The 144,179-nt window shown below is 41.8% G+C and overlaps 1 protein-coding gene across 1 annotated transcript; it reads right to left on the minus strand.

The window, feature by feature from the left end:
* Nucleotides 1–30,283: 30,283 nt before the first annotated feature.
* Nucleotides 30,284–31,565, minus strand: LOC309798882 (large ribosomal subunit protein uL30-like). Its single transcript, XM_082611613.1, is given in 2 exon segments — nucleotides 30,284–31,350; nucleotides 31,354–31,565. Coding segments are annotated over 2 exon segments (741 nt in total). The 5' UTR covers nucleotides 31,558–31,565; the 3' UTR covers nucleotides 30,284–30,813.
* Between the last annotated feature and the right edge of the window lie 112,614 nt (nucleotides 31,566–144,179).

Consider the following 144,179-nt stretch of genomic DNA (forward strand, 5'->3'; position numbering starts at 1 on the left):
CTCAGAATGAATGCCTTTCTTCATCCGAGAAAGGAAAAAGTACTGAAATGCGTGTAATGCTGGGAAAAGGTTGATTGGAGAACAGAGAGTGTCTGGGGCTAGAAGTTTACGATGGCTGCAGAAAGTATGCTCCCCCCGAGCCTTAGAATTGGGGAAAAAGCAGGTGGTATTGTCTTCATGTGACATTAGCGAGTGTTGGTCTCTTAGTGGGTCTGGCGAAAGGCCACAGTAAGGCAGCCTGTAAGGAGGGGCAGTTGGGTTTCTGTAACAGAGACCCCTGGGGGCTGAAAAATAATGCTTCCATGAGTACTTCATGACGGCTCCGGAGAGCCGAGGAGTGCTTTGCAAAGCTCTTGATAGCATCTCATGAATTCATGGCTGATCCTTTCGCACGGTCACCAAGTAATAGGGCCCAGTTTTTTCACCCTTTGGGAAACCCTATAATAGAGAACATTTTTCTGGCCACTTAGGTGGATTTACACTGGATTTCAATAAAGTCGAGGCTGGTGTTTTGTAGTTCAGATACATCTTCTTGTGGATGGCTGGTATGGCCTTCACTGGGATTGAATTTATGTTAAAATCAGGGTTGAGACCAGGGCCTAATAAACGTGCTTGTAATTCCTGCCTGTGTAGTCCGGGAAGTATGGAGGCTTCCCTTTCCGTGAGATCCTTGCACGGGGAAATTTAAAGCAGGTTGAGAGATGACATTTGTTGAGGATCTCCTATATGCAGTGCTAGGCTAGGCATTTTTAAATGTAGTATTTAAATTCAACCTCAAAAGAATCTTGGAAGGTATTTCCTGATTTTCACACATGAGTGAACTAATAATGTGCCCAAGGTTGAAAGAAAGAGAGGTACACACACACACACACACACACACACACACACACACACACACACACACTCAGGCCGCCCTGCACAGTGGGTTCATTTAGCCTCTGGGAGCCCCGTGGGTGAACATGGCTAATAAGCATCTCAGTTCCCTGCAATAGCCTTGAAGTGGGAAAAGTCGGCCGGAGTCACCTGGCTAAATGCATGTCGCTGGACCGGACTTCCCAGCAGGCTGTGGGAAGCACGGTCCATCCATGTTGATGCTCGAGATGCTGGAGTTTACCTTCTCCTCTCCCCAAAGCCCTGGGGACTGAGACCAAATGGAATCACTTAGTGTTGTTATTTGTGTGCTAGCTGAAAAATGTATGACTCTGTAAAACTATAGACGAATCTGTTGTCTGCTGAGAACTGAAGATAAGACACCAAGTTATTGGCAACATTTCCCATGGGCTCCACTTGAGTGAGAATGAATCATTCATTGGATGTTCATGGCGACAACCACCACCAACCTTTTTGCTTTTAGAAACTGAAAAAAAAACAAAAAAAGTCAGTTGTTTGTTGTACTGCAGCAGCAGGAAGTAATAAAGCCAATTAATTTTGAATTCACACAGTGCCCACATCCTCCCTTAGTCTGGCTTAGGTTTGTGAGTCTGAGGCTGTTCTCACTTGTTTACTGTGATGTTTCAAACCTCTAGGAGGACACCCCGCTTAGGCAGGCTGGTTTCAGGTCTCGTGTTTTATCATGTTTTGCCCCCAAAGCCTGACTCGACTTGTAGGGCTTTATGCAGAGTAGTTTGCATACAGCTCCATTTAATAAAGCTGGCTACAGATTTGTCCCATTTTCACCTTGTCAACAACAGGCAATACAGAATCGTACAATACTCATAGTAGAAGGGTTTCATTGGAATTCAGTTTTGATCGTTAAAATGGGTAGAAGATAAACTGCTTAGCAGCTTTTCAAGACCACGTAAATTGGGTGTCCTACAGAGCAGAACTCCAAAGTGCATCCTTTCAGCCTGTGAAAAGAAGCATCAGAGGCAGAACTTAGAATTTGTTTCAATTGAGTTGGCGGTAATCCCAGACACAATGGAGTGTCCTAGGTACTATTCATTTCTTTGAAAATTGATATGTTACGGCTAAAACCAGCCAATAGCTCTGGAAAGAAAAGCTAACACATTCATGAATGATCCTTGAGTTTTGTGTTTTAATTTAAAATTGTTAAAGTCACGCTTGATTCCACCATGAGAGTTTTCACTGACTGATTTTGGCTAACCTGGTAAAAATCCAATGAAGTTAAATGCAAATTATAAACAGTTTTATATATTAGTGCTAATTAATGATAATGATGTATGTAGTTGAGAAAGAGAAAGAATTGGTTGCTTCCTTGATGTATAGATATATTTTATAAATTTGTTCTTGCTCCTCCTTTGCTAGACATAGAAATTTTCTTTGTGGTAAGAGAAAAATTTCCAAGCTGTTTCCTGCTCAAAAATCTGCAGCTAGCTATACTCACACTGTAGGAAAATATCCAAAGTCCTGAGCTGGCAATCAAGGACCTACCTTGCCAAACTCATCAGCAGGATTTCTTGGAGGCAATACTTCCTGTTACTTGTGTGGACCGAAATTCTTCCAGCCTAGAATATTGCCTTCCATCTCTAATTTTATACCCATCCTTCAAACTTCAAGCTCAATTTGATCTCTTCCATGATTTTATTTTTTCTCTCTGATCTAGATGAATTCCTATAACATATGTTTATACGACTTCTGTGTGATAAAGGATATACCTGGACAGGCTGAGATTAAAGTAATAAAGAACATAAGTATTAAGCAAGACTCCAAAACTCTCCCCCTATGACTAATTCCACATTAAACATCAGTATCAACTTAGGTCTTTTCATAGAGCAGTTGAGTAAAGTAATTCTGAAAGGTTCCTTGGGCACGTCATGGAATAAAGTGGGCTTCATTCTCCCACATTCCCATTTCCTGGCTGGTAAGTAGTATTGCTTTTGGGAAGAGAGGCAGGTGTTCCAGTTCTGAAAATCCTCCTGAACCCTCTCAGGGACTTGGCCTTAAAGGGAAAAAACTGTGAAGGAGATCTGAAGGTATTCTGGGTTCCTCCTGCTGCAGGGAGGAACTGGGCATTGTGTGAGTCCAAATTTAATTTGCTTTATTATATCCTGCTGCTGCAAGTATAACAAACAGCTGACTTATTTTTTCAGTTTCTACAAGCAGCAAGCTTGGTACTTCTGGGGTTCCTGAAGTACTGCTGGGGTTCCTCTACCACTCCGCTGTCCTAATGACCCAGTAGGACTTCTGACTTTTCTTTACCTTGGATGCAGGGGGCAGGGGGCAGTGGGGACTGACTCCCATGGTCTACAACCTTATTGAGCAGAGGGGATCTAGCAGGGTCTCTGTCCTTTGCTAGGCTCTCTCTTTCTCTCGGGGGGGGCCAGCAGGGATCTCTGTCATACCTTAGCTTCTCCTTTCCACTTTCATGGGGTTCACATTTCCCCTCTGTGGCATTAAGGAAGGTTCTGGCTAAAAGATTACAGAGATAGTAAAAGGATCAGTGGTTTGTAAGGGCTTGTGGGTAGGGGGAGGAGAAGGGTAGTATAAAGAGATGGAGCACAGTGTATTTTTAGGGAAGAGAGACTATTCTGTGATACTGTAATGGGGAATGTCTAACATTCTGCACTCATCAAAACCCACAGAACTGTAAGACACCGAGTAAACTCTAATGCAAACAGTGGGCTTTAGTTAATAATGTATCAATATTGGTTCCTCAACTGTAACAAATATACCACACTAAAGCAAGATAATAGGGGAATGATATTAATCAATTATTAGGCTTGTGAAAAGTCTGATATTAATAATAACAGGGGAAACTCATTATGTTGTACATGGGGAACTAACATATAATGTTATATGTCAATTATACCTCAGTTAAAAACAGCAATTAAAAAAGTAAGGGGGAAAAAGGAATATCTGGCTAGCCTTATGCATGCCCACACCTTTCAAAGTCCTTGCCTTCCCCACATCGTCACCCAGGTAGGGGGGTCATGAGCTCTCACAACAGTTGTGTTCCTACTGCTTTATTTGACATGCTTGCGTCTGACCGTGGGTCTTCTGAGAATGTCCTCCCAATTGCCCAAATGGTTGACAGAGGAGTTGGGAGGGGTGTTTGCTGTGTGTGGTACATGTGGGCCCATGAGCGTGCATGTTGTTGTGGTCTCCTCATCCAGATGCTTCGACTGGGTTTGTTCACGGCCCCAGCTACGCAGGTATATGACAAGAATCTCGGGGCACAGGTATGGTCTTTGGAAGCAAACCCACTTGGGATAGAACCCCGATTCAGTGACCTACTAACTCTGTCTTCTTGCACAAGTTCTTAAACTTCTCTTGTCTTTAATTCCTAATCTGTGAAGTGAAGGTTATGATAGTAGTCAACTCAGGAGTTTGTTATGGGGATTAGATGAGATGAGGCAAATTATAGCTCATTGTAGGTTCTAGTAAATGTTAGTTATTTTTTGGACCCAGGTGTGTGTGCAACAGGTTGGGGGCATGTCAGTTCCTGAGATGTCCATGAAGGCAGAGGGCCATCACCTACTGGCCTGATTTAGTCATTCCACAAATATTCGTCAAATGCATATTATGTTGTATACGCTCTGCTTTAGGCCCCAGAAGAAAATTGAGTAAAAGCAGACATGGTCTCTGTCCCCATGGAGCTCAAAGTCTAGTGGGAGAGATAGACATTAATCAAGTAATCATAAAAATGTGTGTAACTGTAAACTATGATACGTGTGCCAAGAAAAAAAAAAAGCATGTGATACTGTGAAGGTATTGCATAAAAGCACTTGACCTAGCTTGAAATATGGTTAAGAGTAATTAAGTGCAGAAGGAGAGACCTGTATGTGTGAAGGTCATGTAGCAGAGGTAACCATGGTTTCCTTGAGGAACCATAAGAGCACACGTGTGGCTGGAACCCACAGAAAAGTGGGGGGATAACTGTACAAAATGAGACTGGCAAAGTAGGTGGAGTAGGTAGAATAATGGCCCCCAGAGATATCCATGTCCTAATCTCTGGAACCTGTGAATATGTTACCCTACTTATGGCAAAGGGACTTTGCATAAGTAATTAAGGTTAAAGATGAGAGGGGAGATTATCTTGGATTATCTGGGTGGACCAGATGATGTATGAGAAATGAGAATGGAAATGGGAGAGGGGTAGGGGGAGAGAGAGAAAGAGAAGGGGAGGGGAGGGGAGTGGAGAGGAGGGGATGGGAGGGGAGGAGAGAGGAGAAGAGAGGGAGAGAGAGAAATATTGAAAGGTGCTATACTGCTAGATTTGAAGATAAAGGAAGGAGGCTACAAGTCAAGGAATGCATGTGACTTCTAGAAGGTGGAAAAGGCAAGGAAACATATTATCTTCTAGAGCTTCTAGAAGGAATGCAGCCCTGCTGACTCCTTGATTTTGGCCCTCTGAGACCCATTTTAGATTTCTGACCTCCAGAACTATAAGATAATACATTTTTGTTGTTTTAGGCCACTAAGTTTGTGACAATTGGTTCTGCAGAATAGGAAATGAATATGAAGGCTAATATCAAATCTCCTTCTTGTAGGTCCAAAGGGCTCCCACTTAGAGTGCCCTCTGGGGCAATGAGAGGTAAAGGAATAGCTGGGGTGGGTGTGGCCATGCTGAGAATAGGGTAGGGGCTGGTCAACAGTGGGAAGAGAAGAAGGGATGAACCCGAAAGGTCGTGAGACGTGGCAGGATCTGGTGACTGACTGGCTATGAGGGACAAAGAAGCAGCTCCATCATTTAAGGGTTTTGAGACTGAAAGAGTAAGAGGATAGTGGTTGAATTCAACAAGAGAGGAAGAGGGAAAGGGAAGCTAGAGTGGACAGCAGGCTGCAGGTCAGTGTGGTTGAGGCGGAATTAACAGTGAACCTGATTTTATTGCTGTCGAACTTGGAGCACTGATGGAAGAGCCCTTGAACTTGGAGCACTAGGATTTGGGGAAACATGGGATGATAGTAGATGAACAGGTAATAATTAGGTTAATAGAGTGAACAATAGAAGAGAAGTTTGGGTTGAAGATGTGCCTCTGGAAGATGAAGATTGAGATGGGAGCTGAAGCAATGAATAGAAAAAAAAATTTATTTGAGACAGTCTAATGGTAGCAGGGAAGAGGGAAGTTAAGCTAGCATTCATTGAGAACCTCCTTTGACCAGGCATTAGAGTACATTTTATTTTTTAAATACATGTTAACTAATTGAATCCTTATAACAGCCGTCCATTTTATCCACTATGACATAGTGTTGGAACTGTTTTGATGATAAGTACAGAATCAGAGAAGATAAGTAACTTGCCTATAATCAAACAGTCAGTAAATTGTCTTTTACACCATGCACACAGTTAGGAGAAGCCAAGAAGCAGGAGGGATCTACAGGGTCAAATATTACTAGTAAAAGATTGTCCGATCAGAATTCAGAATCCTGAACGATGCTTCACTAGAACCCAGCCTCTGGATTGCTGGGTATTAGGCAGCACTCTTTTGAGGTATGTTTCATTGTCTATGGTCTCTTCAGTTATATCAGGGCTTCTATTGAAGTGCCTGTACAATATGCTGTGATGATGAGGATGATGAGGATGATGATGATGTGTGTGTGACAGAGACAGAGAGACAGAAAGACAGAGAAATCATAGATCACCATTCTCTCAGGCACGATTTAGCTTCCTGACTATAACTAAGGTTATAGAAGATGTTTTTGGTTTTTAAGATGCCAGACCTTTCCAGAAGTACTGGTTATAATTTTATGACAAACACTGTGGGAAGTATTTGACTTTTGGCTCGGAAGTTTCGTGGTCCAGATAAATCAATAATATAGGACACATCTTTTAAATTCCCCCCAATCAGGTCTATGAAAGGCACACTTTCATGGCCCACCCACATTCAGGCAGAATCAGATGGTGTGTATTAATTCAGATTTGAATTAAAAACTCTCACCTCTTTTGTTTTAGCAGCTCAGGATGCAGTCTGCATCTAGTTATTAAAATGAACACTTACAGTAGCCCTGAATCTAATACTCCATATGGCACCAGAGTGAAGGCTCTCGACATGTGCACTTTTGTCTTTGGTCATTTCAGACTGAATATACAATTAGACTTGGCTGTCAGACAGATGAAATCTGTCATATTTCCCCTATAGGACCTGCACTTGGTCCAGATCAATAAATATAAAACCACTTGCCCATAAATTGCAAACTAAGCTTGCAGCTTCAATACATGTGGGCTTAAATTCACATGTATCTGGCATCCACTGCTTCCTGGCCAAACAGTCTGTTTCTGTGATTAGTGCAATATCATAGCTAGACCAGAAAAACAAGGCTGCAAACCATCACTATAAAGCAGCAGGTGGCTTTGCCACACCTCCCCTGTAAGGGCAGTTCCCCCAGAAAATGGGGTTGTAGCTGCTTGCTGTCTAGAATGGAACTTTAAAATTGGGATGAGTTCAAGTCATTTCCTGAGTATAGCTCCACAAATCTGTTGTTATTTTTTTCCTATTCCTTCTTGAGATTTCAAATGGAATTTGTAATAAGCTTTGCCTGGACACGACTTGTCACACGGAAGAGACGTGCTTTATATACAGAGACACAAGATTCTCTGTGTATGCTTGACAGAGACAGCTTTTACCTGATCATACGTAGATGTTGGAGTGGCTTCATGGAGAATATGAGATGTGCTTTCTCTTTCTCCAGAGACCATTAACCAAGATAACATTGATTTGGGGGAAAGGTAAACTCTTAAAATCTATTTTCTTTCCCCATTTAGTTTAATGTTGAGGCCCAGTTTCACACAAAGGGAATTTTTTTCTAATGGAATTAGGCTGTAGAATTTGCTGCGGTGGGATATTAAGTGAGGCAATTAACCTAGACTGTTTAGAAGCAAGAATTAGATATTTGCTGTATCTGAGTAAGAAGAACATCTCTATTTTCAGGAGCTACTGTGGAATCAAAATCTTCATATTTCCAAATATGGTGCTTGCTAAGCAAAGTGATTACAAAATCAGGTCAAGAAAAAAAATCCTTTGAAGCAGACAATATAAAAAGACATGTCAAGTGAGCTGGTGGTGTAACTTCCTCGGAGGCCACTGCTGTTGGGGCTAGAACATATTCTGAGATCATGGACATAGAGAACAGACTGGTGGTTGCCAAGGGGAAGGGGGTTGGGGGAGGGATGGAGTGGGAGGCTGGAGTTAGCAGATGTAAGCTATTATATAGAGAATGGATGCACAACAAAGTCCTACTGTACAGCACAGAGAACTATATTCAGTGTCCTATGAGAAAACATAACAGTAAAGACTATGAAAAAAAGAATGTATATATATATATATATACACACACACACACACACATATATACATACATATATATAAATACACACACACATGTATAACTGAATCACTTTGCTATACAGCAATAATTAACACAACATTGTAAATCAACTATACTTCGAAAAGAAAAATATTCTGAGGATGGCTAAATCCACCTGGCTGAGTGCTGCTTCCTTGCTTGGTTGGGCCATTCCTCTTTTGGAAATTCATGGGGATCCAGTAACATGGACGCTGGTTGTCTGATGCTGCCCACTTTGATGTGCTCATGTTATAACAGAATCTTCTCATGAGTGGTGAATGAGAATAGCCCTTTGAGGGCCATTTAAAATTAATAATTCAAAATAGGTGGAACAAACAATACATATTATTATTGTTTTTAAACATCTTTATTAGAGTATAATTGCTTTACAATGGCGTGTTAGTTTCTACTTTATAACAAAGTGAATCAGTTATACATATACATATGTTCCCATATCTCTTTCCTCTTGTATCTCCCTCCCTCCCACCCTTGTATCCCACCCCTCTAGGTGGTCACAAACCACCTAGCTGATCTCCCTGTGCTATGCGGCTACATCCCACTAGCTACTATTTTATGTTTGGTAGTGTATATATGTCCATGCCACTCTCTCACTTTGTCACAGCTTACCCTTCCCCCTCCCCATATCCTCAAGTCCATGCTCTAGTAGGTCTGTGTCTTTATTCCTGTCCTGCCCCTAGGTTCTTCATGACCTTTTTTTTTCTTAGATTCCATATATATGTGTTAGCATACGGTATTTGTTTTTCTCTTTCTGACTTACTTCACTCTGTATGACAGACTCTAGGTCCATCCACCTCACTACAAATAACTCAATTTCGTTTCTTTTTATGGCTGAGTAATATTCCATTGTATATATGTGCCACATCTTCTTTATCCATTCATCTGTTGATGGACACTTAGGTTGCTTCCATGTCCTGGCTATTGTAAATAGAGCTGCAATGAACATTTTGGTACATGACTCTTTTTTTTTTTTTTTTTTTTTTTGCAGTTCGTGGGCCTCTCACTGTTGTGGCCTCTCCCGTTGCGGAGCAGAGGCTCCGGACGCGCAGGCTCAGCGGCCATGGCTCACGGGCCCAGCCGCTCCGCGGCATAGGGATCCTCCCGGACCGGGGCACGAACCCGCGTCCCCTGCATCGGCAGGCAGACTCGCAACCACTGCGCCACCAGGGAAGCCCTCATGACTCTTTTTGAATTACGGTTTTCTCAGGGTATATGCCCAGTAGTGGGATTGCTGGGTCGTATGGTAGTTCTATCCGTAGTATTTTAAGGAACCTCCATACTGATCTTCATAGTGGCTGTAGCAATTTACATTCCCTCCAACAGTGCAAGAGTGTTTCCTTTTCTCCACACCCTCTCCAGCATTTATTGTTTCTAGATTTGATGATGGCCATTCTGACCAGTGTGAGATAATATCTCATTGTAGTTTTTTTATTTTTTTTATTTTATTTATTTTTTATTTTATTTTATTTTTTTATTAGTTTCTGCTTTATAACAAAGTGAATCAGTCATACATATACATCTGTTCCCACATCCCTTCCCTCATGCATCTCCCTCCCTCCCACCCTCCCCATCCCACCCCTCCAGGCGGTCACAAAGCACCGAGCTGATCTCCCTGTGCTCTGCGGCTGCTTCCCACTATCTATCTACCTTACGTTTGGTAGTGTATATATGTCCATGCCTCTCTTTCGCTTTGTCACAGCTTACCCTTCCCCCTCCCCATATCCTCAAGTCCATTCTCAAGTAGGGCTGTGTCTTTATTCCCGTTTTACCCCTAGGTTCTTCATGACATTTTTTTTTTCAATTCCATATATATGTGTTAGCATACGGTATTTGTCTTTCTCTTTCTGACTTACTTCACTCTGTATGACAGACTCTAGGTCTATCCACCTCATTACAAATAGCTCAGTTTCATTCCTTTTTATGGCTGAGTAATATTCCATTGTATATATGTGCCACATCTTCTTTATCCATTCATCCGATGATGGACACTTAGGTTGTTTCCAGCTCCAGGCTATTGTGAATAGAGCTGCAATGAACATTTTGGTACATGTCTCTTTTTGAATTATGGTTTTCTCAGGGTATATGCCTAGTAGTAGTTTTTTAAGGAACCTCCATACTGTTCTCCGTAGTGGCTGTACCAATTCACATTCCCACCAGCAGTGCAAGAGTGTTCCCTTTTCGCCACAACCTCTCCAGCATTTATTGTTTCTAGATTTCTTGATGATGGCCATTCTGACTGGTGTGAGATGATATCTCATTGTAGTTTTGATTTGCATTTCTCTAATTATTAATGATGTTGAGCATTCTTTCATGTGTTTGTTGGCAATCTGTATATCTTCTTTGGAGAAATGTCTATTTAGGTCTTCTGCCCATTTTTGGATTGGGTTGTTTGTTCTTTTGATATTGAGCTGCATGAGCTGCTTGTAAATTTTGGAGATTAATCCTTTGTCAGTTGCTAAATTTGCAAATATTTTCTCCCATTCTGAGGGTTGTCTTTTGGTCTTGTTTATGGTTTCCTTTGCTGTGCAAAAGCTTTTAAGTTTCATAGGTCCTATTTGTTTATTTTGTTTTTATTTCCATTTCTCTAGGAGGTGGGTCAAAAAGGATCTTGCTGCGATTTATGTCATAGAGTGTTCTGCCTATGTTTTCCTCTAAGAGTTTGATAGTGTCTGGCCTTACATTTAGGTCTTGAATCCATTTTGAGTTTATTTTTGTGTATGGTGTTAGGAAATGTTCTAATTTCATACTTTTGTATGTACCTGTCCAGTTTTCCCAGCACCACTTATTGAAGAGGCTGTCTTTTCTCCACTGTATATCCTTGCCTCCTTTATCAAAGATAAGGTGACCATATGTGCATGGGTTTATCTCTGGGCTTTCTATCCTGTTCCATTGATCTATATTTCTGTTTTTGTGCCAGTACCATACTGTCTTGATTACTGTAGCTTTGTAGTATAGTCTGAAGTCAGGGAGCCGGATTCCTCCAGCTCCATTTTTCGTTCTCAAGATTGCTTTGGCTATTCGGGGTCTTTTGTGTTTCCATACAAACTGTGAAATCTTCTGTTCTAGTTCTGTGAAAAATGCCAGTGGTAGTTTGATAGGGATTGCATTGAATCTGTAGATTGCTTTGGGTAGTAGAGTCATTTTCACAAGGTTGATTCTTCCAATCCAAGAACATGGTACATCTCTCCATCTATTTGTATCATCTTTAATTTCTTTCATCATGTCATAATTTTCTGCATACAGGCCTTTTGTCTCCTTAGGTAGATTTATTCCTAGATATTTTATTCTTTTTGTTCCAATGGTAAATGGGAGTGTTTTCTTAATTTCACTTTCAGATTTTTCATCATTAGTGTATAAGAATGCCAGAGATTTCTGTGCATTAATTTTGTATCCTGCTACTTTACCAAATTCATTGATTAGCTCTAATAGTTTTGGTGGCATCTTTAGGATTCTCTATGTATAGTATCATGTCATCTGCAAACAGTGACAGTGTCACTTCTTCTTTTCCGATTTGGATTCCTTTTATTTCTTTTTCTTCTCTGATTGCTGTGGCTACAACTTCAAAAACTATGTTGAATAAGAGTGGTGAGAGTGGACAACCTTATCTTGTTCCTGAACTTAGTGGAAATGGTTTCAGTTTTTCACCATTGAGGACGATGCTGGCTGTGGGTTTGTCATATATGGCCTTTATTATGTTGAGGAAAGTTCCCTCTATGCCTACTTTCTGCAGGGTTTTTATCATAAATGGGTGTTGAATTTTGTCGAAAGCTTTCTCTGCATCTATTGAGATGATCGTATGTTTTTTCTCCTTCAATTTGTTAATATGGTGTATCACGTTGATTGATTTGCATATATTGAAGAATCCTTGCATTCCTGGGATAAACCCCATTTGATCATGGTGTATGATCTTTTTAATGTGCTGTTGGATTCTGTTTACAAGTATTTTGTTGAGTATTTTTGCATCTATGTTCATCTGTGATATTGGCCTGTAGTTTTCTTTCTTTGTGACATCTTTGTCTGGTTTTGGTATCAGGGTGATGGTGGCCTCGTAGAATGAGTTTAGGAGTATTCCTCCCTCTGCTATATTTTGGAAGAGTTTGAGAAGGATAGGTGTTAGCTCTTCTCTAAATGTTTGATAGAATTCGCCTGTGAAGCCATCTGGTCCTGGGCTTTTGTTTGTTGGAAGATTTTTAATCACAGTTTCAATTTCAGTGCTTGTGATTGGTCTGTTCATATTTTCTATTTCTTCCTGGTTCAGTCTTGGCAGGTTGTGCATTTCTAAGAATTTGTCCTTTTCTTCCAGGTTGTCCATTTTATTGGCATGGAGTTGCTTGTAGTAATCTCTCATGATCCTTTGTATTTCTGTAGTGTCAGTTGTTACTTCTCCTTTTTCATTTCTAACTCTATTGATTTGAGTCTTCTCCCTTTCTTTCTTGATGAGTCTGGCTAATGGTTTATCAATTTTGTTTATCTTCTCAAAGAATCAGCTTTTAGTTTCATTGATCTTTGCTATCATTTCCTTCATTTCTTTTTCTTTTATTTCTTACCTGATCTTTATGATTTCTTTCCTTCTGCTAACTTTGGGGTGTTTTTTGTTCTTCTTTCTCTAATTGCTTTAGGTGCAAGGTTAGGTTGTTTATTTGAGATGTTTCGCGTTTCTTCAGGTAGGATTGTATTGCTATAAACTTCTTTCGTAGAACTGCTTTTGCTGCATCCCATAGTTTTGGGTCGTCGTGTCTCCATTGTCATTTGTTTCTAGGTATTTTTTGATTTCCTCTTTGATTTCTTCAGTGATCACTTCGTTATTTAGTAGTGTATTGTTTAGCCTCCATGTGTTGTATTTTTTACAGGTCTTTTCCTGTAATTGATATCTAGTCTCATAGCGTTGTGTTCGGAAAAGATACTTGATACAACTTCAATTTTCTTAAACTTACCAAGGCTAGATTTGTGACCCAAGATATGATCTATCCTGGAGAATGTTCCATGAGCAGTTGAGAAAAATGTGTATTCTGTTGTTTTTGGATGGAATGTCCTATAAATATCGATTAAGTCCATCTTGTTTAATGCATCATTTAAAGCTTGTGTTTCCTTATTTATTTTCATTTTGGATGATCTGTCCATTGGTGAATGTGGGGTGTTAAAGTCCCCTACTATGATTGTGTTACTGTCGATTTCCCCTTTTATGGCTGTTAGTATTTGCCTTATGTATTGAGGTGCTCCTCTGTTGGGTTCATAAATATTTACAGTTGTTATATCTTTTTCTTGGATCAATCCCTTGATCATTATTTAGTGTCCTTTTTCTCTTGTAATAGTCTTTGTTTTAAAGTCTATTTTGTCTGATATGAGAATTGCTACTCCAGCTTTCTTCTGATTTCCTTTTGCATGGAATATCTTTTTCCATCCCCTCACCTTCAATCTGTATATGTTCCTAGGTCTGAAGTGGGTCTCCTGTAGATAGCATATATACAGGTCTTGTTTTTGTATCCATTCAGCCAATCTGTGTCTTTTGGTGGGAGCATTTAGTCCATTTACATTTAAGGTAATTATCTATATGTATGTTCCTATTCCCATTTTCTTAATTGTTTTGGGTTTGTTATTGTAGGTCTTTTCCTTCTGATGTGTTTGTTGCCTAGAGAAGTTCCTTTAGCATTTGTTGTAAAGCTGGTTTGGTGGTGCTGAACTCTCTCAGCTTTTGGTTGTCTGTAAAGGTTTTAATTTCTCCATCAAATCTGAATGAGATCCTTGCTGGGTAGAGTAATCTTGCTTGTAGGTTTTCCCCTTTCATCACTTTAAATATGTCCTGCCAGTCCCTTCTGGCTTGCCGAATTTCTGCTGAAAGGTCAGCTGTTAACTTTATGGGGATTCCCTTGTGTGTTATTTGTTGTTTTTCCCTTGCTGCTTTTTTTTTTTTTTTTTTTTTTGCGGTACTCGGGCCTCTCACTGTTGTAGCCTCTCCCGTTGCGGAGCACAGGCTCCGGACGTGCAGGCTCAGCGACCATGGCTCACGGGCCTAGCTGCTCCATGGCATGTGGGATCTTCCTGGACCGGGGCACGAACCCGTGTCCCCTGCATCGGCAGGCGGACTCTCAACGACTGCGCCACCAGGGAAGCCCCCCCTTGCTGCTTTTAATATGTTTTCTTTGTATTTAATTTTTGATAGTTTGATTAATATGTTTCTTGGCATGTTTCTCCTTGGATTTATGCTGTATGGGACTCTCTGTGCTTCCTGGACTTGATTAACTATTTCCTTTACCATATTAGGGAAGTTTTCAACTATAATCTCTTCAAATATTTTCTCAGTCCCTTTCTTTTCCTCTTCTTCTTCTGGGACCCCTATAATTTGAATGTTGGTGCATTTAATGTTTTCCCAGAGGTCTCTGGGACTGTCCCCAGTTCTTTTCATTCTTTTGTCTTTATTCTGCTCTGCAGTAGTTATTTCCAATATTTTATCTTCCAGGTCACTTATCTGTTCTTCTGCCTCAGTTATTCTGCTATTGATCCCATCTAGAGTATTTTTAATTTCATTTATTATGTTTTTCATCATTGCTTGTTTCCCTTTTAGTTCTTCTAAGTCATGTTAAATGTTTCTTGTATTTTCTCTATTCTATTTCGAAGATTTTGGATCATCTTTACTATCATTATTCTGAATTCTTTTTCAGTTAGACTGCCTATTACCTCTTCATTTTTTAGGTCTGGTGGGTTTTTATCTTGCTCCTTCATCTGCTAGTGTTTTTCTGTCTTCTCATTTTGCTTATGTTACTGTGTTTGGGGTCTCCTTTTTGCAGGCTGCAGGTTCGTAGTTCCCGTTGTTTTTGGTGTCTGTCCCCAGTGGCTAAGTTTGGTTCAGTGGGTTGTGTAGGCTTCCTGGTGGAGGGGACTAGTGCCTGTGTGCTGGTGGACGAGGCTGGATCTTGTCTTTCTGGTGGGCAGGTCCATGTCTGGTGGTGTGTTTTGGGGTGTCTATGGCCTTATTATGATTTTAGGCAGCCTCTCTGCTAATGGGTGGGGTTGTGTTCCTGTCTTGCTAGTTGTTTGGCATAGGATGTCCAGCACTGTAGCTTGCTGTTCATTGAGTGAAGCTGGGTGTTGGTGTTGAGATGGAGATCTCTGGGAAATTTTTGCCGTTTGATATTACGTGGAGCTGGGAGGTCTCTTGTGGACCAGTGTCCTGAAGTTGGCTCTCCCACCTCTGAGGCACAGCACTGACTCCTGGCTGCAGCACCAAGAGCCTTTCATCCACATGGCTCAGAATAAAAGGGAGAAAATATAGAAAGAAAGAGGATAAAGTAAAATAAAATAAAATGAAGTTATTAAAATAAAAAATAATTATTAAGAAAAAATTTTAAAAAGTAAAGAAACAAACAAACAAAAAGGACTGACAGAACCCTAGGACAAATGGTGAAAGCAAAGCTATACAGACAAAATCTCACACAGAAGCATACACATACACACTCACAAAAAGAGGAAAAGGGGAAAAAATAATCTATCTTGCTCCCAAAGTCCACCTCCTCAATTTGGGATGATTTGTGGTCTATTCAGGTATTCCACAGATGCAGGTACATCAAGTTGATTGTGGAGGTTTTATCCGCTGCTCCTGAGGCTGCTGGGAGAGATTTCCCTTTCTCTTCTTTGTTCGCACAGCTCCTGGGGTTCAGCTTTGGATTTGGCCCCACCTCTGCGTGTAGGTCGCCGGAGGGCATCTGTTCTTCACTCAGACAGGACGGGGTTAAAGGAGTCACTGTTTCGGGGGCTCTGGCTCACTCAGGCCGAGGGGAGGGAGGGGCACGGAGGCGGGGCGAGCCTGCGGCGGCAGAGGCTGGCGTGACGTTGCACCAGCCCGAGGCACGCCGCGCGTTCTCCCGGGGAAGTAGTCCCTGGATCCCGGGACCCTGGCAGTGGCGGGCTGCACAGACTCCTGGGAGGGGAGGCGTGGATAGTGACCTGTGCTCGCACACAGGCTTCTTGGTGGCAGCAGCAGCAGCCTTAGCGTCCTTAGCCACGCCCGTCTCTGGGGTCTGTGCTGATAGCCGCGGCTCGCGCCCGTCTCTGGAGCTCCTTTCAGTGGCGCTCTGAATCCCCTCTCCTTGCGCACCAGGAAACAAAGAGGTAAGAAGAAGTCTCTTGCCTCTTCGGCAGCTCCAGACTTTTTCCCGGACTCCCTCCTGGCCAGCCGTGGCGCACTAGCCCCTTCAGGCTGTGTTCACGCCGACAACCCCAGTCCTCTCCCTGCGCTCCGACCGAAGCCCGAGCCTCATCTCCCAGCCCCGCCTGCCCCGGCGGCCGAGCAGACGAGTCTCTTGGGCTGGTGAGTGCAAGTCGGCACCGATCCTCTGTGCGGGAATCTCCCCGCTTTGCCCTCTGCACCCCTGTGGCTGCGCTCTCCTCCGCAGCTCCGAAGCTTCCCCCCACCCCCCCGCCACCCACAGTCTCCGGCCGCGAAGGGGCTTCTAGTGTGTGGAAGCCTTTCCTCCTTCACGGCTTCCTCCCACTGGTGCTGGTCCCGTCCTTATTCTTTTGTCTCTGTTTTTTCTTTTGCCCTACCCAGGTTCTTGGGGAGTTTCTTGACTTTGGGGAGGTCTGAGGTCTTCTGCCAGTGTTCCGTGGGTGCTCTGTAAGAGTTGTTCCACGTGTAGATGTGTTTCTGATGTATCTGTGGGGAGGAAGGTGATCTCCGCGTCCTACTCTTCTGCCATCTTCTCTTCTCACCTCCAACAATACATATTATATCTTCAGGCTGTGTATTTTGGGGGAATCATGATTTGGGTAAATTATTCCTGAAGTCATGTTAGACTTTAGGCGTGTTTTTAATTCTAGTAAGTAAAATCTGATCAAGGTTTGAATTGGTATAGACCAAGGATTACAATCTTTCAGACTTTGTAGGAGGGGGAAGGGTACCGAACTGGTCCATGAACAGGCCGGAGAATGAACTTCAACCTTAAAAAAATCAAAGCACAACTGTAGGCCTCATTTTACTAACTAGAGATTAGCTTATATCAACAAGCTGGTTTAAAAACATTCCCTCCCCTTTGCCCCTCAAACCCAGCAATACTTAACAGGAAACAAATGAAACACTCAAATTAGGATAACTCAAGGAAAATCTAAGGAGTTTTATTTATTGATACAAAGGAGTGAGTTCACAGAAACCAGAAGGGATAGTTTAGTAAACTGGAGCTGTAACAATTGAGCTGTTACCACCCCTGGGGCTGAGAGGGGAGTGAAGATGGAGAGGTTATTGAACCAGTTACCAAAGCCACAAGAGGAAAGAGTTTCGTAAAATGTGAAAAACATGGTTTGAAAGGACACACGCAGCCCAATGTTCACTGTAGCACTGTTTACAATAGCCAAGACATGGAAGCAACCTAAATGTCCATTGACAGATGAATGGATAAAGAAGATGTGGTACATATATAAAATGGAATATTACTCAGCCATTAAAAAGAATGAAATAATGTCATTTGCAGCAACATGGATGGACCTGGAGATTATCATACTAAGTGAAGTAAGTCAGAGGGAGAAAGACAAGTATTATATGATACCACGTATACGTGGAATCTAAAAAAAAATGATACAAAGGAACTTATTTACAAAATGGAAACAGACTCACAGACTAGAGAGTGAACTTATGGTTACCAGGCGTAAGGGGTTGGGGGGAGGGATAGTTAGGGAGTTTGGGATTGACATTTATACACTGCTATATTTAAAATAGATAACCAACCAGGACCTACTGTAAAAAAAATTTTATTGGTTTCTAAATTGGTAATAAAATATGCCAAGATTAAAAAAAAAAGTGTCCTCTTGAGAGATGAGTGGTGACTTTTAATTAAGGCATCTGTCATCTCCAGTGAAGCTTACAGGGAAGCAGCCAGAGAGATACATGCCCTTCTTCTCCTTTCTTCCTTCCTCTGATTTCCTGTTCAGACTTCCCACTGGCCAGAGGGCACAGGAGCTCTGCTGATGTGGTCCATGATGGTAAGAGTAAAGGTGGAGAGCGCATCTCCACCAAATGGAAGACGTACCGCACACCAACCTAGTTTACTGAGTGATAGCGGAGTCAATCAAATATTTTACTTTCTTGATAACATTCAGCAGAGACCAGATGTGCTGCAAGAATGGTAGTTTTGAGCAAGTGGGCATTTCTAGAAGGACAGGCTTCTGTGTGAGAATTAGATGCAGCCAGAGGACAGCGCGAGGGGTCGGGAGGACATGGTAGCCAGGGAAGAATCTTTGCCTGCGTGGGTAAAGGATAAGCTTTGAGGTGGGAGAGCAAAAAAGGATGCTGTACATGACATTTTGTAGTTGGCAGAAACACAGAATCCACTTCCCTAATTTTGCTATTAGAGGTTGGAAAGATTATGGGTTAGGTCGGAGTCCCATGAGAGTCATTGCAGAGTCAGTGTTCAAATCTTCGTCTATTAACTTGCTGTCCACTCAAGTTTTCTCTTTTCAACACTGTCTCCCGAACAGATATCATCAACTTAACATTTTGCCAAGACTCCTATTGACAGTGGCTACTCTAGGTTTGAGGTACATTTTTTCTTCTTTTTTTCAAATTGAAGTATAGTTGATTTACATTATATTAGTTTCAGGTGTACAGCATAGTGATCCAATATTTTTAGAGATTATACTCCATTTAAAGTTACTACAAAAGAATGGCTACATTTCTCTGTGCCCCACAATATATCTGTGTTGCTTATCCTTGTTGCTTATCTATATTTTATACGTAGTAGTTGGTATCTCTTAATCCCCTACCCCTCTCTTGCCCCTCCCCCCTTTCCCTCTCCCCACTGGTAACCACTAGTTTGTTTTCTATATCTGTGAGTCTGTTTCTCTTTTGTTATATAAATTCATTTGCTTTACTTTTTAGATTCCACATATAAGTGGTCACACACAGTATTTGTCTTTCTCTGTCTGACTTATTTCACTAAGCATAACACTCTCCAGGTCCATCCACATTGTTGCAAATGGCAGAATTTCATTCTATTTTATGGACAGGTAATATTCAATTATATAATGAATATATAATTCAATGTAATCTTCTTTATCCATTCATCTGTTGATGGATACTCAGGTTGCTTCCATATCTTGGCTATCATAAATAATGCTGCTATGAACATTGGGGTGCATGTGTCTTTTCAGATTAGTGTTTTTGTCTTTGTTTTGGGTGTATATCTAGAAGTAGAATTGCTGGATCATATGGTAGTTCTATTTTTATTTTTTTGAGGGCACTCCATACTGTTTTCCATAGTGGCAGGGCTACATTTTGAATGCCATTTCCTGTGTTTCAGGCAGAAAAATATACAAATGTATACTTGGAAACTACTTAATGCTCATTATATATAGTTTATCTACCTACCTATTGATCTATCGATCTATCATATATCTGGCACTGTGCTAGGTGTTAGGATAGTTATAAGCGAAATAATAGTCATGGTGTCTGCCCTCAAGTGGTTTACCACCTACACTGTCTCACGTATAGCCTTGAACATCACCCTCTGCTTTCTGTGGTGTTTCCTGAGTTCTGTTCCCAGACCTTTTCTCTGTGGGCTCACTGCCTGAGAAGAGGTGATTTTCCAGAACAGAATTGGGCATGAAACCTCCAGTTTGCTGAACTTAACATTGACTGATCTGGAAGAATCATGAATGCAGAAGAGTGAGACATTTATAAGTGATGTGTGTGCTTCTGAGATGAAAACAGAAAGTACAGTAACATCAGAAAGCAAGGACTCTGTTGGGAGTTCCTCTGATAATTACTGGTAGAATGCATTGAGATCTCCCTTTGGAGCTGAAATGCCATTAAAAAAATCATAATGGCTACAAAACCTTGGAACTCATGAAAATTTATAAACAGAAAATAGAGATATTGAAGAAATGACCTGAGGTGGAGAAAATAGAACCTTAGACAAAATTATAAATGATGCATAAAAGTAAGAAAAATATGAAGTTCCACCATATTCCACACTGAGCATATACCTATTAAGCTGAGTAATAAATGAAGATGTGTTTTTGGCACACAGCTTCTGCCCTAGAGGTACAAAAGTACACCGTGTAAGTTAGTTACTGAATGAATAAGTTAAGACAGGGATTAGGTCATAGTCAGTTCATTTGTTCTACCAATTTGCTTTTTATTTGCATTGGACATTTTTTTACCTGCTTTCTCCTTTCTGATGTTTCAGAGTACACACGGTGATTTGAATTCTGAGATATCCGATACAAGAAGGTTGGTGGTGAGATTTACCCAAAAAATCAAGCTTTGAGAAATTGAAATCTTACAATAAATCGATATCATCATATAACATAGGCAGATCTTCAATAAGCATTCCCGGGTGAAACATACAATTATACACACAGGGTGGGAACAGCAAAGCAGACAGTACCCCTGAGGCCAGCCCCTTATGCTTGTCTAGCTGGAACCTCACCTTCTGTCAGCATTTTTGAGACCACACAGTTTTCCTGGATTTTGCTTCCAAAGAAAGGTGGCTGCCTTTGCCAGGCTATGAGACTTTAAAGAAGATTACTAAGCTTAGCTGCCATTTTAGGATTCAGACATTCATTCCATGCTCTATTACCTAGAGAGAGGGGAAAAAAATGAGACAGACTTTTCATGCTCATAAAGAACAACGGGCATTAAAGCTAATGGACAGAAGGAGAGATTTGGGCTGTGGACTTGCCTCATGTGGGACAGATGTTACCCCTTTTTGCTGTGTCTTTGCTGATGGGAAGGCAGTGACTGGCTGAATACTCCCATGGGAGTGGGCATGAGTACCACCCCCTGGCCTCATCTGGGGGTCAAGATATACAAGTGGGTGCTTAGAAAGTCAGCAGGTCTGATTCATATCCTCAAGGCAGTACTTATGAGGCATTTTTGGCCCATCAGATGTCTCGTGATAAAGTACAGTGGTGCAATTTGCATTTTTACTGCAGGCCAATTAAGAAGGGGAAGAGAGAGTGGTAAGTAAAATGGTTATGTCCTTGCAAAGCAGAAACAACAGTCATAGCAGCAGGAGGAGAGGGGAAAAAAAAGACACACGGAAAGGAAATAGCCAGCCACTTAAAGCAGTTAAAAGGGTCAGGCAGCTCGGGCTATGTTGCCCACCCCCTGCCAGAAAATCCCTTTTCCTGCTGGTTTGTGGGGCAGTGGAGATTTTCAACAGGGAATAATTGTGTGGTAACATATGTTCATCCAGACATAGATTGGTGAGCTTAAAATCAAATAGTATTGTTTTTAAAAAAACGTCATTGGAAGAGGAAATGATGTTTCTCGACATTCTTATCAGAGTGCTCTAAGGCTTGCATTCTCCTGTTTTGTGATTTAGCCTTCCCTCCTATATCTGTTTCTATTCTGCCTTTAGAAAGCCAGGGAAAAAAGCTTTCGAAAAAATTTAATCATTTGATTACTATTTTTTTCCAGCTTCACTGAGGGAAAGTTTTTGAGTGTGGGTTTGTAAAAACGCACCCTTTCTCTAATGTTCAGGGTGTACTACCTACTCCATGAAATTCTCCTGGGGCCTCTCCTCACCAGGCTGCTTCTTAACCTGCCCTTATTTCCTTTAGGTGCCTGGGATTGCTGGAGAATAAGAATAAGAAGAGAGAGCAGGAGGAAGGGAGGGATGGATAAAAGGGGAAATAAATCAGGGATTACTTAACGAAGCAAGGAAGAGAGAGAGGAAGGAGGAAAGGTGGAATCAATGGAAAATGTTAGTAATTTGAACAACCAAGAATAACATCTTGCTAATTAAAACGAACGATGGGGGCTCCCCTGGTGGCGCAGTGGTTGAGAGTCCACCTGCCGATGCAGGGGACACGGGTTCGTGCCCTGGTCCGGGAAGATCCCACATGCCGTGGAGCGCTAGGCCCGTGAGCCATGGCTGCTGGGCCTGCGCGTCCGGAGCCTGTGCTCCGCAACGGGAGAGGCTACAACAGTGAGAGGCCCGCGTACCACAAAAAAACAAACAACAACAACAAAAAACGAACGATGGGAAACAAATTCATCAATCCTGCTAACTGCCTGTGGGAGGAGGGGCAGAGTAGGAGAGTTGGGGTAAATACGCCCAGTTTATGAATATCTGAATGTATTTGGTCACTTAAGACATAATGATTGCTCCTGAGACAGGGGAAGAAAGAAGAAATTTTCCAGGTAATTTAAGCCCTAAATGCTACTATTGAAAAAAACAGGGGTGTAACAGAGCTAGGAATAGGGATGACATATCCATTTCCAGCTGGCTGTTTAAGCTGATGGAATTCCCTGGCTGTTTTTGCACATTCTATTTTTTTAAAGAAGTTTTAATATTTTATTTTATTTTTTTAAATTTTTTGGCCGTGCAGACTATGGGATCTTAGTTCCCCGACCAAGTATCAAAGCCGCGCCCCCTGCATTGGAAACGCAGAGTCTTAACCCCTGGACTGCCAGGGAAGTCCTGCACATTTTATTTTGACTTCACTTTTTCAAACACAATTTCAATCTTTATCTTTTTACCTGATTATAAAAATGCAACCCAAGTATCAGCCCTGTGCTTTCCTGACTCAAGGATCCCAGTGCTGTAGTCTTGGGGGCAGATGGTGTATGTCTCACGTCCTTTTCTGAGTTGTGCCCCTGGCATCTGCCTGAGTCACACACAACCCTTGCTTGGGTTCTTCTGGGTGAAAAAGAGTGGCCATGTGAAAAGTGAGAGGGGTAAGCGTTAGCTGTGTCTCATGATCTGGATCTCGGGTTATCTATGAAAGTGTATCTCAGAGCTAATTCCAATGAATATGAAGATCTTCTGCAAGTAAACAATCATTAGCAAAAAGCAGGAGCAAAACCACACAATCCATCTAACCTATTCTATAAATTCACTGAAGTCCTGTAATTTCTCCTCTTAGGGACTCCAACCATCACTTCCGTGAAAGGTTCACTTGAAACCCCACTGAATCCTCGAGACAACCTTCTCTCGCCCTTCATGTCATCAATAGGCACCTGGGAGTCTTTAAACTTGTGGCTGGATGCAGGACTATTTAGGAATCTAGACTCATCCCTGAAAAGATAGGCCTCAGGCTGCTCTAGTTACCTGTTATCCTGTTGGTGCAAAATGAGGAGGTGTCTTTAAAACATTTTAGCCACTTCACAAATTTGAATTCTACAAATTTCACCAGTGATTGCCCATTTCTAATATCCATTATGCTCATTAACAACCCATTAATTTCTCCTCTGAAAACCCATTTCTGAAATTCAGTATGCTAATTAGCAGAACCATTTCTTGTTCATTAGAGATGTGGATTACAGAAGGGCTTTTAGTAACTGCTTCTGGAGTGTGGCCTTTCTGATAAAATGCTAGCTGACCGCCCCAGGGTGTGGATTCCTGATTAGAACAATTGTCTTCTTCTAGGGTGTAGCCTAAACTAGAAAGAAAAAAACTCATGCACATCTATATTATACTATATTTGCTAAAGTATTTAGTAAGTTATGGATACGACAGGTCATGTGAATACAAATCTTTTTATTGTAAGTTTAAATGGCTATATAATATTAATTGTGTGTGTGCCACAATAACGAATTCCCTTTTGTTTGGACATTTATCGGAGCATCCTTATATTTACTCACCTGTTTGGTTTCTTCCTTAAAATGAATTCCTAGAAATGGAATTGCTGGGTCAAAGATATGCATGTTTAGATACACACTACTATACATAGAATAAACAACAAGGTCCTACTGTATAGCACAGGGAACTATATTCAATACCTTGTAATAACCTGTAATGGAAAAGAATCTGAAAAAGAATATATATGTGTGGGTGTGTGTACCTGAATCACTTTGTTGTACACCAGAGACTGACACAACATTGTAAATCAACTATACTTCAGTAAAAAAGAGATGCGCATGTTTAAATTTTGATATATGGTGCTACTGCTTTCCAAAAGGGCTTATCTTGATTTAGATGGAGGGCATATGAGAATGTGCATTTTCTTAGGCACCTGTCGGTATTGGTATTGGCAGTATTCTTCATCTTTGCCAGTCTCTTGGTAATCTCACTCAGCCTCATGGCCTTGAATTCCACCTCTATGCTGGTGATTCCCAAATGTCCATCACCAGTTCAGGGAGGGAAGAGAGCATGGGAATGTACCTTGTAGATCCAGCTTACTCTTTGACATCTCCACTTAGATTCTTAGTATCTAAATCTGTTTCATCACAGCTTTCCCATTACAGTTAACGGCTACTCCATCCTTTCTGTTGCCAAAAACCTTGATGCCACCTTTGACTCATCACTCAGACATTCAATCCTTTGCTGTCACATGGCCCAAGTCAGTGATATCTCTCACCTGGATTAATGCAATAGTCCCCAAACAGGTTGTCTTACTTCCAGGACAGTCTAGTCTTCACGTGGAAGCCAGAGTGATTCTGAGAAGTTGTGAGATAACATCACCCCCTAGTCAAGACCCTCCAATGCCATCCCATCTCATTCATAGTAAAAAGCCTGAATCCTTGCAGTGGCCCACAGGGCCTGGGCGATATTGACCACTCCCACCTATGTCCACTCTTAACCCTTGTCTTCTCCCCCTCTGGCCACATTGGTCTCTTTGCTTGCAGATCAAAGCCTCAGGATTTCACAGTGGCTCTAAGCTCTGCCTAGATCACTAGCCTGGCTTGCTAGGGAGACCTTCCCTGATGATCCTATTTAAAATGCCGCCTGTCCCATCCTTTGTCCCCCTTTCCAGCCTTATTTTATTTCATAACACTTCTCTAGTATATTATGTAGCTTACGTATTCATCTTGTTTATTGCTTACCTGGACCCAGTGGAATGTAAATGTCACAAGGATAGAACTTTTTTTTTTTCTGTTTTCTTTATTCCTGGATCCCCAGCTCTTAGCATAATGCTTGTCACATAATGGACACTTGACAAACATTAAAAACATTTTTTAATTATTATTTTATTTATTTATTTTTGGCTGTGTTGGGTCTTTGTTGCTGTGTGCGGGCTTTCTCTAGTTGCAGCGAGCAGGGGCTACTCTTTGTTGTGGTGCATGGGCTTCTCATTGCAGTGGCTTCTCTTGTTGCAGAGCACGGGCTCTAGGCACCTGGGCTTCAGGAGTTGTGGCTTGTGGGCTCTGGAGAGCAGGCTCAGTAGTTGTGGTGTATGGGCTTAGTTGCTCCGCGGCATGTGGGATCTTCCCTGACCGGGGCTCAAACCCGTGTCCCCTGCATTGGCAGGTGGATTCTTAACCACTGCGGCACCAGGGAAGCCCGATACTTTTTGAGGAAATAAAGGAATGAATCTGATAGGTAAGAAATTAAACCTCATTTTTATTTGCATTTTTGATTACTAGTGGGTGAAATTTTAATAATTTTACTTGTACAGAAGGCCTTTCTGAGCTTAATAATCAGTTCACAAAGCATGAAGGAAAAAATTGGTAGTTTGATTACAAATTTAAAACATCTGTATGGAAAAAAATCCCTACCACAAATGGGACTAACAAACAGGAAAGCTATTTCAGAAAGAAAGGTCAATAGCCCTAATACACAAAGAGTGCTTACAAATCAGTAAAAAAGATGAACCCTATAATAGAAAAATGAAGGTGAACTGGCCATTCATAAACAAGAAATGTAAAGAAGGTATCTGGAAAATGTTTATAATCACTTCATTTTTTCTTAAATATGCCTGCTTTGAGTCAGAGAGAATTTTCATTTCCTCTTGCTTTGAATGTCATTTTCCCTGAATTTAATTTCCAAGAAACTTTCATACCTTCTCTGACAACCACAGTGGATTTCCAACTGTTTTTCCCAGAGCAAATAGAACCCTGTATCCTGTCTCCCTGTTCTATAATCGCCTTCCCCACTTTCCCCTCCTTACCTTCCAAAATACTCTATTATCATGGGCAAAACTCCCCAGAGCTCTACTGCTGGCCATAAAGAAAGAATTGGAATGTGAGGACTGACACCATGCTTATGTAGCAGTGCTATTACAAATATTTTTGAATCACACAAAATGTACAGATTTGCTATTTCAACAACGATAAAGACCTGCTCGACTTGCATAGCATTTAATGAACAAACGTGCCAGGAATGCTGACTGACACTATTTAGCTGTCGAGTTTACCAAGCTTATTTTGCGCGATTTGTAAACTTACGCTCTGAAATTATTTTTCTTTCATGCAGGCCAAGTGCAGCGCCCTTGTCTCACTTTGGAAAAAGCATTGTGTCTTATCTTCAACTATGTATCTCCAAAGACAAGGAGAGATGAAATAAGAGAGAATCACTAACCAGGAAACGCAGGAGTGGAAACAGGTAGCAAGCAGAATGACCATACACTACTAAACAAAGATGGTTTGGAGACTTTGATAAGAAGAGAATCCTCTGGCAGACACCGACTCTCCACTCTAATTGGACCACCCCGAAATTCCCAGAAGAGTGTGGCAAACAGAAGAGCACTGCCATCCCCTTCTCCCCGCCCCATGTCCACATCTAATCCCCAGAACCAGTGGATATGGTATTTTGCACGGCAAAGGGGACTTTGCAGATGTGATCAAATTAAGCATCTTCAGATGGGAGAGATTATCCTGGATAAGCCTGGTGGACCCAATGCAGTCACAAGGGTCTTTTTAAATGAAAGGCGAAGGCCAGAGAGTCAGAAGCAGAAAAGCAGAGATGGGAATGATGCAGTTGCTGGCCGGGGCCCGCAGATCAAGGAATGCAGGCGGCCTCTAGACACTGGAAACGCAAGGAAACATTCTCCTTTTGAGCCTCTGGAAGGAACACAGCTCTGCAACACCTGTGTGAGCCTTGTAAGACCTCTTTTGGACTTCTGACCTCTTGAACTGTAAGATACTAAATTTGTGATTTTTCCAGCTACTGAATTTGCTGTAATTTGTTATAGCAGGAAGAGGAAATTGATACAAAGAGGATAAATCTTTTGTCATTTCGCTGCTAATGCTCATCTTTAATGTCAACTTGGAATATCTGGAAGGTGTCATGGGAAGTAGGGCCCCTCTCGGGGGCGCCTTCCATTCGAGGTCACATCCTGAGGTCCATGGGTCTTGGGTCTGCCTGCATAGCAGAAGCACCTGTGGATCTTTGAAAAACCATGGATGCCCAGCTCTTCCCCATACCTACTGAATTGCATTTGCCAGCAATGGGGGTCTAGTCTTGAGTACTTTATTCTTTGGCTCCAGAGGTGACAGTGACACTAGGAAACAGGGTCTCCGGTAGTTAGTTGCAGCTGCTGCCCAAACTGTCTCAGCCCACAAGACAGACCTTCCCAAAGGGGCGCCCTCCAGTTGGACAGAAAATCCACTGTCCTCGCCCCATTGCCAGCTCAGAACAGCCCAGGCCAACCTGCCGAAGCACTTTCCACCTAAACTTCTCCCTACAGCCCACAGGGAGAAGTCATGGTGAGGGATGCTGGTCACTATTGCCTCAGGGAGATCCAAGGATGATGTTTTCTCCATCTTGGGTGCCTGGCTCTGCATTACATGGTTAGTTTTTTTTCTTATTTTCTCTTTCTTTTTTAAGAAAAGAAATTAGAAAGAACAGAAGAAAAGAGAGAGTGTAGGTACCTAAAAATGTTACTTTGTAGGAGAAATCTGATGGTACTCTTTTTTAAAAAATTTGAAAAAAATTTATTGAAATATAGTTGATTTACAATGTAGTGTTAGTTTCAGGTGTACAGCAAAGTGACTCAGTTATACATATATATCTATATAAATATATATATTCATATTTTACATTCTCTTCCACTATAGGTTATTGCAAGATATTGAGTGTAATTCCCTGTGCTATACAGTAGGTCCTTGTTGGTTATCTACTTTATATGTAGTAGTGTGTATATGTTAATCCCAAACTCCTAATTTATCCCCCCCTGCCCCGTTTGGTAACTAACCATAAATTTGTCTTCTATGTCTGTGAGTCTATTTCTGTTTTATAAATAAGTTCATTTGTATCATTGTTTTAGATTCCACATATAAGCGATGTCATTGATATTTGTCTCTCTCTGACTTGCTTCACTTAGTATGATAATCTCTAGGTCCATCCATGTTGCTGCAAATGGCATTATTTCATTCTTTTTTATGGCTGAGTAATATTCCATCATATATATGTACCACGTCTTTATCCATTCATCTGTCGATGGACATTTAGATTGCTTCACAGTTGTTACTCCTTAGGCTCAGTCCAGGACAGACACATGGAAAGAATGGTCAAAGAAGTTAGCTCTGCCCTGGTTGAACATATGGCAGATATGTACCTACACCTGATGGCCCCACGGCCCAACCCTGCCAGTGGGAGCCTGGGGTCTGGGGATGAGGATGGAAGGACAGTCTCCAGGGACAAGACGAGGCTGTTCAGGCCACCCCTCAGGACCCCGAATATGCTGGGCCCAACGAACCACTAGCCAGTTGGTAAGCAGCTGGGGTCTGCCCCCTGAACCCATTCCTGGTACCCCTGGAGCTTCTGGGCTGGGCGGCCACCCCTGCAAGGTGAGGGGCCCAGCAGGCAGAGGACAGACAGACATCAGTGAGCCCCCTAGCCCTCAATCCTGCTTAGGCTGGCACTAGGTTGTCATGAGGATGTTGCCACAGTGGAAGGTCCCTGACATGGTGAGTAGTACAGGGGGGCCTATAAGATGTTTGATACAGAAGGGATCTTAGAAATGGAAATGTCCAGCACAGCTGGACAGGGGTTCAGCCATAGAACTGGACTGGGGTTCCAGCCAGGCGGCTGGACTAAAACCATTGTCAAATACTCCCCCCACCGCCTCCTCATCCCTTCTGATGTTCTGTATCCCATGTCCTATAACTGTCCTATAACTGTGAATATTTTTTTGCCAGTCTCCCTGGCAAAAAAAGAAAAGAAAAAAAAAGAAGTTGGCTTCCCGTGCTTTTATATGACGTCACACTCATGTATGATGTCATTGTTCTAAAATTAGTTACAGAGAAGGAAGATAGAGAGTTGGGTAGATCATTAAGTCCTAAATAAATCGACCCCTCACTATTTCGAAGATTCTGAGGTTTGACCTGAAGAGGAGAGTGCTTTTTCTTCTCCGTGAATGCCCAGGGGTGGGGAAGTACAGGGCGATTTTGTGGCTTCTCTGTGGCTTCCAGGAGCTCTGATTTCCAGAGGGGAACCCAAGAAGGGAGAGTGGAGATGCCACTCTGGTACCTGCAGGGAGGGGGCAGGGAGGGGGTTTCTGGATGAGTTAAGGGTCATGGAGTTATTGATAGTGTCTGGCCAGGGGACAACGGGGCTTATTAGGTTTCCAGAATTGATCTAAGCAGTAGATGTGTCTAAGGATGTCTCAGAAACAAGATGCTGGAAATTTAGGGGGAGGAAAAATAATCTTCGGATTTTCTTTGATTCAGGAAAAAGGCCAACTGAAATCTTTCTCCTGGGTTTGTAACTCATGTTTTCATGACACCGAAAGCTTTTCTAGACTAGATGCAAAACTTTAATTCTTGGACAGGTCTTTAAAGAAGGAGAGACATGGAAAAGAATGTGAATTTTCTTGGAAGCTCCCAAGATAGGTTCCTCATCAAAGTGGCTAAATGTGCTATTCTCATTTTCTTCCTTGAGGAAAGCATTATTTATTTGCAGGAGAAAAGGACACATTTGTTGGTTGATGGCTCTGTTACCATGGAAACATATAAATTTTAAAAACAAGAAAAATGTTTTAATACATTAATTTTTAGATCTCAGACACCAGCCTCCTTTTCCCTTGAGGTGTGGCATGGCAGAATGAAGACACAGCCCTGACCAGAGGCGAACACAAACCCTCCCTTTCTCTCCTGCCTCACAGATTGGCCAGAAATGCATTTTAAACACACACACTTTCAACGTGAGTAGGTTGCCTTGGGTGCATATAGAAAAATCTTTAGACTCCACATGAGCTTTTCAAATCTTTGCACCTTGCCTGTGGGACTTGGTTGAATAGATATATAGAGAGAAGTCATTGGAATCGCTGACAGACCACTGTCAAGATTTCCAAGTGGATGCTTTATTCAGTCCTCTAGATGTAGTTCCTCTCTGCCTTCCTTGTGGGTGTGATATGGTGGAAATTGGGATGGTGTTAAGATATTAAAAAGCTTAATTAAAGTAACCCCAGTATTATTTTGTGCTCGTATTTATTTATTTATTTATTTATTTATTTTTTAGGACATTGTTTTTGTACACTTCTTTCTAATTGTATTTCAAGTTCTTTCCAAAACAAGGCCCTTGGATACCCCAGGTTCAATATGCCCCTGGGCCTGGTCCACTGCTGTCTTGTATTCATATGTGGGTATTCGTTCGTTCACCAACATTAAATCCCAGGATAGGTGTGATAAAACAGGACTCCCTCCGCCATGGCACAGGTCCTTTGCTGGTTTCAGAGGTGGACGGCGGTCTTTCCAGAAAACACACAGGAACTTTTTCTTGGAACTGAAGTGGGATGAAAAGTGCCTGCCCTGAACATCACCATCTTTTCACTGACCCTTCCCCTCCAGTTTCTGAAGATACAGCAGAAAATAATCTTGCTTGAAGATACTGGGTAACAATTCCATAAAACAAAAACACATGCTTCCAATGCACTGTGCTTTCAGATATGCTGGGTTTAGTTCAGCTGCCGGATGAGCTGATTGATGCGTTCACCTCGATAGCCAGGTGAGCCCATTTCCTTGAGGAAGCCCACTCTATTCTTGGTAGCGTGACGGGCCACTGAGAGTTGGAAAGGGCGCAAGAACCCTGAGATCACCTGAAAATTCTTCCCCGGAAAGGCAATTTCGTGAATGAGGTCTTCCAAGCAAATGACACCAAACTTCCCCAGGTGCTCCTCAATCACTGTGTTGTCTGTCAAAGGGATGATTTTATTCTTGACCTTGGCTTGTCCACGTTTCAAGATGAGTTCCCCAACTGACTTCAAATTTGGAAATCTCCAGGTCACATAAGGTTCCACTATACGAAGTGTTTTTATGGTTTGAGGAGTTACTTGCATAAAGACCCCACTGAAAATCTTATTCAGGCGAAGTCTTGCAATGGTCCTCTGCACCAGTAAACTCACCCCATTAATCCTTTCGATGCGTAAAACAAAGGCCAAGGAATGTTTATCTGGCACTTCCAAGCCATGAGGTTTCACTTCTAGTCGTCTGAGTCACACCCTGTCACGTAGTTGCCGCCAGGAATCATGTAGGAACCATTCTAGTCGCTTAAACTTGATCTCTTTTCCTTTCCTCTGCTCCTTCCTTTGCAGAAGCGCCTGCTTTGCCTGGGTGGCTTTCAGGGCCTGATAAGCCTTCCTCTTTTTCAGGAGATTTTCTGGAACCAAAGGGATCTTTTTTCTTGGCTCTTCCGCCGCCATCTTTCCAACTCTTGTGCTCATATTTAAACATCCCACTGCATTCACTTGTTTGGAGAGACTGTATCCTGTAGAAGGGAGAGCTTACCATGGCTCTGAAGATGAGCAGAGGCTTTGAAATCAGGCATGCCTGGTTCTCGATTCTTCCTCTCCCTCTAACTAGTTTGATCACCTGGGGCAGGTGACATCTATTTAAGCCTTGATTTCATCATCTGGAAAATGGAGATAATCTTGCATTGCAGTGATTTTCTATCCATGGAAAGAGATAATACTGTCTTATAAAGTGCCTAGCATCTTGCTGAGCTCTCAGTGAGTCCTTGGTATAGCGTGGCTATCATTATAACTATCACTGAAATATACCAGATGTGTCAGGTGCTTCATTATGCTTCACATGGAAGGGGGGTCCCTTCTGTGGGTTCACAGGGCTTCCCCATTCCTCAGAGAAGACCCCCCAAATCCCTGCTCTTTTGTTTACAGTTCTATTGGAAGCTAGTTAAACACCATCACATTTCACTTTAATGCCAGTGTAAATTTGAAAATATTTCACTGAATTCTCCTTAATAAATGCATTTCTCTCTTTTTTATTTATCAAGCAGTATTTCTCAAGGACCCATTATATGCCAGGCCCTGTGCTAGGTGCTGGGGATAAAATGATGAATAAGATAGAAATGGCTTCTGCTTTCATGGATATTGCAATGTAGTGGGGACGAAAAAATATCAGTGAACAGGCAATTACAAGGCAATGAATGAATCGAGGGCTCTGGCAGGAGAATGGCGCTGCTGGAGCATTTTGCTGGGGCACCTAACTCAGGGTTTGGAGGGTTATCTCTGGAGTGGGATCATTTTTAGAACCATCTCAGAACTGGAGGTCTGTTCTGGGGCCCTTCTCACCCTGCTGGTGCTGCCCTGAATTGCTAGAGTTCATTCATTTATGCCTTCAATCATTCATGCATGCATTCATTCATTCACTCAGTGTTCATCAGTGCCTGCTCGTTGCCAGGCTTTGTGCCAAGCACCGGGAAAACCATGGTGAGTAAAACAGACGCCGTCCCTTCCTTTACCAAGCTGATGGGGTTAGCGGAAATTGGGATGGTCTAGAAATAAACAGAAGAACTACCCAGGATGGAGAAGTGAAGGGAGCTGAGATCATCCAGCAGGTGGACTTCATCTCTTCAGGGGAGGGGTTTGGGCTCTGAGCTGACACCTGAGGGGGAATAGGATTCAGGTGGGGTGAGGGGAGAGGTGACGGCCGGGCGTCCCAGGCGGAGGGAGAGGCATGGCGTGTGGGAAGGTCTCGAGGTGAAGGAGAGCCTAGCCCTCGGAGGGATGGGCAGAAGGTGAGGTGTGCCAGAGGGCGGATTGGGGGAGCCCTAGACCTGGGAGGGGAGACTAGACCTGGGCAGCCCTAGACCTGGGAGGGGAGACTAGACCTGGGCAGCCCTGGCCCGAGGAAGGCATTCCTATCCTTCCGAGCCTTTGGGGCTGGGCGGACTTGATCCCTGGTTAGCCCTTCCCATCCCCACCGCCTCTTCAGTTCTTCTCCGGTTCTCAGTTTGGTAGGGAATGAGTCAGGCTTTCTCCAGGAATCTAGGGTTCTCCTTCATGGAGGATGCTGTGATGTGTTGCCCATCTGCCCCTCCAGGAGTCAAAGACTTATTTTCCCAACTGCCCAGATGCTGCTGACAGAGAGCTCAGCTTTCTGCTTCCTTTGGGGACTGCTTGGGCTCTAGAGATCCACCTTGCCCACTTCCAGGGTGGTCCACAGCCCGTGACTGAGGGCTACAGGAGTGTAAAGGCCTGACCTCCTCATCCCAACCTGGGACAACTCTGAAGGGTCATCCCAGCTTCCCAGCTCCAGGGCGCCCTGAGGGGGTGGCTGAGGTCCTCACTGGGCCGCACTGCTGCCCAGTGTCTTCCTCTGCCCCCTCATGCTTCTTCCCCCCACCTTGTACGGGTGGTGTTCCCAAGGGTGCCCCTTAACCAGCGTTCTCCCTCAAAGTTACCTTCCCCAGGAACCTAACTTAGGATACCCTTAAAATTCACCCCGTGAGAACAGAGTACAGATATATGAACATCACTTAATAAAAACAGACCGATTCCTAGGAAAGCAAGGAATCGGTTATAACTTGACAGAATTTCTTAAGGAGGAAGAGGGTTGTTCAGTCACGGGTAGAGAGAGCACAGATGCTCACAGAAATCTCCCCACCTCAAAGTCTCGTCCAAGCAAGAGGAAATCTCAGCCAGTCGAATTCAGGCCTGATTCACGAGGCCATCCCTATTGTGGAACTAGATCCTTGGTGAGCCATGATCATGAGATGCCATGAAAGCTGCATCTCAGGACGTATATTCTGATTCCATGTTCACCAACCCCCTACTGGTTACGGGCTGACTTCCCTATGGGTCAGCAGAAAAGGGAGACTGAGGTGGACAGTTTTCACAGGCAGGTCAATTTTTGCTGGAAATTAATGCTTTGGGATTCCGTTTTTCTACATGATTGCTATTCCTCGGCTACTTCTGAGATAGACCGGCGTCCACTCTTTGTGTAGTGAAGTGTCTTTTTGTAGACAGTCGGCTGACCGTTCCCTGGAGGCAACACACTAACTCGCTGTGCTCTGAATAAGCTGGATTTTTTTCTTTAAAAATCCACACCCATATTTCTGGAATCTGTTTGGACTGATCCATCCTTTGCATTATAGGCTTGAAATTCACCTGGCTGGCTTTTACTAAACTCATGAATGAAAGGTGTTTTAAGTATTGTTTATGTGCAGTGGATGTGGCTGTCATAATCTAATGGATCTTCTCTAATTTTGGGGGGTGGTGGTGGTGTAAGAAGACATTTAGAGCAAGCAGCATATCAGAGTGATGGGTGAGGGGTTAAGGGCCAGTGAAGCTGGGCTTGAATTCTAGATCTGCCATTGAGTAGCTGTGTGGCTTGCTAAGATTCCTTTCCTGCTCTGTGCTTCAACCTCCTCATAGGTTGTTGGGAAAAAGAAAGTGCTCAGTGATGCCTGGCACGTGAAAGCACTCAATACGTGAAAACTACTCTTATTATAGAAGAAAGGCACCACAATAACCATTCATATTGCAGCCGTTTCCACGGTGCTCCAGAAGCTTTGTTTCAGGTGGCTTGTATGCTTTTTAAGTGCTATAATAAAGAAAACTTTGATGCTCCCACCCCAAATAGATTTTCAAGGTCTCTTAGGATGCAAAGCAGTAAAATAGATCTCTTAACACGTCCCCAGGTTGGAGAGTCAGGTCTCTCTCCCCAATTGCGTTTCTTAAAGTAATGCACTTAATTTTCATGAGCGTTTTAAGCCCAAATTAGATCTTATGTTGTAAACACTGAAGAAGCTGAGAAAGATCTTGTTAACAAAAACAAATTACCAAACTCCCAGAAATCGGAATCAGACCCACAGAATTCAAACTTAGACCAAGTCTGTGCCCACCAAATTCATCCCGGTTCATTTCTGCAGGATTAAAGTAAATGCAGGCGCTCTGAGCTGCCAGCAGATCTGCGACCATGGTCTCTAATTGCAGCCGCCTTTAAACCTTGAGCAGGTCAATGGAGGCACAATGATGTCAGGGATCATTTGTCTTTTATGCATTTCTCTGGTGTGATATATAATCCCTTGCTGAAAAGGGTCCTTGTCAGTGTCAGCTTCTTCCCAAATGTAATGGAATCAAGAGCTGGTGATTCTTTACGTCTCTTTCTTTCGTGCTGCATAATGTGGGCCAAACGGATAAGCCCACCTCTGTTAAGGTGGCGATGGGGGCATTCAACCCATAAATGATTCTGGGCTTGCTTTGTGCTGTGATAGGGCTGAGCTGCATGTGCAGATGCTCCTGAAATCTCGCCACACTATAATAACGTGTGGAATAGCCAGAGAGCTGTTTTCCACTTTGCATTTTAAGTCCTACTTTCTCTGCTCACTCTTGAGAGAGCTAAGCCCCTCCACTGGGGCGGAGTAAAGGGATCTGAAGAAGTAATGGTGTTATCTTGAGATGCAGGAGCCAGGGAGCGTGAAGAACTAGTGGTTCTGTGTCTGTACCTATCAGAAGTCCTCTGCTAAAGTGCAGATGGTCAGGCGGTCGGCAGGGGTTGATAGGAAAACACAGACGCAGAGCAGTTATGGAGCACAGCCCTGCCCTCAACATTTCAGGTGTGCGCTAAGAAGGCACAGGGTTTCTGCCCTCTTGACTTTACAGTCTGTTGCCTTTGCCTCCCCTGCTTTTTCCCTCCCTCCCCACCCCAGGCTGTTCGTAGACTTGAAGTGCTGAGGGATTGGGATGATTCCAATAGAAAGAATGTGGGGAACCTCAGGTGGTGCCATGGTTTGGTGTAGCTTCAGGAAGTATCTCTCTTTAAGCCAGGAATTTCTCCCCTCTCCCTGCCCACTATTCAGGGTCGCCTCGCTGTACATCCATCCGTGGGAACTCCGTTTGGGGATACAGCAGAACCAGGCAGAATGAACCCATGTGTGAATGTGAGTCTGTATATCCCAGCTCCTTCCTCCCCCCTGGGAAGAAGGAGCTCTCTGGACTCAGCTGGCCTCTCTCCTCAGCATCCTTTATCTCTCTCAAGGCTGCATTGCACAAGTACCTCCTCCTGTTCTGAAATCCATTTACCTCCATTTTCTCTTCCTGACTCCCTCCCTCCCTCCAGTTTCCTTTCTTTTGTAATCATTATATAACTCAGGTAGACAAATAGCCCACATGTAAGCTATTATGTAAGTAAAGATGAGAGTCTACTGAAAAGGTCAGCGATTGTGGAGAAATTAATGGGCAAAGCTTCAGGGAGGAGGTGGACCTTGGGCTTTTTTATTTTTTTAAATTTATTTATTTTGAAGGTGACCTTACAGAATTCTTACGGGAGAATTACAGAAGGGCTGTGGGAGAAGAGCACATCTGGTAGCAAGGGGGACTGTTGTAGCAGTGGACTCTCCTGCTTTCCCATCATGCCCTTTTTTTTCTAGAAAGGTAGGTTCACGTATAGGCGGAGGAAGAGGAGGAATTTGTTGGTTCACCACGTGTCCTTGGCCGGAACACCTTCTCTACTCCATTAGCGTGCCATCCACCATTGTGATGAGGTGGACAGGGTGCCCTTCAAGCATCTCGACCTTGGAAAGAAGGCAACCAGTGTGGTGGCAATATTAATAACATGGTTACTGGGCTTTGGATTCACGGTGTGTTTTCTCTCAAGTGCTCAGAGGAGAGATGGTCACAGGGTTTGTCATTATTGTCTCCTGGGAGAGAAAGAGGAACACCAAGGCACTGAAGGCATTTGCTAGAAATTTCATGGCTGGAATCAGCCAGGCCTTGCACGTGGGTTCTTGTTGCCAGTGCAGGACATGAACCACTGGGCTCTTTGATTTAGGTGGCTACTTGGATGCCACCTCCTTCTCCTCTGGCTACCTCGTCCTCATCCTCTCCAGGCTCAGCCAGCCCACAGCCCGGAGGTCCTGTCTGGGCTTGTCAGCTCCCCACCAGGGTTAGACAGGGCTGCACTCTCTTCTTAGGATAGTCAGAGGACTGGGAAGCGAGATGGAGAGATTTTCTTGACATGGTTAAGAAAGCCGCAGCTTCTTAACCATGAAATTAATATGAAGAGGTCAGAGGTCGGAAACTTTAAGAGGCCAATCTCTGGTTTAGCCTAGGCTAAAACCAAAGACAACTTATGGTTCAAAAGGTAGGGAAAATGTATTTTTTGGAAGGTTTGGAGGAACCAGAGTGGGAAGGGTGAACATCCAGGATTTCCCACTGGATTTCCTTTTTTTAAAACCATGTTTAGAAATTGAAGTATAGTAAATTTACAATGTTGTGTCAGTTTCTGGTGTGCAGCAAGGTGATCCAGTCATGCACACACACACACACACACATACACACACACACACGTATTCTTTTTCAGATTCTTTTCCATTATAGGTTATTACAAGATATCGAATATAGTTCCCTGTGCTATTCAGTTGGTCCTTGTTGTTTATCTATTTTAGGTATGGTAGTGTGTATCTGTTAATCCCAGACTCCTAATTTCTCCCTCCCCCCTACTTTCCCCTTTGGTCACCATAAGTTTGTTGTCTATGTGAGTCTCTTTCTGTTTTTTCACTGGATTTCCTGAGAGACCTTGTACGAGGTGGATGAGTTCCTTGGTCAGAAGCAGATGTGGCAAATGTCAAAAGACCAATGCAGGGCACCTGGGGCCTTGGGAGCCTCAGGTGAAAGGTGGAAGGGCAGATCCAAGGCTCACTCAGAGGGTGATTATTATTTTTGCATTAGGTTAAAAATCAACAAACTAATTGCTGAGCCCATTGTTGGAAAACTGGCAACCCATTAGAGATGATTGTAAGCAATTTCTCTCTATTATTCCTAATGAGATGGACACGACCTCCTCTTCTGTACTTACTGCTTCGAGAGAAAGGAGGGTTTTCTCTCTCTCCCTCAGAACTGGAGAGCATCTGCTGCACCAGACCTACTCTGGGCTGAGGGCAGGATGCAGCTCTCTCCCTCCTTCCCCATCTGAGCCCCAAGACAGATGATTTATTTGTATGATTGCTCGAGTGGGTCCCTCACTGCTTCTTCATTTTCCACCTTCTCTCCCAAAAACACCCTTCTTACTCCTGGCCAGCTCTCAAGACACCATTAATCTAAAAACCAAGAAAACAAAATTGGATAGAAAAACAAAAGTCAAACTGTTTGGGAAGTGAAACTTTACTGAAAACGAAAGCTTTTAGGAGTTTAATATTTCAGTGGGGCTTGGGAAGGACCAAAATAGTCTTTAAAAGACACTGAAGAGTATTTCCCACTTTCAAATATCAGAGTAAGTATTTGTGCATCAGTGGAGTGTCCAGGATCTTGATTATAAAAGAGAAAGGTGGGACTTCCCTGGCAGTCCAGTGGTTAAGAGTTTGCCTTCCAATGCAGAGGGTGCGGGTTCGATCCCTGGTCGGGGAGCTAAGATCCCACATGCCACGTGGCCAAAAAACCAAAACATAAAACAGAGGCAATATTGTAATAAATTCAGTGCAGACTTTAAAAATGGTCCATCTGGTGGTGGTGTGATGAATTGGGACATCAGGATTGACATATATACACTAATATGTATAAAATGGATAACTAATAAGAACCTGCTGTATAAAAAAATTAAATTTAATTTAAAAATTTAAAAAAAGGTCCACATCAAAAAAAGAAATATTTAATTAAAAAAGAAAAAAAAAGAGAGGGGTATCCGATAGCCCTTCACTCTGGGTTATTACCTTCCAGCCTATTCTCCCTGAGCTAGCCTAGAAAGAGTCCTTTTTTTTTTTTTTTTGCGGAGCGCGGGCCTCTCACTCCTGTGGCCTCTCCCGTCGCGGAGCACAGGCTCTGGACGCACAGGCTCAGCGGCCATAGCTCACGGGCCCAGCCGCTCCGCGGCATGTGGGATCTTCCCGGACCGGGACACGAACCCATATCCCCTGCATCGGTAGGCGGACTCTCAACCACTGTGCCCCCAGGGAAGCATGAAAGAGTCCATATTTAAGAGTCCAGTTCAAAGACAGGGTTCCTCATGTCAAGTCAGACCCTGGTGTCCCTTCTTGGTGAGGGCGTGGCCGTCATCTTCCTTCTGTGGAAGGGAGGTACGTGCTCTGTGATGTTTCTCCCTCGTGCTCATCCCTTCCATGGTCTTCTATGACTGGGATGCATGTACCTCTTCCGTTTTTAGCAACAAAATGAATTCTTGTTCATCTGGTAGATATACAGGTCGGGAAGTCCATTTTAGTGGAGCTCTCTCCCTCATTTGAAAAAAAAAAAAACCTGTTTCTACAGATTCACAGGCAAAGAAAACAAACTTGTGGTTCCCAAAGGGGAAGGAAGGAGAGGGATAAATTAAGGGTTTGGGATTAACAGATACATGCTACTATATATAAAATAGATAATCAACAAGGAACTACTGTATGGCAAAAGCTGACACAGCAGTATAAATCAACTATACTCAAAAAAAAAAAAAAACCACAACAAAAAACAAGGACCTACTGTATAGAACAGGGAACTATATTCAACATCTTATAATAACTTGTAACAGAAAAGAATATAAAAAAGAGTGTGTGTGTGTGTGTGTGTGTAACTGAATCACTTTGCTATACACCTGAAACTAACACAACATTGTAAATCAACTATGCTTCAATAAAACAAACACACAAACAAAAAAGACCTATTTCTGGGTCAATTGCCCACTCTTTGTTAATCATGAAGATCAGAAGAAATGATAAAATCACCAGAACAACTGCCAAGTCAGTTTCCATGAACGGATTTCATCATTCCAGTGCTGTCTCTGATGAATCCTTAATAATTTTTACTTTAAAAAGTAAAATGTTCAGTGGTAGTTTGTTTTTTTGCTGGTAGTCGGCACCTATAGCTATAAAGTATGTGTCAGATTCTAATTATGCCCAGGAATATGACCGACTTTGAATGTTTGACCACTGCTGTATTATCAGTTTTTGCTACATAGAGAATGGTTGTCATCATTCCTTTCAGAAAGGGCTTGGAGACTCTATTCTTATTGCCGCTGAAAAAATGACCACAAACTTAACAGCTTAAAAAAATCACAAATTTAGTATTCTGTAGCTCTGGAGGTCTGAAGTCCAAAATGGGTCTCACGGGACAAAAATCAAGTGTCAGCAGGGCTGTGTTCCTGGAAGCACCCAGATTCCTTGGATGGGGGCCACCTTCCATCTTCAAAGCTGACAAGTACATCACTCTTCCCTCTGCTTCCACCATGGCAGCTCCTTTGAACAACTGCCCTGCCTCCCTCTTAGAGGGACCCTTGTAATTACATCGAATCCACTAGATAATCCAGGATAATCTTCCCAACTCAAGGTCCTGGACTTAATCATATCTGCAAAGTCCCTTTGCCATGTAAGGGCAATCTGCCTATATTCACAGATTCCAGGGTTTAGGATGTGGATAGTCTTGGCGGGCGGGGGAGGGGAGGCATTATTTTGCCTATCGAAGGAACAAAAAGCAAAAGCAGACCAGAAAATCTGTTTTTACAAATAAGCAATATTAATACAATTTTGGATTCCTTTTTTTTTAAATCTTTGCTTGAAACAGTTGTTTTCAGTCTCATACAGGCTTGAAAATGGCAAAAACGTTAATCGAATTTCTGTTTGACTGTGCTCTTCATGGTTTATTTCATGTGTATGAAAGTATAGTAGTTTTTCAGGATGAAAAATTTACTTTCTAATCTTTTTTTAAAGGTCAGGTGGCAAAGGGAACTAGTTTTAAATGCAAGTTACCCATGTGGAGCAATTAAGGAGAGATATAAAGTGGTATGGATTTTAAGATGTGACATAGGCCAGATACAAATGGAGAATTGACAAAGACATTAGCTGGTTTAGGAAAATTCAAATCCTACCTCTGGGAAAATACTTGGATTGATATATATTTATTGTAATTCATAAAAAAAAGCCTCTCTCTTCTAAAATGTTTTATCATTAAATTTGCAATTTGCTTCTCTTTGTAGCCAGACATAAACCCTAACAGCCAAGCTCTGAGGTAAATTCTTGTCCTAGGCCTCTCGTTGCTGTCACTGGGTAGCTGTGACTTAGAAACCACTTCAGCAGATGTATTGAAATTCTATATTAAGTTAAAGGGTGCTCTGTAGTATTTGATCTCTCTCCCAGAACAAACAGACCTGACATGGCCCCAGTATCTCTCCTCAGAATAAACCAAAAGTTTATTTTCTTTTTTTCATTTTTATCGAATGAAAGGTTCTTTAAATTTTATAGTGCTTTACAATTTTCAAAAGTTTCACACACGTGATTTCATATAGTCCCATAATAACCCTTTTTCCCCCATCCCTATATTGCCCCTCCCCACTGGTAACCACTAGTTTGTTCTCTATATCTGAGTCTGCTTCTGTTTTGTTTTATTCACTAGTTTGTTGTATTTTTTAGACTCCACATCTAAGTGATATCATACAGTATTTGTCTTTCTCTGTCTAACTTATTTCACTTAGGATAATGTCCTCCAAGTCCATCCATGTTGCTGCAAATGGCAAAATTTCATTCCTTTTTATAGCTGAGTAGTATTCCATCGTCTTTATCTATTCCTCTGTTGATGGACACTTAGGTTGCTTCCATACCTTGGCAATTGTAAATAGTACTGCTATGAACATTGGGGTTCATGTATCTTTTCGAATTAGAGTTTTCCTCTTTTCTGGATATATACCCAGGGGTGGAATTGCTGGATCATATGGTAACTCTATTTTTAGTTTTTTGTGAAATGTCCCTACCGTTTTCCACAGGGCTGCACCAATTTACATCCCTACCAACAGTGTACGATGGTTCCCTTTTCTCCACATCCTCCAAAAGGCTCTTTTTTAAAAAAAATTTATTTAATTTATTTGTTTTTGGCTGCATTGGGTCTTTGTTGCTGCACGTGGGCTTTCTCTAGTTGCGGCGAGTGGGGGGCTACTCTTCGTTGTGGTGCACGCGTTTCTGATTGTGGTGGCTTCTCTTGTTGTGGAGCACGGGCTCCAGGCCTGTGGGCTTCAGTAGTTGTGGCATGTGGGCTCAGTAGCTGTGGCTTGTGGACTCTAGAGTGCAGGCTCAGTAGTTGTGGCACACGGGCTTAGTTGCTCCGTGGCATGTGGGATCTTCCTGGACCAGGACTGGAACCTGTGTCCCCTGCATTGGCAGGCAGATTCTTAACCACTGCACCACCAGGGAAGCCCAAGGCTCTTAATGTCATTCATGCTTTTAGAACTTCCCCTGAAGCTGTTGCTCTTGGACATCAGCTTGACCACTGTGGATCTTTCTAGTTTTCCCCATCAGGCTGCTCTCCCTGTTGTGTGAGTGTGAGGGAGACTCCTTTTCATGGTTGGCTTCTTTGGCCACCCCAGCCTGGTGGAGCTGAGGCACTGCCCTCCCCACACATGGGCTGTGAAACTTGGGGGACTTGGCTGTTTCGGCTGGTGGCTGAGAGCCGGCTGAGGGGGATGGCCCACAGAGCTGGTAGACCCTCTTTAAGCCTCACACAGTTTCCCTGAGGCAAAGACACAGCTCTTTTCCACCTCTCGCTGCCCCCTTCTGTGGCTCATAGGCAGTCAAGGGGAACATGAAATACAACCCATTGGTACTGGCACCCGTCCAAGCACTACAGCCTGCAAGGAGATAGTCTGACTGGGCTGGCATCTCAGCCCGGGCTTGGCAGGACCAGAGTACACTCCATTTTCACCAAGCCCTGGAACCGGACCCAGTGACAAGTGGCCATGAAATATGGACAGAGAGAGGCTGAGAACTGTGGCTTAGGGGGAAGGGAGGGAAGCAGGAGGTAGCACCAGGGCCAGCCATGCAGTTCAGAAGGGGTGAAAAATAGGGAGTGCTAGCTGCTTGGATATATATATTTTTTGTTTCCTTTTCTTTTTTGTTTGGTTTTGTCAGGTCTTTCTCTATGAGGGCAGAGAGCTGTGTGGTACTCAAGGCTGTCTTATCTTCTGATTTAGTGAATGTTTCTGCCTAATGAATCATTTCATGTGACTTCCTGATGGGGCTTTTTGAAAGAATGGCTTTAGGGTAAGAAGTACAGTTAGAAATGATCACCAGCAACGACCAAATGGTATTTGTGATTTGGGTTGGCTGTTATCATTGTCTACTGGTTGGAGAGTGCCTTGCATGGCCAAGTGATACCCTTTAATTTTGTAGAAAATCAAGGAAATGTGTTAATTGATAGGTATCATTTTATTTTTTTTTGGTTATTCTGTAGCTTTATAATGTTTGAGAATTCCTGAATAGGAAAATTTCCTTAATGGAAATTTAAAAAATTTTATTAAATTTTACTCATTGGTTCTCAAAGTTTAGTATGCACATTTTACCAAGAAGCTTCTAGATCCTATACCCAGAGTTTCAGATTTAATAGAACTTGATTGGGCCCCCAAGTTTGCATTTTTATCAGACTCCCAGATTATTTTGATGCAGGTGGTTGGAGTCATGGTTTGAGGAAAACAGAGATCATATAATACTTGACCTTGGCTAATCATGGAGGGAGGAGTTCTCCACTGAACCCCTCACATGTTTTCATATGACATAATTTTCTCTAAGATAGCAGTTGTATCTTCATGCAACACAGGAAGGCGGTTTTTTATAGTGCAGTGTATCACCTGCATTGTTGTTTTCAGAGTTTTCGGTCTCAGGTTTACTCCCGCTGCAAAGATTGAAGGATGATCTGAAATCAGATACATTTGTCTGGGAGCTGAATGTCTATCAGACTCAGGCATTGATTTCCTTGAGCTTGAGTTCTCAGTAAATGTCTTACCAGTGAGAATTCCAATCAGGATTCTAAAGGTTATATGAAATAGGCCTGATTTCTGAGCTTTCTCTGGGGAGATCACTTAATTTATAAGCAAAAAGGGAGAGAAATCCTCTCCTCACCACTGCTGGTTTTGTAATCACCACACAGTTCATATTTTAGAATAAAGCGCTATGTTGATTACTGGTGTGAACCAGGTTGAGCCAGAAAATATCTCTGTGCAGAGGATCTTTAAGGATGAACTATTTGCACTTTGGAGGATGAAAAGATAGCAAAAATGAAATCTAGGCAGAACTGTAGGGAAGTTTGCCTCGGAGATTCTTGATTTCTACAGGTGCTCTTACGTTGTTCTATCACCAGGGGGCAGCATTGCACTTCGGTTGGAAAATGGTCTCTGTGGCCAGCAGCCCTTTAAAGGAAAATACATCCAAGTGAGCAAAGCTAAAAACCAGAACATTCGCGAGAACCAGAAAACCAACAACACAGAACCCAAACTCTCTTTGTTATAAAGTGCCATCTTTGCTTTTCTTGGTGTACAGAGTTTAATATTGTAGTATTAAGACTCTCCAGGGCATACCTTATCGGTTCATTAATACATACTTAGGGGTGGTGGAAAATGAAGTAAGATTATTTTTCCTTTTCTCACTTTTTGTTTGGCTCTCCCATCTTTTCTCACTGTCCTTGTCTTGTGGAAAGCAGCTACCTGCCTACCTACTTCCCGCCAGGAAGAGACAGACCTGGCAGCTGGCTGTGCCTTGGCATTGCTGGTCATTTTGTGGAGCTGGTAGATGTGTATAGAGCTGACTGGAAAGCTCTGTCCTTCTCTCCTTCTTGGTGTGAAGTCAGGCTCACAATTTGCATGATTCTGGGAAGTTCCTGGGGGTCACAGTTACTTTCATGCACCCACACAAACACACCTTCATAGGAGTCAAGCCATCACTTTATAGGGAGTGATACAAAATAAATAGATGCTCAAATGTTGCATCTTTTAAATTGACTCATATTATTACTGGATAAAGTGTGGGTGGATTCAAAACAAATTTAACCATCGGCTTTAGGAATGTAAGTTCCACCAGTATGGGGATTGTGTCCCAAGTTCTTAGAATATGCCTGGCGTGGAAGGCACTCAATGAATTCGTTGAGTGAATAAATGAATTTAAACACATGTGCCATGACGGCCCCTCCCCACCTTCTGGCTTTGCTCTTGAGCAATGATTCTCTCGGGTACTGAGGCTAACCTTGGCACCTGCCTTGTCTTCCTTCCTTGTTCCAGCCTTTGTTTTGTTTCTGAGCTCATGGAATTCCAAGAGCTGAGGGTTTCTTGAAGGAAAGTTCTGAAATTCATCCTCCAAGAATAACTATAGACCCCAAACATCTTTGTTTCTCTGAAATGTGCTTATAACATTACATACACTTACAGTGTGAATCCCACCATTTTTGGAGGGAGATTCATAAACACTAGGTTTGAAAGTAATTTTCTGTTTATGTCCTTCTATAAGGAAGTCTATTTCACTTCTTCCTCCCTTTTCTTCTTTGCAAGAAACAGGCAGGTTGGGAAACTTGACTTTGAACAAGAGCAGAAGTATGCACAGGGCAGGGAATAGCAGGCACTGTGGAGATTCGTTACCCTCGTTGGAATCTAGCTTGACTGGGAAGGGTGAGACCATTCAGTTATTTAATCACATCGGCGCTCTTGGCTTCCGAGGCCTTCAGTGCTGGGATAGCCCTCCCTTCCCACTTCATTTATATGAGGAATTAATCCTCACCTCTCTGCTCCCAGTTGGACCCTCGGGCAGAAGAGAAGGAACAATCCATTTTGCGAGGAAGTGTTCCCATCTCTGCATCCTCCCAGGGTGGGTGTGTCCCCACAAATTCTCAGTGCTTTCGTTGGAGCCTTTCAGACTGTGCTACGTGTAGTGGATGCTTTTTCCCTCTCGCACATAGATTTCTTTTGTCTTGAGAATGGTTACCAAATGAGCTACAGGTCAGAGCACACCATTGGATCAGAATACACGAGGGCAGCACCCTCCCATAGGACCTGCTGTGCTGATAAAGATATTCTGTATCTGCTCTGTCCAACATGGCAGGCATTGGCCCAGTGTGGCTATTTACATTTGAAATGTGGCTGGTGCAATGAAAGAACTACATTTTTAATTTAAATTAACTTAAAATTAAATATTGGGCTGGCCCAAAAGTTCATTCGGGTTTTTCCATACTGTCTTACAGTAAAACCCAAACAAAATTTGTGGCCAATCCAGTAGTTCCCTGGGGCCAGTGAAAGATGGCACCCACAATGTCCAGGGGAGATGTCTCCTTTCCATGAATGATTTTAGTTTTTATGATGGAGCTTGACTGTTTTGCGCTATGATATGGAAGGGATGGTGTGCACCCCAGTTCCTCTGTTATTGATGTAGTTTTTTCACCACATCTCACCGGGCCCTCTTGTTTCTCACCATACACCGTGCCCTCTTGTTTGCGTCTTGGCCCTGTCTCTCCTCATCGGCATCCAAGGAGGGACAGGAGAATGGAGTTTTACATATTCTGCCATAGTTCTTTGTTTCCCCATGGGGTGAAAGACCTTAATCACCATGGAAACTGTGCTCTCTCAAAACAGAATGAGTTAGGCTGGCGTGTCTTCTCTAGACACTGGAGTCTTGCATCGCCATGGATTTTTGCCATGGTGACGCCTCCTACATAGCGATCCAACCTGGAAGTCAAATGCTCTGTTTAGTGTAGGTTTTCAAAGTTGTTCAGAGATTTAATGCATATATAAGGCCAGTTGACAGCCTGTGTGTCAAGAAGAGCCCTTTAAAAAGAGTGCCTTAGGATCCAAATGTCCATGGTCCACTCTAGGCCCAATAAGAAAGGGATAGGACATAAAATATCACATAGGTAAGAATGGAAGAAAAATGGCTGAGTCATCCAGGTTGAGGTCTGAAGTCACAATCAATGACGTCTGTCTTCCCCATCCTCCAGCATCCTACCTGACCTGTCAACTCGTTCTTTTCCTGCTGCCTCCACCATGCTGACACTCAGACCTGTGCACCTCATGCCCTACTCGCTACAATAATACAAACAGAGAAGAGAAAAAAAAAGTCTGAAGAAAGTCTCTTGGTTCCTGGGGTTTACACTTGCTAGTTAATTGGAGCCCTAACGTGGGTCTTTCAGGTGACAGAAACAGCAACCAGTCTGCTGTCGTACAAGCAAGTGCATACAGCCTAGTTGCTAACACCCTTGAAAAATGTCCCCAGGAATGCAGCTCATGGAGAGTGTTCTTTAAGCTAGATTTGTAAAAAGCCCATTTACTGCCTGAGTTAGAGCTAAATCCTGTGGCAGAATGGAATTCGAGGCTAGCTGCCAGTGAACAGAAAACAGCTTGGGTACCAAACCGTGAGCCGGTGAGTGGCGGGGAAACGAGGGATGTTAGAACAGAAGGCATCCTGAAGTCAGAACGGAAAGAAAAAAATCAAAACAGAAGGAATTGTCTGGAGGCCAAGTGCGGAGAGGTTGTCCAAGAAAGTTGGGATGCAGAGACTGAAGCATGAGAGGGAGAAAGAATAAGAAAGGAGACTTCACAGGAGAGAAAAGGAGGTAGAGGAAGGAAAAGAGACATCATCTGCATTGTTTTCTTGCTTTATATCCTTAAAGAGATGAGGCTGAATATCAAGTCATTTCAACAGACAACCAGACAGTAGCCAGTCCTCAGGCAAAACTGCTTCCCTGCCTAGGTCATGAGTACAAATAAACAAGCAAGCAAACAAATCCTATCCTTATATCCTTGTAATCTGTTCTTTCTAGGCTACATTTGCTTTTTTTAAAAATTGAAGTATAGTTAATTTACAGTGTTGTGTTAGTTTTGGGTGTATAGCAAAGGGATTCAGTTATATATATATATATATATATATATATATATATATATATTCTTTTTCTGATTCTTATCCATTATAGGTTATTACAAGATATTGAGTACAGTTCCCTGTGCTATACAGTAGGTCCTCATTGTTTATCTATTTTATACATAGTAGTGTGTATATGTTAAGTCCAACCTCCTAGTTTATCTCTCCCACCCCCTCAAAATCCCCTTTGGTAACCACAAGTCTGTTCTCTATGTCTGTGAGTCTGTTTCTATTTTGTAAATAAGTTCACTTGTGTCATATTATAGATTCCACATATAAGTGACATCATATGGTATTTGTCTTTCTCTTTCTGACTTACTTCACTTAGAATGATAACCTCTAGGTCCATCCATGTTGCTGCAAATGGCATTATTTCATTCTTTTTCATGGCTGAGTAATATTTCATTGTATATACGTACCATTTCTTCTTTATTCATTCATCTGTTGATGGACTTTTAGGTTGCTTCCGTTTGCTTTTAATAGGAGAACTTTTTTCCAATATAGTTGATTTCAAATCTCTTGGTGAAGAATTTGGACCGTGATGAGAAGGAGGGTTTCCATTCAGCCAGCCCACTTCTCTTAGCCTCCTGTTAAACTGCAATCCTTCTTCATTTTCTCCATAAACGAAGACACCATGACTGACGGATATTCTATTGTTGTTTCTATTGTTGCTGATTGTTCCAAGAAGATGCGAGAAACCAGCAGGTGCTCTCCCTATAAGGCGAGGTCAGCCTGGTTATGTCAGCACCCTCCGTGTTGTGCGTGCCTGAGATTGGAAGGACCCCAAGAGTTCTTTGAGTAGCCTTGTTGTGAAGCACAATTATTTATTGGTGGGGAGGGATTTATCCCATGATTTCAAGGATTGATGTGTAAAATTTTCAACTGTGCCTTGTCCTTGATCCCTCCTGGGCAAGAAACAAGTTAGAGAGTCTGACACCCTCTTGGGAATTCAAGCACATCAGACTCACTGACAGGCAATCGTGACTCTAATGAGGGCAGAAGAATTTAACTCCATAAAAAAACCTATTAGAATTGACAGTACAAATGTAAACAGGTCCCCGATGAATTATTTTGCTGGGCCTTCTTTCTCTGCTGCCGTATTTGCTGACAAGAGACCATAACCAAATATGGAAGGCAGATGCTCAAGTTATTCCAGCAGGACGGAATGGATGCTCAACTTTTACTTTAACCGGAGATGCGGTGTGACACACCATATGTGTTGAAACCATGGACATGGTCCCTGGGAATGGTCCCATGAAAGTGACATTTTTGTCTCTCTTTTTGTTTTGGAGGAGAGGGTTCGATCCTGTGATGACTGGAAGTGGATACTGTTGGGGATTTGTGTGTGTGTCCTTTTCAAGAGATTCAGGCGGTAAAAGGAAGTCTTTAGTCAGATGTTTGGTTTTCCCTTGAGACTCTTAGCCAGTCATGCTGAATAATTGTATGAGTGTCTGAGGTTTTCCTTCTGTTTTAACAGCTGGATTTGAAGGACTTTCCACTGGGTTAGTTTATGAGTTGTTGCCTCTTAGGGCAAATTTAAATTTCACCCAACAATACAGAACTTCATTTTTAGCAGTTATAATTGATAAGAATTAATCAGCATTCTTTCCAAGACACTGAGATCAGCTATGTTATTGTGACAACAAGTCCTTTTGAAAACAGTGGTCTTTTCTTCATTGTTGTTTTCTTCTAGTGCTTCAGAAAACAGATACTACAATGTTTGATCTCTTCTTTAAAAAAAGAGAATAATCTTAAACATTGGTCTTACAAAAAACCTCTTTGGTTCATTAATGATATCAGGGATAAAAATACTCTCAGTATTTGAATGTTCTCATTTTCCTATTTAAAATTTTTTTAAATTCTATATTGGAGTATAGTTGATTTACAATGTTGTGTTAGTTTCAGGTGTACGGCAAAGTGATTCAGTTAGACATATACATATTTCCATTCTTTTTCAGATTATTTTCCCATATAGGTTATTACAGAATATTGAGTAGAGTTCCCTGTGCTATACAATAGGTCCTTGTTGATTATCTGTTTTATATACAGTAGTGTATATATGTTAATCCCAAACTCCTAATTTATCCCTCCTCTCCTTCCCCTTTGGTAACCGTGAGTTTGTTTTTGAAGTCTATGAGTCTGTTTTGTAAATAAGTTCATTTATATCATTTTTTTAGATTTCACATATAAGTGATATCATATGATATTTGTCTTTCTCTGTCTGACTTAATTCACTTAGTATGATCACCTCTAGGTCCATCCTCATTTTCCTATTTTTAAACCTTTGCTTCAAAACTGCCCAAATTCTTACTCATCCTCAGCTTTTTTTTTTGATGGAGATTCATATAAAAGAAGCCAGAGGCTCAGTGCCCCAGTGGGTGGCCCATCATCTGTGGGCTCTGCATCTCCAGTTGGAAGGAGTTTGTCTACAACATTACTGCAATGGGTCCAGAAAGCTGTATTCGCACTAAGTGTCTTCTGTTGGTGGGATAAATCATATTTTACACACAAATGTCAAGATTATTTTTCAACTTATGTGTATACCCTGGGGTTAAATAAAATGGAGATTCACAATTGTTTTTCAAGATTATAGATTTTCTTAATGGATAGCTAGTAAAAGGCCAGCTCCTATCATGTGGGGAGTTGGTATGGCAAGAGACATTTCATATTTTTCAATATTGGGAACCCCTGTCCTAAACTAAAGTTGGATGACCAAAAAAGTGCTTTGAGTCTACACCAAATAAGTGTTTTGAGTCTACCCCCTTACTTATATCATGAACGTGTTGGTTATTAGGATGTCTCTGCTTCCGTTTCTACACTTGAAAGGGAGATGGCTCATTGGTCAGCTGCTTCCAAGCAGCAGTGGATGCTGAGAAGGGGGTACCTCCTGTCACAATTCAGGGGGGCTTCAAGGGCCTCCTTAGTAAGCTCTCCATGCATCCGTGGGCATTTTGCTCCGTCCGCTGGGAGAGAACAGCACGAAATACTCATTCCATTTTTGTAGTGACCGAGAACAATTTTCCATTTCTGAGGATTGCTTGCCTCATTTTTACTCATTAGTTCACTTCTGTTTGCTGGCTCATGACTGCTCAGCCTCCACAAACTGAAGTTTAGGACCTTATGAAAAGAATCCAGCGTTGCTTACCAAAGCCACTCTGAATGAATAAATGAGGGGACTCATACTTCCTGAGTGCCTGCTACATGCTAGGTGTTAAACTTACCTTCTTTCTTCCTTTCTTTTTTTTTTTTTTTTTGCGGTATGCGGGCCTCTTACTGCTGTGGACTCTCCCATTGCAGAGCACAGGCTCCGGACGTGCAGGCTCAGCGGCCATGGCTCACAGGCCCAGCCGCTTCGCAGCATGTGGGATCTTCCTGGACTGGGGCACGAACCCGTGTCCCCTGCATCGGCAGGCGGACTCTCAACCACTGCTCCACCAGGGAAGCCCCAACCTTATCTTCTTAGATGTCATGATCACCATTATCACGGGGAAGGATGTGGGGCTTGGAGAGGGTCAGTGACATGTTGATGGTGGCTGCAAAGGAGATGGGGAGTTCAGGAATCAATCCCGGGTCTAGAGATTTCTAAAACCTATGCTTTCCTTCCCTCCCTCCCTCCTTCCCTCCCTCCTCTCTCCCTTTCTTCCCTCCTATCTCTATAATACTTCAGTACATATTAACCACTTTGGATTTTGGGATGAATTTATATTTGTCATGGATACATGAGTTTTATTTTCTACTCAAGACTTCACTTATATTCTCAAACAGGTGCCAGTCTCTCATCTTGGATTTTTTTTTTTTTTTGTAGCTAGGAAAATCCAAACATAGGATTTATACTTTCAGGTTTGTAACTTGGAAATCTACTGAGAAACAGTTCTAAATACATTAGAAAGTGAAGTTCTTTGTGTTCTCGGAAAAAGAGAGTGCTCACAGGAACAAATTCCAAATATGAATTCTTTTAACCAACAACTAACCTTTTGCTGATAACATTCACCTGTGTTTCAATGTTATTGTCCTGAGAGATTAAAGTATTGGGATGCGTTTACCCTAAGGGTCTCTCCTGTGTCCCAGTATCTGTCACTCTGCCCCCATCTGTGTTGAGAGGCAGTGAGTATAATATCTAAACATACTGTCAAACCTTACTTGTCTGTCATTTCGCCTGTGTTCTGTCTCCTGTTTCATCGCTAATTCTGTCATTTTCCTATTTCTTGTCAAGACTTTGAGCCATGAGCAGTAATGGGCAGCTCACAACTCTGACCTTTTCTGCTTCTCACATTCTTTGGCAGAAGTACTTACAACAGTAAAGAGCTGAGTGGAGAACTGCCCTTGGTGGGACAGCTCGGATGCCAGCCTCCTTTGCCAGGCCTGAGTTCCATTCCCAGGCAGCTCGGGTGTGTGGACGTGAGCAAACCCCTGGCCGAGCCCTGGCCCGGACTACTCAGCCGGGTCCCAGCCATCCTTCTGAGCACACAGGGCATCTGGGCCTCCTGTGTGGGCTGTCATTTCCTGCGCCTTGGCCTTCTCAGCCACTTCGGAGAGGGCAAAACTTTTGGGCTTCCCAGGACAAAATGCAATGACTTCCAAAGAGTTGCTCCCCAGCACTGAATTACTGACCCCAAGCTCTTGAAACCTCTGGCCTAGAAGCTCTGCAGCCCAGCTCTCCTTCCCCAGAGCCTCCCAAAACATACAGCATTTCCCTCTCCTCAGGGCTGCTTTCTGTTTCTTTGTCCCCATGGCTTGCAGAGATTAGACCTTCAGCCTCTCAGCATCATTCTAGTGGTCCAGGAAAGTGAGAACCAGGAACAAACTGGTTGCTGCCTCTGAAAGGATGACCCGCTTTGTCTGCTCCAGCTGCGGAGGTGAGTCTGGTTGGTGGCCCGGGTGAGAGCGAGAGCCTGTTGGGATCCAGACAAGCTCTTAGATGTCTTGTACTAATTAGGTGATCATTTCCCCCATTTTTACCAAGGTTATTACCCTGGACCTGTCACTGCGGGGTCCTGTGCTCTGTATTTTTGGCCTCTTCTCTAGCTCCTTGGGGCCTTTAAGAACAAAGTAACGAGAAGAAAGAGAAACATGGTGGGGCTGTCAGGAAGAGCAAATGCTTGAGATTGCATTGAAGCAAAGCTTCCATTCCTTTATCATCCATGCTTCCATCCATCCATCTATCCATCCTGTTGTCAAATAGTTTTTTAAGCATGTTCAAAGTGCCCAGAATCATGTGAAATGTTCAAAGTATGAATGTAACTCAACTGTATAAAAGATTTTCAGCCTTCCAGGGTCACTCTTCACTTTGTGAGCCAAAGTGACCCGAGCCTTTATTCTGTGAACTGCAGGAATCCAGTCACCCTTTCTAAGGACTGTGTGAGGATGCACCTACGCCTGCTGCTGGCACCTGGGTCACCTCTTTCTCTGGGCTCTGCTCTGTCTTGGGCTCCCCTCATCACCTCCTCTCCTTTCCCTTCTACCCCTGATGCTCCAGTTGTCTGTGGTCTGGTTTGTTCCAAAGCATAAACACATTGTCTTCCTTCACTGCCCCCCAAGACTGCTATTGGGGGGTAGGGCTGAATAGGTCACAGTGGTATCTTAGAAGTCCTCGTGAGAGAATTATAACATAGAAGAGGAACACCTTAGTGAGATGTTGGCTATCACTGCTCCAACAGTAACCGATGTTCCTAGTGGGTCAGTTCCCACCTATCCAGGCTTTCCCTTTCCTTAGCCTCAGGCTCCTCATGAGGAAAGAGCAGGGAAAACTATCTTAGCAGCCAGATAAATTCTCCAGGGGTGCCCCAGGCCCCCCAAGGGCTTGATTTTTAACACTGTTTGGTTTCTTATTGTCTTCATCTGTCTTTTCATATCTGACGCTGGGCATTTGGTTTGCAAATTAAAAAGCACACTACAGTGTTAGCCCCAATTTAAAAAAAAACAAGTTTTCCTGAAAGATAAATCAGTTGCACCACCTAGAATGCAGAGACAGCTATAGGAAGCTTTTACAGTTGCATTTTGCTTCATAATTAAGATGACAGGATCCCTGCTCACAACCTGAGCATAGTAGGAAAGACAAAGAATAAACCAACTTTGCAGCAAACTATGAGTGACGGGACAGGGGTGTGCACGGGCTGCTGTAGGACCACACAGGAAGGAGTGTTTAAGTCCCACCCACTGGTCCCTGGAAGGTTTTGTAGACTGACTTGAGTTAGGAATTTTCCAGGAAGATAATGGAGAAACAGCAGCTAGAACAGTGTGTGAAAATCACAGAGGCGTGCAAAAGCCTGGCAGCTTGGAGGAATGACAAGTGTTGGTATGATGGAAGCATGGCATGGAAGGATGGGCAAGGACCTCCCAGCATGCTCAGGAATTGATAATTCTCCCTGTATCAGCTGTGCCACCATGAGCTCTGTGCTTTCAAGGCTGTGCTGTGGCAGTGCCAAGGATGGACTGGGGAGATGTCAGGTGGGGACACAGATGTAGATGCTTCTAGTCATGAAGGCCTGACTCCAGCAGGACATGGAGAAGAGGGCATGGAGATCAGATACATGGCCAGCCAAGTGACTTCTCTCCAGCGTGCGAGAGCTGGGGCTGCCCCGCTAGTACTGTGCTCACCAGTACGCATAAAGCTGTGCCTGATTCATCACAGAGACATCAGCCAATAAATACGGGTTGAAACAATGCATGGGAGAGTTGGACATCATGTCCAAAGATGTCTGCAGTGACTCATTTCATGTCATACATCTAAATGTGGCTGACAAGTCTTCACTGTACTGACATGTACAATAAGAATTTCCTAATAAATGGAGCACTTATTTTCTACCATTTGTAAAGGGTAACTTGAGGATGGTTTGATAAAGAGATAAGCTACAAAGATGTGGGTAGGGTACAGGGAGTCTGCACATAATGGTAAAGTGCCCAGGGACAGTTCTCATCCCTATAAACCCCAAAGGTGAGGGGAGACGGTGCTCCTGCAGTCTGGAGGGGGAAAGTTCTGTAGGCTGGGCTGCCTTGACAGGCCCTGTAACCTCCAGTGGAGGTTTGCAGGCAGCTGGAAGAACCCAAGGGAATGGATACCTTGCCATGACTTTCCTCTCTCCCTCCATCTTCTAGCAGGCCTCCCTGTTGGCTAAATTCCACCAGAAGCTGAAGGTCAAGGGAGCCTGTGGCCCCTCCCAGGCAGAGGACAAGGGTATGCCTGCCACTTTCTGTGGCTCTGCCTTTTTTACTCAAGATCGGAAGGCATGTGGAGGCAAATGGAAGTCCCCCTCCCTGGACTATAGTCTGCCCTAATCTTCCGCTTCAGCTGCTGCCTCAAGGCTATCCAGGCTTCAAATTAGACTTGGACAATTCTGTGTCCTGCTCTCCAGAGCTGCAGCCCTACTCTCTGATCTCTGCAGAACCGACTGACAAGCCTGGCTCTGTAGCCAAGGGTGAATTCAGTTGGGTGCTTTATTCATACAGTAGCAGAGCAGAAGGACCTCCTTAGAACTTATTTACAAAACAGAAACAGCCCCACAGACTTAGAGAATGAATTTATGGTTACCAAGGGGGGGGAGGGGGAGGGATAGATTGGGAGTTTGGGATTGACATATACACACTGCTCTATTTAAAATAGATAACCAACAAGGACATACTGTATATAAAAATAAATGACGTGAAATTTGATCAGAAAACGTAAAGTCTCAGACAGAAGTAAGGGCTTTATTTAAAAATTTATGCCATGATTGAATAGAAGCCCATGCTCTGGTCACCTTGAATGGGAAGGGAAGTGATGCTGGTTGCATGCCTATCGTGTTCAGGTTCTAGGTCAGGTGTTTTACAAGACTGAAGTGCTCAGGTAATTGAACTTGGGGGTCCACGTTAGTCATCACCAGTCAGTCATAGCTCTGTTAAAAAACAACCTTGATAAAACTTTCCATCTCTGTGTAGTAGTATACTTCTGTAAGACTAAAGAATTTTGCAAAGCTTTGAAAACTTAAACTAATGTAAAACCTCTGTGGGAATTGTTGCCACAGCTGGCTAGAATGTGTCGATGGTTAAATAACTTTACGAGGCAGCCAGACATAGAGCATCGTGCCCCATTGATGCCACAGAGAAATCTAAATAGACGGAATGCAGAAGCTTAGTAGGAATTTGACTAGGCTAATAATATTTCATGGGTCTATAAACCTATAATTTAGCCTCAGGGTTTCTGCCCTTTGTTTCCCTTCTCAACTTGGTTTTCTCACGTACTTTGTGACGAGGAAAATAAGGTGGTCATAAGCCTTCCACCTTGGATGGTGGATTCATTGCAAGTAGCACCGGTTTTTACTACCAACTACAAATAAGAGACAGTGGGGCACAATGATACTATTGGATTTTATGCAGTTGGACTGGGTGGCCACTGGATTTGTTGGAGGTCTCTTGAGGCTCATGTGGCCCCTCTTCCGGGAGTTTTGTTTTTCCAAATGAAGCCAACCAAAGAGGTTTGCAACTACGATCACTTTTCTTCAATGAAATCTTAAAAACAGGGTTGGATGGCAAACGTATCTCTTTGCCAGACTTTCCTAACACCCAATTCCATGGCCCAAATGAAGAAGACAGCCTACAGTGTTCAAAGACATGGGAAGGATGCATCTCTGTAACAAGGTGTTACTGGAAGAAAGGTACTGACCAGATGCTAACATTAAATCACAACCTTTCTGACTTAGCTACAGCCAAATTGAAATTGCATTGCCATCAGTCAGGAGCTCCTCTTTTTACAATCTCAGTTTTCTAGAAATCCTTTCTTTAACTGTGACTTTGGTAGCCCTAGTTATCTAGCCAGGCACAAAAAACTCATTTTTTGGAGACAATCTGCATTTTGTTAACTCTTGCTGTTACCTGCTATGACATGTACAACTAGCTCCTTGCCAAATCACCCCACCTCCCCCCCAAATTTCTGGAAGTTTCTATGATGTGACTTATGTGTGCTCATGAACCAGGGTGGCGAGGTGTCTGGTAGGTACTGAACTACCTGCTCCCGTTTGGCTGGGTATTACTGCACCCAGCAGGTGCCGCTGCTGGCCTCACATCTAGCTGATATACTGGAGTGGCTTGTCATCAAAGCTTTACTGTGCTCTCTGAGGCATCAGTGTACCCAGCTATGCTAATTTAAGCACAGAAATAAGAATAATGTTATTCTCTATTAGCCAGGTAGCAAGGCAGCACTTCTTATGCTTCAAAAACTAAAAAATATTTAAAATATAAATATTAATTAAATACAAAACGTAAAATAAAAATATTTTAAAAATAAACATAGCTCCTCCAGTTTTAATTTGAAGTCTATTCTCACCCCCCCACCCCACCATATGAATTTTTTTTTTTTTTCTTTGCGGTACGCGGGCCTCTCACCGCTGTGGCCTCTCCCGTTGCGGAGCACAGGCTCCGGACGCGCAGGCTCAGCGGCCATGGCTCAAGGGCCCAGCCGCTCTGCGACATGTGGGATCTTCCCGGACCGGGGCACGAACCCCTGTCCCCTGCATCAACAGGTGGACTCTCAACCACTGTGCCACCAGGGAAGCCCCCACCATATGAATTTATGGGAGTTGAAAGAAGTATCCAGGTGACAGCCACCATGCTCTTTCCCACTGGCCACATGTCTTCCAGTCCTTTTTTGGGTCAGTTACTCCAGGAAATTACCCAGCCTGTCAGGTGTAAATAGGCTCTCGGCAATCCTGCCTCACCATACGATCAGACACACTCGTATCTGAGGCCAAGCTGTGGACACCATTTAAATTTAAGCTGGGATTTCCCCATCACAGGAGTGAGGATGAGTTGAAAATCAGTGCTTTTAAACTCTCTCAAGCTCAGGCCTAAGTAGACAGTGGGATGAAGCAAACCAGAGGGGCGGCATCTATTACAGGATGCTGTGTGCAACCCCTCATTCATATGCTGAGGTCCTCATCTCCAGTATCTTTTTTTTTTTTTTTTTTTAGTTTCTGCTTTATAACAAAGTGAATCAGTCATACATATACATCTGTTCCCACATCCCTTCCCTCTTGCGTCTCCCTCCCTCCCACCCTCTCCAGTATCTTAGAATGTCACTGTATTTGAGATGAGGTCTTTTTTTTTTTTCTATTGATTTATTTTTGGCTGCATTGGGTCTTCATTGTTGTGCGTGGGCTTTCTCTAGTAGCGGCGAGCGGGGTCTGCTCTTTGTTGCGGTGCGCAGGCTTCTCATTGTGGTGGCTCCTCTTGTTGCGGAGCATGGGCTCTAGGAGCCACAGGCTTCAGTAGTTGTGGCTCGCAGGCTCTAGAGGGCAGTCTCAGTAGTTGTGGCACATGGGCTCAGTAGTTGTGGCTCGCGGGCTCTAGAGCGCAGGCTCAGTAGTTGTGGCGCACGGACTTAGTTGCCCCATGGCATGTGGAATCTTCCTGCACCGGGGCTCAGACCTGTGTTCCCTGCATTGGCAGGCAGATTCTTAACCACTGTGCCACCAGGGAAGCCTGAGATGAGGTCTTTACAGAGGTAATTAAATTAAAATGTGGTCATTTAATGTGGGCTCTAATCCGGTATGGCTGGTACCCTTATAAGAAAAAGAAATTTGGGCACAGAGATACCACATAGAGGCAATATGATATGAAGACACAGGGAGAAGACAGCCATCTGCAAGCCAAGGTGAGAGACCTGGGACAGATCCTTCCCTCACAGCCCTCAGAAGGAACCAACCCTGTCAGCACCTTGATCTTGACATCTTGATTACTAGCCTCCAGAGCTGGGAGATGATACATTTCTGTTGTTTAAGCCACCTGGTCTGTGGTTCTTCATTATGGCAGCCCTCGTAGCCCTACAACATCCCAGGAACAGTTCACACGCTTGTGGTGGGCCCCAAGAGGTGGAGCAAGCCACACTGTGTGCCAGGCTGGAGAAATGCCAGTGTCAAAGCCGGCCAGCAAGAGGTGACCACTGGTGTCCTTGCAGGGAGGTGCAGCCCAAGGGCAAGAAGTCTAGAAGAAACAAGATGCTCAGACTCAGGAAGGCATCCACCATTGTCAAGGAGTCTGTCAGAGCCCAGACTGAATGACGAAAAAACGATAGGACTCTGGTTTGCAGGAAACTCAGGATGAGGTAGGGACCAAGGCTGAGACTCAGTGGTTGGAAACTGGGGAGGAATATCGGTACCTAGTTCTGGGAGGAGGGTCGGGTCCTGTTACCAGAATCTGACCCTAAAGTCAGATGAGACTATCAAGGTCATTTTCCATCCCAAACACTTACATTTCTGACCTGTATGTCTTTAAATCACCCCTGACTGGGGATATATAGGGTCCTCATGTCTAAAGCAAGCCTAGAAGAAATAATGTCAAATGGCTTCAGTGTAGAGTTAGTGATGGCCCAAGGAGACAACAAGGTCATTACACTAACGGTACCATTCTGCTGGATGAACGAGAGGGTACATCTTCCACAGGAGCCATTTGCTTGGTACACTTATTAATTTCCAATGTGCCATTCTGGAATCTTTCCCAGAAATGTCATCCATGACTCCTGTGAGGAAGTTTTCCAAGCAGGTGTCACTGCTTTGCCAATTATAGAGGGAGATTCTGAAAGCAACAGGAGTTGCCTTTCATGTCCCAGGTATCCCAGGCAGAAGCAAAAATGCCCACCCAGCATAGGAGAGATTATAGAAACCGTAACAAGGGTTTCAGTTGAGTTTTGCCTGTAAATGGAAAACAATTTAAGCAGTTGCTCCGCTGGTTCGTGAAAGTCATCGGACCTACTAGCAGAGAACATAGCCTCAGACTTGCCGGGCCTGATGCTCTAGAACAGCACTTTTCAGACGTTTTGCAGTAGAATCCTTTGTTCAAATGGATTCCTAAGGGGAACTCACCGTATAACAACAGAGGGGTGAGAAGCAGCTTTAGCTGAAGCGGGGGTGGGAGGCCCACATCCTGCTCAGGCTCATCCTCCACCCAGAGAGAGTTTTTGATGGAGGGCAGTTTAAATACCACACCCGGCTTATAATTCACTCAAAAAGAGTAGCTCATTCATGAATCGGCCAGGCTGATATATTATGAATATGTGATGAACATTGAAAAAATCTAGGAAACTTGTAGATTTTCAAAATACGAGACTACAGCCTTAAAAGATGAAAAGAAAGTTAGCGAAGTAGTTTTCCCAATCATTTGCTGTTCTTTTTTTTTTTTTTTTTTTTTTTTTTTTTGCGGTACGCGGGCCTCTCACTGTTGTGGCCTCTCCCGTTGCAGAGCACAGGCTCCGGACGCGCAGGCTCTGGACGCGCAGGCTCAGCGGCCATGGCTCACGGGCCCAGCCGCTCCGCGGCATGTGGGATCTTCCCAGACCGGAGCACGAACCCGCGTCCCCTGCATCGGCAGGCGGACTCTCAACGACTGCGCCACCAGGGAAGCCCTCATTTGCTGTTCTTTAACAAGCCATCCGAATACTTCAACCGCTTGAAATCACAACACTCATTGAATTTGCTCCTGAATTGCAGTTTGGGTGGGGACAGCTCTGCTCCAGTGGCCTCAGGCTGGGGCAGCTCAACAGGGGCTGGAACATTCACTTCCAAGATGGTTTACTCAGATGCCTGTCAAGTTGGTGCGCTGTCAGCTGGGGCCGCCGCTGGGGCCATTGGATTGGAGCCTTGATTCATTTTCACAGAGGCCTCTCCTTGGGCTGCGGGAGGTCCCACAGCATGGCAACCGGGTTCCAAGAATGAGTGTTCCAGACAGGCAGTGAAAGCTGCGAGAGTCTCGTAAGAGCTTGGCTTGGAAAGTTGCACAGTGTCAGTTTCACTTCATTTCATTGGTCAAAGCAGAGCCTGCCCACATTCAGAGGGCGGGGACATAGACCACACCTCTTCATGGGAGAAGCATCGAAGAATTTATGGTCATCTTTAAACCATCACGGTGGCCATTTCTCTCTTTTTCCCTTTCTCTTTATTCTATCACCATCCTCTTCCTCCCTTCAACAGTGACAAACATGTATGAAATTATTACTATGCACCAGGCACTCTGCTTAGTGTCCTAGCAGCTCATAACGGAGAAGAGACGATCACACATTCACAAGAGAAGATTTATTTCCTCCACAAACTATCGTTAAAGAGAAAGAGTCACTGTTTACTATTGCTTGCATTCAACAAATATTTAGATATTGCCGACTACATGTGCCGAATGCTAGAGGGAAAACCAGGATCATTAAGACCCAGGACTTACCCTCAGTGAGTTTATAGTCAACAGCTATTTTACCAGAGAGAATTTGACCGGTTTTATTGTAGACCTATAAGCAGCATCTTAGGAGAGCACAGAATGGGGGAGACTGATTTGGCTGAGGGGTGGGGAAGGATTCGTAGGGGAGGCGGCAGTTGAAGGACCCTCAGATGAATGCTGAAAATGAAGAACCTTCCAAGACAGGAGTCTGTTGAGCAGACGCTCAGCGGTTGGAAAGTGCTGGTTTGTTTAGTGAAGGACGCTTCAGGTGTTTTGGCGGGAGTTTGGTGCGTGTGCAGGGGAGCTAAAGAAGATAATGTTGGAAAGGTGGCTTGGGGCCTTGTTAGGAAGGTCCTGGAATTGTTTTTTTTTTTTTTTTTTTTTAAGATTTTCTTTCTTTCTTTCTTTCTTTCTTTCTTTATTTACTTTGGCTGCACCGGGTCTTAGTTGTGGCACACAGGATCTTTATTGCAGTATGTGGACTTCTTAGTTGTGGCATGTGGACTTCTTAGTTGTGGCATGCAAACTGTTGGTTGCGGCATGTATGCAGGATGTAGTTCCCCGACCAGGGATCAAACCCGGGCCCCCTGCATTGGGAGTGTGGAGTCTTACTCACTGGACCACCAGGGAAGTCCCCCAGAACTGTATTTTTAAGGCTTTGGAATACTTAAAAGTTCTCATGTTTTATTTGAGACTAAAGATCTGTTCTGAGCTCATAGTAATGGGAAGCTCTGAAATGCCATCCACAGCTGCCGTGAAAGGAGATATTGTCTTACAGTGGGGAGTAGCTAGAGACCTGGGGCGTTTCTTCTTGTTGTCCTTGTTTAGAGCCGGTGTGGCTGTCTGCTCTTAGAGAGATTCCATTTCCTGCTGAAAACTTTGAGTGAGGATTATCACCTTTTCCTAGGCTTTCCTTTTGGAGTCTCAAAAGCCTGCCTGCTGGTGTGGAAAAGCTTTCCAGAACAGCTATTGCTCACTTTGAGTAAGATGCCTATGGTCAGCTGGGGAAGGGCGAGCAGGATATGGGGCTGAGGACCTGGAAAAGTGGCTGCCGTTCCCAGCTCTGCTGCCAGTTGACCGCAGGATCTTGGAGAAGAACAAAGAAGCAGATATAATCTATGCTGGGGACAACAGAGAAAAGTATTTTTCAAATTAGAAGTCAGGATAGCTGGGGGCTCCTTTGTGGTTTTAGGGCTGAGGGTAGAGGGAGAGTGTCAGTGATTATTTCAAGTTAGAAGATAATACCATAACCAGAGGAACTGTGATAAAGAGTATAGAAAATCACTTCAAAGGGAAATAAGAGGGTCAAAATTAGATCGTTTGTGGGTGATAGCAAGGCCTGCAAATGTTTTGAAGGAAAAGATAAAATGCTTTGAGAGCTATGAAGACATAGAAAACTAAGCAAAAGGGAAATAACCCTTCAACATTTTATTTTGATATCTCTAAAGTCTGATAGAAAAATTGGGGAAGGTCTCTAGGAATGGGGATGGAATCGTGAAAGCAAGAGAAAGAATGCATTTTTTTTAGTCCTTATTACCTTCTTGGCCCATAAGCTTGTGGATGAACACAAATATGATGAAGAGACTATGCTGAACCCTACTTTTGGGCATTTTGCTTATAGAGAGAGAGGTCACTTCATTTACTAGCTTCCCACCCCCCTGCCGACCCCCAGTGGTTGATGGGATCACAGCAGGACATTCCTCTGCCCATCAAAAAGGAACCTCCATAAAGTCACTTTTTGAGGAGTGGAAGGGTCACTGCAGGGTGACCACGGAATTTGTTATGTGTGCTGCTGTTGCCCCTTCCCCAAAGTGGTGACAGACTTGGGGCTTGTGTCTGCCTTTAGGGATTATCACAGCGTGTAGTCATCCGGTTTATTTTTATTTCCTTTTTTTTTTTTTTTAGTACGCGGGCCTCTCACTGTTGTGGCCTCTCCCGTTGCGGAGCACTGGCTCCGGATGCTCAGGCTCAGCGGCCATGGCTCACGGCCCAGCCGCTCCGTGGCATGTGGGATCCTCCCGGACCGGGGCACAAACCCGTGTCCCCTGCATCGGCAGGCGGACTCTCAACCACTGCGCCACCAGGGAAACCCTTATTTCCTTTTTGACTCTCTATTTCTCTCCTGTCCTCCCCTCAAATTAGGATGTAGGTTGCACCAGAGCGGGGACCTTGCCTGTTGTCCATTGCTGTATCTTTAGTGCAGCTCACAGTACTATAGAGAGTGGTTTAATGAGCGAACAGGACTGCCGTCCCTCAGAGCTGTCTTTCCATAACTTTTGGAGGAAACATTTTTCCCCTTGCCAGTCACGCGACATGACTTTCCAGAAACTGTGTCTCAATTTAGAAAAGTACCCAAGGCCAGAGAATGAAGAGAAAGGGAAGTGTGTGGCAATAGGGCCTCAAACATCCAGGAGGAAGTGGTAGTTGGACACCAGGCTCTCATCTTTGTAAGGATGACCGGCCTGAGTGGACCAAGGGACGGGAAACACCACACATTTGCTTGATGCTGCCCACCCCTCAGAGTCCTCAAGAGGAAAGCAGGAGGATGGGGTGGGCATCAGTCCCATTTGGCATGGGAGGGCGGGTTGCTGAGTGTCAGGAGAGGCTACTGCTGGAGCTGGGGTCAGGATTCCACCCACCGGTTGTGCGGCTGCCAGGGGCCAACATTCTTTCCCAGCATATGACGACCTTGTGTCTGCAAGATGAGCAGTGAGAATTTGCAAGGATGGCTTCATGGAAGATGGGAGGATGTTCCCACTCTCTGCGTGATGGGACAGTTAGTGGTCACCAAAGTAGAGGGCCAGAGACGTGAACAGCGAGGGTTTCAAGGCAACTCCTAGCTTTCAGACTGTATGAGCGCAATTCAGACAGGTGGGTAGATGCCCTAGAAATACAAACCAGTTTCTTTTCTTTCTTTCTTTAACTTTTAAAAATGTGTCCAAAGAGCCAAGCACCTGGGAGGCAGGGGGCCATTGGAGACCAATTCCTTTACAAACATGAAATACCCAGGCAAGTGATGTGTCCGTCATGTTTCTCTTCTGAAAGCCATCGGAGTTTGTCTGGGACTGAGGCCCCTTGGCATCAGTTGTACAGGGTAGAAGAGTCATCTCTCCTGGTTCTGCAGTGTGACCGTGCCTGGTACAAGAAGCAGTGTGAAACTTTGTGTCTTCGCCGGCTGTGCAAAGGCCACACCACTGGCAAGAGCTGCCTTGCAGAAGGCATTGTAAATATAGATAGATACACAGTGATGCCATGGTCATTCTGTAAACTCAAGGTCGCGTTGTCTGGGAAGGTGGGAGAAGTGAAGTTTCTCTTGCTTCAGCCAAATACACACCCAGAAAATGGGTGTGAAAATTGTTTCTCTTCCCTTCTAGTCACTAGCAGCCTAGAAGAATCCTTAGCAGGAACATAGGGACATCTAACTTAAGTGAGGAAATTTAGTACAGTGGTAGCCTTCTAGCAAGTGGGACTTTTATTCTGAAAAGTTTTGTTCAAAAGTTTAACTTTTGAACAAAAATGATTTCAGTTAAGATGAGGTCTTTTGAATTACTGTTGATTTGCATGGTCCTTTTTTGCCACGTCGCCATGTGAAATATGGTAGAGCATTCTCTGCCCCACATTTTAATTAATCTTTCAACTCTTTTTATCTGTTAGAGCAGAGATTCTCAATTGCTTTAAATAGAAGGCTACATTAAAACCCAGAGTAGCTCAGCCAAGTCCAGACTAAGTGACTGTTTCACTTTGAATGAGGTTGTTTAGGATTTTAAAGTCCTCTGACTTCTCATCTTCAAATGTCTTCTGAAGATGAAGTGTGGGCATGCCAGTGTAACAGGGTCAGTCCTCAACTGTCCATGGGTAATTGAAGTCCACAGACAATAGCACCATCTCCTCTGCATCCAACAGTTGTAATTCCTCCATCTACCTGCCCCCCTCACCTAATACTTGTGGGAACTCTAAACAGGAAGCAAAATGACGTTGTTTGCATTTCCTGATGAGGTTTCCTTAGTCTGTTCAGGTTGCTAATACAGAACAGCACAGACTGGGTGACTTGTAAACAACATAAATTTATTTCTCAGAGGAGGCTAGAAAGCTGAAGATCAAGGTGTGAGCAGATTCAGTGGTTGGTGAGAGCCTGCTTCCTGGTTCACAGACAGCAGACTTTTTCTCACTATGTCCTCACGTGGAGGATGGAGTGAGGGAGCTCTTCAGAGTCTCTCTCATAAGGGTGCTAATTCCGTCCACGTGGGCTCCACCGTCACCACCTAATTACCTCCCTGAAAACCCCACCTCCCAATACCTTCACATTGGAGGTTAGGTTTCAACATATGATTCAGTCCATAGCAAGAATTGTTCTCTTACGTGCAGTGAAATGGAAGAAAGGGTAAATGATAGGAGGGAGGACAGGAAAGAGGGACGATGAGACCTAACATAGGTGGTTGCGTTGAGGAAGGGGGACTCTAGTCTAACAGGAGAGTTAGGGCTCTAGTCTAACCCTCGGAAATGAATTGTCCAAGGAGACACATGTGCTGACAAAGCAAGAGACTTTATTGGGAAGGGGCGCCCGGGTGGAGAGCCGGAGGGTGAGGGAACCCAGGAGGACTGCCCTGCCACGTGGCTCACAGTCTCGGGTTTTATGGTGAGGGGGTGAGTTTCCCCGCTTGTCCCTGGCCAATCGCTCTGACTCAGGGTCCTTCCTGGTGGTACGCGAATCACTCAGCCAAGACGGATTCCAGCGAGGGGGATTCTGGGAGGTTGGTAGGGCAGAGCGTCTCTTCCCTCCTCCTTTTGGCCCCTCCCAAATTCTCCTGGTTAGTTTCAGCAGCAGCAGCAGCAGCGCGTTCTTTATGGGGACCTCCTATTGCGAGACAGCTCAGGCCAGCATTATCATCCTGCCTGGCCAAGGTGGGCAGATCTGGTCAGCAGCTCCCTAACAGTTGAAATGTCTACACTGCCCCAGTCACTACAGTGTTCGATCCTGATTGCAGCTCCCCAGGCCCTGGGGCTTTTCCTGCTTGGCCCACAGATCTCCGCAGTGGAGAGGGGCTTCTGCTCTTTCTAGCAGGAGCAACCCACGGGTGCCCTGCCTGGCTGCCCAGTGGTCAGATGCACTCACACATGGACATTGCTTGCTCTTTGGTATTCTGGAGACTCTCAGCTCGAGGTCTTCGAGACTTGGACCTTTGGAGGAATCTGATGATCAATCTACCTTCTCCTTGGTGCCTGCTGAGCCAGCCCCCTCCACTGCTCCTTTCTCTGGTAGGAAAGATAAACGAAAATCCCATTATTCAGCCCACGGTATTGTGATAGCACTTTCCTTTGAGCTTCTCGGCAGAACCCTGCTTGCTTTAGAACTGTACATCATATTGGATCCATTGAGAGCCATTATTTATCCGACAGGATATTTATAAAAGCCAGCATTAGCTGCAGCTCCAAGTCAATGTTTCTTTCTCGCCGACACACATCACACCAACAAGCTAGAAATGTTTAAATACAATAGTCCCTTCAAGAAGTCGTTAATTTTTCGATCACTGTTAGAAGTGATAATTTGATGGAAATGGATTTCGTTGGAATAGCTGAGCCGACTGGAGTGGATACTTTCAAGTGTCTGGACTTCAGAGAAGCCTTTGCAGGACCCAGTGAAGATCCAGTGAGGACCGGAACCCAGGGCCCCAGACTCACTCCCAGTGCGTCCCACCCACTTCAGCCAGGAAGACGAGAGCTCTGGGGAAAAATGGTTAAATATCAAGGAGAGGAAATGAAATAGGCTGAACTACCTCATTACTGCCGTGTCTCTCTCTGTCCCAGGCTCCCTCCCTCCTCCTCCTCTCCCTTGCTCTCCTTTGCCCTCATTTCTCTTTTATCTGCCTCTCTCTGTGCCTCTGCCTCTTCCCCTGGCTTTATCTCTTGCTCTTTGATCTTCCTCTGCTTATTCACATTCCCCACTCTATGCGGCTGTGCTGAAATTGAGGACGGTCTTAAGTGCTTCCCCGAGTCACTGCTCTGGAGGGGGTTGTAGGGGCCGGAGGAACAGCATGTGTGTATTTGGCTGTTGGCTCAATCTTTCCCCAGGATTCCTCATACATAAGTAATGCAGAAAGTTTCCCTGACCCTTCACAATACAGGTCAGGGAGTCAAACTGCGAGACTTTTTGGATGGATGAAGGACTTGGACCTTTTCTGAATGTACGGTACTTTGTGTTCCTGGGTCTGTTTCTTGACCAGAGGAAAGAGGTCTGTGCAAATGTGTGGTTGCCAAGCTAGCATTATGTTCTTTACAAAAGCAGCTTCTTAGCCTTTCTGTCCTGGAAATGGCTTATCTGCCTTGAAGGTGAGGCAAACAGTAAGGTAGCAGATACATTTTCCTAGGTAGTCCTTGATGACAAATCTTGATTAAGCCAGGAGAAAGAAAAGGGCCAAACATTTCAGGGTAGCATTAGGTTGTCACATTGGGGCAGCCTTGGCATTTCCTCTCAGCCAAATCTGCAGGGAAAAAGAAAATCAGAAGCTCAGAGGAGCCGTAGGCAGGATGGTGGGGAGGGTCCCCTGTTGCCTCCTGTAATTCTGTCCACTGTGGTGGTAATGCTACGGGGCCCACCTAGTCCTGATTTCCTTCCCTGTGATTAACTTTTAGCTCTAGGACATTCAAAAAAAAAAAAAAAAAAAAAAAGGAATAACAACTTAAACTCTGAATTCAAAGACCTTACAGCATATTTGAGATTTAGCTGGAGAGAGAGAAAAAAGTTAACAACTACAAGCAATGTGTGATTAAAAGTGTAAACAGTGAGCGAAGAGGGAGGTTCATTCTAAACTGCAGTGGAAGAAGGTCCCAGTAGGAGGTGAGCATCTGAGCGGAACCCTGGAGGGTCTACTGGATGATGATAAGGGGAGAGGAGTGCACACGGGATTGTGGGAGTGATGTGGCGAAGCAACAGAGCACAATGAGGGCTTGGCAATAGGACGTAGCTAATGTTTTGTGAAAGTGTCACCCCTCCCCAGAGTATTTGTTTACAAGGAAGAACTGGAAGTGGAATAATCAAAGTTTTTATGGTATGAATTTCAGGCTCCAGGACAGGTGGGTGGAAAGTATGCATGGGAAGCCTGTCCTCGTTTCCATGGTAGATTCTCCACCAATGCCTGCAGTGAATCCTGTAGAGAAGCCTGACTGGTCAGCCACTTCCCATGGCACTCTATGAACAAAGTCTTATAAAATGGAAGCGTTCCTCCCTCTCATTGCCTTAGAAACGTGTCATTGTGAAACTCCACAGAGCTTGCTTAGAGCCAGTTGTGAGATGTATCTCCTGTTATTTCTGCTAAGAAAGCTGTTTAATCTCTGGATTCGACTTCAGAGTCCATGAAGAAAGAAGTGATTTAAGGTTTAAGAGGGTCGACGGTGGCATTCAGGCGTCAGACCATCTTTCTGGGTTGACTTACCTCAGTTCACTCAGAGACAGCAAACATCTGAGCTGGCAAAGACCTTAGAGACCCTCTAACACACAGTTTCTCAAGCTGGTCACACAATCTTGGGGATTTGTGAGTTATCCACTAGAACTTTTTAAACTTTGAGTTTTTACTTAGATAATAGCCTAAAACAAGACTCAGGCCATATTCTGACTGACCACGTTATTACCAAATCCTGCTCTTTCAGTGTCTGATGGTATTGATGGCCAAGTTGACAGTAAACATTATGACTTTAATTATGCTGGCTGGTGGATAAAGAAGAGAGGTGGCCTTCATGTGGAAAAGATGCCCTTGGATCAACGGAAGTCCAGATGGTATTACAAAGCCATATGTGAACAAAGATTTAATGAAGTTTCAATATAAATGCCTCTCCCCCCTCCACTATCCTCAGGTAAACTTTGCAGATACCTGTTTGGTATTACACCCTGCCTTCCATTATGTAGATTGAGCTGATCAGCTGGGTGAAGTGAAAAAAGGTTCCAAAATGGTGGATTTGCATTGGAGAGCACTCAGATTGGTCCAGCTGGGGAAAAAAAGGGGAGAGGGCAGAGGAGCAGGGAGAAAATAAAGGAGACTTTGGAGCCTCTGGAAGAGATTGCGTAGGAAATTATGGATGAGGAGGAGAGACCGAGAAGATTTAAACCAGTTTTGGTATGAAAAATCTAAAAAATAAAAGGAGTAAAGTCAATGGGATTTTACACAGAGTTGCTCACAGTGATAAATGGATCTTCTTGTGTATTCTGGGACCCCAGAAGAATTGAAACTCTCAGCTAGAAGCTCATTTCCACCAGGAATTAGGTAGTGGTGTGTTGGTTAACATCTTTCCCTCATACTGTCCATATGAAATTTTCATGAAGCCTGAGTGTTTACAGCTTCTAAATGGCTTACATGCTTTCTTCCGTGGCAGAAGAACGGGGGGTGGGGTGGGATGGGGGAGGGTGAGGCTGTACACCAGTGAAGCACATGGCAGGGGACGACTCATGAACATTTATCCAAGAAAAAGATTAAAATATAACTCAGAAAGAAAAGACTGATTGGCTTGGGGGGATTTTGAACATGGCTTGGGGCTCATTAGGCAGATGACTCTTAGATGGAAAAATCTGCCATTTTATGTTCATTTTGAAACCTGGTACTTGGCATGGTCCCACTGATGGTGGCTAGTTCTTCATATAATGGCATTTTTCAATTTTAGGGGCTTTCAACAGAAGAGCAGAGTGTTCAAAACCACTGAAACTGCTCCAGGAGGCTGTAGAGCTTTCAAAGAATGGCTTTCTCCAAAGGGAGGAAATAAAAGGAAGCCCTTCCTTTCCTAGATTTTAAAAATTGGAGCCACTATGCTTTGTACTTTTGGAGGCTCTGTCACTGTCCATTGTTATATGATCGTTTGGTAATCCAGGCAGGTTGACACAGTTAGTTTGATTCCACGAGCTATCTTGGTCAGAGGAAAAAAATGGTTGGCAATGATGCCTGTACCAGTCCTGTTTACCATGGAAGGGAAAACGCTCTGAGACCGGGCAAGATCTCAGTAACAACACAGTGCCACCCTTCTTGGACAGCAAGATGGAAGCTCATCAGATTTCTCAGCCGGTTTTGAAGTGACTTTGAAGTTGGTGATTTTTTTCTCTTTACCTATGGTTGATAGTCCTTTTTTCCAAGAAGCCACCATGGGACTATACTAAAAAGCTACAGAAGAAAGTTTTTTTTTGCTAGACACAATAATGTGCATATGCCCGATTTTTCTTTTCTTTCTTTTTTTACAACTTCTGGGTTTTTATGCTTTTGGAACAGTAACATACACAGTTGTTAATGAAATGCCTAAATTAGAGGGCTGGTGCTGCTCTAGATGCATGGCTCTTCTGACTACCTAGATTTGAAACACTGGAAACAATAAAGAAACTGTTCCAAATACCTCTTTGTCGTTGCCTGGAAATGTGCATTTTCAAGAGATTCACCAAAGGCAGTCTTGTCTAATGATGTTGCAGATTATTTTATCTACTTTTTCTAACAGTATAGCATGCCATAACGTCATCTGATCTATATCTTGTCCAAGTACATCACTTACATCTTGTTCGCCTTCTGTTTTTTTTACTTTTCTCATTGGTCATGACAATTAAAGTAATGATATTTAGCAACAGTTCCACCGTTAATATAGATTTAAACATGGGCAAACAAATGACACTGCAGTTCTGGCTCCAATAACTATAAGGTGGTCATCTAGCTCAATATTCAAATTATATTAATGTTATGATCAGTATGAAAACCTAAAAATTAAAATGTAAAAGGTTTTGTAGAAAACGTGCAAACCACCAAGAATGTATTTGTAAAACCCAGTGCTAGTTGCCTACCCAATATCCATTCTATCCTTCTTCCTTGAGGACCTTGATTTCTTAAAATTCTTCCTCCCATATTACTTTACATTAAGGGGTATACCTGTTGGCATAGTTTTGACTAATGAGATGCAAGCAGAAACCTGTTAGACATTTCAGAGAAAGTTTTGCAGTTCTTTCAGCCTTCACTCCTTCTTTTCTTGTATGAGACTTGAATGTGATGCCTGGAGGTACAGTAGCCATTCTGTAACAATGAGGCAACAATTATGAGAACAAAGGCCCACATGCTAGGATGGTAGAGTGGAAAGATGGATGAGTTTGATTCCTAATGACATCATTGAGCCACTTTATCAGCCCTGGATTATCTACTTCTGGACTCTAGTCGTGGAGACCTCTATCTGTTTAAGTTAATATAACAGGGTTTTCTGTTATTTTCAGAAGAATATAATCCTAAGTGAAACTCTCAGATTGTTTGACTCTATTTGCAGTTATTCTTTCTTTAGTAAACCAAGAAAATAATTAATGGGCAGCTTTTGTATTTGACCTTTCCATAAGATTATATATCCTTATTAGCTACTGTTGGCACATTTCTCTGAGTTAACTGATCCCAGTATCCCTGATTTCCTGTTCTTCAATTCAGCACCATCTGAAGTATTCAGATTACATGGAACAAGTCAGGGTTCAGGATAGAGTCTCTCTAAAGCTAAGCATAATTGATGGTTGTAATTTTAACATGCTAACAGTCTAATTAGACACCTGGAGTCATTGCCATTTCATTAAAAGAAGCATTTTGTGGCTGATTGTATGTAGTCAGCTGAATTATTTTATGACATAGCCATATGTCACGCTCCATTTGACTTGTATATAACAGTTTTTCCCCCTCAGTATAGTTATTATTTATACATTTAATATTTTATTAATATGTCCTCAAGATAACCTGAATGGGCATAAATACTGATAGGTGTTAAATGAGATTTAATCATAGTGCTTTAAGACTGTAGTTGTCCCATTTCGAATAAATGATTATTGTGTTCCTTTGGTTATATTTATTATCAGAAGTATTAAGCACCCTTGTAGTTATTGCATGATATTCCTCTTCTTGTTCATGTTTTGATATTTTTAAAAGTTTGAGATAACCCTATTGCATGCTTTGAAACTACAGCAGACACTTCATTTTAATACAAAATTTTTGCTATTGAGTTAACCCACAAAATATAGAAATCAAATCTAACAGTTGTCATTTCCTCTTTTTAAGAGGGGGACATGTTAGTGACTGTTGGGGTATAAGGAGAGTGCCAGCAGAATGCTCGTTTTGTAATCAGAATGCGTTGATGAAGAGAACTCAGGATGGAAGCAGGAACTGGAGATAGTGGATTTGCTGTCCAAGGTAACATGAGGATAATTATTTTTCTGTTGCTGGGGAGGAAGAAGAGAGGGGAAGGGAGGACTGAGCAAATTAGTGTGTGTCTGGAGGCTCACTTGTGGAAACATCTGAGAACTTCTTTAATATAATGGCTTTATGGAGATATAATTCACATACCATAAAATTCCCTTTTTTTTTTAAAGCATGCAAGTCAATGTTTTTAGTATGTTTATAGCGTTAGGCAACTATCACCACTGTGTAATTTTAAAGCATTTTCATTACCCTCAAAGGGAACCCTGAACCCATTACCAGTGACTCCCCTCTCTCCCTTCCTCTGCCTCTGGAAACTGCTCATTTAGTTTTTGTTTCTATGGATTGGCCTTTCCTGCCCATTTCATGTAAATGGGATCATACAGTATGTGATCTTTTGTGATTGGCTTCTGTCACTTAGCATCATGTTTCAAGGTTCACCCATGTTGTGGCACATATTGGCACTTTATTTTTTCTTTTCTTTTTTTTTTTTTTGGTGGAATAATATTCCATTGTATGAAGAAACCACATTTTATTCATCCATTCATCTGTTGATGGACACTTGGGTTGTTTCTGCTTTTTGGTTATTATGAATACTGCTCCTGAGAGCATTAATGTACGAGTTTTTGTGTGGACAAAACCCTCTCCTTGACAACGTTTTAGTCAGGCTCCTCTGATCCCTCTTCTTGACTAGGCTTTGACCTTGGCCCTGTCCTTGCCAGGCCGGCATAGCCCAGTTGTAGCAAGTATCTTGCTAAGTCTGTTCAGCAAGAATCCTCCAACCCTTGATATCTGCTCAGATTCCTCAACCTCACTTTTGATGGGTAAGTCCTTGATCTGCCTTCAGCAGGAACCCTCTTAAGTTAGTTTAGCAGGACTCCCTCTACCCTTCATGTATTCTCTTAATAATTTTCCGTCCACTGGCTCCCTCACTTTGGTCATTGACTATAAATCCCCAGCTGTCTTTGCTGTATTTGGAGTTGAGCCCCATCTCTTTCTCCTATAGTGACAGTCTTGGTCCCTACTGCAATAGTCCTGACTAATCTTCCTTACCGTTTTAACAAGTGTCGAATAATTTCTTCTTTAACAGGATATATGTTTTCATTTCTCTTGGGAATATAACTAGGAGTGTAATTGCTAGGTCATATAGTAACTCTGTATTTAACATTTTGAGGAGCTGCCTAACTGTTTTCCAAAGTGGCTGAAGCATTTTATATTCCCATCAGCAACATATGAAAGTTCCAACTTCTCCGCACCATCACCAACACTTGTCATTGTCTGCTGACAAATGTTTAAGAACAGAAAAGTCAGATATTAATTTCTGAGTTTTGTTGCTGTTCCGTGATATGATTACCACTGATCTGTCCAACATTCAGTAAAGTTTTCAATATCATACATGGTGAGTGGGGAGTTCCCTGATGGTCCAGTGGTTAGGACTCCACTCTTTCACTGCCGAGGGCCTGGGCTCAATCTCTGCTTGGGGAATTAAGATCCCACAAGCCACGTGGCACAGCCAAAAAAAAAAAAAAAAAGGTTTGTGCAGTGGGCTTAGGGAAAGGGGTGGGTGCCAGACCCCGTTTCTGCTGAGGCCTGGTCCTGGGAAAGGAAAGTGGGACGCCACAAGTGGGACTGTGCAAGGCTCACATCAGCACCAGGTACTTTGAGAACGGAATCCCAGGGGCAGAGTGCTCAGAAAGTCTCCGATGGAGAATTGGGCCTGGCTGTTTAGATCGGTATCTGGGTGATACCTTGAAGATACGAGTCATACACTTAGAAGGATTACTGGTGTGTCCCAGCTACCCAGTAATTGTTGATTTCTTCCCCTTGAATTTCTTTTTACAAAGCACATAAAGAATAACCACATTTGCAGTTATCCTCAAAACGAAGACCCTCTTCCTGGCAAAGGTAAATGATACACACGTATTTTAAATAAAATGACTTACTAATTTTGCTTTGATAAATTTTTGCATATTTTGTTATGTGGTTGGCATGATTGAATTTATTCCAGGAGGTAACAAAACCATTTAAGATTAAGAACGACTGTTTTGTACAATAATATTCAGGCCCAATATGGCCTCAATCCTGTTCACCTCATATTGTCTGGTTGACTGTTCTGTTCTCAAAGGACAAGGAAGGAAATAAGAGAGAAGGACAAAGCCCAGAAGAATAAGAGTTAGTGTCTTCCCTTCCAAACACCTTAATGCTTTACCAGACGGTCTTATATTTGTGTGCGTGTGTTTGTGGACGCTGAAGCGTGTTCTGTAAGCATCGTGAGTACAAGATTATGAAAACTCTTCATAAGCCCCTCTATGGTCTCTGCCATGGTGGGGTTGGACACACAAGAAACACGGTTGATTGATTCTCCCAGCTTCTGCTCTCTCGGTTGTTAAAAGCCTCGATAACCAAACAGCTTTCTTTCTGTAATGTGTATTTTTTCAGAAGTCAGAGTTGGAACATTTATTTTCTTTTGAAATAGGCTCTTTTACAGACAAGATGTTGTAGATCAATTACTTCATCTAAAAAGATTTGTCTTTGCCAGAAGTGGAACAACACAGCAGCAAAAGAACCTATAATCTCATCAATTAAAAATTTTAACTGAATTTGGGACTTCCCTTGGGGTGCAGTGGTTAAGAATCTGCCTGCCAATGCAGGGGACACGGGTTCGAGCCCTGGTCTGGGAAGATCCCACATGGCGCGAAGCAACTAAGCCTGTGCGCCACAACTACTGGGCCTGCGCTCTAGAGCCCATGAGCCACAACTACTCAGCCCACGTGCCACAACTACTGAAGCCCGTGCACCTAGAGCCCATGCTCCGCGACAAGAGAAGCCACTGCAATGAGAAGCCCACACACCGCAAGGAAGAGTAGCCCCTGCTCGCAGCAACTAGAGAAAGCCCACATGCAGCAATGAAGACCCAACGCAACCAAAAATAAATAAATAAAATAAATAAATTAAAAAAAAATTTAACTGAAGTGAATATTTTATAGCTCTGAAACTCAGTGCCTTTGAAGCAGGAAGTAGATGGTTTTCCATGAAGACACAAAGCTTTTAATTCATATTCATAACAATTGATATGTATAATTTTGGTCACTGGAGGACTGCTACAGTTTTCCACTGATACAATAGAAATATATTGAGGCCAATGAAAAAGTAATTAACAACTAGATATGAGGGTCAGACAGTTAAATTATTCCCTAGTTCATAGTAAGCTCTACATGCATACAGAATTATTTTCTGAAAGTAAGACAATACAGAATGTCATGTTTTTCTTCTCTAAATTGTGAGTCTAATGTTTTTCTTGGATACAGATGACTTCAGTTGCAAGAGGGATAATTAAATGCTGAATAGATCAAGCTTGAGAGTGGAAAAGAATTTAGGGATAATGATAAGAGGTATAATAATAGATAAAAGAAAAACTCTCCTCTATTTAAATTTCCCACTTCTGAAATGTGGAAAGTATTATTTAAACTCAGAAATCTGGAGCGTTTTAGTGTTTGAAATAATCACATGGAAATCTCTGTTCTGATCCTCTGTCACTGACTTAACTGGTGAAGATCGATAAGCTATTTATGTGTTTATGGGCCAGCCAATAAATACTCATTCCATTCAATTTAGTTCAGGTCTGCATAGCTACAGAGCACCTTGTTTTGCTAAGGTTTCTGATGGTACTGAAAGACTCAGTCCCTTTCCTCAGGAAGCTTAAGAAGAAAACTGCATATATGATGGTGGAAAGTTATGGTTTAAGGTGCCAAAAGTACTCGGCACTTCTTTTCCTCCTTGTTTTTCATTATTTTAATATGCTTTTCAGAGTAGTTTTTTGGATAACAAAAAGGCTGAGAGATAAAATATAACGTGGCATGTGGCAATGCCCGTTTGGGAATGTGTTCTTCTTTTTGATGCAGTCCTAACTTTTCTGTCCCTACAGTTTGCTAATTACATAATAAAAAATAGAGTGAAGAGGCATGATCGTCTTAGGCACTAGATGCCACACCTGAGGCTGGCAGGATTCCAATGTGCTTAGGGTCAAACTGTAGCTTTTGAAGCATTATATCTAAGAGAACTTACAAGGGTGGGAACTTGTGTTTTGCAATGTAATTCTTGAGTGATCCTAATCTTTCTCTCCAAGAGATGACATTCCATGTTTTACTGAACTCCATGTCCACTGCCTAGGAGAGAGGTAATGGAGGCTTTGAGTGGGAAGGGGCAGAGGAGACGTGGTATTGAAAGAAGCCTCTTTATTTTCATCCTGAAAACTCTGTGTGCTTGTTGGGGGATGAGATGGGCAGCAAGGGGATGGTGGTGAAATGAAGTAGAAGGGGCAGAAAACACCTGAAAGACCAACACTTCTTACCTCCATCCCCATCAACTGTATGTTCTGCTATCATGTCACTGTAGTTATCCAGCTTCTCTAAACCTGCTATTTATTCTGGGTGAGCTAAGGCTGGTTATTCCTCTAATCATATCAGCAAGACAAAGGGATAGGAGACCCAAAGAACATGAGTTTAGGAAATGAAAAGTAGGTAAATGAGATGATCCAGGTGTGGAAAGTGAATGGTGAGCTTTGGACCTGGAGGGGAGGAGAGGGTGTTGGGTTGAATGCCTTGGGGTCAGAGGGCAGGTTCTAGAGTCTAAAGCGTATCCTCCCAAATTCATATATTGAAGTCCTAACCTCTAGGACCTCAGAATGTGACTGTATTTTGAGATAAGGCCTTTAAAGAGGTAATGAAGGTAAAATGGGGTCATATGGGTGGGCCTTAATCTAACATAACTGATGTCCTTCAAGAAGAGGAAATTAGGCCAACACAAACACACACACACACACACACACACACACACACACACACAGAGGGAGGGCCATATGAAGACAGAGGGAGAAGCCACCATCTGAGAGCAAAGGAGAGAAGGCTGAGAAGAAACAACCCTGCTGACACCTTGATCTCGGATTTCCAGACTCCAGAATTGTGAGAAAATGAATTTCTATCGTTTAAGCCACGCTGTCCGGGGTATTTTATTGGGTTGGCCAGACGTTCGTTCAGGTTTTTCCATAAGATGTAATGGAAAAACCTGAACAAAATTTTTAGCCAACCCAATATTATGGCAGCCCTAGCAAACTGATACAATAGGACCTGGGGAGACAGGAGGCTGATAAAGTTGGTCTTCTCTGCAGTTTGTCCAGGGTCCCTGCGGCAGGTGGCATGCGGATGGCTGAGGTCTGAATGCGGAGGCTGTCACACTGATTTGGAAGGCTGCACAAACTCAGCTCTGACTCCGCAGGCTGGGCTACTCTGGCCCTGCTCTCCCTGGGACAGCTTTGGTCCTCCCCCTCGTATACCTGCCCCCCCCACCCCCCGCCTCTTAGAAGGAAGTGGGGAGAGGCTATAATGCAGTGGAGGAAGGGGGAAGGAGAGGTTTCCTGTAGTCTTCCCTGGGGGAAAGGCCGTAAAGGGATGTATTGCCTACAGAGAGTTGAAAACCAATAATAAAACCCTCTGTGAGTTGGCGTGTTTCTCACTGTCTCCACGCTCCAGGAATGTTAAGCAAGGACAGTGGTGAGATACTCCTGCCTCCAGCCCACTCCCCAGCCCCCAGCCATAGCACACATTTTGTTGCCCTAAGTAACCACAATTGCTGTGGTTACCATTGAGTTTTCTGAATATATGTCTAAGCTTCCCATTGCACATGTTTTTATTACCTTTCCTTTAATAAAAATTGCATTCTGCATAGAAGTGAATTTGGAGAAGTCCTGGTTATATAGTCAGCCCTGTACACAGGCCGAATCAGCTACACATGTTGGTTTGGAGGGTGAGTTCACTAGGGTTCGGAATTGTTCCAACTCGCTTGGAGCACAGGTTCTGTCTCCCAGCCCAGTGGTACTTCATACTCCTGCTTTTAAACAGTAGGTTAAATGTAAATCACACAGACATAGAGAACAAACTTATGGTTATCAAAGAGGAAAAGGGGAAGGGGAAGGATAAATTAGGAGTTTGAGATAAACAGATACACACTGCTCTATATAAAATAGATAAACATCAAGGTCCTACTGTATAGCACAGGGAACTGTATTCAATATCTTGTAGTAACCTATAATGGAAAAGAATCTGAAAAAGAATATATGTATGTGTATATATACATATATGTATAAAGCTGTACACTACATTGTAAATCAGCTCTACTTCAATAAAAAAACAAAAACCCAGTAGGTTAGAAATGAACCACGACAGCATGTAACTATAAAGAAGAAAAAAGGGAACTTGAGTTATTTCAATTCTGTCATGCTTTGTGACCGCTTGGAGTTTTTGTCTGTAGTTAATATTTTAAAGGGAAAACTGAGTATGGACTGCAAGGTGTAATATTTTTGTTTGGTAAGTGGACCTTCTAGTTCATCCATAAACTATTTTACTGAATTTGAATTCTATCATGAAAATTAAAAGGAAGATTTATTCTTCATTTTAAATTGGTAATTTTCTAGAACCGTAGAAAATAGTGCTTATGTCAGAAAACAATTTTGTTGTATGGGGGAGAGGGATATTAAAAAATGACCTGTTCCAAGAGCTAAACATACCAGCTTCACCGCTCGGTTGTATTCTTCCCTATTATCTCTGAGGGCAGAAGAACATTCATATGGTCCCAGTGTTTGAGGTGATATTTAGACTTCATGCCCTGGGAGCTCAGATGTTAGCCAACTAAGGGAATGTAAATCATAGCTTCTCACATTAGCATTATATAGACATTCAAACATAAGGTAGGCCAAGGTCCAAATTAATGTGAGATTAATTCACTCCTTACTGGTACATTCAGCAAACTCCCCTTGAGGGCTAACTGTGTGTCTGGCACTTTGCTTTGTACTGAGGATACAAAGATGATTAAACCTGATCCCTGCTCTTGGGAACTCCTAGTCTAGGAGGGGAGACAGATATTGAAGCAAAGAATTGCAACACAGAATATAAAGGTAGGGAGTATAGAATAATGAGCAAGTAATTGGCCCTGTTGGGTTGAAACTGGATGATGATTTTTTTTTTTTTTTTTTTTTTTTTTTTTTTTGCTGTACGCGGGCCTCTCACTGTTGTGGCCTCTCCCGTTGCGGAGCACAGGCTCCGGACGCACAGGCTCAGCGGCCATGGCTCACGGGCCCAGCCGCTCCGCGGCATATGGGATCCTCCCAGACCGGGGCACGAACCCGTATCCCCTGCATCGGCAGGCGGACTCTCAACCACTGCGCCACCAGGGAGGCCCTGGATGATGATTTTTAAACTGGCATTTTAAAGGAGTGAGTCTTTGCCAGGAAGGACAGAAGAGAACATTGCAGGGAGGGGAAAGAGCTTACATGAAATAGGGAGGCATGAAAGCACGTGGAAAGTTTATGGGACAGTAAGTAGTTTCTGACTGGTATGCCCAGTGGGTGGAGAGGCTCAGGAGACAGGCTGGATAGGCGAGGCCATCAAAGGATTTATAGAAGAACGGTGACTCGATCAGATCCACATTTTGGAAATAGCTTGGGTAGCAGTGAATCAGAAGGAGGTGAGGCCAGAGGAAGGGAGTTAATTAGTGGGCAAGTTCTCTGCAGACAAGGCAGGTCAGGAAGTTGGCACCAGGGCCATCCGGGGGGGACGGGTCCCAGAATACCCATGGTCCTGTCTCTAAGACATTCTTTCCACAGGTGATAAACTATCAAGCAAATGCTGTCAAGCACATGTGATTCTGCCCTGACTGAGCTGACTTAGCCTAAAATGTTGCGAACTTGCCTGTGTCATTTTGTGTAAATTTTAATATAGTCCCCATCTGTTAGATTTAATCTTGTTTTGCTAATAAGATCAAAAGTGGGAAATATGTTCACTCCTCTTAATAGTCTATACTCTGGTTTCTTTGAAAGGTAAATCTTTAAAAAATTATTTTTAAAAATTTCCAAGTAATACACATAAGTGATTTATTAGTATTTCAAGAATTTTACTGTCAATATAGGGGTCCCCAGCCCTGTTGGGCAACCACTCTTCATGTTTTTGGCTGTTCTTCTGGCATTTACTGCCATATTTCTAAACCACTGGTACGTGCATAGGTAGGACGTGTTTTATGCTTGCCTTCATGGGATGTATCAGGTGGTCAGGAATTTGTGGAGTGGAGCAAAAATACCATTCAGTACTTGGACCTGCACTTAACTCTGTTGATCTCTGTCTAGCATCTCCTTCTCTATACCATGCCTGTTACCATGAAACAGGATCTTCTCTATACACAGTAGAAGTGACTACAGGAGGTCTAATTACTCCTGATCCTCAGACTCTTTTTTTTTTAATTTTTAATTGAAGTATAGCTGATTTACAATGTTGTATTAGTTTCAGGTGTACAGCAAAGTGATTCAGTTATACACACACACATATATACATATCTATATATACACACATACATATATACATACACATACATATATTCATTTTCAGATTGTTTTCCCTTATAGGTTGTTACAAGATATTGAGTATAGTTCCCTGTGCTATACAGTAGGTCTTTGTTGTTTATCTATTTTATATATAGTAGTGTGTATCTGTCAATCTCAAGCTCCTAATTTATCCCTCCCCCCATTTTCCCCTTTGGTAACCATAAGTTTGTTTTCTATGTCTGTGGGTCTATTTCTGTTTTGTAAATAAGTTCATTTGTATCATTTTTTTAGATTCCACGTATAAGTGATTTCATATTCAACTCCCTTAGTGGAGCCCCTACCTCACTCTCCCCTCCGGAGATGACTAATGCCTCTAGCTCTTGAGCCTTTCCTAGTTTGGGGGTATGAATTGATTGTATCTCTAGCCACTTCACACTCAGCTTTCTTCTCACTCTGGTTCTTTGATTAGCTTTACCTCTTCCAAACATTTGTTGATATTTCTCATCTCCTGCTGTTTCTTTGTCTTTGTGCTTTGTGGATTTGTATCTGTTAAACAGTATTATTCGTAGTTTGGTGTTATTTTAGGGAGTAAAGGGAAACGCTTGGAAATCACCAAAAAACCAAACTGCATAATGATAACAACCGCTGTGTCAATCAATTATTGATTTAAGCTAATGAATGGACTTTCACATAATTCACTTCATTTGATGCTTAGAAATGCCTGTGAGGTGGTAAGAAGGGGTTAAGTGGGTAAAATAACTGGTCCAGTTTCACAGGATGAGTCGGTGGAAGAATTAGGATTAGAACTTGATTTTCTGACACCCAGCCAAGGCTCCTTCCATTAGCCTGTGAGGTTTTCTGGAGGTTAATATGTGGAATAAAACACTTTTATCTCTTTTAGACATGAAACTGCTGATAATTTTAACAAGAAATAAGTCAGTCCTTTTCCTCCATGACTATTATAACTTTACATCATCGCATATTCCTAAAGATAAGCATCTTTTTTTTTTTTTTTTTTTTGCATTTGTAATGTACTATGTACTGAATAGATCCTAAAAGCACAAGTTCTCCCTGGGGGCTCATGATCTAATGAGACATATAAGACCATAAAGGCAGAAAATGAATAAGGAAAAGTTGGGTAATCCTACTCCAGTAGACATATTTGGCATCTAGCTTCGTGTTCAGAGGCATTTTTCTCTGTTGAATCTTCTGATTTCCTCCCACCCCCGACCCCACCTCACTTAGTTATAGGAGAGACATTTAAGGGGAAGGAGGGAAGGACTTCTGAGGAGAAGTTTAAAGAAGGGGAAAAAGGGGAATCACTTTAGATTTGGATATAGAGCAGAAGCTTAGGCTTAGGCTGTGTGAAATAAAACAGAGCCCTTTCTTGGTTTACACGTGACAAAATGGCCCACCTAGAAATGAAAGCTCAATGAACACAGAGCAAGTGATCTCAAATGTTTTATAAATGTTTGCTCCGGAACATTTCTTCTCTCTCTATTTGTTATCTCAAGAGTGTTAGTCTGAAGACATCTCGTATCTAGTGCAGTAACATTTTCAAACAAGGTTGGAAAAACATCACAAACCTGGTTGCCACGTTGAGAGACTCGTGAAATAATCACACTACTTTTACATTAAAATTTTAATGTAAATTAAAAATTTTAACTTACATTAAATTAATTAAAATTAATTAATTAATTTTAAATTAAATTTTAATTTTAAAAATTAAAATTAAATTTAAAATTAAAATTTAATTTACATTAAATTTTAATGTAAATTTCCTAGTCCCTCCTTTGATCTGCAGTTTAGTATAAGGATAAAAATGACCAAAATGTATATGGGCTCCCATGCCGTTTTCTGGGCAGTTTTTGAGGTTTTCTCAAGATAGGTGATGGGGAGGGGTTGGGGCTTAAACCAGGGAACACTGGATAGGAAGGGGCAGATTTCATCACACTAAGTGTTCCAAACCACGAATTTGCAAATGACAAGGGTTTTCTTGTATTATCAGATACCTGGTTACATAATGGCTGTCCCCAAACTTTCCCCCGTCTTTACTCCATGCTTCGCTAATCAATACGAAAGATTTTTCTTGGGACATTCTGGGGCACAGCCTGTGATGCCAGCCCACTCCAGTCTACTCTCTTTTGTGGAGTCCCTGCCCAGCCATCATAATTCTCCGTCCAGAGCGGTCGATGAGGACATGGTGGGACAGACTCGAGAGAGCATGGGTTCTAGGATCAGGCTATTTTGGCTTTGGTGCCTGGCAGTCCCACAGAGCCCTGTGATCTGGGACTGATTACTTCCCTGAGACTCAGTTTCTTTATATGTCAAATGGGTATAAAATTGTATTTGCTGTACTTCACACGTTTCTTTAGCAGATGCAGTGATATAATGAATGCATAATGCTAAATCAGTGCCTGGCATATAATAGATACTCAATAAAAGGCAGCTGTTATTGTTCATGTTAAACGTAGTTTCAAAGAGTCAAATTTATGAGCAAAATGTTCATCAATTCTGCTCCTTTTCCTCTCAAGTTAAAAACAAAGCTCAAAAGCATACTTAAGCTTTTAATTGTAGTACTTTTGTGCAAAGCTTGAAAATTAAAGCAGTCAAAATAGAAAATAATGCTAAGTTAATAGCAGATAACTACCTTCAAAGCTGATATGAGTGATTCTATCAAACTCATCAGAATAAACATTGATTCAACAACTAATACATGCCACGTGTAGAAAGAATATGCACACATGAGTAAAATTAGTCTCTGGCTTCAAAAAACTCACAATCTTGAGGGAGGTAAGGCTTTATACCTAACTATGCTACACAGTATGATAAGTCCAGTGTTGGAGACAGGATACTATTGGAGTACAAAGAAGGAATGGTTGATTCTAATGAGTGGGTGGCATGAGTATAGCTTCACAAGGTAGTGGGTGTGGTTTGGATGAGTAGGGTTTGGATGTAGTCAGACACAGAGAGGATGGGAGTTCAGATTAGGGAGAAGCTCTAGCAAAGGATGAAATAGTGGAAGCTCATGTTCAAAGGAGAGATCTGGTCCGGCCACAATGAATTTTTACAAAGGGAGATGAATGGAGATGAAAAGATGTTGGGGTCATATTCTCAAGGCTTTACGTACCTTGTAAGAAGTTTCTATTTTAGTTAGGAGGTAATGGGAAGCCAATGAAGGTCCTTGAGGCTAACAAGGACATGGTCCAATTAGAATTTTAGAAGAGATAGCTTTGTGGAAGGTGACTTGCCAAGGACAGAAGTAGAGTCGGAAAGCTCAATCAATCACCGAGCTCCTGGGCTGATCTGTTAATATCTGGGACATGCTGAGCATTGGCAGGAGTGAGGACAATGTGAGAGGATGGTTAGATTTGAACATCGTCTCAAAAGTAGAGTCCATAGCATTGGATGGCTAATTGGATACAGGTGAAGGGTTGTTGGCTCTCAAAAAATCCTTAATGTTTTTCTTAAAAAGGTAATTAAATCCTGGATGTAAAAATTCAAATACCGTCAAATATAAAATGAGAGAAGTTAAAGTCCCTCAGAGACAACCTCTGTGTCCTTGGTAATATTTTGGGGGAGAAACCCTGGAAAAGGTGTCTGGATTATGGGTTTGTGTATCGTGCGAGTGTTGCTCTAAGATACGTTTGCAGGAATGAAACTGTTGGGCTAAAGGGTCACTTCCATTTTGTAAAGAAGCAGGGTGAGAACAAGGAAAAGAGCCTGCCCCAGAGACAGAGTATGGAAAAGAAAAAATGGATGGACCGATGGCACCTTATCTTGGGTGAGCCATGAAATGCTGGGACGGCGATGCGGAGTTCGGGGTTAACTAGCAAAGGAGACAGCCAGTGTTCCCTCTAAAGCCAACAAGAAGGAGGAAATGATAGGTGAAGGAATGGGAAGAGAGGCTGGAAGGTGAGTGATTCTGATATTCTCAATTATTTCAATTAATCATCAAAATACTTGGCTAAGAATCAGTAGGGTTAGAAATGTGGGGGAGGGCTTCCCTGGTGGTGCAGTGGTGAAGAATCTGCCTGCCAATGCAGGGGACACGGGTTTGAGCCCTGGGCCGGGAAGACCCCACATGCTACAGAGCAACTAAGCCCGTGCACCACAACTACTGAGCCTGCGCTCTAGAGCCCATGAGCCACAACTACTGAGCCAACGTGCCACAACTACTGAAGCCCGCGTGCCTAGAGACCATGCTCCGCAACAAGAGAAGCCACCGCAATGAGAAGCCCGCGCACTGCAACGAAGAGTAGCCCCCGCTTGCTGCAACTAGAGAAAGCCTGCGTGCAGCAACGAAGACCCAACGCAGCCAAAAATAAATAAATAAATATATATATTTTAAAAAAGTCAGGAAATAAGGGAAAAGGCTTGAAAACCACATTCTGGAAGGTAGAAAAGAGAATCCGTTGGGAGAAAAGTGAAATATTTTCAAGCAACAGCTAGCTGGGACCCAACTGAGGCTGTGTTGCACGAATTTGTAGAACATCCAACATGCATGTAAAATAGCAACAGAATGGGCTATCATTCGCAATCATATTCCATAAAACCTTGAAAAGTAAAGCAAGCTTATCCTGATGGTCTCTTGAGAAGGCAGAGAGGGAGCAATTTCGTCACACAATATACAGTAAAAGTTCTTAAAAATAAATTTTAGTGTTTTTCCTCCTTGAGGTCACTTGTTATGGCTGTGGTACCACACATCTCTCTTTTCTCTTTTCTAAAACTCCACCCAGCTTTGCTTTGTCCTCATTCTGCTGTCCCTTCTTTCCCATTGCCTCCTCGACCTCTTAGATTTTTTCACTTCACTTTTTTTTTTTTTTTTTTTTTTGCGGCACGCGGGCCTCTCACTGTTGTGGCCTCCCCCGCCCGTTGCGGAGCACAGGCTCCGGACGCGCAGGCTCAGCGGCCATGGCTCACGGGCCCAGCCGCTCCGCGGCACGTGGGATCTTCCCAGACCGGGGCACAAACTCGTGTCCCCTGCATCGGCAGGTGGACTCTCAACCACTGCGCCACCAGGGAAGCCCTTCACTTCACTTTTGAGGATGATTCTTTGGCCTATTTTATATAAATCAGTTTTTTCTTTCTGGACTGTCTCCAATTCCCTTCTCTACTCATAACTTTCATCATTTCAGCAAATGCCCAGGACTTGAGTGTCACCAGCAGAGAATTCTCTTGAGAAGGCAGGACAGAGGGAAAGATAGCAGACGCTCGGTGTGTAATATTTTTGCCTGTCAGATAGCCGTTCTCAGCAACTGTGGAGAAGCGGCAGAGAAACCTGGTGTTTGAGTTGGTCCAGTGATCAATCAACCCAAGCATTAAACGTGTAATTATCAAAGATAGATTTGAAGTTTGCAGTCGTGTGTGAGCAACGTATCTGTTGGTATGCTAGTTGCTAGAGTTGATGTATATATGGATCACTTTGATGTGACTTTATTCTCAAGTATTTCTTTCACTGTGCTTTTAGTTTATATCACCTTCCTTGGCAGTTTTCGAGGCTTAAACACAGGGATTTCTAATATTTCGGATTCCTGAACTTTTACTTTATTTTCCAAACAGGTTTGCTTTGGCTGATGCCTCTTGTTCCTTTTGAGCTATGGGATGCTGTCCCTGACTGTCCCTTTCCCTGAAGTGCTCTTTCCCCAGATCTTTGCATAACTGGACCATTCTCATGCTTTAGATTGAAATTCAAATATCACTTTTTCAGAGGGCCTTCTCTGACCAGCTTATCTAAAAGAACACTATCCTTATTCCCAATCTGTTTACTTTGATGGTTTATTTACTTATTCTTACATGTCTTTTCACTAGAATATAAATTCCATTAGGAAAGGGATTTTTTCTCTCTCATTTACCACTATAATCCCTACACCGTCTAGCTCCCTGTGAAGGACTCATATATTACAATTTCGCTTTGAATGTGATTTCAATTTGATGGATTCTTTCTGGATACTGAGGTTGTTTATTTGGCAGTTAGGATTTTCCTAAGGTGATACTTTCTACATTAATATGTACATATACTTCTGCTCCTTTTACTCTCCTTTTTTTTTTTTTTAAAGAGAGGCATCTTATTTATTTATTTATTTATTTATTTATTTATTTATGGCTATGTTGGGTCTTCGTTTCTGTGCGAGGGCTTTCTCTAGTTGTGGCAAGTGGGGGCTGCTCTTCATCGGGGTGCATGGGCCTCTCACTGTCGCAGCCTCTCTTGTTGTGGAGCACAAGCTCCAGACACGCAGGCTCAGTAGTTGTGGCTCACGGGCCTAGTTGCTCCGCGGCATGTGCAATCTTCCTAGACCAGGGCTCAAACCCGTGTCCCCTGCATTGGCAGGCAGACTCTCAACCACTGCACCACCAGGGAAGCCCCTATTCTCCTTCTTAATTAAAAGCCAGTGGATTTATAGTTAATAATAACTTACAATAATACTTGAAATTACTTTTATATTACTGCTATCAAAATTTTTTTCCTGAATTCTATGACCCTATGATAGTGTTCTCTAATAAGGCAAAAAGCTCAGACATGATATCAACCAGGTAATTGTTTTACAAGAGAAAGGTGACTCTGAAAGGGAAGACAGTTCAAGAAGGATGGGGTGGGTATCTTGGGATGAAATTTGGAATGCTCAGTTATGGAAAGTGTGGGTGCACACGCAGTTTTGTGAGTGCAGATTTTAAAAGAGCAGATATAGGTGGAAGAGAAAAATATGACAAACAAGCACAAACACAGGAAAAAAAAAAGCCGCAAGGTTTATGAAAAATGTGAAAGACAGCAAAGGGATGCTTTTAGAGTTCTAATAATAAAAGAGATAATCAAGAACTCTCTGCTGGTTGTAGATAATGTGATACAAACAGATGGAAGAGAGAAGGCAGAGACTATTCATATTCGATTTTGATTTTGTTTTCTCAGGGGGAAGGGTGCTAAGACTGGGGAAACTAGAGCACAAATATTTGATACGTGGTTGAAACCTGAGGTAAAAAAAAACACATTTGACAGTCTCTGACTATTAAAAAACAAAACCTCAAGTTTTTGATGGATGACATGATCCCAGGCCACTAAAAGACCTAGCACATGTAATAGTGAATTTTTGTTTTTGGCAATTATTTGAAAATCATGGAGAAATGAAGAAGATCCAGAAGATCAAACATAAGAAAATGGTGTCTGTATTATCAAAATTGGAAAACCTGTCAGACACCAGGAAATTCAACACAGCTCTAGAAATATACCATGAATATAAGGAGGGAGATTCATGACTAGTTCATATCCTTTCCCAAAGAATTTTGTCTAATGAGGGATTTTTCCAGCTGGAAAGCAGTATTTAGAAACTTTTTAAACAGAGCTTTAAATCTAGTTAAATTTGTTTAAAATGTCTCATACCTTTTTTTTTTTAAACCCATGACTTGTATAAAGACATAAAAGTTTTGCTTATCAATTTTGTGGATGACAAAACCTGGGAGAGACAGATTATATGATGGATGAGAATCATCATTCAAAATGAGTTCATCAGATTGGAAAGATAGGTGGAACTCAACAAGATCATATTTCAGGTGAATAAAAGCGACATCCTGGATTTAGGGTTTAAAAAAAAAGTTTTGTGAGTGTTGTTAGGCAAACACAAATGATGAAGACACCTGGGACATTCAGTTCATTCCAACAAAAAGCAATGAAAATTTGCATTTTATGCAAGTATGTAACCTAGATCAAAGTTGGCAGTAATAACTATGGTCTTCTGACTGTATCTGGGACATTGTATTCATTGTAAGTAGGGCACTGACAAAACTCAGTGAAAAGACAAAGACGATAAAGGTCCTGTGAATTCTATCCCACATGAAATAATTGGGAAAACTCTGGACGTTTAACAAAGAGAAGAGAAGACTTAGGTGAACTTGAAGGCTCTTTCTCAATGTGTGAAAGGCTGTTACATGAAAGCTAGAGGACTAGGTATGATTCTTTACAGTAATAGCTTGTGACCATTATAATATTTCAGTTTCCCAGGAGAGACACATTATAATTGCACATGACTCTTTCAGTACATTTTCATCCCATCTTTTCTTCTTACACATTTTTAGTATATTGTCATCATAGTACTACCTTACATTGCATAGGGTTTTATAGGTGTGGTTCACATTACATTGATTGGACCCTTATCACAAATGTGGAAGATAGCAAGGGGGTTATTATCATTTCCATTTTGTAGAGGAGGAACTTAAGTCTAAAGAAGTTGGTGATGAATTCTCCCCAGGTGAGATGGCTTTTGAGTGATGGCACTCTGGACAGAATTTTGGATTTTAGGGCCAGTGCTATTTCCACTAACATATGCTTCTTCTAAAGGTAAAACCTCTCCAATTAATTAAGACTCAAAACAGTATTGGTTTTTTTGACAAGGAAAATGATCAGTTCATGCTCTTTCCAAGAAGCCCTTCAGTTCATTACCTTGGGCATGTGGCATGGCACACACCCTAAATAGTGACTATTAACTGAGGTGACACAAGACCTTGGGTGAAATGTACAATAAAACCAATGAGATAGTACAGATTTTAAGGGAATGGGAAAGATTTCCTCTTTAAAAATTTGGGTCAGTTTTGAGAGCAGAAAGAACTGGAGGATGATTAGTTAGCATGTTTTTTCCTATTATATATTTTTTTTTCCTTTTTTTGGTTTCAGCACCTTTTCCCTTCTTTCAGCAAATTGTTTTTAAGAGAACGTAAAGGCTCTTAGATCATGTAAATACTCTAGCAAAGATGGAGATAAATGTTTAAATTGTTGCCAGTGCCTATGTCTATAAGTTAAAACAGGCTATTGTACAGCTTCCAAAATGTTCACGTTCACTAATATTATAGTGGTTAAGAGGGCAGTCTCTGGCATTTTGTTGTACGATTCTGCCATTTTTGACCTGTGTGGCCCTAAGCAAGGTATTCAACTCCTCCAACTCATGGTGTCCTCATCTATAAAATGGACATGATTAATATCAACAGAATGGAGGTGTTGTGACAATTCAATGATATAATCCTTATAAAATGCCTGGAACAGAGGAAGTGGTCTATACATATTAGCTATTTTTATTGTTCACTACGTAATACTTAAGATTGGGATGAGAGTAAGGAACAAGAATGATTAAAGAATTTGCTCCTTCTTTTTTTGTGTATGGGGATAGAGATAATTAGTGATACTAGAAATGCATTCTGGATCTGTCAGCTGGTGTTTGTTTTTCTCTGGCGTAGGCAGAATATGTGGAAAGTTCGCTTTTTGCGTATGGGGATTTGCACACTTTTTGGTAGGAGCCAGATCACCAAGACAAGTGTATGTTCCTAACCCATTTTGAAGCACAGAGGGGTGGATTCTTCCATTTTGGGATTCCACAGCAACTTCTCTTTCCAGAATGCACTGATATTATTTATGGTTCTTCATCAAACATAGGCTGCTTCAATGCCTTAGATTTATATTAAGGGAAAGAACTGAAGATGGACCTCTGTTAGCTGACTTGCTAAAGATTACCTAGAAAATCAAATTCTAGGGCTTTTTCCAGGAACTTTTTCAACAAAGTTCAGCATTCTAATCATAAAGAGGGCCTATGAAAAACAGAGCTACCCCGAGTGTGATTAGTAAAAACAGGGCAAGAACCATCCTGAAATGTCAGGCATTAGTGATGAACTTAAATAGTTTTTTCATAATAGAGTTATACTTTCGATGTGACATTTGCAAATGAGCTCCCAGCCCAGGATGATTGCTTAAATCTTTTTCTCTGAACTATGATTTTTCTAATAGCAGGCCCTGATATTCTGGGTATCCTTGTTGCCTGGCTTCTGACACAGTGACATATTTCATATGTTTTACTGCTGGAATAAATCTTCTTTTTCCATTTGCTTGGACCCACTGCCCATGCTCCTTAGCTGTCTGTGACCCGTGGGCTCATAGGGCATGGAACACGGAAACATTTTCCTCCAGAAAGCCCCACAATTTAAAAGACTTTTAACATTTCAATACACTGTATTATTAACTTATTCGGTTTTCTACTTTGTTTTGAGAATTTTTTTTGTATAATTCCCATTTTCCTAGAAAATTACTCATATCAGGCAATCTTTCAAATATGCTATTGTAAAATGTTATATATATTCTAACATTTACTCTCTTTTCTATTGGTATTTATGACCCCACCTCTTTTCTAATGACATTTCAGTTGTCTTTTTATTCTTACTAAGGTTTTCCAAAAGGTTATAGTAATGTCATTAATGTTTTCAAATAAATAACATTTTCTATGGATTAAAAAAATAGATCTTAACAAATTCTGATACAGTTTCTATAAAAAGTGGTTGCATACTTCCTTGCTTTCCTAAATAGAATATGTGGAACAGAACTTGAACATTTGCTTAGGATCATTGGAAACCCAGTCACTGTGTAGTATGTATGAATGGGATGGTCTTAGGGTTTATTGATTGGTGCAGGCTGCGCGCCTATGACGTATTTGGCCACTTTGCAAACACTTGTTTTTGATTGTTTTTCTTTTCCTTCTGAGGCTGCCACACTAACATGCTATTTATTTCTGCTATTGATGTGACTATTGTTAGCAGTTTCTCTCTTCCAACTTTCTCTCTTTAATCATCTGTGGGCCGGGATAAAAGATAAGTGAACATTTTAGAATGGTACATAAAATATGGGAAAATGGGCACTGAGTTAAGGTGTATGAGGCCTTCCTATATGCAAAATACTTGAGTTTCAGTGTTCAGAATTTGTTGTATATCTTTTGACCATGAGATATTTTCTTCTTTTTCTGTTTTTCCTTCTCGTTCTTGTCTGTAGCTGGCTTTGGCATGTTCTTGTATTACTGTCATTTAGAGAACTTTCTTTTTCACTGTCACTATTGTTTGTAGCTCTGTTATAGAACTCAAGTTTCTGTCTTACATTAGAGTTGTCTGTTGTAAACTACATGTTCAGTAAGTATTTGTGGAATGAATGAATGTTTCTCCTATTTTATGCCATATTAAATTGTAAACTTCTTGAGGTGGAGAGACTATTTTCTTTGTCCCTGCGTCCACTCAGCACCAGGTATACATTCAAAGTTTGCCAAGTGACTGACTGAATAAAATTGTTAGACTACACAACATTGTTGGTAAAAAATAACTTCCAAAGAACTTGATTACTGGGGATAGAAAGACATAGGAAATAGGAATTCATGGGGGACATCACAAATGAGAGAGAGTTTACAGTAAAAAACATGTTAAATGCTTATTAAGTACTGTTGTATATTCTAGAACAGTGTTTCACTTTTTATTGTGTCAAAGAATGATTGGGAATGTGAGAATGATTGAGGCTTGGAGGTATTGGGGAACAGAGGGAGCCTGGACTTAGACTGAATAGGAAAGTGAAGAGGAAGTGGGTTTGCCAGGTGGAACCTTCCTATGACGCGGTAGACTCCAGATCCTGCAAAAGTTGCTACTGATGTCATTCTAACTCATTCTGTCTTAACTGTTAGGGAGTCAGAGAGCTTTCACAAATCATTTTTTTTTTTTGTCTGTGTGATTAATTACCCTTTTCAGGGGTAACATCACTGTATTAGTTTCCTAAGGCTGCTGTAACAAATTACCACAAGTGGCTTAAAATGATGTAAGTTCCTTATCTTACAGTCCTGCAGGTTACATGAATAACAGGTTTCACTGGGCTACAGTCAAGGTGTTGGCAGGGCTACATTCCTTTCTGTAGGCTCTAGGGGCAAATCTATTTTCTTGTCCTTTCTAGTTTCTAGAGGCTGCCTGCATTCCTTGTCTTGTGGCCTCCTTCTGTTTTCTAAGCCTGCAATGGCTTGTCAATTCTATCTCACATTTTATCATCCAGACGCTAAGTCTTCTGCCTTTCACATCCACATTTAAAGGACTCTTGTGATTTCGTTGGTCCCTGCTAGCTAATCCAGGATAATACCCTTCTTTTAAGGTCAGCTGATTAACAACCCTAATTCCATTTTACCATGTAACCTAACATATAGGTTCTGGGAATTATGTGGATATCTTTGGGGAGCCATTATTCTACCTACCACAATCATCAAACAAAATATAAAGAACTGAGATTAAGGATAATATAAATAATTGTAGATTTTAATGGTGGAGAAAGCTAGAGAACAGGGAGGTTTGAGCAGAGGGGCTTTGAAAGGGGCTCAGATACAATACAGCCTGGTTCTTTGAAAGCAAGACAGCCAGTGACTAACATAGCAGGCACCTGTTCCTTGCTTCTCAGATCCTGTAAAACTACCTGTAGGCCAGCCAAACTTTTTTGAAGATTTGGGTGGTAAGAGTTCCAAGTGAGATGTAGCAGGATCTTCATGGAAGAAGTGGCATGTTTTTGAACAGGAATTTGAAATGAAAAAGCCAAGAGTGTCTTATCCATAGGTGAAGGTACTTACTTTTCTAATATTAAGGAGAAACTGAGAGTTTGAGAAATGAAAGAACCGAAGAAAATTAGTGATGAATTGAGATACAGGATCCAAGAATCTTGTTTTCCTGAAACCATCCAGGTCTCTTCCATGGTAAGTGGAACAGAATGAGTCACTTATCCACAGGCTTGATTCAAATAGAAGGATGAATCGTGGTACAGATAATAGCTAATGTAATGCCAGACCTCTCTCAGGAACTGTGGAGATTTCAGACTGATACAAAGTAAAAGGGTGCATGGTGATGACTTTCTGAAAACTTTATCAATAAGTATACATCATCAAGATCAGAATTTATTTAAAATTATGAACAGCCTGGAAGACAGCCAACGCCTGAGTAATAACTCCAGGCAGTCCAAATTCATGCCAGCTTCCTCCGTTTATATAAATTTCTGGAATCCTCATGCTTGACCCCTCTGATGTATCAGCTTTGTATGTCAGTTTAGATATAGGTAAATTTCCTATGGGCATTTATTAGCTTTATTTTAAAAAAAGGCAATTGTCCAAAGGCCTCTAAGCATATGCACCCAAAACATAAAAGAATGAAATTTAGTACTCAGGCTGCCAAACACCTCATAAAAAAAGCCAGGCCAGTTCAGCCTACTGAGGCATGCCAGATTGGCAGGCTCGGGCTTGTGTTTTCCCCCAGAAAGTTCACATATCCCTCTACTGTCTTGTTGGATGGAGAAATAAATTACAAAGGCAAAGACCATCAGCAACCTTGTTTTGGGGATTCAGACCTGGAATCCTTTATTAGAAGTAGGATGGCTGATCTTAATATATTTGAATGAGCCAGTGGTTGGGAGAAACCCTCATAGGGACTTTCTCTCTTTATTACAATGTATCTTCCCCACATTCTCTGACTTGCTATACCACTTTGATTGATGGCTTTCATCCCCGGAATTCTTCACATTGTCGCTTCTACAAAGCCCACCATTATTCCCTATCTGCCTTCTGACTAAAAGAATTGCTCAGAGATCACATTGCTCTAAATCAGTGATTTTCCACCCAGAGCAATCCTGCCTCCCAGGGGGCATTTGGAAATATCTGGAGACATTTTTGGTGTCACAACAATGGAAGGAGAGAAGCTTTGGCATCCAGTGGGTAGAGGCCAATGGGCATTGTACTGTTTCTACCATTTTCACGACTTTTGCGAAATCCACATACAACCTGCATTGTTTTTCGCTTAGTGTTTTCCCCAAATGGAACTCACTCCGAAAAAATTAAATATATTTATTTTAAGTTGAGACTTTATATTACTATCATAAACTGAACAGTTGTAGCTTTCATAAGAGGAAAGTCATTGTAAAAAGTACATCCAAGGAAGACAAAACAATATTATTAAATTACAAGTTGATACCTGATGGCTGCTATCTTTTCGATGAAATGAGGAATTAGCAAGTTTTAGAGAAGTGCTAAAGAGAAGAACCAAACTTAAATAAAGTTAAATAAAATGGGTTGATGGATTGAAAAGAGAATAGTTTTCCCATCCTGTGATTCATTGGTATTTAAGTCCATGTCTTACATTCACTTGATACTGAAAACCATCTTCTGCATTGGTTAATGTTATTGTGAACATGTCTCACATTTTGGGAAACACTGAATTATTTTATTCCACATGTATACACTCTTCTGCCTGGATTCTTGCTTTTCCTGATAGTTTGCCACAGATTTGAACCACAGCTTCAGGCCCATTTTTAAGGTGTGCATTTCAAATGGTGCATCCAGATAATGGCCATCTATAGCCAGGGCTGTTCCTCCGAATCCAAGAAAATCAGAAGAATCTTCAATTGCAAAAAAAAACCTAGAGCCTGTTATTGCCAACCAATGGCAAATGCCCTCATGCAGTTTTAGTGCCCACTCCAAGCCCATTAAAAAGCCCATCTAAAATGTACTTGTAATCCTTTTTTGTAGAATTAAAGTGACTCTGCTTCAGAATGCTTATTAGAGTAATCATTCTGGGTCATAATATTCTAAAGAGAAGGACTACATTCTCTGATATTAACTGATTGCCCATTAAATGTTCCGGTGCATGATGATGAGTCAGTATCATTATTCACAATATCCACTTTTGGTTCTATATTTTTATCCTGTGAATCAATTTACAGGTAACATCATCTTTGTAAACTGCAGGATATACTGAAGGGGTCTGATATCTTTACTGTCTGTCTGCTCGCTGGAGAACCTGCAGCAAAATAAGTGATGCTGCATCCTGGCTGCCTTGGCAAAAGGACGGAAAATTGCAGCAGGCACTTACTTACAGCTTTTGAGTTCCCACTTTCCTCCTGGTGCCCTAAGCTGGAATCTCTGGTCCAGGAGACTGACATTGCAAGAATTTCTCCCCCTCGGGGAAAACCAATTAATGTTTCACATTAAAAGGGAGCTATGCTGCCTTATGAAAACAGTCTGGGCTTGGCTGAATTTTTTTCTCTCTCTGGAATTGGTTTCTATGACTATAATTATCTTCAGGCACCACCATAAAAGCCCTCCAATCTTTACCTCATGTGGTTCTTCCTTGGGGGCACCGCTTCTGGACCCATCCAACTTTTCTACCAAGCCGTAATTAGTAGAATTATATCTAAGAATTCCCCCTCATTCTGAAGGGAGCAGAGGCGGCATGGAGTGAGCACAGCGGCAGGTGATGAGGGCTACAGAGGTTTTCCCTGAACTGTATTCAATATCATCACAATCCAGCAAGCAATACGCTGCCGCTGTCACCCAGCATCAGCCTCAATGGCCCAGCAACCTCTGCCTCGGTGACGGCTCAAAACAAGGGAGAGACACGTGCTACCCATGGTTTTTCTCCTCCCTTTGACTAAAAAAAGCCATCTCCTTAAAAGAACACACATAGTACTGCTCTGTTCTGTAGCTGCAAAATTTTTCTAGGTATGGAACAAGGTACTTCCAAATTTCCTTAGTGTAGGATTAGGCGTTGCCTTATTCATTTTGCCGGCGGGATTCAGGCCCAATAAAATGAGGTTTTAGAGTGAGATGAATGAAACAAAACCTCACTCACTTGAGAGTTTATTATTTTACTCTTAACATGAGCCATCACGTGTGTTACTCTGAATGCTTGTTAGAATCTCTTTTTGTAGGAAATCAACAGTATGAAATAATTTCCCCAACAGTAAAAATTATATATTAAAGGGCACACGTACTTCATGTCTTTGTTTTTACAGCAGGCGAAGACTTATCTTCCAGCTACTTGTTTTGTTTTGTTTCGTTTCTGTTTGTTCTAAAAGGATCCTAAATAAAATGGTTTTGCTTTTAGATTTAGAGGATGTCCCACCTGACATGAGCTCAGATAAAAGAAAAGCATTTATGTGTAATCTCTGGCAGACAGTGAAACTGGTTCCTATATAGAGTCATAAATTTTACTGCTGGGAAGGACCTTAAGGAACATTTAGTTGAACCCCTTGTGGGTCATTAAATGGGAGTAATAACGTGCTGCCTTCAAGATTGAAGCGAAAGTTACTTTCTGAGAAGAAACTTAGGGAAAACAAAACCAACAACCAAAACGTGTAATGAAGGTGATCTGTCATTTGTAGAAGCAGTCGATCAAAAGACATAAACCTGTAAAAGACCAGTCCCCAAACCCAATTCTGGAGACCTGGTATCATATGAGGTATGCATGGCTTGGAATTGTCAACCTAACAAATTGTACTGTGCTTGTGCTACAGACGGGGGTAACACATGGAATGTGGGCAGCCTGCAACGGAGATAAAGAAGAGGTGAAGAGAGTATCCATTACTGCTAGAGCCAAAGTCAATTGGCCTGTGTAGTGAGGAGATGTGATACTCATCTAGCAGGGGGTCCAGAGGCAGGGCAGGCTTCAGACACAGGACTCTGGGCTCCAGACCCCCTTCCTTCTCTTCTCTCCCAGTCTTTTCTCTAGGTGGCTTCATCCTGAGGCTACCAGCACAAAGGCTGCGGCTGCCTCACAAAATATCTTATGGGAAAATTTTTTGTTGTCACTGAAAATCAAGAAAAGTTAACCATAGTATGGATTGGTGAAGTCATCTCTAAACTGAATGCTGTGGATGTAAAAACTTGAAGCCAGGGGTTGTGAGGACATGTTCACCCGCTGAGACTTTGCAGTGATCATGGCATTGGAGTTTCCTCTGGAGAAGTAACGCAGGCTTGAGCCCAGTTTATCCTATTTTATCCTTGTCTACAGGACTGGGTGGCCCCAAATGGCATCTGGGATACAAAGGAAAGTCCATACATTAGCTTTTTTGGGAGGAATAATAAAACTCCTTTTGCTCTACTGTGAACAGTAGTCTTACACTTTTTTGTCTCAAGATCAGATGTACATAATATTTTGTAGCAGTTAAGATACAGAGAGCTTATAGGATAGGGAGCACAGCTCGGGGTTAAGGAGGGGCTCCAAGTTTAAATGAAAAATAATGACCTAGAACAAATTGTTCAGAACACGAATTTTTTTTTTTTTTTTTTCAGATTCACAGTTCAGGGAACTGCCCGAGCAGGGTGAGAAATTCTGCACAGCTTGTACAAATAAGGACAGATTTTCAGCCTGTGCCAGTAGTTACAGGAAGTGAAGTTTGTAGCGCTTGGGAAAATACGGGGAGGAAGATGCCCAATGCATGTTTGATAAATGACCAGTTTAGGCTTAACAGGAAATGTGAATGAAACATGCTGGACTCAGAAATAGAGGCTAATGGAGCTGGGAAGGAGCATAGGATGGATCCTTCCTTTAAAAGGACAGGACGAAAGAGGGAAGGAGGGTGTATGAACCAACCACTGAAAGAAAAGAGTGCTAAGAAACTGCCCATGTAGTGTTAGGAAAACTGAGCTTCAGGAAGACATAGAACAATTCTAAATAAAGTTTATAGAACAGGCCCAAATGAGAAAGCTGCTCCAGTGTAGCCTGAATCAGAATGTTTGGTTCATCCAGGCACCCTCACTAATGGACCTTTCGGCTTTGCCTGGAGCAAGGACAGGGTGGTGGGGCAGCCAGAATGTCTGGGGCATCGTTGCCCAGGGTTGATCGGATGACCAGAGGGAATGAACAACTATATAATTCTGCATTTTCTCCTCTCCTTTCCATGAAGGTGATTGATTTTAAAACCAGAAGGGCAGGAAAATTTTGGAAAGAGGTAACTGAAGATATAGTGAGGGAATCGCTGTTTGTGTTAAATGAGTTTAAGGCTTTGGCCTGGAGGAACCACATCCCATGATGCTGAGGGTTCTTGGAGAAGTGATGGTGAAATACGCTACAGTAAGTCCCCTACATACGAATGAGTTCCATTCCAAGAGCATGTTCATAAGTCCAATTTGTTCGTAAGTCCAACAAAGTTAGCCTAGGTACCCAGCTAACACAATCGACTATATAGTACTGTCCTGTAATAGGTTTATAATACTTTTCACTAAAATAATACATAAAAAGCCCCACAAAAATAAAGAAAACATTTTTTAATCTTACAGTACCTTGAAAAGTACAGTAGTACAGTACAATAGCTGGCATCCAGGGGCTGGCATCGAGTGAACAGGCCAGGAGAGTTCCTGACTGGAGGAGGGAGAGGAGGTGGGAGATGGTAGAGCTGAAGGATCCTCAGCAATAAGACATGGAAGGCAAGCTGCAATTTCACTCATGCCTGACATTGATGGAACGCATGTTTGCATCTTTGAAAGTTTGCAACTTGAAGATTCGTATGTAGGGGACTTACTGTATTGATAACCCTGGCTGAGGGCAGGGTGGGGGGGCACCAGAAGATAGAAAACATGCTAATTTGGAGAAAGTAGAAAGATGTGGGTCCTCAAGGCATCTATTGGTAGCTTGATGTTAACTGCCAAACAATTTTAGAGATGAACCTGAAAGGGTGTATGAGTTCACTCAAAGCAAATCATGTTAAACTAACCTTGAATACCATTTGATAGAATTAACAGACTTAGATCGGTTACATGCCACAGCATCACTTTATAGGGCTTTTTCAGGATACTTCATGAAGAGGTATTTTCAGGATACCTCATGAGTGTGGGCTGAAACCAAAAGATTAAAGAAATTTACACCAAGAATGAGGATTAGTTGATTAATGTTAATCTAGAGACAGTTGTTTAGCAGCATCCTTCAAGATTCTGTTCCTAATTTTTTTTTCTAACAACTTGGATTAATACATAAAATAAATGCTTATCTAATATGCAGATGTCTTCAACTGAGAGTAGTGATAACATACTGAATGAGAGATTCAGAATCCAAGATATGGGTCTAAATTAATAAGGTGTACTAATGGAATGAAATGAAAGTATCAAACTTATAAAGAAAAAAAGGCAATGAACAAGAGAGTGAAAAAAAATGACTTTCATAAATTTATTACCAAAAGCACAAGCCAAATAAAAGAAAACCTGCCATTTTATTTGATGGTAAGTTAGATGTGAGCCTTGCATTGTGGCTTCCAAATATTGACCCACAAAGGGTTGGCTAATACTGCTGGCTGAACTGCTCTGTAATATTATGTTTAGTTCTAAGCACCCCATGTTCATACGGAGATTACACAACATCCAGTGGCCTACAAGCAAAGGAAGGCAAGAGTCTGGAAACCATGTTGATGAAAAATGGCGTGTTTGTTCAGTCATTTCAGCAAGCATTTATTGAGGGCCTTATATGTGCCAGTTACTGTGCTAGGCACAGATTAATAATGCAGATTGTCTGCTGGTTAAGGAAAGAGCCTAGTCAGGGCAACTGACATGTAGGCCAACAACAAAGTACACGGGGCCCACTGGGAGGAGAGAACACAGAGAAGAGGTTAACCCTTAGGTACATTCTTGATGGATAAAAGTAGTGAACCAGATAGAGACAGAGGGAGAGGTTTCCATGGAGAGGGAAAAGCAAGTGGGAAAACATAGTGGCGTAGAAGATCTGAGGGCACTTGGGAGTGGGAAATAGTTTGGTGTGTCTGGAATGTGTGTGTGTGTGTATGGCATGAGATAATGGCAGAAGTAGACGGGGGCCACTCTTGGCCAAAGTAAGGGGTTTAACTTCATCCTTGAAGCACTGAGAACTAATAAAGGGCTTTAGCAGGTGACATTATTAATAATGTAATTTAGAATGATCACTCTGGCTTCACCTTGGAAGATGGATTGGAAATGACCAATGCAGTTGTCCAGGTGGAAAGTTATGAGGGCCTGAACTGAGGCAGTAAAGAGAGAAAGATGGGGTCAGATTCTAGAGTTACTAAGGAATTAACATCAACAGAACTTTGATTGGGATGGAGGGAGGAGGTGGGAGGAGTCCAGTTTAATTTCCAGAATGCTTACCAGTGTGACTCGGTAAATCGTAATGTGATGGGAGAGGAAATGGAGGAGGAGGAGGTTTGAGGAACGGGTCCAGTTGGAGTCTCCTTGGGAAGATCTCTATTGATGGCCAACTGGCAGTTGGGTGTATGGGTCTAGAGCCCCAGGAGGGGCCTGTGATACAGCTCCAGGTGCGGAGGCAGGACTGTGGAAGTCGTCCTGGATAATGTGCGCAAGTGAGGAAAGAAGAGGGTCAGAGATGGACACTGGAAACAACAGCAATGACATGACATGCACAGAGTAGCAACACGAGTCTCTGCAAAAGAGATTAAGGGGGAGCCAAAGAGACACAAAGCAAAATTTCAAGCAAGTATCCATTAGAAATACAAGGAATACAAGGATAGGGACTTGTTACAGTATTTGACAACCTGAGGGTCATAGGGGCACACCAAGAACAGACTGGTTGTATGGTAGGAATGGCGATCTGGTCTCCTCAAGGGCTGAGAAGTAGAGGAAAGCTGAGGAAGTGGTGGCCTGGAGGCTGGTGGCTCTGCTGAACCCAGGGCATGGGTGGCAGCTTCCTTCAGGCTTTGCTCCTGCTGTTTCTTTCACAGGGACCTCCTGTTCCTCTTCCCGGCCATTTCTGCCTGCTCAACTCCTGCTAAATCTTCAGAACTCAGATGACAGAGAAAAGGAAATTCAGGCTAGTGTGGTGTCCCTTTCAAGGTGTCTTTGAATGTTGCATTTTCTTTTCCTTCTCACATTCCAAGAGGGTCACAGACAAACTCAGTGCAGAAAGCGATCCTGAACTTGATCCTTTGCCCTGCTTACAGCCCATCTCTTGTTGCATCATCAGAGTTTCTCTTCCTGTCTTTCTGCCCCAGGCTACTGTGAATGTCTTAGCAGTAAGAATCACGCTTTTTCCCTCATTATCACCATTAACACATTTACTTTACTGCTGGGGCCCAGTATTTCTCAAATGCATTAATGTGTCTGTCAGTCATGTTATGTGTTGTTGAAAGAACTGGGGATGTTAATTCTGGAAAATCCATTCATGTAGTATCGCACCACTAACATGTTCTCCTGACGTAGTGCTTTTTCAGATCATGAGATAAGATACGAGGTAAGATGTGTACAGATCATCTAAAGATGGTACCTTTTTACTGACCTCCTGGATCCTGACTTGGCTCATGGCCTTGGCCTTACAATGCTTGGTGCTATTATCTGAGCACTGTTTACACATCCTGTAGAGCAAGCTTATTGAAGGCAGGGGCCCCATTTCACAGATTTTCAAATCTCTTTGTATTCTTCATAGTGCTTAGTAAATTGCCCACAACGTATAGTAGATAGTTGACAAATATTTGTCAGGTTGAATGTGCATGGGCTGCAGGGAAGCTAGCTTCATTAAAATTAGCAGTAAACCCACACTATATACTGGAAAAAAAATCAAATACTGCATAAATCTTAAATTTTGTCCTTGTTCTCAACTGATTACATTTTATTTTTGGCATTTCTTTTATTGGAGGCCTCAGGTGGTCCCTTCGTCATGTCCCAGCAAGAGTACATTGGCAATGGAGAGGAAACCTCTACTGAGAAGGGCAGCTCAGGTGGTCCAGGTCCTGGCTCCACCATTGACACGTTGTCTGACTTTGCAGAAATGTAGAAATTAGACTGATTTCTCCTCCCCCTCCCCTTCCCTCCCCTTGCCCTCCTCTTCCTTCCTCCTCCTCCTCCTCCTTCCTCCTCCCCTCCTTCCTCCCCCTCCTCCTCGTCCTCCTCCTCCTCCTCTTCTTCCTCCTCCTTCCTCCTCCCCTCCTTCCTCCCCCTCCTTCCTCCTCCTCCTCCCCACCTTCTTCCTCCTCCTCCTTTCCTCCTCCTCCTCCTCCCCCCCTTCCTCTTCCTCCTCCTCCTCCCCCTCCCCTCTTTCCTCCTCCTCCCTTCCTTCCTCCTCCTCCCCTCCCTCCTCCTCCTGTCCTTCCTCCTTCTCCCCTCCTTCCTCCTCCTCCCTTCCATCCTCCTGCTTTGATTGTGTACAGAGCTGGAGTACTGCTAACAGTTTACCCAGGAGCCTCAGATTCTTTATCTGTAGATGATCTGAGCTCTACACCTAGCTCCAGCTATGAGGATTAACTCAGATGATATGTTTACTGTGCTTATCACAGAGATGATATATAGTAAACACTTAATATGCTTATTTTTGTTATGATGAGGGGATGTCAACGGATCTGCCTCAGTTTGTAGATTTATATTAGGCTTACAGGAGAATCTGACATAGCTCAGGAGCAGGCCTTGGGAGCCAGCTCTGTAAAGACAATTTGTGACTAATGAGTTTCCAAGTTGTGTGGCCTCTATTCCTGCACACCTCGCATTCCATCTGCCCTTGCCTTTTCATGCATGCTCTCCTGACTGCATCTAGGCCCTTATAACCCTTGTTCTTGGAAAGATTTTGTAACTGCGCTTCCCTTACTTCACTTCTTGCTGTCAGAGGACTCTTCCACGAAGACAGATTTGACGTTAACACTCCTTGGTTTAAAACCTCCAGTGGCTTTCCATTATCTATTTAATCTGTGTAAATGGTCATTTGAGGCCTTCAGGGATCCTCCTCCTTCTGTGGCTTACTGAAATAAACTTGGGCTTTGGTGCTCCAGAGTCCCTTGTTTAAACATGACTCTTGGCAAAAGTATTTTACCTTGGTGCTTATTTGAGTTACCTGAGCCTCTGTTATCTCATTGGTAAAATGGAGATTGTGTTATTTGCCTTGCCGGTTGATATAAGGCTTAGAGATGATGGAAGTATAGTTGGTGGCTCAAAAAAATGACAGAGATTATCCTGCTACACTGCTTTTGCCCTTCCCTGTTCTTTCTTACCCCGGTGTCTTTTCTCAAATCCAAAACATAGATCGTTCCACTTTACCTCGATTCTACATCTTCACCCCCTCGCCTTTTAAGCATCCCTGATTTTAAGAATTGAACATCATTATCCCTGAAGATTTCTACCCAGATTGTTATCAAATGTAAACATGACATGTTAATAAAGTCATATTCTTGGGTTTTAATGACACCAACAACTTTTTCGTTTTAAAACTTGATTTTAATGGGTGTACTTCCCTATGTCAGAGACCCATAATGGATATGAAAATGGGGAGTAAAATACTACGTTTAGGAAAAGCAAACACGGACAGGATTTCTACTCGTAGTGATTGCCAAGGAGACAACAGAAGATCAATTTTTCTATGTCTTGGCTTGACTTTTCAGCCTACTAGGTGTTCCTTCAACTTAGTAAATATTCATATTTACTGATTCCACTGCACATTTGATCTCCCTCAGAATCATGTCCAGAATATACCTTAAGTGAATACATTTTTTAGCAAGAATGATGAATTACAGAATATCTGAGCTGTAACAAATATATCTTAAAAGTTTCAAGTGGTTTGTTTTGATAAGTAGAGAAGGCATGAATTCAGTTTGGAATTGAATGTTTGAACTTCCTCTTACTTTCTTTTCAATTCTTGTGGGACTGAACAGTGTTTATTAAAGAAAGTAGAAGAGTGCGTAGGTTTAAGCTGTTTCTTTCCAAGAGGTCCTGGCAGGATAAAGTTATTGATAACTGGATGGACAATATTTCCATCTATTTATGAAAAGGGAACAATAATTATAGTTGTTCCAAAATATAGTAAAGAATTAGAATTAAATACAACTAAAAGCCATTTAAGAAACCCAGAGAGCAGGTAATTAGTTTCATTTGACAATTGAACAGGTGATGGTTTTCACCCCTTACTTACCTGTGCTCATCCACAGGCAATGCTTGAGCCTGGATCTTTCGATAGTTCTTAACTTAAAACTTTTAGCTTTACTGCAGGGTCAAGACCTCTCACACAGTGGATTGTGTGGCATCGAAGATCAACATGAAGAAATGAGATTGGTTCTGCTGTTATTCAAAGCTGGCACTTTGTTTGTGGAAGAAAACAGGTGTTCCAGACTCAGATGATAAATTTGCCTCAGGTGTTCCCAGGCTCAGATGATAAATTTGCCTCTTATCACTTACGTTTCCTCTGTATTTTCAACATGGGAGTAAGAATAATACAGCAGTATCTTATTTAGTGAAATTTCAAACAGTCAAAATTTTCTATTTATCATGCACCTTCTTTCCCAACTCACACATAGAATCATAGTGCTGTGATGCTGCAAAATGTTCATCTTGAATCTTCGGATGGTTTCGTTATGTCTTACTACCCTTAGAGGGCCATGTCATTCACTGTAGTCTAATTACTTTGAAAATTGACAAGTTGCCTTTGTTATATATGGTAAGACTCACTACTCTTGACAAATATGAGTGAGCTGTACCTGCTAATGTTGGTAATGCATCTTGGTAGTCTTCAAAGGAGATTTTTAAGTGTATTTAGAAATAAAAAAAAAATTCCCCTGAATATGCCCTTGGCATTGGTGTCCTTTCTCTTAGTCAGCGGGTCTGGATGCTCACAAAGGAGAGATACCTATGCAGTATTCTTCTCAGCTTAGGAATCAAGATGGGTATTCTCTGGGTCAAAACCAACCAGTTCTAGAAAGGAACTAAAGCTCTTTAGCCTATACTGGGTACTAGCAAGATTAAGCTTGTAAAGTTCATTGGATTGATTTGAGAGCTTTTAAAGACAAGCTGCAGCTCGCTGGTCTAATCTTCTATCCAAATTTATTTACTTCTTGCATTTTACCTCCAAATCCTCCATTGAAATCTGGCACCTTCCTTTGTCTGGTTGCACTAGCCAGAACTAACAGCAATATGAATTCACTTAATGGACAAATCAGTTTCCCTTTACCATTTCTTATTGCTTGCATCTAAAGTCAAGACCCTAGACTTCTTCCCCTTGTCCAGTCTCCATCTCTCTTCAACCAAATTTAGACACGCAGGCATCTCATGCCTCAACTTCTATTTTGCCTCTAACCTAGACCACATCCAGCTGCTGCTACCCTTTTATATCCTACCTTTGCCTTCACTCCCCATTTACCCAACTTTATAAACCTTGGATCACAAAACAAGAAGAAATAAACTGTGTCTATATGAACCATAGGCACTGCTTTTGAATATTTATGCATTTAGTTTTTCTTATGGCATTTCACCCATGCACAGAACTGAATTTCCTCAAAAGATAACTTGACAAAAATCTTTGAATAAGCTAAGTGTTGTTCAATCATCTAGCATGATAAAGCAATGTAATTTGGTTAGATGATAGTTCTGTATGAGAGAAACGGAGTGGGAGGGAAAATAGAATGAGCTTAAAAAATTATTTTCTCTTAAATTTACCTTTGTAGGAATCTGTCTTCATATATACAGCTTTTTATTTGGAATACAGCTTGGAGTCACTGAAGCAAACATTGCTTTATGTACACTGTGATACCAGATCAATGATGTGGTTGGTGCATTGAGCAAAAGGAGCTCAAGATTATGTTGCTGTTTTCTTTTACTGTTCAGTCAACAGAAAAAAGAGCCAAAAGAAAAGAAATAAAATACAAAGGGAGACATTTTCATCTCCTGTTTTCAGAGCTTTCCTTCTCCTTTAACTCCCAGGGAACTAGTGTGCAATATCATGTAATTACCATTTTAAAAGGCAATTATAGAACTTTTTAAAAAAAGCATCTAGGATGTTATGCTTTCACATGTACAAATGACAAGGGCTTCTTTTTTTTAAATTTTATTTTATTGAAGTATAGTTAATTTATCAATACAATATGTTAATTTCAATGCTGTACAATGCTGTGTTAATTTCTGCTTACAGCAAAGTGATCCAGTTATACATATACATACTCTTACTCAAATTCTTTTCCATTATGGTTTATTACAGGATATTGAATATAGTTCCCTGTGCTCTACTGTAGGACCTTATAGTTTATCCATCCTATATATACTAGTTTGAATCTGCTAATCTCAAACTCCCAGTCCATCCCTCTCCTACCCTCCTTGGCAACCACAAGTCTGTTCTCTAAGTCTGCGAGTCTGTTTCTCTTTTGTAGATAAGTTCATTTGTATCATATGTTAGATTCCACAAATAAGTGATATCATATGGTGTTTGTCTTTCTATTTCTGACTTAACATCACTTAGTATGATCATCTCTAGGTCCATCCATGTTGCTGCAAATGGCATTATTTCATTCTTTCTTCTGGCTGAGTAATATTCCATTGTATATATGTACCACATCTTCTTTATCCATTCATCTGTTGACAGACGTTTAGGTTGTTTCCATGTCTTGGCTATCGTAAACAGTGCTGCTATGAACGTAGGGATGCATGTATCTTTTCGAATTAAGAGTTTTGTCCAGATATATGCCCAGGAATGGGATTGCTGGATCATATAGTAACTCTATTTTTAGTTTTTTAAGGAAGCTCCATACTGTTTTCCATAGTGGCTGCACCAATTTACATTGCCACCAACAGTGTAGGAGCGTTCCCTTTTCTACACACCCTCTCCAACGTTTGTTACTTGTAGAGTTTTTAATGATGGCCATCCTGACCAGTGTAAGGTGGTACCTCCTTGTAGTTTTGATTTACATTTCTCTGATACTTAGCACTGATGAGCATCTTTTCATGTGTCTATGGCTATCTGTATGCCTTCTTTGGAGAAATGTCTCTTTAGGTCTTCTGCTCATTTTTTGATTGTTTTTGTTGTTGTTGTTATTGAGTTGTATGAACTGTTTGCATATTTTGTAGATTAAGCTCAACAAGGGTTTCTTTAATGAAGTTTCAGTTAGGCTGGTAATAATATTTGACAAGCATTAACACAGTATACCTTTTCCCATTCTTTTGACCTATTTGTGTCCTTATTTTTAAAGTGGGTTTCTTATAGTGATTATATAGTTGGGTTTTGCTTTTTTATTTTGGTGCAATCTCAACAATTCTGCTTTTTAATTGGGTTGTTTAAACCATTTACATTTAATGTGATTATTGATATAGTTGGCTAAAATCTACATATTTTGTGCTTTGTTTTCAATTTGTCCCATTTCTTTGTTCTTTTCTGTCTTCTTCTGGATTGCTTTTAATTATTCCATTTTATCTCTTTTGTTGTCTAGTGTACTAGCTCTCTTTGTTTTGCATTGTGAGTGGTTGTTTCATGGTTTATAGTATACATCTTTAACTTAGTCTACCTTCAGAGATATTATACCACTTAATATGTTTATAAGATCTTACAATATAATTCCATTTCCCACATACTGGACACTGTATTATTATTGTTATACATTTTACTTCTATATACATTATAAACCCCACACAACAGTATTATTTCTGTTTTAACAAGTCGGTCTTTTAAAGGCAATAAAAACTAAGAACAAAGATTATATTTACCCATTTCTGGCACTCTTCATTTCTTTGTGTATATCTAGATTTTCATATGGTTTTCTTTCTGCCTGAATGACTTTCTTAAATATCTCATGTAGAGCAGGTCAGCTGGTAATGAATTCTTTCAGGTCTTGTGTGTCTGAAAAGTTTGTATTTTGACCTTATTTTTGGGTATAGAATTCAAGGTTGAAATTTTTTCCCCTTTCAGTACTTTTAATATGATGCTATGGTTTGCACTGTTTCCAAAGACAAGTTCGCTCTCATTCTTATTTTGTTCTTCTGTCCACGATGTTTCTTTTTACTCTGTCTGCTTCTAAGACATTTTTCTTTATCATTGGTTTTAAGCAATTCAATTATGTTGTGTCTTAGTTGAATTTTCTCCATGTTTCTAGGTTTGAGGTTCTTGGTGCTTCTTGGAGTTCTGGATTTATAATTTTCATCAAATGTGGAAAAAAGCCAGCCATTACTTTTTCAGATGTTTTTCCTATACTTCTTTTCCTCTCCCTTGAGTGTAGTTCTTTCACAGGTCATTGTTGCTTCATTCACTTTTTAAAAGTCTCTTTTTACTCTTTGTTTCATTCCTGAGAGTCTTTATTGCTATGGGACAAGTTCACTCATGTTTTATTTCTATAATGTCTAATCTGCTAGTAATTCCATCTAACATCCAAGGTATTTTTTTTTATCTCAGTCATTTTTTTTATCTCAGTCATTTATTTTTTAATCTCTAGAAGTTTGGTTTGACCTTTTAAAATATTCTTTTATGTCATAACATGTTCAATTTTTCACCTAGCTTTTTGAAAATATGGAATAAAGTTATAATAATCATTTTAACATCTTTGTCTATTAATTCTACCAATTGCATCATTTCTGGGTCAGTTTTGCTTGATTTATTTTTATCCTCATTATGAGTCATATTTTCCTACCTCTTTGCATGCCTGGTAATTTTTAAAAAGATTTTTATTTATTTATTTATTTTGTGGTGCTGGGTCTTAGTTGTAGCAGGAAGGCTCCTCAGTTGTGGCTCGCCTGCTTCTTAGTTGCAGCACATGTGCTCTTTAGTTGTGGCCGGCGGGCTCCTTAGTGGAAGCTCACAGACTCCTTAGTTGTGGCATGCAAACTCTTAGTTGCAGTATGCATTTGGGATCTAGTTCCCTGACCAGGGATTGAACCTGGGCCGCCTGAATTGGGAGCGCCGAGACTTAACCACTGTGCCACCAGGGAAGTTCCATGCCTGGTAATTTTTGATTAGATGCCAGACATTGGGATTTTACCTTGTTGGGTGCTGGATGTTTTTCAAATCTTTACAAATATCCTTGAGCTTTGTTTTGGGATACAGTTAAATAACTTGAATAGTCTGATTTTTTCTAGGCTTGCTTTTAAGCCTCATTAGGCAGCACCTGAGAAGCATATAGCTTGCATCTAATATTGCCCCCATACTGAGGCAATACCTTCTGGACACTCCATTTGATATCTCATGAATTTAATGATTTCCCACTTGGACTGGTGGGAGCAGACACAGTTTCTGATCTATGTGAACTCCAAAGATTTTTTCCTCTGCTTCTTTTGTGTTCCATTTCTTTCCTTAGTCTCAGGTAGTTTCCTCACACACATGTGCTGACCAGTATTACCCTGAAATTTCAACTGAGCTCTTCTGCAGTTTCTGTAGTTGTTTCCTCTCTTTACTCTGCCCCACAAACTCTAGCAGTCTTGTCCTCCCTGCTCTCTCAGCTTTATTTCTTCAACTCAGAGATACCACTGTGTCTCTCCTAGATTCCTTCTCTATGTGTTGCATCCTGGAAACTCTCTTCAGTTAGTTAGCTGAGGTATTATAGGACTTGTCTCATTTGTTTTTCCCTCTCTTAGTAATCACTGTCCTGTGTTGCCTGATGTTCAATTTCCTAAAACTATTTTTTCCCCATATATTTTGTCTGTTTTATAGTTGCTTTAGGTGAGAGGATAAATCAGTTCTTTAATCTCCATTGTGATTGATAGCAGAAATCTCTGTTAATCATATTTTATTTAAAGCTTGTCAACCTATCAAAGTACATTTCCAGAACTGGAAAAGTTTTACCTGTCTTTGCAGGAAATATATTGAATCTGATCAAGTTTTTCCATTATTTGGGTTCCCGTCTGTTAATTTGTCATCTGCTCAGAAGAATATAGCAAAAAGTCTGCTATCATCAATTTATTAGTCAGTTATTTTATACGCAAAATTGGTACCATACTATCAGCCTTCAACTTTCATAGAGGTATATATATATATATATATATATATATATATATATATATATATACCTCTTTCATTAAGGTACACAGAAATATTCAACTTCAGGCAATGACTGAAAAATCTTTGGAGATGGAACTTTATGAATGCAAACTGTAGCAGTGTATATTTCATGGCTAAAACCTGAAGTAACAGTAGATCCTTCCATTGCTAAAATTCTCTAATTTTGTTTTTATGATAGCCTCAAAGAGGGACAAATTTAGAATTATTGTCTTTTTAATATTTGTTAAGTAGAACTCTTCAAAAATGAGTCAACCATGTTCAGCATAAATGGAATATAAAAGGCTTTTGTTAAAATGAAATGAAAGACTTAGGGATATAAATATTTCTTGAACAACTAGCATTGGGAATAAAAGACCAAGAGAAATAACAACAAATTAATTCCTTAACTGTGCTCTTCTTCAAGATGCTATTGGTTTTTATGAGTTCTTTTTCTGTCTACAAGCATGTTTACATGTATGTAAAGCTATGTTTGTGTATGCATGTGTGTGTATGATATTATTACAATTGGAAGAACTGTGCGGATCATGTACTACCACTCTGATCACTTAGAGGAACCTCTACCTAATATAATGTCATGCCTCAAGTTACTGGCACAGGAAGACAGAATACACATCTCCTAACTCCAAGTCCAGTAAAATTCCCTCTCTGCTTGTTTCTGTATTTCTCCTTCATTCTTACAGTGGAGGAAAAATATCTGGAAAGATTTTATATTATTCTACATCACAACTCATTTTTTTCCCATGGAAATGATTTTTTTCTACCCATTAAAAAAATTTACATGAACAACAGGTTATTTGATAGTTGGGCATGGTTATCTAGGCCATGGGTTCATCATATCATGTATTCAGTGTTGAATTACGAAACCATTTTATCTTAGATGCTAGTATCTGTATCATATTTTTTAATCCATCAATTTACAATAGTCATTAAAGATAGAGGGGACAGTTTCTTATAGTTTTTGGTACTTCTTATCAAAATAATTTACTCACTGGACATGTCATTTATCAAGCATTCCATCTGTCCTTCTGCACCTTCCATCCCTAAAATACAATAGCTCAAGAAACAGTTACAAACTGTATTTATTTGCTGATCACTCCTCAGCACTCAGGTCAGTCGTCTTAATGAAGTGCCGTCTCTTCTCTACAAAAAAAAGTCTTGTGTTGCATGAAGTACAATTTTACAGAATAGTATCTTTTGTAGATAAAACTGGCCACAAATACTTTGCAATTTCTCCTACCAAGAGGTGGAGTAATGTCCCTACTGCTTGTGTCTGGGTTATCTTAAGACTCGCTTTGATCAATATATTATGGCGGAAGTGACATTATGTGAGACCTGAGCTGAGGCCTTCTAAGGTTTTTAAGCTTTTGTTTTAGTTCTCCTAGGACCCTGTCTCCTGGAGGGTGAGAGAGACCCAGATACCTCAGTTATCTCAGCCATTCCAGTAGTTCCAGCTGAGACCCCAGACATGTGAGTGAGCCCAGTCGACACCACATGGAGCAGAGATGAAATTGTTCTAGCTGAATGCATTCCAAATTGCTGACCTACAGAATCACAAGCGAATTTTTATTTTTATTATTTATTATTTATTTATTTATTTATTCATTTATTTGCGGTACGCGGGCCTCTCACTGTTGTGGCCTCTCCCGGTGTGGAGCACAGGCTCCGGATGTGCAGGCTCAGCGGCCATGGCTCACGGGCCTAGCCGCTCCGCGGCATGCGGGATCCTCCTGGACCGGGGCTCGAACCCGTGTCCCCTGCATTGGCAGGCGGACTCTCAACCACTGCGCCACCAGGGAAGCCTGCAAACTTTTATTTTAAGCCACTAAGTTTTGTGGTAGTTTTTTACACAGCAAAGGCACGTGGATACTGTACAGATGAATTGCCCTCCACCTCTGCCTTCCTTTTTCCTTCCTTTTAATCAGCCTTTTTAATGACTTCAGTTTCTCTTCTCTGGGCCCTTTAAAAATCTGTCGTTTGTCATATCATACTCTATGTAATCCATTTGCTATTAACTATTTATATAATGTTTTATAGGACCGCAGTCTTTAAAAAAATCTGTTTATTTAATTCTCCTAGAACTCTTATGAAATAAATAGATGGCAATGGTATTCCATTTTAAGATAATAAAGCAATGCTTTGCATGAATATAATACCTTTTTTTAGAGAAGCTTACTTTGCTTTGTAGACATGATCTCACCATTCCTTTAATTGTGCAATGAGATAGATAAAATGTGACGAGCAAACTTAATAACTTCATGGAATTTCTGGCACTGCTTAGTGTTCCTTTCTTTTGCTGAATTTTTATATATGATATAATAGGTAGTCCATGTAGGAAATAATCACAAAGGCATAACAGAATGTTTTACTTTGTTTATACAGAACCAAAGGATAGGCACAGTTACAGATTTTCGAGTTTATTTGAGGAAGATAAAAAGGATTTACCCTCTTTGTATTCCATTCCTAACATTTTCCCTCTTAAATTTTTGTACTTTAGGACTTAAAATTATCTGCTTTTACTTCTTTTATGGATTGTGTGAATTGGTTTAACTGCTAAAATTTGTTTTATCTTAGAAAGTTTGGAAGTGGCATGTTTGTTAATAAGTGTCCTTTGTTTCGTGGAATTGGAAGACTTGCCTCATGTTTCAAAAACACATTTAGTTGTAGCCACCCCTCATCACAGGACATATTGTCTTCACATTCCTAAGCTCAAATAAAGATTTGCCCTTAAATTTGTGACCTAGGAACATGTTAGTTTATGAGGAAAATCTATCCTCAGGTCTGTAAAACTACCAAAATGGTATAAAATCTGTGTGGATGTGCCTTTTTTTTCCTGGAAAAGCATAGCTTTCATCAGTTTTCCAACAAACCTGTTGCTCCCCAGTTTTTGAACCTGTATCCCAGGAGCTCAGATTTTATGACATTTCTCTATTCCTGCTTCAGTTCCACCAAGAATTATGCTCCCATAGCATCAATCACATAATCCAAATATGTAATTTCCTTCAAAAGAGTAGTCCATTCAAGGGCACATAAAGAGCAACAGTCAGTATTAGGAAATTAACAGTGAAATCATGTCATGGAGGAAGTTGTTGTATATGTTATTGTCTTAGTTTGAGCTGCTATAACAGAACACTATGGACTGGGTCACTTAAACAACAAGCATTTATTTCTCTGGAGTCTGGAAGTTCTGGAATTCTGGAGTCTGGAAGTCTAAGGTTAAGTTGCGAGCACCATTGGGTTCTTGGTGAAGGCCCTCTTCTTGGTTTGTATCTTCACATGGAAGAGAGCTCACTCTCTTACAAGGGCACTGTGCCCATCATGGGAGATAAACTCTCATGACCTAATTACCTCCCAAAGGCCCGACCTCCAAATGCCATCACATTCAGGCTTCAATATATGAATTTTGGGGGACACAAACACTGTCTAAAGCAGATATTAACCCACATTATATTTCATTAGAATTAAAGCGTAGGGTTTCTCAAACTGTGGTAGAGGAAAATCAGAATTACCTGGACCTTTCACCAGACAAATGAATAGGAACTTTGAGGAGGAAGGCACTGGAATCTGTATTTAGACAAATTTCTTTGATGATTTTAACATACATTGAAATTTGAGAACCACCAATAGACAGTATATTGGAAAACTACGATCTGTTTTTCTTTTTTAATGAAAAATGAATTCAAATACACAAAGAATATAGATCTATTTCAAAACACAGCAGGAGTTATAATCAGTGAGTCATGTGTTAAACCAAGTGTAATTAATTTCATGCTGGATTTGGTTATGGTCTCTTTTTTTTTTTTTTTTTAAGTGAAGGGAAAACTGACATCCCCTTTGTTGAGACAGTTTATGAAATGCTATCTTTTGAGAGAACACTTAGATGGCACTGTGTCTGTCTGGTGGGAAAAGGTTTTCAGCTCTTGTCTGTTCATCTTGAGGTTTTGTTGCACTAGGGAATGAAACACTCAGTGTGTTATATCCACAGAAGCAAAAAGTACTTTCTTTCCCCTAGCCCCTTCTTCCTAAGATGTCATATCTTGAAGAGAAACAAAACAGAAAAGGAACAAATTTATTCTCAGGGAGCTTGGAGGAGCATGAATTATTTATTCTCAGAAATTCTCTACTATGTTTGCATGAAAGAGAGCCCTATTATTAAAAGCGAATGTTTCGTTTTCTGTATGTCAATAACTGGGAGATCAGCATGGACTGGCTGTTAGATAGCTCCCTCCTTGGAGACCAAGCTCCCCAAGGCAGGCTCTGCAGAAGCCAAGTTATTTTTAAGACAATAAAATCATTGGAACTGATATATTAACACCCAAAATTGATGTGACAGAGGTCTGCCACTGAGGCAGTCTAAAAGGAAGAAAAGGCCATTAAAATGATCCTAATTACCTTTTAATTATGAATTAACACATTTGCGTAAATCACAGCCCAGAGAATTTCCGGGTGCTTGTGCATGTGTGTGTGTAAATTGTCTATGTTTATGAGGCTCCCTATTTTCTTTCAGCTAGGTTGGGTGATAAATTCTCCACTACCTTCATCCTGGAGCACAGGAAGTCAATTCTTCTTGCCTGAGGGAAAATTTACATTTTCCCTTGGTAATCTTATTCCCTCCCCATGCCACACAGTTGTGCAAATGAGAACAATTGTTTTTTCTTTTCCAGTTCACACTGGGTTTCTCTAGAGCTGAAAGAGCATGGTGCTTTTTTGATACAATAAATTTCAGTTAGGAAGAGGCAGCTGGACATTTTAATCCCGGAGGGATAGAAACTAAAAGGAGAATTACAAATTAGCCTTGTCATTCTGCTGGGCAGTGGCTTTGGGAGTTCTAGCTTCTGGTGGCCCACCTAGCAACCTGGTTCTCTTTGCTCTAGGGAAGGTGGTAAGCTGTTAACATTTTATTCCTGGAAATATAATACTAGCTGTTTGGAATCAGCTCTTCTTGTCTTTTTCAGAGTTGAGGGAGATGCCGGTATTTGAATCATTGTTAGATAAACCCCTGTATGTCCCACGTATATATACTGTCCTGCTTCACTAGAGAAAAGGCCATGTTTGTTGACTTCCCTTTCTTAAAATAAGTAACCTTTTTTTAAAATAAATAAATTTATTTTATTTATTTATTTTTGGCTGCGTTGGGTCTTCGTTGTTGCGTGCGGGCTTTCTCTAGTTGGGGTGACCGGGGGCTACTCTTCATTGTGGTGCACGGGCTTTTCATTGCGGTGGCTTCTCTTGTTGCGGAGCATGGGCTCTAGGTGCACAGGCTTCAGTAGTTGTGGCACGTGGGCTCAGTAGTTGTGGCTCGCGGGCTCTAGAGCGCAGGCTCAGTAGTTGTGGCGCACGGGTTTAGTTGCTACGCGGCACATGGGATTTCCCCGGACCAGGGCTCGAACCTGTGTCCCCTGCATTGGCAGGCAGATTCTTAGCCACTGTGCCACCAGGGAAGTCCCCAAATAAGTAACCTTTTAAAGAAAAATGTCAAGGCTGGTGGAGGGCAAAATTTAAAGAAAATAGCTGATCTGCAGTGTCACAGCCCCCCTCCCCCACCTTAGACAATCCCACTCCCACAACTGCTCATGGCCTTTGTGCCACCAACAACCTTCCCCACTCCGATTTCCATGTCTCTTTCCTTTCTGTCTTCCTGTCTTTTTCTTCTTATTATTTAAGAGCTTGATATATTTCTATGAAGCAAAAGATTAGAAACAACTCAAATGCCCATCGATAGAGAAGGCTGGCGAAATAAAGTGTGGCACATCCATTTAATGAAATACAGTGGAGCTGAAATAAAGGATGGACACACTCCATCTCTCCATAAGAAGAGATCTCCAAGATTCATTGTTAAGTGAAAAATAAAAGGCACACGACAATGTGTGTATCATATCTTTCATGCCAAAAAAAATGGTGGGGGAATAAGAATCTGTATCCTTATTTACTTGTATATGCTTTAAAAAAAAACCTGTCTGGAATGATACATTTAAAAAAAAATGAAAAAAAGACAGCAACCCTAGTAACAGTGGCTAATGTGAGGTGGGGAGTGGTTAGCTGGGGAGAAATACTTCGCCACCTACTTTTTGGTTAACATTTATTTATTTATTTATCTTTACATGAAAAATGGGCTTTTCATTGAAGTATAACATAATCATCAGAAAATCACAAAGAGCCTTAGTCTACGGCTCAAAGGGCTCATCTGTATAGTCAGCACCCATACCTGGAAACAGAACATACCACCACGTCAGCAGCCTGCTGGATGCCAAGAACTCATTTGCCTTAGTGGTCCTCCAGAGCTGCTCCTACTATCATGACTTCTTACTCTGGTTAAACATGAATCTGTAAAAAGAAGGAAAATCATGACTCCCATACAAATATAAAACGCGTATGGGTCAACAATTTTGTTTGACTCATTGATTAATGAGGAAATTGGTAAAGTATAAAACAACAAAATAAAACCCAAAACCATTCCAAGGGAATCCAAAGAACAGACACATGGATAGCTAATTAGGAATGTTGAAATGAATTAGCTAATAGATGCAAAATTAGCCAATATCCACAGGGCAGTAGTTAACTACTCTTCACCTGACAAAATTCATTTGTGAGAGTATAGACCAGAATATTTTGTATTACTATCCATTGTCTACAACATATAGAGCTATAAGGTAGCTTTAAAATGATGAAAGGCACTGGACCCTGTAGATACTCAGTAAATTTTATTGCTCATTGCAAGTCCTTCACTATTTTTCTGATATATCATGCAGTAATTTTGTCTGGTTTTAAACATTGTATGAATAGACTCATACATCAAAATTCTGGCTGCTTTCTTCAGTGTTGTGTTTATTAGATTCATTTGCTTCATTGTGTACAGTTTTTGTGAAATTCATCTTCATTGTGTGAATATACCACAATTTATTAACTCTGTTGTTCATGGACACTTAGATTTTGTTTCCTATTTTGAGCTAAGAAACTAACTCAGAGGTTGGTAAACTTTTTCTGTAAAGGAACAGATGAGAAGTGTGTTTGGCTTTGCAGGCCTCTTGGTTTTAGTTACAACCATACAATTCTGCTGTTGTTACAGGAAACAGTCATAGTCAATACATAAATGAACAGATGTGGCTGTGTTCCAATAAATCTTTATTTACAAAAAGAGGTACAGGGCCGGATTTGGAGAGCAGACTGTAGTTTGCTGACCTCTGACCAAACCTTCTATATAGGTAAAACTTACTGCTTATTTTAATATAACTTCACTATTTCAGGAATCATTTGACCTGGTAGGTATAAATTACAAATAACTTTATTGTTTACAGAACTTACCAAGAATCCCATTTGAACAAAAATCGGACTGTTTGCCTTTTCAAGCAATAGCACCAAAGGGTAGTTTACTTTCCAAGACTCTTTGAAAGCCCGAACTCAAAATATTTGCCTTCCTATGTCCATCAATCCTAAATGATTATATATATACATATTTTTTAAATTGGGGTAGAGTTGCTTTACAATGTCTTGTTAGTTTCTGCTGTACAAAGAAGTGAATCAGCTGTATGTATACATATATCTCCTCCCTCTTGGACCTCCCTCCCACCGCCCCCCCATCCCACCCATCTAGATCATCACAGAGCACCGAGCTCTGTGCTGTACAGCAGGTTCCCACTAGCTATCTGTTTTACACGTGGCAGTGCACATATGTCCATCCCAATCTCCCAATTCATCTCACCCCCCCAACCTCATGTCCACATGTCCATTCTCTACATCCACATCTCTATTCCTGCCCAAATAGATTCATCTGTACCATTTTTCTAGATTCCATATATATGTGTTAATATACGATATTTTGTTTTTCTCTTTCTTACTTCACTCTGTATGATAGACTCTAGGTTCATCCACGTCTCTACAAATGACCCAATTTCATTCCTTTTTATGGCTGAGTAATATTCCATTGAGTATATGTTCCACATCTTCTTTATCTATTCATCTGTTGATGGACATTTAGGTTGCTTCCATGTCCTGGCTATTGTAAATAGTGCTGCAATGAACATTGGGGTGCATGTGTCTTTTTGAATTATGGTTTTATCAGGATATATATCCATTAGTGGGATTGCTGGGTCATATGGTAGTTCTATTTTTAGTTTTTTAAGGAACCTCTGTACTGTTCTCTATTGTGGCCGTACCAATTTACATTCCCATCAACAGTGCAAGAGGGTTCCCTTTTCTCCACACCCTCTCTAGCATTTATTGTTTGTAGATTTTTTTGATGATGGCCATTCTGACTGGTGTGAGGTGATATCTCATTGTAGTTTTGATCTGCATTTCTGTAATAATTATGATGTTGAGCATCTTTTCATGTGCCTCTTGGCCATGTAAAAGAAAGAAATTAGGGCATCCCTGGTGGCGCAGTGGTTGAGAGTCCGCCTGCCGATGCAGGGGACACGGGTTCGTGCCCCGTTCCGGGAAGATCCCACATGCCGCAGAGCGGCTGGGCCTGTGAGCCATGGCTGCTGAGCCTGCACGTCCGGAGCCTATGCTCCGCAATGGAAGAGGCCACAACAGTGAGAGGCCCACGTACCACAAAAAAAAAAAAAAAAGAAAGAAAGAAATTAGAACACTCCCTGACACCTTACACAAAAATAAAGTCAAAATGGATTAAAGACCTAAATGTAAGACCAGACACTATAGAACTCCTCTAGGAAAATATAGGAAGAACACTCTTTGACATAAATCACAGCAAGATCTTTTTTGACCCACCTCCTAGAGTAATGAATATAAAAACAAAAATAAATGAGACCTAATGAAACTTAAGAGCTTTTGCACAGCAAAGAAAACCATGAACGATATGAGAAGACAACCCCCAGAATGGGAGAAAATATTTGCAAACAAAGCAACTGACAAAGGATTAATCTCCAAAATATACAAATAGCTCATGCAGCTCAATATCAAAAAAACAACCAAGCCAATCAAAAAATGGGTGGAAGACCTAAATAAGCATTTCTCCAAAGAAGACATAGAGATGGCCAAGAGGCACATGAAAAGATGCTAAATGATTATAATTTGATACTTAACAAAATCTTCATCAAGTTTCCCACATTGAAAGATCCATTTTAAACCAGGGCTGAACATCATAAATATCCCTCCTCCTGTTACGATCCCTCCTCCTACTAGGACTGGTTAGATAATGCTCTCCTTTACTATGGGAAGCAATAAACTTTGTCTTAGCAACAGCCTGTGTGGAGGTATTTGGGAGGAGCCAGCATTTGACAGAGCTCTCATGAATCATGCTGGGATGAACTTTCTCATGGATGTCTTTTGGTAACACATGAGTATATTCCTGCTGGGAATGTATCTATGGGAGGAGTTGCTGGGTCATGGGATGTGTGGATGTTCAGTTTGAGAGATACTGCTAAATAGTTTTGCAAAACAATTGCTTTCAGACTTTTTGATTTTTGAATGTATCATCTATTAAAAAATTAAATTACAATGCAAAAAACAAGGATTAAAAAAGCAGTGTCAATATAGTCAAAATGTGTGTTTATCTAGCCATCAATAAAGGAAAAACTGTACTTTATGGACAAAAATATCCTGGTTTTTCAAAAAATGTAGGTTATGCTGAAGCAAATCTAATTCTTCAAGGCCTGCTGCAGCTAGGACCAAATATACCACAAGAGCCTTTGAATCTTTCTGGTCTAATTCCACGTTCATTAAGCAACACTCTCATTTATGAATTCCTAATTGAGAATTCAAGATACCTTGCGTGCTAGACACCTCTTATACTTTGCCTCACATCCTTTTGGATCCACTTCCGATTTCAACTATAGTTAGAGGAACTAGTTGTAATCGGTGCAGGTTTTGTTTTATTTTATTTTATTAGTATTTTTAAATTAATTAATTAATTTATTTTTGGCTGTGTTGGGTCCTCATTGCTACACGCAGGCTTTCTTTTAGTTGCGGCGAGCGGGGGCTACTCTTCGTTGCGGTGCGCGGGCTTCTCATTGCAGTGGCTTCTTTTGTTGTGGAGCGTGGGCTCTAGGTGTGTGGGCTTCAGTAGTTGTGGCTCATGGGCTCTAGAGCACAGGCTCAGTAGTTGTGGCGCACAGGCTTAGTAGCTCCGTGGCCTGTGGGATCTTCCCGGACCAGGGCTCGAACCCGTGTCCCCTGCATTGGCAGGCGGATTGTTAACCACTGAGCCACCAGGGAAGCCCTAGGTGCAGGTTTTGACTCCCATTGTGCTGATGGTATCATGCCTCAAGCAAGCCTTGTGTGACTTTACTTTTGGCCCTAAGGCATCTTCAGTGACACAGTGTGCATGGGACACAGAAGGGAGCCCTGAAGGAGGAATGATGGAGGTTAGTGTTTGCTGGGGCAGTGCGCAACCAATGATGGGTAAATGCTTCTCCCAAGTAAGGGATCAGTTCCTGAGTCAATCCTAGCCCCTGAACCTGTTCTAGGAGACTTCATCTTAATACTGACCCAGGGAATTTTGCAGAAACTGATGCCTGTGGCCTGTGGTTTTTATTTTGGCCAGCCAAAAAATTAATTCTGTTATTTTACTAACACTATGTGGGTTATTACATTCAGTAGTTATACCTGACACACATGAAAGTCTTTTAATTTTCGTGAAGTGTTGTCTTCAATCCACTCTTCTGTAGAAGCAAAGAGCATTCTCCAGCACTGTGAGTTTTATTTTCACTTTCCATATCAAAATCAATCACTAAGGTTTTTTTTTTTGTCTTTTTCTTGGTCTAATATTCACATCGTCTGAATCAGAACTATATTCTTTTTTTTTTTTTTTAAAGAAGATTTTTGGGGTAGGAGTTTATTAATTAATTTATTTATTTTTGGCTGTGTTGGGTCTTCGTTTCTGTGCAAGGGCTTTCTCTAGTTGTGGCAAGCGGGGGCCACTCTTCATCGCCATGTGCGGGCCTCTCACTATCATGGCCTCGCGGCCTCTCTTGTTGTGGAGCACAGGTTGCAGACGTGCAGGCTCAGTAATTGTGGCTCACGGGCCTAGTTGCTCTGCGTCATGTGGGATCATTCCAGACCAGGGCTTGAACCCGTGTCCCCTGAATTGGCAGGCAGATTCTCAACCACAGTGCCACCAAGGAAGCCCCAGGACTGTATTCTGAAGAACTCTCATCTTCTGGGACACTAGTACTTATGTCACTCAGACAATCAGAGAAAGTATGTGCATGAAATTCACTGAAAAATTCTTCTTCACTCAAAATTTCGTGATGCGTCAGTTTTTAAAAGTTTACAGTAAGAAACTTGCACTTACAATATACAAAAGCTTAACGGAGCAAAATGTGAATGATAATAACAGTCATAAGTTGTATAATGGACCCTTGATCAATTTTAAGCTCTAACAACTTCTCACAGTGATGTTAATTGTATCACTCCCTAAAAAGGTATTGATACATCTCTGGTCAATAACATTTGGGTAACAAAAGATGTGTTAATATGTCTCTGGTCAATACTGTGCTAAGCAGCATAAAAGTTGGGTTCTCTTATCCTTTAACCCCAGCACAAATGTGATGTCTGTGATCCATACTCAGTTGCATACATTTAAATTCTGGAAAAATGTAAATTCTGTGTGAAGTTTGGAGCCTGAAGGCTGGGTCAGAGAGGAGAGCTGATTCCACAGTCCCTCTGAGTCTCTCATCTGTGAATAGTGACTGCAAACCCTGTCTAGAATTTGGATGGTCCTATGAGAGATGCTGCAGTTCCAAGCCCACACATTATCCCCGTACACCAGCTTCTGGCAAGTAGACACGAAGAATGCCCCAACTGCATGCTAGCATGATAACTCGGATGCTCCGCTTTCTACTTTCAGGGCAGCCAGGCTGTTGGCCTCCAGTGTGACTCCGTCTTATACGAGCTATTTCACAAACCTTCACACAAAGCAAGCTCCTCGTACAATTACAGCCTTAACTTCCACAGTGCCCTCCTACTGTGTATGAACATTTCCACCACAATATCTGACCTGACCTTAAAGCCGCTCTCTGCTGCCCTCTGTGTGACAGAACAAAGACAGGTGTGGAGCCGCAGCTTGGAAGCACCGCACTAGAGGAAAGGGATCCAGATATCCAGACAGAGGCCTGTGTTTGGCTCTTCTTATGCCATAGACATGTTCTTTGAGCACAAAGTTAGGAAAGTTCGTGGACACCTGTCAAATATTTCAGGTCATAAACGGGGAGATATCTTTTCTCTTGCTTCCCTCCTTCGGGTGTATATTGGAAGACCCTGTTTGGACCCTGCCTTGTACCCCACATTCAGCATGACCTGCTCAAGGGCTTCAAAGTGTGCAGGGTCTGGTGGAATGGGAGGTCTGTGCACTTGTAGACTGTGCCTCGAAGCCCATGTTTCACCTTCAGCATATGAATACTATGTAGAAGACTTTCACTGGGCACATCCAGAGAATCCCTGGCCCTGTCCTATTAGAAAGCCCAGATTCTATCTGTCATATTCTTTGCATCTCTTCTTCTTTGTAGTTCTGTGAGTTTTTTTCTTTCTTTTTAAAATGTCTCCTTTTCTGTTTCCCTCTCTTCTTTTTCTCCCTTTGTTGGCAATTACTACTTTAGGCTTTTATTGAATAGAGTTCCATGTTTCAAATGCTTAATTTAAATATAATGAGGGCAGATTTGATTCCAGTATAACTTGTGGAATATTTTTCCACTGTAAGCAAGTGTGTGCTTCTAGTTATAAAGCTCTGTGATCTCAGGTGAAACTATTTTTGTTCTGGATCTGGGAGCAATCCCATTCAATAGTTGGGTTCTGATCCTATCACAGTTACTCCTATTACTATAATGCTGCTTTTCTTAGTGTGGCAGATGTGAACTGCTCTATTACAGTGAGGTTGTATCAGTCAGGGTCCCAGCAGGAAACAGAAGACATACTTGAAACACATTAATTCAATAAAAGTTTATTCTCAAAGGCTCTATTTAAAAAGGTATGGTATAGGGGAACCACAGGGAATGGTGTAGTAACCTGGCCTAGCAGAAGTGGAGGTGTTAACTACCCTCAGGCCTACAGAATTTAAGAGAGAGTGGTGTAGCTTTAGCCTCCTGGAGAACAGCAGTATCCTTTGCAGGGGCATAGCCAGCTTGAATTTACCTTGCAGGGAGGGAGCCTCTATTCTTCACAGAACCACCTGGGCTGCCCATTCACTGAACTCAACTGGAAGCCAGAGGACTTTGATGTCATCCACAAGTCAGCTGCCTGGGAGCAGAGATCAAGACAGAGGAGAGAGGAGAGTGGCTTTGGAGAGGCAAATGAGAGCTATCTAGCACAAGGGTACAGGTTTTTCCAGTCCATATTAATCTAAGTCATGATTAAATATCATTGAAACCTCACCACTATGCATGAGGAACCCAATATTATTAGTCAACCCTTATTTTGGGTTACATATAGAGCAACTTCTGTGGTCCTGACAAGATGTCCTCTGGCAATCACTCCTGGCTGCACATAATGCCCTGTGGAAGGCTGGTCCTCCACTGTCTCTCTGGAATTGCTGCTCAGGGTGACTCAGTTGCAACATCTGCTAAGTGTTCCTTTTCACAGTTCATAGGTCCTCCTCTTGGAAACCGTGAACCTTCTTCTATTTCCCATTACTCATGGTAGTCCCTTCACCTGCACTGAAAACACACAGTCTCCTTCATTTCCCCCTTTTGACAATCTGGCTAAATCTCTTAGTGGACTTAGATCAGCATCGTAACAGTCACATCCCTACAGGGACCAGACAGGTATCAAGTGAGTGTTGGGGGGGCGGTGCAATAAGTATAGGGTGGAGCTGTGAGTCAGAGAAATGTTTCACATTCCTTTTACTCTATGGTCAGGTAAATCACAGGGCAAATATGATGCTAAATGACAGCTGAAGCCTGAATTCAAGAAATACTGGGGCACTGGCTTCTCTGCTTTAGCTGTTTGCTGTCATTTGGGAATATAGGCTATTTTAAGACATACTGGTAATTCAGATTTTCAGGTAAAGCCTCTCAAATTTTAACACTGACAATGGGGAGCTATGGCAAGGTATGAAGACAAATACTACAGTGTAATGTGGAGGAGATTAAGAAATAAACTTCTTTTGAGGGGGGATTTACAAAGCTGAAGGTCAAGAAGAATAGGCATGTAGTCCCCTGTCCTTTCATCACTCCACATGGGAGGGTGCTGGGTCAGGTGAAGCTGCTGGACACACAACTTCCTTTGGAAGAACTGTGTACACCTGCTACTTCTAATAATGCAAGTGTGAAAAACCAGCTGGGTGTAGGGAATAGAGTTTTGAGCATAGGCACCAAGCAGCATGGAGTAAATACCAGCTATGCGGGGAATTGTTTGGAAATGCCAGCTGTTACCAGGAAAAGTCATAAGAAGGTGGATTTGCGCTCCTGAGAGAAGGAAGCCCTGGTCCCATGGAAAGTTAGACTCACCAAGTGCTGGTCAGCTCATTTCTAAGAACTTGAGCTCCGTAGGATAATCCTGTTTGTTTCTCTGCACTGCAGCTAATTTACAAATCTTGAAACACTGAATACACATCAAACAAACAAAACATGTCTTTGGGCCACCAGTTTGAGGACTCTTGAGCAGACATTAGAAACAAAAATGCCTACTTGAGGACTTTCTACAAAGGTGAAGACCTTCCTTATATCTCCTTTTCAACCCTCACACCAAAAAGGCATCCTCCTTTCCCCTGAGGTCAGGGAAAACCCCAGGAAAACCCCAGGAAAAATTAAATGACTGACTATTCTCCTGGGGAGGAGAGGGATACCTTTCATTGAGTTCCGATGAGTTGGCAGCAGATAAAAAGCAAAACACAAGTAATTTTTCAATACCCTGTTATAGTAGATTCCTTTTTTTTAAACATCTTTATTGGAGTATAATTGCTTTACAATGGTATGTTAGTTTCTGCTTTATAACAAAGTGAATCAGCTAAACATATACATATATTCCCATCTCTCTTCCCTCTTGCATCTCCCTCCCTCCCACCCTCCCTATCCCACCCCTCTAGGTGGTCACAAAGCACGGAGCTGATCTCCCTGTGCTATGTGGCTGCTTCCCACTGGCTATCTATTTTACATTTGGTAGTGTATATATGTCCATGCCACTCTCTCACTTCATCCCAGCTTACCCTTCCCACTCCCCATGTCCTCAAGTCCATTCTCTAGTAGGTCTGCACCATTATTCCCATCCTGCCCCTAGGTTCTTCATGACCTTTTTTTTTTTTTTTTAAGATTCCATATATATGTGTTAGGATATGGTATTTGTTTTTCTCTTTCTGACTTCACTCTGTATGACAGAATCTAGGTCCATCCACCTCACTACAAATAACTCAATTTCATTTCCTTTTATGGTTGAGTAATATTCCATTGTATATATGTGCCACATCTTCTTTACCCATTCATTTGTTGATGGACACTTAGGTTGCTTCCATGTCCTGGCTATTGTAAATAGAGCTGCAGTGAACATTGTGGTACACGACTCTTTTAAAATTATGGTTTTCTCAGGGTATATGTCCAGTAGTGGGATTGTTGGGTCGTATGGTAGTTCTATTTTTAGTTTTTTAAGGAACCTCCATAGTGGCTGTATCAATTTACATTCCCATGAACAGTGCAAAGAGGGTTCCCTTTTTTCCACACCCTCTCCATCAAGTAGATTCTTTTTTTTTTTTTTTAATTATTTATTTTTTGGCTGCGTTGGGTCGTCGTTGCTGCATGTGGACTTTTTCTCTTTGTTGTGGTGCACGGGCTTCTCATTGCAGTGGCTTCTCTTGTTGTGGCGCCCGGGCTTCGTTCCTCTGGGACATGTGGGATCTTCCCGTACCAGGGAATCAAACCCGTGTCCCCCTGCATTGACAGGCAGATTCTTAACCACTGCGCCACCAGGGAAGTCCCAAGTAGATTCTTAATAGAAGACTTCTCTACCAGTAGTGTTGAACAATAGTCAGGACTGAGGCTACAAAAAACAAAGAGCTTTATCTGGGGTCTTAAGAATTGCAACTCAAGAGGCTAAGATTTGGATAAAACCCAGAGTGTTCTATGGAAGAGAGTCAGGGGCTTAAAAAGACAAAAGCCACAAGGTTGTTAAAGTTTCCTGACAGGAAATGTGATGGCCTCTGATGCAAGCTGGTAAATATTTGTCCTTAAGGAATCACTAGTTGCTCTAGGGTAAGTGTCTGATAAGCATCCTGAGTAGGACAATAGGTGGTGGAAAGGTCAGAGTCCATGCAGGCTGAGTTGTGCATAAGTCACGTCCCCTCAATGGCCTCCCTGTTCCATTTTAGGGAGCTCCCTTAGCAATACCAGTAGATAAACTAGAATCTTTAAAACTGACCAGAGAAGGAGAATGTCCTTATGGTAGGAAATGACTGGACTAAAGGATCCTCTCCCTTTATTTTTATTTTTTGGAGTACTTGCTCACGACTGCTGTGCTGCCCATGCTCACTGGCTCAGGGTTGGGGTGTGGACAGCAGCTACTACTCCCTGTTAATGCTCTAGACCAGATGTCGATTCAACCCCTTTTTCTTTGTCTCCATAGCACAGCTAGACAGGGCTGTCCTATTTAAATAAGACTGTAGTGATGCCGTAAGAAAATGTTCATTCACTCATCATTTAACAAACATTTATTTGTGCTTCCTAGGTGTCAGGCATTGTGCTAGGTTTAGAGATGTATTGGTGAGCAAAACAGACACAGTCCCTCCTTTCCTGGTACTCCTCCAGGGCTCATCCAAAAAGGGTGGTATAAATTGGATAATCTTAATTACAATACATGTCCTGCTCAACATCCTATGTTCTATTATACAGAACTTTCTTAGCTCCTGGCCTTTTTCCAGGTGGTGGAAGCTGCCTTACTTATCCTTGGCTACATGGATATCCATCCTCCTCAGAATCCAGGTGCAAGAGAAGAAGCACCAGGCTTGTTCATTGTCCAGACTCCATAAGTCAGCCTCATCCAGCTTAGTTTCCTTTTTGAAGACACTTGTCCTACCCTGGGCAGACTTTCTCTACCCACGAGTGTCCTCAGCTATTTCCAAGGGATAAATATATCAGAATGCAACATAACAACCCCAGATACATAACACAGAAATAGAGTTGTGGTAAGGTGTCTCTTCACAAGTATGTGCTTCAAATTTCCTCCTTTTAAAGAGACAAGTAAGGATAGGGCGGGTGGGAGGGAGACGCAAGAGGGAGGAGATATGGGGATATATGTATATGTATAGCTGATTCACTTTGCTATAAAGCAGAAACTAACACACCATTGTAAAGCAATTACACTCCAATAAAGATGTTAAAAAAATAAATAAAGAGACAAGAGTTGACATGATATTGCAGAAAAACAATACAGTTGATCAGGTCTGGAACCTATCATCTCTGAATAGTACTTCCAATAGGCATATTCTATTTAGTTTAACATTTGGAAATTAAACTTAACAGCTCTTTGATGTTTGGCGTAATTTTCAAGAAATACTGAGCACTGACTTCCACGGGGTAGAAGAGTATTTGTAAGTCATCTAAAAATTAACTTGTCACTCATTTTGAATTCGACCAATATTGAGCACATATTTTCTATCAGATACTGTGCTAGGTGTGGAGGGTGTAGCAAAAGACTCAGGAACATATATATTAGAACTATATTATATATAAGGAATTTAATAAATATAAAATATATAGCATGTGTATATTTGTGTTTGTGTGTAACACGTGTAACTGGATCAGTCAGAATTCATTTGGAAAAGCAGAGTCACTCTGTGTATTGTGGCATGAAGAATGAATTATAGGAATAAGTCCTTATGCAACTGTGAGAAGAGCTTGGGAGGTGAAGGTCCGGAAATGGGAGTCAGATCAGGGAAGAGTCCTCGGTCTGCCTGGAGCCCTGCATGGGTGGCCAAGCCAGAGCTTCCACATCAGGCTCTTGCATTGGAAGAGCTCATGGTGGGGCCTTTGGGAAATTGTTGCCCCTGGGGGCCCACTGTGTCTGATTATCGCCCTGGGGCCATTGCTGGGCATCGAAGCCAGCAGTCAGGAAGAAGAACTAAATGCAGAGCAGAGGGGCCAGAGGGCAAACCTTGCCTCTGACCATGACCATATCTGACTGTGTTTACTCTTTTACTCCTGCATTCCAAGTTTTTGTACACGTTCCTTTATTTTGTCCACCGAAACCTGGAACAATACAGAGAAGGCTATTTTGGGGAAGCATAATTTGCATCTTTAATTAACTTGACACTGCACAACACAGCGAAATAATTCTATAAGTAAAGGGTTTGACACTGCACAATCCAGCAAAATCATTACACAAGTAAAGGGTACTAAATCTTTGACATAAGGATTATTTTAAGCTGAAGACACTTGAAAAATAGCAGATGCAGGCAGAGCTTTCCTCTGCCTGAGGACAGATACTCCCGAAGGGACTAAATTGTCATCATTCCTCTCCCCGGGAGTTTCATCAACTTGGGAAGATTGACTTTTATCACAGGAGAGACTGGAAGTCTCACCACTTTGACTTCTTCACCACAGACTGGCAAACTTTGTCACAAATTATCATACCTCCCATCTATTCTTCTAAGGGCCCTTTCCTGTTTACCTAGAAATCATTTACTGTCCCTTAAGTGGTTTACATCTCCAGTCCCTTTCCCCTATTAAGTCAGAATATAAGCTCTCCGGGCTTCCCTGGTGGCGCAGTTGTTGGGAGTCCGCCTGCCGATGCAGGGGACACGGGTTCGTGCCCCGGTCTGGGAAGATCCCACATGCTGCGGAGCAGCTGGGCCCGTGAGCCATGACCGCTGAGCCTGCGCGTCCGGAGCCTGTGCTCCGCAAAGGGAGAGGCCACAACAGTGAGAGGCCCGCATACCGCAAAAAAAAAAAAAAAAAAAAAAAAAGAATATAAGCTCTCCAACCTCAGTACTTTTTTACGGGTATTCACTTTTTTTCATGTGATGCTCCCATGCATGTAATATTAAAAATGAGTGAATTTGTATACCTTTTCTCCTGTTAATCTGTCTATTGTCAGTGTATTTCATAGACCCAGTTATTAAATATTGGAGAGTAGAGGGATGTCTTTCCTTCCCTACGTGAGGACTCTCACACACACGATATTGGCCTGTTGTGATTTATTACAAAACTTTTCTGAAACGGCCCCGTGAATACATTTACATGGACACTATGATTTCTAAGAGGATGTTATTACCGAGTCCAAGCTCGCTCTGCTCGCCGCACGACAGGCCAATACATCGGGAGATGAGGTGCTGAGGCAAGGAATACGTTATTTGGAAAGCCGGCAGACCGAGAAGGTGGCGGACTAGGGTCCACCAGAAAACCATCTTATCTGGGTCTGGATGACAGTTTCTTTTATCGAATCTGCGAGGGAAGTAAAGTAAAAAGGCAGAGAGGGAGAGGTGGGGAGGAAGTAAAGTAAAAAGGGCAAACATCTCGGGGAATGGCCAACCTCGGGGAGGGGATGTGTTAATTTCTCCTTTCTTGCAGCCATTCACAGGTGGGTAGGGTTCCCTGCGGCAGGCCATGATGTATGATTATAATAACAAAAGCAAGGAAAAGCAAGGGCTAAAGTCAAAGAAACAGATCCAACGTGGAGTCAAACTTGCCTCTTCCCTGTTACAGTTTTCAGTAATAACTTATCTTACAGTGATGCTAAGTAGGAATTTTTTTTTTTTTTTTTCGGCACGCGGGCCTCTCACTGTTGTGGCCTCTCCCTTTGCAGAGCACAGGCTCCGGACGCGCAGGCTCAGCGGCCATGGTTCACGGGCCCAGCCGCTCCGCGGCATGTGGGATCCTCCCAGACCGGGGCACGAACCCGTGTCCCCTGCATCGGCAGGCGGACTCTCAACCACTGCGCCACCAGGGAAGCCCTAAGTCGGAATTTTTAAAGCAACCAGAGAGTCTAATAGATTTTTGTCTCTCTTGGGTGCAGATCATATTCGGCAGAAAATCTTCTTGATCACGAGTGCTTAATAGCGTGTGTAACCCCGTGACAGATACTGTACAATTTCCTCCATTTCAGAGCTTGTGTGGATGTCAGCCGACTTCCCATCAGTTAGAAACGCTCATAAATCACAAGTTCTTGTTGTCTTGTTAGGTGTTCAGCTCTTGTTGGGCGAAATCCATTTAGAGAACATGCACACCTTTGTTTAACTCTTACGCCCTCCAGAGAACAGGAAACAAATATCCTTGTTCTCAAATGACAATAGGTTTTACTTGGCAAGTGCTACAGAATCTGAGGCAAAAGCAGTCGTCAGGGATTTTCCTTAATGACTGCTGTCAATTCATGACTACAGAATCCTCGAGGTTCTTGGGTAAGTACTGCTACAAGAAACACATAATTACAACAAAAGGAATTTCAGACTTTCTTTCATTCACAATTTCTTTCTTGAATTGAAAAGGGAAGGTCATCTCTTATATTCTGAAAAGCTTGCTCTAAGGCTCCTTTCACTTTATTTGATGAGAAAAATTTCCAGGTGATGCAGGGGCAGAAACCCGAGGGAAAGGAAAGAACTGGGTTTCTATCCACAGCTTTTACTGTCTGCGGCTTTGGGCTATTAACCATTATGGGCTTGTTCCCTCTTTTTTTTTGCCAAATGGGGACCTTAAAGGATTTTTGTGAGGACTAAATGAGATAAGTAATTCAAGTACTTAGCTAATTGTAAGTACTCCACAAATGTTAATTTCTTTACTAGCTACTCAATACAAAGTTATTTTATCGTGGTAATAATGTATCCTTCTCTCCTACAGCTATCTATCACAAAGAGACTTTTGTGGGCATTGATTATCCTCATAAATAAAGACTGATGCTTCCTGTATGGGTAATAATAGATTTGCCTAAGTTTCCTCACTGATTTTTGCACTGAAGAGGGACCATGTCTACTACAGGTTGTCAGAATAACAGGGGTTGAAGTAAATTTTTAGGCCCAAGATGGAGCCGCTCCTGCCTGGAATGCCATGTCAGCAAACAGAACTTTCACGTTTCTGTAAATGCTCTGTTTAACCAGAAATCCAGTATTTCCAGACAGCCAATCTCTAAATGCCAAGCCAACTCCGGACTTTATGCATATTTCCTTGATCTTTCTAAATAAGGTCAGATATGCAACCCTAGCCAATCATGCCCCGTTTCCACCCTGCTGTTTCTAACCCTCTGTAAAACTCACTCTTGTCCAAAATCCCTCAGGAGGAGGGCTCCACTGCCTGGGAGACAATGTACTGCCTAATCCGTGGATTGTTTTTTTCCTTGGATAAAGGACATCAGCCTCATGACTAAATTTTAGTTTTGCCATTTGACAGAGACTACTGGAAAGATGGAAAAAAAAAATCTTACTAGGCATGTTCTGGAAGATGATTGATATTTTTTATAGAATGATAGGAATATTGTATCGCTTAACAGCAGGAAGAAGGTCTAAAGTTAATCTATTGAAGTCTCAGACAGTCAGCCATTGGATTGATTCCGTCATGTATAAGTGGAGACAGTTGTTTACTGTTATGGAACACAACCAACCACTGATTGACTAGACTTCTAAACGGGCATGCTTGTGCTTTCTCCACTCCAGATCCAGGTCAAAAACATCTTGATGTTTACCTCTTATTCTCGACACCCATAGAAATATTTCTTTTCTTTTTTTTAAGACACATGCACCCCAATGTTCATTGCAGCACTATTTACAATAGCCAGGTCATGGAAGCAACCTAAATGCCCATCAACAGATGAATGGATAAAGAAGATGTGGTACATATATACAATGGAATATTACTCAGCCATAAAAATGAATGAAATTGGGTCATTTGTAGAGACATGGATGGATCTAGAGACTGTCATACAGAGTGAAGTAAGTCAGAAAGAGAAAAACAAATATCGTATATTAATGCATATATGTGGAACCTAGAAAAATGGTACAGACGAACAGGTTTGCAGGGCAGAAATAGAGACACAGATGTAGAGAACAAACGTATGGACACCAAGGGGGGAAAGTGGCGGGGTGGTGGTGGTGGTGGGATGAACTGGGAGATTGGGATTGACATGTATACACTAATATGTATAGAATGGATAACTAATAAGAACCTTCTGTATAAAAAAATAAATACAATAAAATTCAAAAATTCAAAAAAAATTGCCAATTCAAATAAAAAGAAATATTTCTTTTTAAAAGTTTTTTTAAAGTTTAAAATTTTTTTTTTATTTTTTGAATTGTATTTGTTTTTTATACAGCAGGTTCTTATTAGTTATCTATTTTATACATATTACTGTATACATGTCAATCCCAATCTCCAGTTCATCCCACCACCACCACCCACCCTGCCACTAGAAAAATTTCTTGACTGAAAAATCTCATATTCCTGTTAAAAACAAAGGAGCCTAGGGAATAAAAACCAAACAAACCCACATGAGTCCTGTAGTACCGCAAATAAAATATTTTCCTTATGTTTATGCAGATGAATATAAGTTTCTAGCTAGGATATTTCATTGCCAGATTATTCTTCACAATCCCAGGGGAACTCAGATGTGAGCTAAACTCCAGATTTACGTTAGATCTCCTTGGAAATTATTTAAATAAGACATAACATAATGTACCACTGAGGCTATAATTTACTTTCGTGTTATGTTCTTATTGTAAAAGAGTTAAATAGCTTCTTTTTTTTAATTTTTGAATTTTATTGTATTTATTTTTTTATACAGCAGGTTCTTATTAGTCATCAATTTTATACACATCAGTGTCTACATGTCAATCCCAATTGCCCAATTCAGCACAGCACCATCCCCATTAAATAGCTTCTGAGTTTGGCTTATGAGTTAGGAGAACTTGTCTCTATAGATTTAATCATTAAATTTTATATAAATTTATATATAAAATTATATTGTAATCCCAAATCATGCACATTAACATATCAGATATTTTAACTTTCACCGGGACCAGAATGAGACAGAAGTTCCTTAATCGGGATGGAAGTCTGTATTAAAATGATTTGAACTGTGGTTTGGCTAAAGACCTTTGGACAAGGAGTCAGAAGACCTGGGCATGCCATGTCCCCTCTCTGGGTCACGGTAGCCTTGTCTATAAAATGAGCAGGCTCTTCTGATGGCCTCGGGTGTTATGGTTATAGGAAATCACCTTCAGCACAAGCACTGGAAGATATCCTTGCTGATGAGGTTTTCTCAAATAAGAAATGCAATCCCCCTATCCCCACTTCATATTATTTTAATTAATTTTATGATATAAAATCCATTCCAAGTCTTTTGTCTAGCCTCTTAATAATGGTTCACTTCTTAGCCCTTGTGATAGGTACTAGGGCAAAAATTAAACATCACAAAATAAATGGAGTTGGAAGGGATCATGACAGATCATCTGGCCTGGCCATCTGCAATTGCAGCATGCTTTAGTGTTCACTCGCTCTATAAATAACCAAAGGATCCAGCCAACTCTGCATCACTTTAACATGGCCCAGAGTGCCGGTCAAACTTAGGAACTTTCCTTTATTTACTCTTGGAACTCTTTTGCTTGACTTGGCTGCGGTTTCTGGAAAACCATCTGATTCCAGAATGGAATCTGAAACAAATAAGTGTAGAAAATTGGGTTCTATAGGCAAGGAGGAAATCAGGTAATTTGGCATAAACCATCTCCATTTCTACCTCTATCTTTATCTTGAGGGCAGTCCCATCTCTGCCTCCAAATTCTTGTTTCATCCCCATTTCTTTGGGGCTTAAAGAGAGAATGCACAGAGCTTAGCACAGTGCTAAGCATGGAGTAAGAGCTCCAGAATGTCTTTGCACAACTTCTGTGATGTCAGTCCCTTGTGTCTTTTTTCCTGCTATTTTCTGCACACCTAGAATAGTGCCTGGTGCATAGGGGGTGCTTGGTAAATACTTAGTGAGCTTACTAACTTGCTTATGTGTTCTCTCCTTCCTCTATTTTTCTCTGTCCCTCCACTCTCTTTTTGAGTATCCGTTTCTCTCTTTTTTTCTCACTTGAAGAAACTAAAGTCATTAAAGGAAAAAGGAGATTGGTAGGGGGACACTTCTTCGGTCACTGGTCATTGACTAGAAAAATGGAAAATTTTGGTGAGTGTGTGCACTGGACACGACGAAGGAGCTTCTGGGAGAGCTATTTCTCCAGCTTATTTGTGAGCCAGGATTCCCAGAGGAAAAGGCTCATATAAGCTTGTTTATCCAAACCACAAATTCCACCTTGAGGTGTTTCGGAGACGAATGGCTGAGGGGCTTGGATAAGAAGCAACTGGAAGTTAGCAGTTTACTCGTGTTTTCAAGTTCCCCCTCAAAAGACTCAGTTACCTGGTGGGCACATGCTTCCTTGCATAAGGGCCTTGTCTGGCTATTTGGTGCACGGCAAACCTAGGCCTTGCAATAGTTCCCTTTCTCCTTCAAGTTCCTTAAGGTCTATCTTTTCCTGTCTTTCCTGCCCCAGGGCAGTTTCTAATGCTCGGGGATGCACAGGGATCTTCTCAGGGGTGTTTAGGTGTTCTTATGAAGAGCTTTAAATTGCAAGAGAACAAGCCATAAAGCCTTTATATTGCAGACATTTCTTAGTCCCTTCAGCTTGCTTCTTCCCTTCCACCTTGCAAACAACACCTGAGCCATATTAAACTCGTTCTCCCAAAAGCCCTTCGTGCTCTCTCACAATTTCTGAGCCTTTGCAAGTGTCTCATATTCAGCCTGGAATGCCCTTCCCTGAGCCCTTATGTGGCAGGTTGAAAGTGGATCCCCCAAAGATATCCATTCCTGATCCTGGAACCTGTGAATGTTACCTTCTATGGACCAAAAAAAAAAAAAAAAAGGATCTTTGGGCATGTGATGAAGTTAAGTATCTTAACATGGGAAGACTGTCTCAGATTACCTGGGTGGGCCCTAAATGCATTCAGCTGTATCCTTTTTCGAGGGAGGTTGAGGGAGATTGGACCCTCACAGAGGAGAAGGCGTGGCAAAGACAGAGGTGGAGATTACAGTGAGGTGGGAAGAAGCCCAGGAATCCCGGCAGCCCCCAGCAGCTAAAAGAGGCAAGGAATAGCCCTCCTGAGAGACTCCTGGGGAAGCGTGACTCCACCATTGTCGGCCCAGGGATACTGATTTCAGACTTCTAGCCTTCAGAACCGTGAGTGAATACATTTCGTTTCTCTCAGCCACCAAGCTTGTGGTAATTTGTTGCAGCAAACGTAAGAAACGAATACACCTTCTTTCATCCTAGGCTAGCACCTACTCAATCTCAATAGCTTAGGTGTTACCACCTCCAGAAAGTTCTGCCATATCCCCCTTGGGTCCAAGTTATGTGAACGCCTTGTATGTTTCCACAGCATCTTGTGCTCCCTTTTATTAGAGAGCCCATCACCTTTTCCTGTAAATGTCTCTTTAACTTGTTTATTTCAGCCCTGAGTCCTGGCAACCTGAGGGCAAGGACTGTGGCTTTCAACTCTCCCTCTTTTGTGCAGGCTGAAGGGGCCACACACAGTAGGTTTGTTGTAAATCTTGGTTGAATACACAATTATATGTGACTTCTATCCTTCTATGAGCCGGGTACTATTCCAGTTGGAATGAAGTATTATCATATTATACTTTCTTTTCAACTTCTGATTGAGGAGATTAATCATACACCATTGTCAGGATTCCCTGGCAAGTTTACCCTGCATCCCACTGAGGGGGTGTAGAGCGCTGCAGCCTGCAGTTTTCAGCCGAGGCAGCTGTGATGTCATGGCTTGCCTGGTAGTCCCCACACAGCTCTCCTCTGTACCTCCACACTCCTCACTGAGGAGGGCTCTTGTCCAGCTTCCCTTCTCGCTGGTGTCACTGGGTCAAGATGTGTTCAATCTAGTCCTAGTCTCTCCTCTCATGCGAGGGACTCAGCCCAGGTTTTTGCTTAATTCCTTCCTGTTCTTTAAAGTCTATGTTTTTCTGCTTGTGGTCCCTGGCGTTGTTATTGCTGATCCAGGATGTGAAATGTTGTGCTGTTACAGATGATTTGTATGGGTGCAACAGCCCTATGATGAGGTCAATGTTTTGTGAAGATGAGCCTCATGGTGTTGTTCAGGTCATGTGATGGAGAGTGACTGAGTTTCTGAATTCTAGACAGAAGGTTGTTGCAGGAATCTGGATATTGAGCTGTGAGGACCTGGACCAGGGTGATGATGGTGCTAAGAATTAAGTGGGAAGGGATTAAATCAAAACACATGCTATTGTTACTTGCGTTTCCAGCCCACGCTCAAAGCACACAACCCAGAATGGGACTTGAACCCACTGTCTTTTAATTAAAATCACACACCTGGTCTCAGGACTTAATGAAGCTCAGGTTCTTGATGTTCTGTGGCAGAAAGACTTCAGTGAGAGACAAAGTGACAGGTAAGACGTGGATTTATTTAGAGAGATACACATTCCATAGACAGAATGCAGTCCATCTCAAAAGGCGAGAGTGGCCTTGGGGGAAACACACTCCACAGACAGAGTGTGGGCCATCTCAGAAGGCAAGAGGCCCCCAAATATGGCGTGGTTAGTTTTTATGGGCTGTCTAATGAGTGGGAGGATTATTCCAACTATTTCAGAGGAGGGGGCGGGGATTTCCAGGACTTGGGCCACCGCCCACTTTTTGGCCTTTTATGGTTAGCCTCAGAACTGTCATGGTGCCTGTAGGTGTGTCCTTTGGTATATGCTGATGTATTACAATGAACGTATAATGAGGCTCAAGGTCCACTAGAAGTCAAATCTTCCGCCATCTTGGACCTAGTTGGTTCTAACCAGTTTTTGTCATGTCCTATGACTATGTCATTCTTTTAAAGGTTGTGTCCTGCCCCCTTCCCTCCTGTTTCAATGTCAGTCTGAATTTTCTATTTAAACATAAATAGTCATTGATAGTGAGTCTGCAACTGCTGTGATTTTTAGGGTATCAGGCCCTCTCATAGTCTTTCTTATTTTTTCTTCCGGGAGTCGTGTCTTACATCTGCTTGGTGGAACATCTCCTCTGCTCCAGGCTCCTGTCAAACAGCCCACCAGGGCCTCTATCACCTCCTGAAGTTCCAATCCACTCTTACAGCCTGGAGCAAAGGCTTCACTCTTCTGGCCCTGTTTTTTCTTTCATTCCATGATTCCTAATTAGGTTAGGACCTTTACTTAATTCCCTACACAGAGTTGACACCAAATTCTGCATTTAGTAAGATTTTACTGACAGTTCAGGGGTAATAGTGGAAAACACCATGGGAATAAATTTACAAACAGCTATGAGACTTGTATGCTCTTTCACATTTCACAGTCCTAATTTGGCCCCTGGCTGGACCTCCCTCCCCCCATACCCCCCTTTTCCCCCTTTCAGGGCTCTGAGCAGCTGATTTGGAGCCTAAACCCAATTACCATGCAGCTCAGAGAGGGAGAGGAAAACCTCAAACCATTTTCTGGTTCTAGATGGTTGGCTATGGGAATGTCCTTTCCCTTCAAGGGAAACCACACAAGATCTTGTAGGACAGTGCCCAACAAGCCAATAGCTGTGCATTCTGGCTTTGCTGCCTTTCGAAAACCCACAGCGTGAGAGCTAACCACTGCCCAGCACAGCTCTTTTTCACAACCTCTCCTCCAATGTGAATTGAAGACAAAGTCTGTAAGTTTTTCTGGCCATCTTTTCTGTTTTCTGTTTTTTTGTTTTTTGGCCGCAAGGCATTTGGGATCTTAGCTCCCCAACCAGGGATCGAATTCGCACCCCCTGCATTGGAAGGCAAAGTCTTAACCGCTTGACTGTCAGGGAAGTCCCTAGACCATCTTTTCAATGTCGATCTCTATTTACTATAAAAGGCAGTGAAACATCAACAATAACAACGACAACACAGTACAAACAAAAAATCCTCCACAGTGACAAGGAATGATTTGAAATACAGCGCACTGCATCAATGATACAAAACCTGAACTAATATCCTGTCTGGCTCCACGCCTGGCTCTCTTCTCTTCTACACAAACAAAGGCAGTTCCTAAGCAGAGTCCTATTTGCATCTCAAAACAGCACACTCAACTTGTCTAAAACTTTTCTGAAACCTGAAACAGGTTGATGGTGACTTCAGGGTTTCCTTCAGGATCAATGGATAGATTCTTTACAATGTGTAATTAAAGGACCCCTTCTGATGGCTTTCCCCAATGAAAGTATGTTCCACAGGTGGGTGCATTTCTGCTTCCACCACTCACGAGGCTTAAGAAGACCTTGAGGCTTCTGCTTGTTAAAGCTTCAAAAACCCTGGTATCCAGCCCTCAGTAATAAAACTAATCCTTTCCCAGATGGAAGTTCTGGCAGAACAGGTGGTTCCCTGATACAATAGTTACAGTGGAGAAAGATCAAGGTTTTCAAACTGGGTAAGTGTGCTATTGATACACTTGGGGTGCTAAGAACGGAGAGTGCTTTTGGATGATAAGATAAAACTTGGGGTTCAGGTAAAATAACTTTTTTGGGGTCAACTCCAATTCCCAGGTGGGGGATTTGGGTGAACTTCTAGCTTTGTTTCCAAACGTAGCAGCAGCCATGAAGAGTCATGCCGTCTTTTCCTGTCATTAGAATATAACAGAATAGGGCTTCCCTGGTGGTGCAGTGGTTGAGAATCTGCCTGCTAATGCAGGGGACACGGGTTCGAGCCCTGGTCTGGGAGGATCCCACATGCCGTGGAGCAACTAGGCCCGTGAGCCACAACTACTGAGCCTGCATGTCTGGAGCCTGTGCTCCGCAACAGGAGAGGCCGCGATAGTGAGAGGCCCGCGCACCGCGATGAAGAGTGGCTCCCGCTTGCCGCAAGTAGAGAAAGCCCTTGCACAGAAATGAAGACCCAACACAGCAAAATAAATAAATTAATTAATAAACTCCTACCACCAACATCTTCTTAAAAAAAAAAAAAAGAATATAACAGAATAGCCTTTTCATTTTAGGCTATGGAGTTAAGAAATTAGTTGTTTTTGCAGTTCATGGTTCCCCTAAACATAGGAGTTATTCTGTAAGACTTTTCTAGGGTAGAATTCTCATCTGAATTGGGATTTTTCAGAATTTAGTTTTCAGAGTAGTCGAGCTTAGATAAGTTGGCAGATGGTTTTAGTGCAATCTTAAAAACTACATATTCTCCTTAATACAAAGTGAAGACACCTGTTAAAAATCATGATCTTTATTGCCCAATGTTTCTCTAGAATTTGAGAATATGAAGCAAGGTCTCAACAATAACACTCAATTCCATTTTCATCATTATGTGTAATTATATTACTACTTTATCTGCATACATACAGAATCTAATCCATTAATTATGATTATAATTACAAAGGGTTTTATTTTTGAAACTACCCTAGAGGGTCATTTCATGTTCTCAGCTAGTAAACAAATAGCCATTTCTCACCCTTATTAAAATGACTTACTTTTTCTTATCAGTTAAAAAAAATTAGTAATAATTGTTCTTGATATTTAGTTAATATATTGCATGTTTGGTTTTCTGTTTGTTAATAAAACATTTTTCTTTTTCCTGTTCTTTTTCTTCTTCTAGACCTTTCTCTTATTTAGACGCAAGCACATACTTAGCTCATTAACAGTACCCTTTAATCTTTCTTCAATTTATTCCTTGATATCTGTCTTAATCTTTAAATAAGCTTCTCTTTCAATTTCAATACACTGGAAATAAGTCTCTTCAGCTTACTAATGACTTATTTATTCATACCTATTTTCTTGTTGGATTAAAAAATAATTATATTGGCATATGCTTGACAAACTTCTTAGTAAATCACTTGTGTTCTTATCCTTCTGTCTTCAATTTAAGGTAATGAAAATTAATCAATCTGCTGTAGGTACACTAAAATGTAACTTTTCCCTACTGGGTCTCAATAACCTTCATGCATCTGCTACCTAGAATGCAATAATAATTTCTTCTTGTTTCAGAAAAAGTTGGGAAATGACTATATTGATTGTCTTCTAAAGTATCCCCAATTTTTCAACACCTTTATTCAATCTCATTTGAATTTGTGAGAACTTTAGCTTTTCTTTGAAATACTTTTTTAGAAATTAATAAGAGTACTGGGAGAAAATATTTGCAAACCATATATCTGGCAAAGAACTTGTATCTAGAACATATAAAGAACATGCAAAACTCAACAGTAAAGAAACAAACAATCTGGTTGGAAAATGGGCACAAGACATGGACTGACATTTCACCAAAGAGAAGATAGGGAAGGAAAATAAGCACACATGAAAAGTTGTTCAGCATCATCAACCATTAGGAAAATGCAAATTAAAACCACAGTGAGATCTCACCACACATTTTTAAAAAAAAATATGTATTTAGTTACTTGGCTGCACCAGGTCCTAGTTGTGGCATGCGAGATCTTTAGTTGCGGCACATGGGATCTAGTTCCCTGACCAGGGCTCGAACCCAGGCTCCCTGCATTGGGAGAGCAGAGTCTTCACCACTGGACCACCAGGGAAGTCCTCACCACACACATATTAGAACAGCTAAAATTCAGAATAGTGACATCAAACACTGGCAAAGATGTGGAGAAACCGGATCAGTCATACATTACTGGTGAGAATATAAATTGATACAGGCACTCTGGAAAATAGTCTGACTTCTTATAAAACTAAATATGCACTTAGCATAAGCCCCAGGGATTACACTCTTGGCATTTATTCCAGAGAAATAAAAACCTATGTTCACACATAACCTGTACATGTACAGCAGCATTATTTGAAATAACCCCAAACTGGAAACAACCCAGAAGTCCCTCAGTGGGTGAATGGTTAAACATCCATTGGTACAGCCATACAGTGGAATACTACTCAGCAATGCAAAGAAACAAACTATTGATTGATACAACAACTTGGATGGATCTGAAGGGCATCATGCTCAGTGGGGGAAAAACCAATCTCAAAAGGTTACAGACTATATTGCATTTATATAACATTCTTGAAATGATAAAACTATAGAGACAGAGAACAGTGATGGCTGGAGGACAGAAACAGCTTTGAGAGGGAGTGGGTACAAATATAAAGGAGTAGTATGAGGGTGTCCTTCTGTGGTGATGGAACAGGTCTGTATCCTGATGGCAGTGCGGGTACACAAATTTTACATGAGATCAAATTGTATAGAAACACATACACGCACACACATGCAGAGGAAAGCATGTAAATACTAATGAAAGCTCACTAAGTTCTATTGTCTGGTTAACAGTATTGTCCCAATGTAAATTTCCCGGTTTGATAATTGTCAAACAGTTACACAGTTACACAATATGTCAGCCTTAGAGAAGCTGGGGAAGGGTTTCCAGGAATTCTGTGTCCTATTTCTATATACTATTTTTGTGACTTCTCATGAATCTACAATCATTTTAAGGTAAGAAGTTGAAAAAATGAGTACTGGAGAACTTGAAATACTAGCTAGCCGTTTCAGTATGCTGCATACAAAATTCTTTAGAATAGCAGTTGCTGAAGGAAATACATGAAATAGAATTATTTTTATTATACCTGCAAAGCACAACACAGGATTACTTATACATTTATTATGGCTTAATATGATGAAATAAAACTGACAATCAAAATATATTAGACTGAGATTATATTTGCTTTTTCACATGTGTCAGAACCATATTTTCAGCGTCTGCCCTCTTGGGAGGAAAGGAAAAGGAGTACGATCAGGGTTTAATGTGGAGGGAAGTTGTTGCTTGATAGATCTGTGAATTAGTAGGAGGTTTATCTAGTTTTCTGGAAAATGGGGAGTCCACTAGCCAGGGTAATTAGTGCTGTCTGCTGCAACAAGCAAACTGATGAAATCTCAGTGGTTTACCACCATGAAGGTGGTATCCTGTAGGATGTTTATAAAGGCTAGGCCTAGAGTAGCTTTCCTCACTTTTACCGACATGCCCTGGGCCAGCACCTCGTCACCTGGCAACCTAACTTCAAGGGAGCCTACAAAATGTAAAGGAACACATGAATATTTTGTGAGCACTAATGGTCCCTGCCATAAGGAGGATGTTCTTTGATAGATTTGTGATAGGAATAGTGAGTTAATCACTGAAATTGTCTTGATTATACTTGAACTAAAGTATGTTACTCTCAAAAAGACTTAAAATGTAATGCCATGAATTAAGTATATGGTCAATAGTATTGTCTCAAATTTTCTTTCTGCTGTTAATGAAATGCTTTTTCCCTTATAAATTGAGTCTCCCTGAGGGAATAATTTGTGCCAGAGGTTCTTTAAAAATATATATATAATCTTAAAGTATAATCCATAGCCTGTTGTCGTTGGCTACTGATCTGAGTAAATTAGAATGGCAGTTTAGTTATAAAGGACTTCAAAGTCACCTAAACCAAACTCCCCAGTTAATATTTAGCAGTTTGCCTAATATTAGGACCAGAACCTAGTTTTGTTGTTTCTAAATCTAGCACTCTTTCCCTTTCCCACATAGTTTTGCAAACCACGTAATGGCAGGTGGATGGCTGCATGAAGATAAGTCTGCACTCTCCTCTGAAAGTCAGGGGACATAAACAGCTAACCTTGGGGAGTCCAGGAGGCTCAAAGGTTTTCCTCCAAGCCACCATCACCCTTGGAGTCTTCTTTGTGTCTCCACTGGTGCTGGAAATTCAGGGGAACTTCTGGGGGACTAGGAATTGTGGGGCATTGTGTGGGAATCAAGGGAACTAAAAGCCTGCTTATATTTTCTTTTATTTTCTTCTATTTTCTTTCTGTTGTCATTCTTTGGATTGCTGCTATCCCCAAAGTGAGGGCTGAATAGACAAAGGAAATTAGCAATGCACCTAAGGATGCACAGGCAGTGAGAGGACATGCAGTGCTGGTGATAATGCTCCACAAACTGGCCCCTCCCTCTCTTTTCCACTATAGTAAAAGCAGTGGTGAGCTGGTAAACGTTTAGCAATTGCCTTCCTGAAAAAAAAAAAAAAAGAAATATATATATATATATATATATACACACATTTATTATGTATTTTACTGATACCCAATTGATTCTGACAGAATGTTTATTGACATTTAACAAACTCCGTATCCATGGTTGCAAATGATGAACAATCATAGTCCCAACATGGTTATTATTTTCATTTAATGACGGAGATGAACCTGAAACAACAAAGGTGTGTGCTGGAACTTCACTCATTTATCAGTGACACAGTGTCTTCTTTGCTAAATCACATAAAGGATTTTGAATACTGGAAGAATATTTCCCCAACTTTTTGTGCTTTTACAATGTAGCAGACACAACCACATACTTGTAAGTTTAAACTATAATATTAACATATTCTCTAGCACTTGAAGTCTAGACAAACAACAAAATAATACATTAAACTCTGATTTCTTTTTTTTAATATTTTCCAATTTCTGTCATGTCAATACTCCTACCATGGCTGATTTCTAGCTACCAATGTGACATCACTAAATGCACAGTTAGGAAGAGAGACATAGCACACCACTGTATGATATTTACATCATAGAGATATCATAGATGTAAACAACCTCAAGAACCTTATTATGGATGAAATGCAGTAAACAGTGTGAGTCTTGTACTTTTGTTTTTAATATAAATTATTTGGTTCAAAGTTTGTGTAATTTTTTAAAATTTTATTTAATTAATTAATTTATTTTTGGCTACGTTGGGTCTTCGTTGCTGTGCGCGGGCTTTCTCTAGTTGTGGTGAGCAGGGGGCTACTCTCCGTTGCGGTGCATGGGCTTCTCATTGCAGTGGCTTCTCTTGTTGCGGAGCACGGGCTCTAAGCGTGCAGGCTTCAGTAGTTGTGGCACATGGGCTCAGTAGTTGTGGCTCGTGGGCTGTAGAGTGCAGGCTCAGTAGTTGTGGTGCATGGGCTTAGTTGCTCTGTAGCATGTGGGATCTTCCCGGACCAGGGATCGAACCCATGTCCCCTGCATTGGCAGGCGGATTCTTTTTTTTTTTCTTTTTTGCGGTACGCGGGCCTCTCACTGTTGTGGTCTCTCCCGTTGCGGAGTACAGGCTGCGGACGCGCAGGCTCAGCGGCCATGGCTCACGGGCCCAGCCGCTTCGCGGCATGTGGGATCTACCCGGACTGGAGCATGATCTCGTGTCCCCTGCATCGGCAGGCGGACTCTTAACCACTGAGCCACCAGGGAAGCCCGGCAGGCGGATTCTTAAACACGGCGCCACCAGGGAAGCCCCCAAGTTTGTGTAATTTAATTTTGATAATGTCTGTGTTTAAGCACCAGCTCACTGAATCCCTGGGAATTTAACCCTTGCCTCTCCTGGGCCAGTATGAGCCAGCTCCAGAACACCGCTAGATGGGGCAACACCATCTTTCCCATTGTTCATGCCAGAAAACTTGGAGTCACCCTTTTCTCTCTTTTTTTTTAATATCTTTATTGGAGTATAATTGCTTTACAATGGTGTGTTAGTTTCTGCTTTCACCCTTTTCTCTTGTTTTGTTTGCTCCACATCCAGTCCATCACAAATTCTATTGACTTAGTGCCTTGCTCTTCTACGCTACAGAGATAATGAAAGAAATTAGAGGGA

Source organism: Mesoplodon mirus (genome assembly GCF_964341445.2).
Source record: "Mesoplodon mirus genome assembly, chromosome: 2".
In the NCBI taxonomy this organism is placed as follows: Eukaryota; Metazoa; Chordata; class Mammalia; order Artiodactyla; family Ziphiidae; genus Mesoplodon; species Mesoplodon mirus.